The sequence below is a fragment of the Hyperolius riggenbachi genome, chromosome 12 (assembly GCF_040937935.1).
Source record: "Hyperolius riggenbachi isolate aHypRig1 chromosome 12, aHypRig1.pri, whole genome shotgun sequence".
Classification (NCBI taxonomy): Eukaryota; Metazoa; Chordata; class Amphibia; order Anura; family Hyperoliidae; genus Hyperolius; species Hyperolius riggenbachi.
Genome location: NC_090657.1, coordinates 202,885,487 through 203,029,665, shown reverse-complemented (window position 1 = coordinate 203,029,665; position 144,179 = coordinate 202,885,487). Strand labels below are relative to the sequence as shown.

Genomic DNA, 144,179 nt, shown 5'->3' with positions numbered 1-144,179 from the left:
ATTAGGGCCACATTTTCAGCAGATATCAAACGCATTTAGGGCACAGTTCAGCAGAAATCAATCGCAAATTCGCAATTAGGGCTGCGGCTGCAAAAAGAAAAGAATTTACTCACCTGGCAGGCTGGCACTGGCAGAAGTCTTCTCTCCCTGGTCTCCTCTCCCGGCCGGCTTCTCAGGCGCGCAGTTCCCACGGAGCTCCCTTCCTGGCTTCCTCCTCCAATCTCCCGCGCTGATTCATGCAGGGCTACGGGTCGGGAAGATGGCCACCCGAAGCCCTGTACTGGAGACATAGTCTCCAGAGCAGGGCTTCGGCGGCGGCCATCTTCCTGTAGCCCTGCTCTGCTCTGCCAGCCCGGCGGGGCTGCGGGGAAAAAGTGACGTCACGGAGCCGCCGAGGCCCCTAAGATTGTGAGGCCCCAAGCGACCGCTTGGTTCGCTTTATGCCTCGCGGCGCCCCTGAATTTAGGGCCTGGTGTCCCCAAAAGACACTACCTGTAGTCCTGCTCCTCTGCCATCGGTTCCTCTTGCTCCTCACTTTGTTCTTGTTCCTAATCACTTGCACAAGACCCTTGAAACCATGGATGAAGGACACCTACACTGGTCGGTGAGAGGCCTAGCCTTTTCACTGACCTGTGTCCTTCATCCATGGCTCAGAGGGTCATGTGCCAGTGGTTAGGTTTTAGAAGCACTAATAATTTAGGGCCTGGTGTCCCCAAAAGACACTACCTGTAGTCCTGCTCCTCTGCCATCGGTTCCTCTTGCTCCTCACTTTGTTCTTGTTCCTAATCACTTGCACAAGACCCTTGGAGCCATGGATGAAGGACACCTTGACTGGTCGGTGAGAGGCCTAGCCTTTTCACTGACCTGTGTCCTTCATCCATGGCTCAGAGGGTCATGTGCCAGTGGTTAGGTTTTTAAAGCACTTCAATTTATTAGGGCCTGGTGTCCCCGAAAGACACTACCTGGGTCACAACCTTGTGCCTGTTGCACTGCACCTGTAGTCCTGCTCCTCTGCCATCGGTTCCTCTTGCTCCTCACTTTGTTCTTGTTCCTAATCACTTGCACAAGACCCTTGAAACCATGGATGAAGGACACCTACACTGGTCGGTGAGAGGCCTAGCCTTTTCACTGACCAGTGTCCTTCATCCATGGCTCAGAGGGTCATGTGCCAGTGGTTAGGTTTTTAAAGCACTTCAATTTATTAGGGCCTGGTGTCCCCGAAAGACACTACCTGGGTCACAACCTTGTGCCTGTTGCACTGCACCTGTAGTCATGCACCTCTGCCATCGGTTCCTCTTGCTCCTCACTTTGTTCTTGTTCCTAATCACTTGCACAAGACCCTTGGAGCCATGGATGAAGGACACCTTGACTGGTCGGTGAGAGGCCTAGCCTTTTCACTGACCTGTGTCCTTCATCCATGGCTCAGAGGGTCATGTGCCAGTGGTTAGGTTTTTAAAGCACTTCAATTTATTAGGGCCTGGTGTCCCCGAAAGACACTACCTGGGTCACAACCTTGTGCCTGTTGCACTGCACCTGTAGTCATGCACCTCTGCCATCGGTTCCTCTTGCTCCTCACTTTGTTCTTGTTCCTAATCACTTGCACAAGACCCTTGGAGCCATGGATGAAGGACACCTTGACTGGTCGGTGAGAGGCCTAGCCTTTTCACTGACCTCTGTCCTTCATCCATGGCTCAGAGGGTCATGTGCCAGTGGTTAGGTTTTTAAAGCACTTCAATTTATTAGGGCCTGGTGTCCCCGAAAGACACTACCTGGGTCACAACCTTGTGCCTGTTGCACTGCACCTGTAGTCATGCACCTCTGCCATCGGTTCCTCTTGCTCCTCACTTTGTTCTTGTTCCTAATCACTTGCACAAGACCCTTGGAGCCATGGATGAAGGACACCTTGACTGGTCGGTGAGAGGCCTAGCCTTTTCACTGACCTGTGTCCTTCATCCATGGCTCAGAGGGTCCTGTGCCAGTGGTTAGGTTTTTAAAGCACTTTAATATTAGGGACTGGTGTCCCCGAAAGACACTTGGGCAGCTATGCCCTGCAACTCTTCCAGCACAAAGTTGGTGGTTGGTGTTCCTTAAAACTGACCGGGCTATACCATAGATATGTTATTTTTTTGTCTTCCATGTTGGAAGAATGTTTCCATGTTGGAAAGTGGTTGTTTTTGCAATAAAAAAATTTGTTTTTACATACCTCAGTGTGATGAGTAGTTGTTCTTGTGGTGTGACTGCTCTCCTGAACGTGGTATCCTTCTTCCTAAGGTCATCCTTCACCATCTCCAAAAGGGTATCAAACCTGTCAGGAGATGGAAAGGAAGAAGCTGTAAAGTATGTTGTGGGACAAGGTGTTGGGTGGAGGATGGGGAAGGTGTGTTTACAGAGGTTTGGGAGTGTTGTGGAGGGTGGGGGTGTAGTGTATAGCTAGGTATACAGGGGTGTGGGGGTCAGGGTGGTGTGTTTAGCTAGGTATACAGGGATGAGGTGTTGTGGGGGTGAGGGTGGGGTGTTTAGGAATGGTGGGGGTTGGTGTATTTAGGCCTATATACTTACAGGGGAATAGACATCCGAGTGTAGCTGTAGAACTTCTGTGGGTGTCGTCTGAGGTCCCGGTAGAGGGCCTGGAACTCTCCCTTCCTCTGCCTCCTGGCTAGTAGAGGGTGCACCCACCATCTCCTGCGAGGAGCACGCCTTCTCCCCACATAGTAGTAGGTAAACAACAGGAAGGAGAGAATTCCCAGGTAATAAGCGTAAAAAATGACTGGATCCATGGTCCCAACTGCTGTCTCTGTATCCAAGGATGGTCTCCACACGTCCAGCTGTCTCCAACAATGACCCCAGAGCTTCTGCTGACCTCCCAGAACCCCAGGTATTTATACAGGTTGTTATCTCTTTAAGAATCCGGATCCGGACCGCAACCGTGTTCATACCGCACGGAAACCGTATGCAACCGGACCGGATCCGGACCGGATCCGGACAGGAACCGTACGGTTCAGGTCCGATCCGGCTCCGGTGCGGTCCGGTTTTCGCAAAACCGCAAGTGTGAACGGGGCCTTATTTATTTGCTATCTATTTTTGTAAATATTGATGCACCGGTTCTAAAAGTTACTCTACTGGGTCTCCATGCTGTATAGACAAGTAACTGATGTCTGCCTCTGTAACACCACCATAAAATGACTCAGAGTTCATTCCTAACTCAGCTCACTTATTCATATGCCAGTGAGTCAGGAGCACAGCAGGGTCATAGACCAAGCTATGTAAAGAGGCTCAGAGGGACAATTGTCACATTGTGGTTGGAAGCTAAGTACAATTTGGAACCCTCTGCTACAATTACAGTCATGAGACGTGTTCCAAAGGCTGCATGTATATAGAGATCCACAGGTCACTTCATCAGGAGTTAAGTCAGATTTAAATGACTTGAACTGGGTTATGTGATCTCTTTTTTCATTTTATAGTTGAGAATATATGTTTATTTTGGGTTGATGCAAATGTATGGGTTTTTGAGTGATGTTATAGATCTAACTAGAAGAAGCAGAAGTCAACAAGCCACCAAATCGTACACCCTCCCCAACAGATGTTGTTGCCCCTGACGAAATAAAGAGAACATTCCATGCCATGCTGGGCATCACAAAAAACACCATTGCAAAGAAACTGAAATCCTTATAAATATTTTTAGATGCCAGAAAGTAAAAAAAAAAACAACAAAACAGTTCCACCTAATTTTTTTAAATAAATAGTTATACGGTGAAAATGGCTGTATTTAGCTAAATGTTGTGCTTCATATTTGTGCCTTAGTGGACCTCCAATTTCAGAGCAAGTCTTGGAAATAAAAGCAGCACATATGAGAGTTTACAGCATGCACAGTAATATCCCATAAAACATAACTTTTAATAAGTCATACTAAAGATGCCAGGTAGGTAAAAAACAACAATACATCACAGTAATACCGTATATACTCGCATATAAGCCGACCCGCATGTAAGCCAACCCCCCAACTTTCACCTGAAAAATCAGGGAAAAATGATTGACCCCCATATAAGCCGGGGTAGGAAATGCTGGCTGCCTTATTCCCCTAGTGTGTCCCAGTATAGCTAGTAAAGTGCCCAGTATGGGTAGGTAGTGCCCCAGTATAGCTAGTATAGTGCCCAGTATAGCCAGTATAGTGCTCAGTATAGCCAGTATAGTGCCCAGTATCGCTAGTATAGTGCCCAGTATCGCTAGTATAGTGCCCAGTATCGCTAGTATAGTGCCTAGTATCGCTAGTATAGTGCCTAGTATCGCTAGTATAGTGCCCAGTATCGCTAGTATAGTGCCCAGTATCGCTAGTATAGTGCCCCAATTTAGCTAGTATAGTGTTCAGTATAGCTAGTATAGTGCCCCAGTATAGCCAGTACAGTGCCCCAGTATAGCCAGTGTAGTGCCCCAGTATAGCCAGTGTAGTGCCCCAGTATATCTAGTATAGTGCCCCAGTATAGCCAGTATAGTGCCCCAGTATAGCCAGTATAGTGCCCCAGTATAGCCAGTATAGTGCCCCAGTATAGCCAGTATAGTGCCCCAGTATAGCCAGTATAGTGCCCCAGTATAGCCAGTATAGTGCCCCAGTATAGCCAGTATAGTGCCCCAGTATAGCCAGTATAGTGCCCCAGTATAGCCAGTATAGTGCCCCCAGTATAGTGCCCCAGTATAGCTAGTATAGTGCCCCAGTATAGCCGGTATAGTGCCCCAGTATAGCCAGGTGGTGCCCCCGCCCATCCCCGCTCGTCCCCGCTGTTATTACCTTAACAGCTGCCGCTCTCCCCTCTCCAGCGCATGTGTTTATTTAAGGCAAGCAGCGTATCTCCCGGCTGCTCTGTGATGCGACAGGAAGCAGGGCTGTGGCTTCCTGTAGCGGCGATATGTATCGCCGTTACTATGGTAACCGAGCCCTGATTCCTGCGCATCACAGAGCAGCCGGGAGATACGCTGCTTGCCTTAAATAAACACATGCGCTGGAGAGGGGAGAGCGGCCGCTGCTAAGGTAATAGCAGCGGCGGCCACGGGGACGTGCGGGAGGGCTGGGAAGAGGACGACACACCAGGCAACGTGCCGCGGCACACTGGTTGAAAAACGCTGCTCTACTGGGTCTCCATGCTGTATAGACAAGTATCTGATGTCTGCCTCTGTAACACCACCATAAAATGACTCAGAGTTCATTCCTAACTCAGCTCACTTATTCATATGCCAGTCTGTCATGAGAACAGCAGTGTCATAGACCAAGCTATGTAAAGAGGCTCAGAGGGACAATTGTCACATTGTGGTTGGAAGCTAAGTATGATTTGGAACCCTCTGCTACAATTACAGTCATGAGACGTGTTCCAAAGGCTGCATGTATATCGAGATCCACAGGTCACTTTATCAGGAGTTAAGTCAGATTTAAATGACTTGAACTGGGTTATGTGATCTCTTTTTTCATTTTGAAGTTGAGAATATATGTTTATTTTGGGTTGATGCATATGTATGGGTTTTTGAGTGATGTTATAGATATAACTATAAGAAGCAGAAGTCAACAAGCCACCAAATCGTACACCCTCCCCAACAGATGTTGTTGCCCCTGACGAAATAAAGAGAACATTCCATGCCATGCTGGGCATCACAAAAAACACCATTGCAAAGAAACTTAAATCCTTATAAATATTTTTTAGATGCCAAAAAGTAAAAAAAAAAAAAAAAACAGTTCCACCTAATTTTTTTTAATAAATAGTTATACGGTGAAAATGGCTGTATTTAGCTAAATGTTGTGCTTCATATTTGTGCCTTAGTGGACCTTCAATCTCAGAGCAAGTCTTGGAAATAAAAGCAGCACATATGAGAGTTTACAGCGTGCACAGTAATATCCCATAAAACATAACTTTTAATAAGTCATACTAAAGATGCCAGGTAGGTAAAAAACAACAATACATCACAGTAATACTGTATATACTCGCATATAAGCCGACCCCCCAACTTTTACCTGAAAAACCAGGGAAAAATGATTGACCCCCATATAAGCCGGGGGTAGGAAATGCTGGCTGCCTTATTCCCCTAGTGTGTCCCAGTATAGCTAGTAAAGTGCCCAGTATGGGTAGGTAGTGCCCCAGTATAGCTAGTATAGTGCCCAGTATAGCCAGTATAGTGCTCAGTATAGCCAGTATAGTGCCCAGTATCGCTAGTATAGTGCCCAGTATCGCTAGTATAGTGCCCAGTATCGCTAGTATAGTGCCTAGTATCGCTAGTATAGTGCCCAGTATCGCTAGTATAGTGCCCAGTATCGCTAGTATAGTGCCCCAATTTAGCTAGTATAGTGTTCAGTATAGCTAGTATAGTGCCCCAGTATAGCCAGTACAGTGCCCCAGTATAGCCAGTGTAGTGCCCCAGTATAGCCAGTGTAGTGCCCCAGTATATCTAGTATAGTGCCCCAGTATAGCCAGTATAGTGCCCCAGTATAGCCAGTATAGTGCCCCAGTATAGCCAGTATAGTGCCCCAGTATAGCCAGTATAGTGCCCCAGTATAGCCAGTATAGTGCCCCAGTATAGCCAGTATAGTGCCCCAGTATAGCCAGTATAGTGCCCCAGTATAGCCAGTATAGTGCCCCCAGTATAGTGCCCCAGTATAGCTAGTATAGTGCCCCAGTATAGCCGGTATAGTGCCCCAGTATAGCCAGGTGGTGCCCCCGCCCATCCCCGCTCGTCCCCGCTGTTATTACCTTAACAGCTGCCGCTCTCCCCTCTCCAGCGCATGTGTTTATTTAAGGCAAGCAGCGTATCTCCCGGCTGCTCTGTGATGCGACAGGAAGCAGGGCTGTGGCTTCCTGTAGCGGCGATATGTATCGCCGTTACTATGGTAACCGAGCCCTGATTCCTGCGCATCACAGAGCAGCCGGGAGATACGCTGCTTGCCTTAAATAAACACATGCGCTGGAGAGGGGAGAGCGGCCGCTGCTAAGGTAATAGCAGCGGCGGCCACGGGGACGTGCGGGAGGGCTGGGAAGAGGACGACACACCAGGCAACGTGCCGCGGCACACTGGTTGAAAAACGCTGCTCTACTGGGTCTCCATGCTGTATAGACAAGTATCTGATGTCTGCCTCTGTAACACCACCATAAAATGACTCAGAGTTCATTCCTAACTCAGCTCACTTATTCATATGCCAGTCTGTCATGAGAACAGCAGTGTCATAGACCAAGCTATGTAAAGAGGCTCAGAGGGACAATTGTCACATTGTGGTTGGAAGCTAAGTATGATTTGGAACCCTCTGCTACAATTACAGTCATGAGACGTGTTCCAAAGGCTGCATGTATATCGAGATCCACAGGTCACTTTATCAGGAGTTAAGTCAGATTTAAATGACTTGAACTGGGTTATGTGATCTCTTTTTTCATTTTGAAGTTGAGAATATATGTTTATTTTGGGTTGATGCATATGTATGGGTTTTTGAGTGATGTTATAGATATAACTATAAGAAGCAGAAGTCAACAAGCCACCAAATCGTACACCCTCCCCAACAGATGTTGTTGCCCCTGACGAAATAAAGAGAACATTCCATGCCATGCTGGGCATCACAAAAAACACCATTGCAAAGAAACTTAAATCCTTATAAATATTTTTTAGATGCCAAAAAGTAAAAAAAAAAAAAAAAAACAGTTCCACCTAATTTTTTTTAATAAATAGTTATACGGTGAAAATGGCTGTATTTAGCTAAATGTTGTGCTTCATATTTGTGCCTTAGTGGACCTTCAATCTCAGAGCAAGTCTTGGAAATAAAAGCAGCACATATGAGAGTTTACAGCGTGCACAGTAATATCCCATAAAACATAACTTTTAATAAGTCATACTAAAGATGCCAGGTAGGTAAAAAACAACAATACATCACAGTAATACTGTATATACTCGCATATAAGCCGACCCCCCAACTTTTACCTGAAAAACCAGGGAAAAATGATTGACCCCCATATAAGCCGGGGGTAGGAAATGCTGGCTGCCTTATTCCCCTAGTGTGTCCCAGTATAGCTAGTAAAGTGCCCAGTATGGGTAGGTAGTGCCCCAGTATAGCTAGTATAGTGCCCAGTATAGCCAGTATAGTGCTCAGTATAGCCAGTATAGTGCCCAGTATCGCTAGTATAGTGCCCAGTATCGCTAGTATAGTGCCCAGTATCGCTAGTATAGTGCCTAGTATCGCTAGTATAGTGCCCAGTATCGCTAGTATAGTGCCCAGTATCGCTAGTATAGTGCCCCAATTTAGCTAGTATAGTGTTCAGTATAGCTAGTATAGTGCCCCAGTATAGCCAGTACAGTGCCCCAGTATAGCCAGTGTAGTGCCCCAGTATAGCCAGTGTAGTGCCCCAGTATATCTAGTATAGTGCCCCAGTATAGCCAGTATAGTGCCCCAGTATAGCCAGTATAGTGCCCCAGTATAGCCAGTATAGTGCCCCAGTATAGCCAGTATAGTGCCCCAGTATAGCCAGTATAGTGCCCCAGTATAGCCAGTATAGTGCCCCAGTATAGCCAGTATAGTGCCCCAGTATAGCCAGTATAGTGCCCCCAGTATAGTGCCCCAGTATAGCTAGTATAGTGCCCCAGTATAGCCGGTATAGTGCCCCAGTATAGCCAGGTGGTGCCCCCGCCCATCCCCGCTCGTCCCCGCTGTTATTACCTTAACAGCTGCCGCTCTCCCCTCTCCAGCGCATGTGTTTATTTAAGGCAAGCAGCGTATCTCCCGGCTGCTCTGTGATGCGACAGGAAGCAGGGCTGTGGCTTCCTGTAGCGGCGATATGTATCGCCGTTACTATGGTAACCGAGCCCTGATTCCTGCGCATCACAGAGCAGCCGGGAGATACGCTGCTTGCCTTAAATAAACACATGCGCTGGAGAGGGGAGAGCGGCCGCTGCTAAGGTAATAGCAGCGGCGGCCACGGGGACGTGCGGGAGGGCTGGGAAGAGGACGACACACCAGGCAACGTGCCGCGGCACACTGGTTGAAAAACGCTGCTCTACTGGGTCTCCATGCTGTATAGACAAGTATCTGATGTCTGCCTCTGTAACACCACCATAAAATGACTCAGAGTTCATTCCTAACTCAGCTCACTTATTCATATGCCAGTCTGTCATGAGAACAGCAGTGTCATAGACCAAGCTATGTAAAGAGGCTCAGAGGGACAATTGTCACATTGTGGTTGGAAGCTAAGTATGATTTGGAACCCTCTGCTACAATTACAGTCATGAGACGTGTTCCAAAGGCTGCATGTATATCGAGATCCACAGGTCACTTTATCAGGAGTTAAGTCAGATTTAAATGACTTGAACTGGGTTATGTGATCTCTTTTTTCATTTTGAAGTTGAGAATATATGTTTATTTTGGGTTGATGCATATGTATGGGTTTTTGAGTGATGTTATAGATATAACTATAAGAAGCAGAAGTCAACAAGCCAACAAATCGTACACCCTCCCCAACAGATGTTGTTGCCCCTGACGAAATAAAGAGAACATTCCATGCCATGCTGGGCATCACAAAAAACACCATTGCAAAGAAACTTAAATCCTTATAAATATTTTTTAGATGCCAAAAAGTAAAAAAAAAAAAAAAAAACAGTTCCACCTAATTTTTTTTAATAAATAGTTATACGGTGAAAATGGCTGTATTTAGCTAAATGTTGTGCTTCATATTTGTGCCTTAGTGGACCTTCAATCTCAGAGCAAGTCTTGGAAATAAAAGCAGCACATATGAGAGTTTACAGCGTGCACAGTAATATCCCATAAAACATAACTTTTAATAAGTCATACTAAAGATGCCAGGTAGGTAAAAAACAACAATACATCACAGTAATACTGTATATACTCGCATATAAGCCGACCCCCCAACTTTTACCTGAAAAACCAGGGAAAAATGATTGACCCCCATATAAGCCGGGGGTAGGAAATGCTGGCTGCCTTATTCCCCTAGTGTGTCCCAGTATAGCTAGTAAAGTGCCCAGTATGGGTAGGTAGTGCCCCAGTATAGCTAGTATAGTGCCCAGTATAGCCAGTATAGTGCCCAGTATAGCCAGTATAGTGCCCAGTATAGCCAGTATAGTGCCCAGTATCGCTAGTATAGTGCCCAGTATCGCTAGTATAGTGCCCAGTATCGCTAGTATAGTGCCCAGTATCGCTAGTATAGTGCCCCAATTTAGCTAGTATAGTGCTCAGTATAGCTAGTATAGTGCTCAGTATAGCTAGTATAGCTAGTATAGTGCTCAGTATAGCTAGTAAAGTTCCCCAGTTTAGCTAGTATAGTGCTCAGTATAGCTAGTATAGTGCCCCAGTTTAGCTAGTATAGTGCTCAGTATAGCTAGTATAGTGCTCAGTATAGCTAGTATAGTGCTCAGTATAGCTAGTATAGTGCTCAGTATAGCTAGCATAGTGCCCCAGTTTAGCTAGCATAGTGCCCCAGTTTAGCTAGCATAGTGCCCAGTTTAGCTAGCATAGTGCCCCAGTTTAGCTAGCATAGTGCCCCAGTTTAGCTAGCATAGTGCCCCAGTTTAGCTAGTATAGTGCCCCAGTTTAGCTAGTATAGTGCTCAGTATAGCTAGTATAGTGCTCAGTATAGCTAGTATAGTGCTCAGTATAGCTAGTATAGTGCTCAGTATAGCTAGTATAGTGCTCAGTATAGCCAGTATAGTGCCCAGTATAGCCAGTATAGTGCCCAGTATAGCGATACCCCCTCCCCCCCGCCCCCTCCGCGGCCGCCGCTGCTATTACCTGTTCAGCCGGCGGCCGCTTCCTCTACTCCGGGTGCCCCTCTCGCTCTGCTCTCCATGTCTCCATCACGCGTCATCGCCGTTACCAGAGGAACCGCTCTCTCCTGCCTCATCACAGCAGCAGCACCGGGCGCGCTGCTGTGATACACGAATACGCGTGGTGGAGACATGGAGAGCAGAGCGAGAGGGGCACCCGGAGTAGAGGAAGCGGCCACCGGCTGAACAGGTAATAGCAGCGGCGGCCGCGGAGGGAGCGGGCGGGCGGGGGGCGCCGCACCACCACCCAAGACCACCCAAGACTCGCATACAAGCCGACCCCCCAACTTTTGGCCCCCTCTTTGTATATACGGTATCATTAAACAAAGCCTGTAAGCTATTGATCTTTTACCTACCTGTCATTATGTAATCTTTTATATGACTTATTAAAAGTTATATTTCATGAGATATTACTATACACGCTGTAAACCCTCATTTGTGCTGCTTTTTTTCATTGCTTGTGTGTATAGAGAGGGGCCTTATGCTGTTGGACTAGATTGCCTTATAGTATAATCTGGCAGCAAGTCTGGCACGAAAAGTACAACAATGACAAACATAGATGCATATATTCAGCAGTAACATCTCGGATTTCACTCCAACCTGAATTATCGCAAATACTTTCTGTTTTAAGAAAGCAAACTTTTGTTTTCCATACATTTTAGTAAGGGGGCTTTTTGGACTATTGTAGCCCCTCACACACTCCAATGAGTTCTAGTTCGCCATGAGCTTGCAGGTTAGTCTGTACCTAAACAGGGTTGCTCTCACGAGTAATCACAAATGATTACTTGTGATTCAAATGAGGCTTAATTGGCGCAGGCATGCGGCGGGGATACAAGGGGTTATTTACCCATAATTCTGCCGTCCGCCCTGCACTCCAAACAGCTTGCACGCGTCCTATTAGTCGCGTTGCAAGCCTCACCACGGCGCACTTCAAGCCGGAAGGAGGAATGCACCGGTGTGAGGCTTGCAACACAACCAATAGGACGCGTGCAACTGTTTGGAACACAGGGCGCATGGCGGAATTATGGGTAAATAACCCCTTTTATTCTGCCGCACATCTGCGCCAATTAAGCCTCATTTGAATCACGGGTAATCACTTGTTATTACTCATAAGAGCAACCCTGATGACAAATAGAATAGAACAGGAAACAGTAGTAACAGGATCACAATCCAGCCAAAGAAATCAGTCTCATCTGACTCATGCTTCATGGGTTGGGGTGTGGTAGCATGGGGGGGGGGGGGTTCTATAAATAGTGTCAGTACATATAGAGGTCCTGGCAGCACCAGCCCCTAACCACTCCCCTAATCACCCTCAGCAATTGGGACGACTGGTTTTTTTTTTTTGTGGCCTGGGGCAGTGTTGCTGCATAACCCAAAATAAGTGCACCCTATTCAGCACAAGACAGATTTGGTGTGACAGGTATTGAAAGTGAGGGGGTTCAGCATGGGCTTCCCCATCTACTGGTGCATTCACCTACAGCCTTTCCTGCTGCCCTCATCTGCCTCCCCACACTCACTTTTACACTTCCCTCCTCCCCTCACTCACTTTCAACCTTTTCTCCTCTTCTTACTTCCTCCCCTCACTCACTTTTCCCCTATCCTCCTTATGCTGGGAATACACGATACGTTTCCGCGTTCGATTCCGCATTCGATCTATTAACCATGCAATTGCCCGCTTTATTCTCTTATCTTCCGCTTGTTTTTCTTATCTTTTTTCCCATTCACTTCTATGAGAAATCGAGCGGAACAGAATCGAACATGTTGGAATTTATAGATAGAATGCGGAATCGAACGCAGAAAACGTATTGTGTATTCCCAGCATAAGCCTATCATTCTTCCTTGCAACAGCAACTTACCTCACCTCCGTGAAGACTCTGTGGCTGAAAAGAAACCAGAGCGTCTCAATCCTCCTCACTGCTGTCACCCGGTGTACTTACAGAGAGAAAGCATGCTGCTTTACAAATTACAGACACCAGGTGGCAGCAGTAAGAGAGGCTGCAGACGGCTTTGCATCTTATTCAGCATCCTGTGCAGTGACGCTACTCAGCATCTTAAACTCAGTCGGATGCCAAGGCCCAGCTCTGCACAGCCTGCGGCTCAGCAGTGGGCCGCGGCTCGGGGACCCCCTGATTTAGCACATCCCTTCTTCTGGGAGAGGGCGGCTGCCATAAACCCTCCATTGAGCTGCATTTCTTGAAGAGGAATGGCAGAGTTGTCACTCGCTCTTCCCATGGCCCATGGCCAGGAAGAAGCTTAGCGGGAAAAAAGTTGCAGGAGCCCTTATGGGAAAAAACGGTGCCGCTGTAGTGAAAAATTTTGCTACCCATCATATTTTTCAACTTGCCATAGAGGACAGTGTATGACTGTGTAGGCGTGGCTCCTCTCTGTTAACACGCCTGTAATTTTTTGGAACCACAAATCCCATTGAGCTAGAAGTGGGATTGTTCCCTCCAGGGGGGGGTTATTAGTTGAGCAAGAGGGGGGATTGTTCCCTCGGGGGGTGGGGGGTTATTAGTTGAGCAAGAGGTGGGATTGTTTCCTCCAGGGTGGGTTATTAGTTGAGCAAGAGGGGGGATTGTTCCCTCCAGGGGGGGTTATTAGTTGAGCAAGAGGGGGAATTGTTCCCTCCAGGGGGGTTATTAGTTGAGCAAGAGGGGGGATTGTTTCCTCCAGGGGGAGTTATTAGTTGAGCAAGAGGGAAGGGTTCTGTGTGAAAATAGGGTTTGGTTGGGTTGCATTTTCTGATACAGATAGGTTAAAGTCAATGGTTAGGTTGCACTTTCTGATAGCTATACCTATAAATAAGTGCAACCGGTTGCAAAATCTGATAAAGTTTCAAAAAATTTCACCACAGGGCCATAGGCACCTATTATAAAAGCCGTGATCTGCGGCAAAGGACAGAAATTTGGGTGCATGGCAGGGCCAAAATTGACCTTCATTGCCACAAATCGTGGCGGGGGTGTGAGTATGTGTGTTAAGGTTTAGGAGGGGGTAGGTCTAGGCGTCCGTAGGATTAATTAGTATGTTGTTAGGGGGTGTCTTAGGGCTAGGCACCACCAGGGGGTTGGACATCAGTAGAGGGAGGGTTCTGTGAGAGTAGGGTTCGGTTTAGCCATAGTAAAATACCAGTAAACATTACCAATATTTTACTATCGGAATCCAGCAGTAGATATTCTACTAGCGGCAATCCCCTGCACCCTTTTTTCCGGGCACCTTTTTTCATGTATGCAGGGAGAGGTCAGACGGGAGATGGGACGAAGCCTTGCAATTCTTTACAAGCAGAAGCTTAGCCTATAGTTACTGTATGTGACTGTGGCCTCCTGGTGAAAAATGTATTTGTGCATTATAAATGACAGCTATTAGGGATAATCTATGTCCAGTCTATGAGAAGCAAATAATCCTGAATTTACTGCAGAATTATGCATTTATTTGCCAATCTGCCTTTGCAATTCGTGCAAATTCATTCAGTTTGAAAATTGACCTAATGCCATAACAGCGGAAATTCATTAAATCCATTTTCAAGCTGCATAAATTGACATACAAAAGTTTCATAATACTGTATCAGCTCAAAATTATTTTAATTTCATCATCGCCATTCCTACTGCAGTATTGTATCTGCTTTGCAGGGGCCAGGGCCTGGTGCCAGGGACAGGAAGTGACATGAAATCTGCTTCCTTCCCAGTGAGGACAAAGACAGCAGTTAACAGCCACAACAGGTTCTAACCCCTTTCTACACAATCCCAGACTGACTATTTTGGTGTCGGAGTTGGGTTTTCCTGAACATGCTTAATATTTAAGTACCCTTGAACTGGGAAGCCCTTGGTGGGCTAAATTAACTCCTCATGAGTGTGCTGCCACTGCTAGTTGTCCCTGGGCCCCCCAGTTCCCCATATTCAGTCCACTTAGCTCTGCAGCCACCCAGACGTTCTGAGTGGGGCAGAGCGATTATGAACTGCACAGGTGTGAGTTTAGAACTCCGCCTGCACAGAGAAAGATGAGCAGGCAAGTGAAATGCAACTTGGGGGGGGGGGGGGGGGGGGGGAAGGGTATTTGACCAGTGGATCCCGTCAACTATGAAGAGGGGGAAGAGTGAGTGAGAGAGTGTGCGTGTACATATTAGGTAAAGTAGCCCACCATGGGCTTTATTCAATAATTCAGGTCTCAGTTCTGGGGTACTTTAAAGTGGACCTGACCTTAATGTTTTTATTTAAAGGTTATTATGCTGCTGCTTATCTTTTAGAGCAGAGAGGAAGTTCAGCTCAGCTTAAAGAGAACCTAAACCAGCCTGTAAAAAAAATAAAAATAAAGTTTCTCTTACCTGGGGCTTCTACCAGCCCCCTGCAGCCGTCCTGTCCCCCGCTGCGCCTGTTTAAAGGGAACTTAAACTGAGAGGGATATGGATGTTTCCTTTTAAACAAAACCAGTTGCTTGGCACTCCTGATGATCTCTTTTGCTGCAGTAGTGGCTGAATCACACACCTGAAACAAGCATGCAGCTAATCCGGTCTGACTTCAGTCAGAGCACCTGATCTGCATGCTTGTTGAGGGGCTGTGGCTGACAGTGTTAGAGAAGCAGGATCAGCAGGAGAGTCAGGCAACTGGTATTATTTTGAAAGGAAAAATCCACATCCATCTCAGTTTAGGTTCCCTTTAAATTTTGGCGACTCAGCCAGTCGTTGGCCATTGCACCTGCACATGCGTCCCAGATCGCACTCTCCGCCGCTGTCCTGCGCAGTAAAGATTTTTTTTGTATTGCGCATGCGCAGGAAGCTCCCAGTGACGGGAGTCACCAGACTAGAAACTGAAGCTCAGTGGGGACCCGAAGGATCGTTCAGAGACGGCTCGGGCACAAAGAGGGGCGTGGAGAAGCCCCAAGTAAGTGAAACACGATTTTTACAGGTTGGTTTAGGTTCCCTTCAAGTGCAGAATACTGTACTTTACTGAGGGCCATTACAGAGGCATACAATTTAATACTAGGAGTTTTTGTGTACTAACAATATTCTTTTAGTGCCTTAGGGCCCTTTTCCACTAGCAATCGCTAGCGTTCACGCTGAACGCTAGCGATTGCTGAATCGAAAAAGCTAAAAATTTACCGCCGATTTCCTGACGTTTGCGGCCACGATTTTGCTATGCTATGCACTGCATAGCAAAATCGCGGCAAAAGTCGCTCCGCGGCGCGATCGCGATCAAGTAAAAAACGAATCGCGGTAGTGGAAATTACCTACCGCGATTCCTATGTTAAAAAGCAAACCGTAGCGATTTAAAAATCACTAGCGGTTTGCGGTTTTGCGATTAAGCAGTCGCAAACGCCCTAGTGGAAAAGGGCCCTCACTAAGTTATTGTAAGATTCTCGAAAGCAAAGTTTATCATCATCATCTCTTATTAAATGTCACGTAAAGACATTGATATTTCTATTTAAAAAAAATGTTTATTAAACAATCAAGTGTGTCTGTATGTGGTTTACTGAATAGTAAACATCCCCCTACCTAGTAACCTGTGTATATGTGGTGTTACAGGCAGGTGCTTAGCTTGTAGTGTTTCCACCTACCAGATTCCTCTCAGCTTCTTCTGGCTACGCACAGCCACAACTGCTGCAGAAATTCTACTTTAATATTTATATATACACACCTACAGTCAATAAAAAAAGATTGTACGTTAGTATTCAAAGCCTGCTCAAGTGACAAAAGGAGGTCAGCTCTACTTAGTAGAGAAAAAGTGTATTTTACCAAATCAGGTACTAAAGGGAAAATCAATCACAGATACACCTGAAGCTATGTACACACTTTTAATGTTTCCAGAAAGATTTTTGGTCTCTGAGGAAGCGGCTGCAAGGCCAGTGTCTTTGTAACTATACGCTTTGTGATGCCCTGTACGCTGTCTCCACAATAAACCTAAGCGGATCCGAGATGAAAAAACTAACTTTAACAGGTAACTTGTCTATATATCTTATCTAAAGTTTAGATAGTTTACACAGCAAATCCAGCTGTAAAACTTTAAAAAAAAGTGTATGATTATTTATTCCTGTGATACAATGAGGGCAGCCATGTTCTGTTTGTCATATTGTCACAGGCTAAGGGCTGGAGATGCTAACCGCTTTCTTCAGTCCCCTCTCCTTCTCCCTCCTCTCCTCTGTCTTTGAAATCAATGGCTAGTAACACCTCCCCCTCCTCCTGCCCAGACTGAGCTCCCATGAGCCCTTGTCATTGTCTAAAAATGCCTTGGCACTCTGAAAACTGTGGGCGAGGCTTGTTTAGTTTATAGGGAATTAAAGTATTAAAACAAAAAAGTATTTGGCTTGAGGAATGCCCTATAAACTATAGAAAAGGGACACAATTATGCAATGAGTAAAAGTTTATCTCGGATCCACCTTTAATTGCATGGATTGGTGCCTCGCCTATCTACTGTCTGTATTAACTGATCCTACTGCGAGATTTCACATCCTGGAGTGGGGACAGCAAGTTTTATGCTGGGAATACACAATGAGTTTTTTTTTTGGCAGATTTACTTTCTGATCGATTTCCATTCACTTCTATGAGAAAATCATTCAGAAAAGCGATCAAAATCGGATCGGACTTGTTGGAAATTATCTATCTGCCTAAAAAACAACTCATGGTGTATTCCCAGCATAACTGCCAGCAATTGCATTTGGTGCCGACCCGATCTCTACACATTTGTTGATACCTGACACCCCCCCCATCATTAATAAGAACTCTTAAGGTGTCCATTAATGATACAAACAGCTAAACACTGTATTAATCAATCGTAAACTATCAGATCAATCGAATCGATCCCACCGATTAGATGGGTTGCTGGATTGTATTGTCAATGGACACTTTTAATCGTGCTACACTCATCTAATCTTTCCAGTTCTGATTGTCCCATTTTACTACTTCCTGTCTACATTCAGGCAGCCCCCTCCTTTTCAGGGAAAGTTACCAACACAACTATGGGCTATGTAATTGGAGCAGGACAAATGGGCGGGGCAATCAGCAGGCATCTTATTAGATGCCCATTTTAATTTTTGGTAATCTGGCGCTCAGGTCTTCATTTGGGTGCCTAATAATATCAGACTTCAAGGCCTTATTTCTTAGACATGCCCCTTTCCCCCAACCCTTCCCAGTCTGCTTAAAGGAGCCCACTAATGATACAATATTGATTGTACAATCTTACCAAATCTATGTAGTCAAACAGTAAACTGTGTGAATAGACTGATGAAATTATACAGAAGTTGTAAGATTGTACAAGACTGTATCATCAGGGGGCACCTTAAAGTGGATCCGAGATGAACTTTTACACATTGCATAATTGTGTTCCTTTCCTATTGTTTATAGGGCATTCCTCAAGCCAAATACTTTTTTGTTCTTGTTTTAATACTCTAATTCCCTATAAACTAAATAAGCCACACCCACAGGTTTTCAGAGAGCCAAGGCACTTTCAGACAGTAGTGAGGGCTCAGGGGAGCTCAGTCAGGGCAGGAAGGGGAGGTATTACTAGCCAGAGATTTCAGAGGCAGAGGGGAGGAGGAGGGGGGATTAGGTTATTTTGCTCAAGATGCAGATAAGCTTGTCTCTGTGTAATGTTTACAAACAATATAGCTGCTGTCATTGTAGCACAGGAAAAATCAATCATATTTTGTTAAATCTGTTTGCAGCTTGATTTGCTGTGTAAACTATCTAAACTCTAGGTAACATATATAGACAAGTTACTTGTTATAGTTAGTTTTTCATCTCGGATCCGCTTTAACTCTTCTGAATGTATGATGTAGGCTAAGGACACACTTGCAGCAACGTTCAGCAATCACCGGTAAATCAGAAGTCGAGAGTGATTTATAGATCACTGAAGTATTGTTTTTTTTTTTTGCTGCGATTCTGGAGCAATCATGATTTGGCCCTCATTGGCCTGAATGCAATCGCTCCGGATCATCTTTTGCAATCGGTCTGCGATCACAATGCTGCAGTAGGATCACTCCTACAGCCTTTCAATAGCAAAGTGCTTTCTAGGTTGTAGAAAGCATAAACACTACTGAAAGCAATGCAGTGGGCCCCCAGCCTTATGCTAGGTACACACGGTACTTTTTTTTTTTGACAGATTTACTGTCAGACCGATTATTTCCAATCAATTTTCCGTTCACTTCTATGGAAAATCGATCGGAAATCAGATCGGACCTGTTAAAAAAAATAAAAATCAATCTGACATTAAATCTGTCGGAAAATTGTATTGTATGTGCCTAGTCTTAGGGCTCTGTTTTCCAAGTCTTCTGTTGCACTTCCAGCCAGCGGACACAAAATACTGACAGTCATTGTAGTGATTATATTCCAGGAACATACTTCTAGACAAAACAACCACTATGTTTTAGAGAAGCAATGGAATCAAGTACAAGCGGTAGAAACAGTATACCTTACATTTTGTTGGAGAGTGAGCAGAACGCCAGCGCATACCACTAAGGCTGCAACTGAAATGACCACCAGCTCAGTGTGCAGCATCTAAATAGACTTTCTGCACACTTCGCATTCAATTCAGATGCAAATCATATGCAAATCTGCTACTACTTATTATGCAAACAGGAAACTCAGAAGGAGGGGCTGGGAGCAGCTACCCTGATAGTTATAGTTACAAAGTTAAGAAAAAGTGGGGGGAAGACTGCGCATCCCTAGACACATGCTGCAATTGAATGGTTAATCGCATAGGCATACACCGCCTCTATTAGGGCTGGTTCAGACGGACGCTTGCAGAGCGACGTTCCGAACGCTTGCGGTAAACGCTCCCATTCAAGTGAATGGGAGTGTTTAAACCGAGCTTTTGCGCGCTTTTACCCAAACGCGGCGTTCGGGTCCCGATTTTTGTTACAGTTCGAGCTGCCCCTGGAAGCGACATGTAGCTTCCAGGGAGCGGCCAACCGCGACGGCTAATGTTCCCCTAGGGGAAGAAAAAAACGCGACCGCAGGCTACTGAAAGCCTGACCGCGCAGCCGCCGCACCGCCCCCAGACGCGACGCCACGCAGACATCCGTCTGAACCAGCACTTAGACTGAAAAATTAACCATTCAATTGCAGCATGTGTCTAGGGATGCGCAGCCTTCCCCCCCCACTTTGGTGGTCATATCAGATGCAGCCTTAGTGGTATGCGCTGGCGTTCTCCTCGCTCTCCAACAAAATGTAAGTTATACTTTTTTTTTTGCTTAGCTGCTCCCGAGGTTTTAAATTTAGGGCTCGTTTCCACTATCGCGAATCCGCATGCGTCCAGTGGATGGGCCTGTTTCCACTGTAGCGTTGTTGAGGTGCGTTTTTTTCAGCGGTGAAAAAATGCACAAAAGAGCTGCAGAATTCGCCTGCGAGTGGAATGCATGTGAATCGCATGCAATGTAATAGGGAAATCGCATGAGTTTTCCCCATGCGTTTTTGTCACGAATTAGCATAGGTACCAATGTAAATTCACACAGGCAGTGACATGGTTAAAATCGCATATACCCTCACCTATGCGAATTCGCATGAGAATTCGCGGCAAAAAACGCATGGGGAATCGCATCATCAGCGGTGGAATCCAGGTGATTCCACACCGCAATAGTGGAAACGAGCCCTTAGGTTAAGTCACTTGCCCGGAGGTTTGCCTCACCGTGGCGCAAGTGTCTAGTACTGTATACTTTGCATGCAAACCATATTGGAAGCTAAAGTTCCTCCTAGTGTAATAAATGTTAGCATTGTTTTGAAAGCAGGGCATGCATTTTTCAGTCTAATAGAGGCGGTGTATGCCTATGCGATTAACCATTCAATTGCAGCATGTGTCTAGGGATGCGCAGCCTTCCCCCCCACTTTTTCTTAACGGTAGAAACAGTAGTTGATAACTTGTCTCTAAACACATACATCACTCTGCTTTGGAAGCTGGAGTTGCACTACTCTCACAGCAACAGGTTGCTTCACACATTTACTGTTCTTATGGCCCATACTCACGGGCTACAAATGTCGCCGCAACACGCGGCACGCGCGTTGCAGTGACAGGTCGCCCGAGACTATGCGGCGTTGCCCGGGCGTGCACCCCGAACTGTCGCTCGTCGCTGATGTCGCCGGGCGATTGAACCGCTCAATCGCCTGGCGACAGTCGCCGCCGTAACTGTCGCTAGTCCGCGTGAGTACGCGGACTAGCGACAGCAACAAGATAAGTATCCATTGGGCTTCCGGCGGGGGGAGGCGCAACAGCGACAGCTTCCGCCGCATCAGTTGCCAGGTCCCTTCGCCGTGTGTATGCGGAGGGACCTGGCGACGAGCTGTCGCCGGCCTGTCGCGCACACGCTCACGTGTGCTGGCGACAGGCCAAAAAGTTGCCCGTGAGTATGGGCCATTAATCTCAAAAGTCACAACTAACACCTGCACAACTTCTCAACCGGAAGTTTGTGCAAAATATTTGTAACCACTATGTGGCGCTGCCATACTGGAGAATTAAGCTGTAAAACAGGGGTCCCCAAACTTTTTCAGTCAAGGGCTGGGTAAACATACTTCAGACTGGCGGGGAGTCGGAGTATACATAAAATCGTGTAAAAAAACATTACATTGAACCTAGGCAGGGTAAACTACTACCTGTTAACACGTGCAACCCTGAAGTCTCCCATTTATCCAAAGCAGATAGTATGCCCCCCCCCCAATACAGCATGTGCAGATATTATGCCCCTCAACACAGCATGTGCATATATTATACCCCCTAACCCAACAAGTACAGATAGTATACCCCCAATGCAGCATGTGCAGATACTATGCCACCAAAAAGTTATCCCCTCCACATGTTAACAACTTTGCTCAGCAGCCTGAAAAAGTCCCCCACACACAAAGCAATCAATGTTCAAAATACATATTTTAAAAGCCCACCCTCCCCCCAAAAGAACCCCATTTCCCAATAATTGCATGAACTGCAAATTATCCACCCCTACACACACACATACACGCACTCGCACACACAGAGAACTCCCAGCAGCAGCAGCCATTCATTCACGGGGCACCTGAAAAACCTCTTTGCGCCAGATATTGAAGCATACTCAGGTGACAACCTGCCATCCAATTGGACAGTAGTGTTACCTGATGCGGGATTGGAAGCCAAAGAAAGACTGCTGGCTTGCTTCCCTGTGGATGGATGGAACCAGCACTGCTATTCTGTATACGGGCCACCGATATTTAGAGATGCAGTGGACCGTATCTATAAGTAATACATTCTGTAAATGGGGGCCTGTAAAAAAGCCTCAGGGGGCCGATTTGGCCCGCGGGCCTTAGTTTGAAGACCACTGCTGTAAAAGGATACATACGAAAGATGTAAAATGGCAACACTGCGTGTGAGAATCCATGTCAGCCTTTACCGCTTTCTGTGCCAGCATTGGTGAGATATGCCTGATTTCCTGTGCCCAGATTTTCTTTGAGGAAATAAAAAGTGCTCAGTTCATCGTCACGTTTGAAAGTGGCTTTACTAATCTTGCTGTTATAAATCATTGTCAGTCAGGGCAAACTCAAAACATGGACCCTGATCCATGGATGACCCTATTCCATAAGCCCATGCCAACTTTGAGCAAACCACAGAATAGATTGGTGGGCCAAATCTGTAATGCTGCTAAAATTCTAATTGCCAACATGTGGCGCTCTGCTCCCCCCTCTAGAAGTTGATCCAAAAAGCTCATGCAATCTACACAGTGGAGAAAATCACCTCTTACCTTAGGGAAACTTCTGTCTCATTGGACAAGATTTGGGATCCATGTTCGGAATGGGCTGCACTCCATTTTACTGATCTATGTCATTGTGAGCTGCGGTGTAATTGTTGTGACCCAGGCAGCAGGAATATCATTTATAGTCACCATACTACCTGCTTTATTACATTGTGACATATAGTTACTCCTATGAATTTAGTGACCTATCTGGTCATAGTACTTATTTATGGTTATCATAAGAGAGAGAGACTACATTAAATACGCAATTATATTCATTGTTCTTTTCACTACAGTTCCTCTTTAACCCCTGGGCCTCCCCAAACACATACATGCATCTGTAAACGTTTAATTTTGACCTGAACATAAACAGGAATATATCTACAGGAAATCCACACAATAAAACGTGCGTGTAAATAAAAACTTACTGCAAGGAGTTCTGACAGGTGTTATTTCAGTTTGCTTATCAGAGATTGTCAACTAGATGCTGTGTTTCTGCCTTTATTGCAAATTGTCATGCAGTTTTAAATTGGGCCAGTCAAAATCACCAGCAATTGTATTTGATTGGCCCAATTCCAACTCGCAAGACATTTGCAGAAAATTAGCACATCAATCAATCATTTTTAATGCTTTTTTTCATATGTGCATACAAAACAGCCATCTTGCAGTGTTAGGGCTGGTTTACACAAGCGTTTTTGTGGCGTTTAACACGCTGCGTTTTTTGGGATCTACCGCTGTCCCAGTCAAGTTAATGGGAGCGTTAAGAGCTGGCTTTTGCAGGCTTTCATGAAAGCCTAGTGGTAGGTCCCGGCGTTGCATCTAGTCTCGAAAGCAACATGTTACTTTCAGAGGCGGTAAATACCAGGAAACAAGTGCAGAGACCAGAATTGCTAGCCTTGAACGCTTCCCAAAAGCCTTCAAAAGCTAGCGTCTAAACCAGAGGTGCACACACTTTTTCGGCTTGTGAGCTACTTTTAAAAATTAGCAAGTCAAAGTGATCTACCCATGTACAATATTAGGAGCACACTTGTATATAGAGAATAGAAAATGTAGTGAGGTCGAGATCTGCCATGAAGGTCTACGCGATCTACCTAATGGGCACCATTGGTCTAAACGTTGGAATTTAAACGCCGGCGTTTGAACGTGGAGCCGAGCGAAAGCTCAGCAGAAGCACGTGTGAACCTGCCCTAATGTTGAAACACAGATGGGAGATTTGAAACAGTACCTGAAAGAGAATTGTTCCCACTGATGCAGAGAACTGCAATTCCGGCAGTTCAATTTGGAGATTCTGAGTCAACAACAAATTGAAATGGAAAGAATTTTTGAGAATGTCAGATTACAAAAAGACTTGTGAAGTTTTGATCTACGTTTATAACAATTTTATTAAAAGGGTGGAATTTTTGCCAGTGTAAAAAGTCTTATTCTACAATGGGATTCTTTTACTTCACAAAAATCGGAATAATCCTGAAAGTTACAACTGAACAGATATTTTAATTAGGAGAAATATTTAGGTTAACACATTGCAAAAACTGCTTCATTTGTGCTGCTGTGTGGATTTGGAAAAAGCAACAGCATTAATACAAAAACAAAACCCCAATATAACAGTGGTTTAACTCATTTATAATCAAACAGCGCTCGCTAGCTGTCAGGGCGTTCCACTTCACAGCAATAAATGCTGTGGCATCCTAATATAGAGTCTGCTGGGATTCACACAGCTAACAAGTTCAAAGAATGAATGCAAATATTTGCATAGAGTATCCAAGTGCTGAAGCCAGTATCTGGGTAATGGCCAGTAATCAAAATATGCAATAGAAGGTTGCGCTCTTGGGACTTTAGTAATTTTTAGTTTAATTTTTCCTATATTTATACTACCTGTCAGCATGTAAAGGCAGAGCAGCTCTGGAGGTACGATCAGGCGATAAATACAGGCATATACATCACTCTGTATAGCCCCTGATGAGTTGCTATGCAACAGTCGCGTAGGGTTGAGACTTCGAGTGACGCAGAACATAGACGCACGTTACTAGGAGTACCCTGGCGTGTTAGCTGCACCAATGTTTTGGCTGACAGCGGCGAGCAGCGCAGTGGTATAGCAGTATTACATCAGCAGCCACCCGGAGGCTGACTCTACCTCCGCAATATCCGTTAACTCTGTGCAGCTGCCTTTTTACTGTTTTATAGTAATTAAACGGAATCACACTATTAGAAGCTGGTCTTCTAACCTTGTATTTTTTATAAAACGGCTGACACTGGAGGCTGATTTGCCGCGTTTTCTACTACATCAAATGAAGACCCTGCAGAGGACGAAATTGGCAGAGAGGCAAAAGGGTGGGCTGGGTGTCGGGGTTGTTGGATTTGGCATACACCTCGAATGTGCTGAATCTGATTAATAAAGTCCCAAGAGTGCAGCCTTCTATTGCATATTTTAAAACTCATGAACTTACCAGGTCACAGGTGTGTAGTGGTCATTGACCCCAATACAAATGAGTGCCGAGTGGTACCATTCGGTAATGCACTGCAGTATCTGCGTTGCCAGAATCACTTCTGTCGTATCGTGGCCTGTCTCATTGAGATTAATGGCCGCTGCAGTGACAGAGTGACACAAAACCACAGTTAGAAGGGGGGGGGGGTTGACTTAAACCTACCAGCGCTCAACTGGCCTTCACAAGCACAAATTATCACCTGAAAGCGTCACTAGATACAGTGGCAGGCCTGGGGGGGGGGGGGTGTTACACCTTACACATAAAGAGACCAGCAGGGGCCTGTTGATTGTCCGCAAATTGACCACTACTGCCTGCACTCGGCCGAGTCCTTTCAGGCAAGATCTTGCCAGCATGCTGGACCAGGTCATTTAAATTAGGCGGCCACATTGCAATGATGAGGCATCAATCTCTGGCAGATTGGATCATTATGATCTATTCTGTTGGATATCGATGGTGACATTCATTTACTTTATGGACACCTTAATTTAATGAATCAACTATATTTTACATACTGGCAATGACTTGCCTTATTAATCAGGCCACAATGCAGAAAAGCACAAACCAACCAGAATATAGTCTTGCAATAAAGAAGCAGCTGCCAAAGGTCCCCACTCCACGGTGATGCTCGAAATTGTAGTAATATTGCCATGCACAGACATCGCACAGCAATTTTACCCTATCGGCACTATGTACTGCCAATTACGGGACTTGAGTAGCGTGACTGTTGCTAAGGTAACACGCACTACTAACGGTAATGCTTGTTAGTATTGTGTTATTGTAGCAATGGTCGCCCTAGTCTAATACCGCAGGACACACTAATAGCGTAACTTGCATTACATGATACCGGTAGTAAGAGTAATATTGCCGTGTTCTGTTTGTGCATGGCAATATTACTGCAATTTTATGCATCGACCCCAACATGGTCACACAAATAGCCTAAGCGCTTGATAACAGAAGTCAATCCAGATGGTTGTATCCAAAAAAACAATGGTAACCTGCAGTCACCCAGTGCTCAAACTATGTTGCAAGATAGCAGTGACTGTTACCCCCCCCCCCCCCAAAAAAAAAAAAACCCCATAAGGATAATCAGTATCCAATGAAAATCAGTTTTATTGGAAATATCTAAAACATTGAGTTTAGGGGTGCAGATAGGCAAGAAGACAGAAGGGAGGGAATATTTCAGAAGTAGAAAAAAAAAAAAAATCAGCACAAGCTAGTTTTCTAGCTGTATAAAAAAAAAAGTTTATACTGTACACCCTGGGGTGACATGCCTTTTCAATCAAGGCCACATTGCAAAACAATTTTAGCACACAGTGAAATAACAGTCTGGGATAACATACAACGAAAACCTAACTCTATACTCTTCTTTGCCCATACAATGTATCTAATTTTGTCCAAAAGTAATGTCATCCGTGTAAAAATTACAATTCACCATGGGACTTAGGGCTGGTTCAGACGGATGCTTGCAGAGCGTTTACTGCCAGCGTTCAGGGCTTGGCGTTAAACGCTCCCATTCAAGTGAATGGGAGCGTTTGTACCAAGCTTTTACCCGCGTTTGCACGAACGCGGCGTTCGGGTCCCGATTTTCACTGGCGTTCAAGGAGCCCCTGGAAGCTTCATGTTGCTTCCAGGGGCGGTTAACCGCGACGGGTAATGTCCCCCTAGGGGAAGAAAAACGCGACCGCATCCGAACGCAATGCGAACGCTGCTGAAAGCCCGAACGCATTGCCGCCGCGACGCCAACGAACACGACGCCTCCAAACGTCCGTCTGAACCAGCCCTTAAGTCCAGCAGCGCCAAAGAGCTGCCATTGTAGGAGTATGCTATATCCAGTGAATTCAAAAAGCTCTTCAGTGAGAAAAATTATCCCTTATTTACTTACCGTCAGTGAACGTCACATGTAAAAACTTCCTACTGTGCTAGCAGTCTTATCTAAAACTAAAGCTATGTACACACACATGATTAGGCGGACGACGACTGCCTTAGCCAATAATCACGAGTGTGTACGAAGGTCCCCAACCACCATCCCGCAAGCGATCCACCAGGCACATCAACTTGGCTGAGTGACCGATTGACCACACCATGTGACATCACGCATGCACCTCTGTCGCCCCTCCTTAACCCCTCCCCCCCAGCAACAGGGTGCGCTGTCAACTCTACAGCTGACTTAGCATCTGTACAGCATCAGCCCAGCGATGTCGCCTGAGGAATCAGGTCTCAATCCCTAATGGGTGACATCAGTCATAGGTGTGTACGCACCTCAAGTCAATTAAACCTTTCAGGCACTACATCTCTAAGCGCAGTTTCTCTAAGTATGAGGACAGTAAACTTTTAAAGGAAACCTGTGCTGAGGAAGTTATAAAAACAGCCACTACTGACCAACAGTACATGAGTTGATGATCTGGAACAAGCATGAAGACTGCCTGATCTTTCTACTCGTTTCAGATCAGAGATTCAAAAAAAGCACTACAGAAAGCTGATCAGGAGGGCAGCCAGGAAAAGAGCATTTTGCATGTAGTCAGCCTCCATCTTTCTCTCAGGCCCAGTGGAAACCCCTAAGTATTCTGGTTTAGGGCATCAGCCGAGTTCAGCACCATTCCCAGCAACAAAACCAAAGACATAACTATCCACAGATTAAAAGGGAACTTCAGACAAAAACTGAATCCTGTTGCAGAAGAAATGCATGTATGTAAAGCAAAGTATACATGAGCGGGTGTAAAAATTCCAGTAACCAAAGAGTTTTATCACCCCTTCTGACTTGTTTCCATCCCTTCTTCTCCGAATGTGAGAAGTAAAGATGCGTACACACATCCAATTTTGATGGGCAAGCCAATTTTACCACCTCCATGTAGAATGAGAGCTTGTCTACCTAATCTTCTCATACTATTCAAAATCTGTTGGCCCTCATACCACATGGAAGTGGTAAAATTAGCTTATCATTGACCAATCAAAATTGGATTTGTGTATTGGGCTTTAGGCTGCTTTAGTGGGACGTTACAGGCGCACGTTAGAGCAACCTGTAACGCACCCCCACCGCACAGCAATGAAAAATCAATGGGCTGTTCACAGTGCCCACGTTGCGTTACACAGTAACGCTTCACGTCAAGACAACGTACTGCATGCAGTACTTTATACGCGGCTAAGCCGCGTTAGACTGTTTGCACATGCTCAGTATGGGTGGTTTTTTTTATTTTAGGGGCGGAGAGGAGGCGGGGAGAGGCCGCTACGTAGCCAGGCACATGGCTACTTGGAATTCACTACACTTGCAGTGTTTACTCTTTGGAGCGGCCGCTGATTGGCTGGCGGGACCACGTGATGCGGAGAGCTCCGCTGACGTGGTCTCCGCAGCGCCTCCGACAGAGCAGGTGCACCAAGAGCTGCTTGTAACGTGGCTCTTGGTAGCGTCCTGCTCCAACACCACCAGGCGTTGCGTTCGGGGCACGTTATGTGCCCTATTAATGTCCCCTAAACGCATCGTCCTGGTGTGTAAGTAGCCTCAAGGTCCTAGGCTGAGCAAAGCTGATAAGTGATAGAAGTAGGAGGTGGGATAGAGCCATGCAAATGAGGAAAACGGATAAGGACTTAGCAAAGAAGGTGCAAAGTCACTGCATTCTCATTTGCATACATCATTGCCTCCCACCCCCTCCAGCACAATCCTGATCGGAAATACTCAGCTATGTAGACCTAACAGCCGGAGACATTCTCTGGACTTATACAGTACAGGCAAGTACAGTGTATTTTGCTTAAAGGGAACCTAAATTAAAGAGCAGTTCAGCTTACTTGGGGCTTCTTCTAGTCCCCTGCAGCCCTTCTGTGCCCTTGTCGTCATTTTGCGATCCTCTGGTCAGCTGCTTCGCCCTTCTGTCAGCTGTATGCGTGGCACCGGCCCCGTGCCTCCTGATCCTGCTACCAAGCACCGAAGTGTTCTTGTACGTAAAACTGCCCGTGACTAGCCAGGTTTCCGAGGGGCGCAGTGGCCAAATAAAGGGTTGCGGAATGACGGCTAGGGCACTGGAGGACTGCAGGGGCTGGAAGAAACCCTAGTCAAGTTAAACTGCTCTTTTATTCACTTTTGTTAACCTTTAGGATTCATCAGTATCTTCTGCATGCATTATTGTCCAGAGAGATTCCATTCTTTGGTACAAGCACCATGCACAGAGTTCTTCTTTAAAGAGAAACTTAAGCCAGAAAAAAAAAAAATTCACTCACCTGGGGCTTCTACCAGCCCCCTGCAGCAGTTCTGTGCCCTCGCAGCCACTCACTAATCCTCTGGTCCCCCTGCTGCCAGCTAGTTTCGTTTTTGCCGACAGGCCCGTCAGGACTGGCCACGCGTAGCTTTTTCCGCATTCCCAACTGTAATTAGTGCTATTGCGGGCCGCAACGCACACAAAAATACGCGTTGCCGCATTATGAACGCATAGATATGCGGCAACGTGTATTTTTGTACGCGTTGCGGCCCGCAATAGCGCGAATTACAGTCGGTAATGCTGAAAAAGCTACGCGTGGCCAGTCCTGACGGGCCTGTCGGCAAAAATGAAACTAGCTGGCAGCGGGGAACCAGAGGATTAGTGAGTGGCTGCGAGGGCACAGGACTGCTGCAGGAGGCTGGTAGAAGCCCCAGGTGAGTAAAACTCTTTTTTTTCTGGCTTAAGGTTCACTTTAAAGACATACAATAGTCATCACATATACTGTAGCATAACACATTTCGCACTGCAAAAGTCAACTCTATTTTGACGTTAAAGCAAAAGTGAAGCGAAAAAAAAAATGGAGAGGGAAGAGTCTGGATCTTATAGACCTCTTGATCCTCTCTCCGTGCCCTCAGTCCACTGCTGCCTCACATTGAAATGTTTCCCCCTTAGATAGTCCTCCGAAGCACTCATGTCTCTAAGTGCTTCTGTAGATGGCCGGCTCAGTACTGTGCATGCGCAGTACTAAGCCGCCCCTCTGGGACAGCGGTGAACCTGGGCATGGAGTGAGGACCGTCTCTGTAGCATCCACAGCCTTTCCTCTCCATAGGTGAGTATTTTCCTTTTTTCCCCCCCAGGGTGGCTTCAGTTTTACTTTAAAGAGACACTGAAGTAAAGAAAAAAAATTATGGTATAATGATTTGTATGTGTAGTACAGCTAAGAAATAAAACATGAGCAGAGACATAAGTCTAATATTGTTTCCAGTACAGGAAGAGTACAAGAAACTCGTTATCTTATGCAAAAAAGCCATTGAGATCCATGACTTTTAAAGTCGCAGAGAGCTTTGTCTTCTGAAGCTTGTTATCTCAAGTGTAAGTTGCTGTGTCGTTTTGTTCTCTGCAGAGGTCAGTTCAAAAGTTCACTAGCCTGTTCTGTAAAATTATTTAGAATGCTGAGTAGTGTGTAAACTGCCAATATTAGAGAATGATGCAAGGTTATAAAAAAAAACTATATAATTGAAAATAAAAATATGAGAATATTTTCTTTGCTACTAGTTTTCTAGTAATTATCCGTACTACTCAACCAATTCATTATATCATAATTTTTTTTTTCTGCTTCAGTGTCTCTTTAAAATGTTTTTTTTTCATTTTCCTTGACCTGAGTTTTCATGTGTGTGTCTACACGTCAAGATGCAACTTGGTAGAGAGCTTCATCCTCTGTTAATACAGGCTTTCTTTTCCAGCATATATTTGAGAAGGCAGCTTCCTTTAGGGCCTGTTTCCACTACACGCGGATTCTGGATGCAGAAAAACTGACTCCAATGAATGTCTATGGGCCTGTTTCCACAAAAGGCGTTTTTTTCTGATGCAGATTTCCCATAGGCATTCATTAGAGTCCGTTTTTCTGTGTAGTGAAAACAGGCACTAAAGGAAGCTGCCTTATTGAATATATGCTGGCAAAGAAAGCCGGTATTAACACAGGATGAAGCTCTCTAACAAGATCTTGACGTGTAGGCACAAACATGAGAACTCAGGTCAAGGAAAGTGAAAAGAAAACATTCTATAGAGACACGGAAGCAGGCCCTAAGGCATAACCATGTGACCGCAGCTCATGTAAGATAAAATGAAGGTCTTTGGCTCCAATACTGAAATTACAATTGCGATGCTGCATATATTGTGCCACAATAAGTACAGAGTACTCATTTGAGACAGTGCATGTGGTGACTGTTGCTCCACTTAAAGACTGACTGACACAAGATGCAATAAGAATAGACAATGGCCTCAATTCACTAAGCTTATCTCCTGTCTTTAATAACTCTTCTGAGCTGTTTCTACAGCTATCACCATGGTGATAACTGTAGAAACAGCTCAGGAGAGTTGACAGGAGATAAGCTTAGTGAATTGAGGCCAATGTGTCCGTATGAAAGTAAATCTAGCCTCCTCTAAGTGGTGCAATCACTCTTGCTATGCTCATAGGAAGGCTTCCTATCTGTATTTTTTTGCCCTTTTCTCATGCTTTAACTTATGTCTTATGAAGAAGGATTCCTTTTCAAACTTCCTCTTGCATACAGGGCATTTTAAAATGTTCTTTGGGACATGACTTCTCATATGCCTGCTTAGCGAGGACTTGGTGTCAAAAAGCTTGTCACACTTGCTGCACTTTATAGTCTTCCCCTTGATGTGTCTCCTGTGGTGGACCAACAGGGTGCACTTGTGGCCAAACCTCTTCCCACACTGGTCACACTCAAAGGGCTTTTCCCCAGTGTGCGCTCTCTGGTGGATGACGAACTGAGAGATGTATTCATACTGCAGGCCACAGATGTCGCAAGCATAGCGCTTACTTGCATGGCTTTCAGCCCGATGCTTAATCAGTGCAGATCTGGCGCTGAAGACTTTTTCACAGTCCTCGCAGGTGACCTCCTCCTCATCAGCGCGGTAGTTCACATGCCTCTGTGATTTCACATGGCCTTGGAAGGACCATCGGTCTTTACAGGATGTCTCACATTTCAAGCACCAGTAAGCTGTTGGCTTTCCATCCTCGCCGTACTCGATCCTTACGTCAGGATCGCCCTCAAAAGAGTCTTCGGGTTTCTGTTTATAGGAGGAGTCCGAATCTCCTGCTTCACCACCTGACAGTTCAGAATCACTGTAGTCACTGTGGTCAAAGGTAGGCTTCCACTCCGGGGAATTCTCACGAGAAGAAGGTTTTCCTTCATCCTCACTAGCAGATTCTTCCTCTGGGGAGGGAAAGAGGGAGAGGAACACATTCAGTCAGAGCCAGTGCTAGAAAGTCATACAGACAGTCCCTGAATTACGAACATTCAACAAATGCTGCAACCCATTGTAATGACATCACTTCCGTGGTGGACGTCCATGCCAGGACCACGGAGAGCCTTCCTGGAGTGAAGTGGGACATTGTCAGAGGTGAGTAGAGGACATGGGGATGGAAAGGAGGCACAGAAGGAGCCATGGAGCAGCTCAGGGGTATGTAAGGAGGCATGGGGGGATGTAAGGAAGCAATGGGGATAGGATGTAAGGAGTCACTGAGGTAGCACAGAAGGATCTGAGGAGGCACAGGGGGAAGATGTGGTACAGATGGTGACTCTGGAGGCACAGAAAAGACACAGGAACACAGAGGTGGCCCAGAGGAATATTTTGGAGGCAGAAGGGGAAACTGAAGGCACAGAAAAGTCAGAGGGGACAGAGGTGATTTAGAGGGAGACACCAGAGTCACAGGGGACAGGAGTAGCACAGTGTTTCGACTAATGTACAAATTCAGGATAAGAACAAACCTACAGTCCCCATCTCATTTGTTAACGGGGACGTATTTAGAAAAGAATTGGATCATAACAAGAAAATCACATTTGTACTTGTTCAGAGTCAATGAAGCAAATCTGCAGTTTATATTTACTAAATGGTGGGAAGTATTCACCAATCTGTAAGTTGTTTTACCAGCTACTGCTGCTATGAGGGTGGAGATTTTAATCTTATTTTATTTTTTTGGTCAGGAAGAAGATCCTGTTTTGTTTAAAGGATACCCGAGGTGACGTGACATGATGAGATAGACATGGGTATGTACAGTGCCTAGCACACAAATAACTATGCTGTGTTCCTTTTTTTCTTTCTCTGCCTGAAAGAGTTAAATATCAGGTATGTAAGTGGCAGACTCAGTCCAGACTCAGAAAGGAAGTGACTACAGTGTGATCCTCACTGATAAGAAATTCCAACTATAAAACACTTTCCTAGCAGACAATGGCTTCTGTAAGCAGAAAACATAAAAAGGGTCAATAGTTTATAGATTTTAGCCCTGGCATACTTCAATGAATGGGTCATTGAGCAAAAAACAATAAAACATTTAAAACTTAAATAGTGGATTTAAACATAAAATAAAAATGTGTAATATCTTAAAAAATAATTTTTTGATTACTATATCACGCTTCTACGGAGCCTCCGTAGAAGCACGATAAAGCGCAAAACGGCCGGCAGGCGAGCAGTGCCCAGCACCCACTGTCACCATCACACCTCTGAGCACCGGTATGGCCATGTATGCTGCACTACTGTTTTGTATTTATGCATTCGAACTGTGCCTCACTTTTTGAAGAATAAATGTACATTGCAGTGCCGATCATTCCTGCTCCTTCTTCCATGTATGTACTTCCCTTGGATCAGAGCACGCAAGTTGCAACACTGTGGGTGAGTTGTGTTCTACCTGCCTAATCCCCTTCCATGCTGACTACATACTGCTGCAGTGCCAACTGCCTTTCTACCTGCTTCTACCTGTACTCCATTTTAACTGTGTCTATCTTGAAGCGAATCCTGATGTAATTTCCTCCCTTACACTCCTCTGCCTGATTGTGTATGCAATACCCGCCCTCCTGCCAGTCTTTAGGCTCTCCCACTCAGCTCTGCAAAACAAAGTGCATTGTCTCAGCATGAAAAATATTGGCCAGAGTAACAGCGGTGTGAAATGGGAAAACAGGAGGGAAAGAGGCTTCAGCCAATCAGGCTGCATTAGGTAAGTCTGACAGGAAAGTAAGGAAGAAGAAGGAAGAAAAAAAAAAAAAAAAAGACAACCCAGCATGCCCTGCAACTTCCTTTGTGCGGCAAAGTAAGAGTCAGGTAAACTGGGGAGTGATCATTTATCAACAAAGGAATAGTGATTTTTACCTTTTGGATTGCCTGGTTAGCATCCTTATTACTTGTTTACCAGATAAAAATAAAGAATTGATTTTTCATTGTATGCCCAACAGTTACACTTTAATGGCAGCAACTGTGAAAAAGCTCCATTCTAATTCAACTCTGTTACTGCTGTACTTCTCCACTCTTCATCTGCTAAACACTGCAGCCACTTCCTGTTCTATTTACTTTTCTAGTAAACAGATCTGCTCGGTGCTCTTCTCGTTCAGTCTGCCACTTTGCTGTAATATATGCTAGGTTAGTTAGGAACTAGCATACAGGCTAACCGTGGATAAGGAAAGGGTATCAGACGGGTTGGGTGCGACACGGGACTGTACAAAAAGAGCACGGAGCAGACAGACTACGGAGCATGAGGGGAATGTGCATGCAAAGTATGCATCCAAAGCTCAATCATCTAGAATAGGGCTTTTCAACCCGTGGTACGTGTACCACCAGTGGTACTTTCCTGTTGCCCAGGTGTTAAGTCAGGTTTGCTTGCCAATTAATTGCCTGTCTGCTGCTTGTCCTGGCCCTCAACAAAGTTCAGCTCCCCCCTCGCTCGCTACTAATGCAATCTGTACTAATTTTAACCCTTTACTTACACACACACACACACACTTTTCTTAAAGTGTACCTGTAAGAGAAAAAGTGCTCCTGGGGGGGTACTTCCCTTGGGAGAGGGGAGCCTCTGGATCATAGAGGCTTCCCCCTTTCTCCTCAGTAGAGGGGATCCAGCACTGGGACCCCCTAAAGATCTCCTTCTTGGCGTGCACGTATGCGCAGTAGCGGCTCTCCACTCAACGTAAACAGCGGAACCCGGTCGGGCCCAATCTACTGTGCAGGCACATTAGTGGTACTTGAAAATTTTCAGGCGATAAAGATGATACAATTAATGAAAAGGTTGAAAAGCCCTGATCTAGAAAAGGGTAAACTAGTAATGAAAGCTGGATGGGATCATGGCTGATGCAGACTGGCTAGCGGTCTGTGAAACCAAGAATTACATCTCTGTACAGCATGTTTTCTACAGTCAAAAATAAAACCACCAACTGTCAAGCCTGATTCACAGATTACCTGAAGCAAAACCCTGCTGGTACTCTAACATAGGGTCCTCAGGGATGATGTCAGCATACTTTTCCTTGTTTGCTTCAACATAGTCCCACTCGTCAGGGGAAAAATAGACTCCGACATCACCGCACTTCACTGGAATCTGCAACACACAAGTACACATCAGACTTCTGTCTGCTTCTGAGGTTAAGACCAAAGGAGAGGTCACTCTAGTAAGAAGAAATTCTGAGCCGATATTGCAATTCACAGCAAAGCAACTTTCACCTCTTCCCAAGCCAGAGACCCAGTGTAAATACATTATTACAGAATTCAGAAGGCAGTCTGCAGTACGTAGCAAGAAATATTGAAGCGCCAGGTGAACCAACAGTTAGAGAAAATAGAAGTTGGGAGCCAGCTGTAATTTTAGGAAGCCCTGGGTACCTGGAATCTATACAGCCCTGCAAAAGAAGTTTCTGAACCTTGACAGGAAGTGGCTTGTCACAGCACAGATGCATTGTAACAAACAATTCTCTCCGTTTAAGCTGGCCATACTCTGGACGATTATACCGGTCAATAAATGGCAGATTGGATCTATGATAAAAGTCTGCAAGAAATCGCTAACACAAACGTTACCCGATCTATCGATTTCTGTCTGAGATCAATAGATTGGGTGCTCGCGCACAAAGGACAGTTTTGCCCTGATTACCGTGGTAGGGAGCATGTCGTTAGCAGCTTTTGCGATGACGAGTGTTGGCAGTACGCTCTCCTGTGCCACTAGCACACGTCCTCCTGTGTCTAGTGTCTTTAAAAGAAAAGTTGCTGAAGGATACATGCCATCCATATCATTATCGAATCAGATGAAAATTGGTGTCCTCACAAGCATGTACAATCAACCAATTAACGGCGTGCGATATCGCTAGCGGCGAAACCACTAGCTGTTGTACCCGTCACGCTACCTGCAAGTGTCTGCGCTGTACTTCCCCATATCTACCTGTATAGCACATGTAATTTCACACACACACTACCTGCCAGTAGCCACGTTGGGCGTTAATGCAGAAGTACGATGGACAGCGGACAAGTAAAGAATCATTATGCACAGACACACAAAACATTGGGGGGGGGGGGGGGGTTGAGGCCAGGGGCAGAATCACGAGGCAGTTTCCTGAAAGATTTCATGCTGAAATCGATTGGGTATCAGCCTGCAGTCGATGGGTAGCAAACAGATCTCTCTTTGATCAGATCTGCCAGGTATAGGTTATTGTATTGAATTTTAAAAAATAAATAAATTACCGCCAGATGTTGATGGTGCGTGACCCTGGCATTATCAACACCGATCGCCGAGGGACATGCAAGAAGACAATGGGGAAGCTATCGGAGGTACACGATGAGGGATCAGCCCGCCAATGGCGAGTATAAGCAGACTAAAGTACAAGACCCCTCCATGTCTCCCCCATGTGCTTGTTGCAAAGAGCGCTTTGCAAGCTAGGCTTCCAATTAGGGCAGCTTCTAGTAGGGCTGTGGAGTGGGTACAAAAATCATCCGACTCCAGGTACCCAAAATGGCTCCGACTCCTTCTTAGTCTAATACTTACCAAGGCTGTGGACGTGGTACTAAAATCATCCGACTCCAACTCTTCAGTTTATGAAACAACCAACTCCAGGTACCCAAAATGGCTCTGAATCCTCAACTCACCGCCCTGGTTTCTAGGCTAAATTGCTCCTAGGTGAGGGTGTAAATATTGCGCCCCCCACCCGTGTGCTCAAAAACATTATTTGCAATGCACTATTTAGCAACCCAGTATAGGTAGCCAGGTATAAGTGTTCCCAATATAGATAGCCAGGTATAGGTACCACAGTATAGGTGCCCCCAGTATAGGTAGGCAGGCAGGCATAGGTGCCCCCAGTATAGGTAGCCAGGATTAGGTGCCCCCAGTATAGGTAGCCAGGCATAGGTGCCCCCAGTATAGGTAGCCAGGCATAGGTGCCCCCAGTATAGGTAGCCAGGCATAGGTGCCCCCAGTATAGGTAGCCAGGCATAGGTGCCCCCAGTATAGGTAGCCAGGCATAGGTGCCCCCAGTATAGGTAGCCAGGCATAGGTGCCCCCAGTATAGGTAGCCAGGCATAGGTGCCCCAGTATAGGTAGCCAAGCATAGGTGCCCCAGTATAGGTAGCCAGGTATAGGTGTCCCCAGTATAGGTAGCCAGGTATAGGGGCCCCAGTATAGGTAGCCAGGTATAGGGGCCACAGTATAGGTAGCCAGGTATAGGGGCCCCAGTATAGGTAGCCAGGCATAGGGGCCCCATTATAGGTAGCCAGGCATAGGTGCCCCAGTATAGGTAGCCAGGCATAGGTGCCCCATTATAGGTAGCCAGGTATAGGGGCCCCAGTATAGGTAGCCAGGTATAGGGGCCCCAGTATAGGTAGCCAGGTATAGGGGCCCCAGTATAGGTAGCCAGGTATAGGGGCCCCAGTATAGGTAGCCAGGTATAGGGGCCCCAGTATAGGTAGCCAGGTATAGGGGCCCCAGTATAGGTAGCCAGGTATAGGGGCCCCAGTATAGGTAGCCAGGTATAGGGGCCCCAGTATAGGTAGCCAGGTATAGGGGCCCCAGTATAGGTAGCCAGGTATAGGGGCCCCAGTATAGGTAGCCAGGTATAGGGGCCCCAGTATAGGTAGCCAGGTATAGGGGCCCCAGTATAGGTAGCCAGGTATAGGGGCCCCAGTATAGGTAGCCAGGTATAGGTGCCCCATTATAGGTAGCCAGGCATAGGTGCCCCAGTATAGGTAGCCAGGTATAGGTGCCCCATTATAGGTAGCCAGGCATAGGTGCCCCAGTATAGGTAGCCAGGCATAGGTTCCTCTCCCCCTGCAGAGATCGCTGGTGCTGTGCAGCACGAGTGAGTATTACGCAACATGCCTCTTCCCAGTGCCGCTTGCACCACCTTCACCGTGTACAGCTCTGCTCTACTGTCCAGAGCATCAGGACGTCATCAAGCCGAGTCCCTGTGCTCTGGACAGTAGAAAGGAGCTGTATGTGCCGGAGGTGGTGCGATCAGCACTGAAGAGAAGCACAGTGAGTAATGCTCACTCATGCTGCACAGGACCCGCGATTGCTGCAGGGAGGGAACCCTGTATGGAGGAGGGAACGTGGATAACTACAGGGAGGGGGGAACCTGGGGGCCGCCATAACTTCTCTGCTTTGCTGGCTCTGCATTCATCTATACTCCCTTTGATGGCTAGATACCACAGATCACTACCCACAGTGTGCTGACAGGCATCCAGCCACCCTAGAGAATCCCATATGGGTTGGGTATCCTTTAAGTAACATGCATCATGGCTACTCAAAATCGCTTACCTCAGCCTCATTTTCAAAATCTTCTTCTTTCTCAGCAAGCAACCATTTCTGTGCACAGAAACAAAGCAAAATAACAAGTAATATAGTGATGGTGTACTTGATGAGAAGACATCACACATTTCAGAAAGCACAAGGACAGGCGTATCAAAGAAACAGATTGCGAACTACAATGCTCATGAGCCAAACAGGCAATGACCTATCAGCAACAACTATTGGTTGCTGCACTTTGCAGTAATGGAGCATACAGACAATGCACTTCCCCCCCCAGCTGACCCAACTTCTGCTCACAAAGGTAAAACAATTAAGTTTCTATACATCACATGACCATTTTTTACTCCAAAGTCAGGTAGTTAACAGTTTTATTTACAAGGAGATATAGCTATGCAGCAGTGCTTCTACTTTTTATCCCTGAGTATTGTTTTTATTCAAACCAAAACCAGAGGTATCTTAACCACTTGAGGACCACAGGCATTACACCCCCCCCAGTGACCAGTTGAATTTGATGTTCCTCTGCCTGCATGTGAAAGTTTTTTTTTTTTTTTCTTCCACAAAATGCAACTTAACTAGGTTCAGTCTAAAGTTAATTCCGAATTCACTTTGACATAATTTTGACATATTCCCCTACAAAGTTAATATTTCTATGTAGCTACCTTGTATGGTGATTTGAATGGGACCATGAAGATGACTGGGCATGTACTGTAGTCCACAACTGAGCAGACAGGGAGGACAGTGAGGGAGCTGACAGACTACAGGGGGCTGGAAGAAGCCCCAAGTAAAAATCCTCTTTTCCTCCTGTCTCAAGAACACTTTAACCTCCCTGGCGGTAACCCCGACCTGAGCTCGGGGTAGGAAAAATGAGCTGCGAGCGATAACCCGAGCTCAGGTCAGGGTAGGGGAGTCCATTGTTTATTTATTGTTTAGGAGTCCCACGCACAGTCGGCGCTGTGCAGCGGGAGTCCAGCCTCTGTCCCTGCCTGTTTGCGGGTTCTCTCCGGCCGCCGGGATCCCCATACCTCCGCTCTTGTTGTGGGGACCAGGCAGCCAATCAGTGCGGAATAGCAGCATGATATTGGGGAGAGGGGCGGGGTTAAATTTAAAGCAGACATTAATTTTTTTTTATGCAAAGGGAAAAGTGTATCTACAGTACATGTATAAACATGTATACATGTTGCCGCCTGCACCGACGTCTGCCTGGATTTTGACTGCTCTCTGCCTGCCTTATTTGGACAGTTTCACAATTTTTTAAGTTAATTCATAAATTTAATTCAACAAATTTGTGTTCTAGTCTTTTATTTATATGCAGAATGTCTACTGGGCTTTTATTCTGGCATATTTTGGTGAGTTATGACTTAAAGAGAACCCGAGGTGGGTTTGACGAATATTATCTGCATACAGAAGCTGGATCTGCCTATACAGCCCAGCCTCTGTTGCTATCCCAAACCCCACTAAGGTCCCCCTGCACTCTGCAATCCCTCATAAATCACAGCCACGCTGCTGACAAACAGCTTGTCAGAGCTGGCTGTGTTTATCTCTATAGTGTCAGTCTGCTGCTCTCCCCGCCTCCTGCAGAACTCCGGTCCCCGCCTGCATCCCTTCCCTCCCTGCTGATTGGAGGGAAGGGATGGGGGCAGGGACCGGAGCTATGCAGGAGGCGGGGGAGCAGCCGAGACTGACACTACAGATGTAAACACAGCCTCACAGCACGGCTGTGATTTATGAGGGATTGCAGAGTGCAGGGGGACCTTAGGGGCGTTTGGGATAGCAACAGAGGCTGGGCTGTATAGGCAGATCCAGCCTCTGTATGCAGATAACATTCTTTAAACACACCTCGGGTTCTCTTTAAGAATTGGAGGCCTAAAATTCTTGAAAAACAATGTACCACTTTTGACTCATAATTCCAGACAGAAATGCACCGCCATGGAGGTTAAAGGGAACCAGAGAGGACGAAGAGAAGTTTGTATACATACCTGGGGCTTTCTCCAGCCCCATACGCCTGGATCGCTCCCACGCCGCCGTCCTCCACTTGCTGGTACCGCCGGTACCGGGTCCCGTCATTGCCGCGAGTCGGCAAGTCGGCCGGCGGTGTGTGCGTGCGCGCGGTGTGTGCGTGCGCGGTGCGTGCGTGCGCGGTGTGCGTGCTTGCGCGCGTGGTGTGCGTGCGTGCGGTGTGTGTGCGTGCGTGGTGTGCGTGCGCGCGCGTGGTGTGCGTGCGCGTGGTGTGCGTGCGCGCGCGCGGTGTGTGTGCGTGTGGCGCGTGTGGGTGTGCGCGCGTGTGGGGTGCGCGTGTGGTGTGTGCGGTGTGGGCATGTGTGGTGTGTGTGTGGTGTGTGGTGTGTGTGTGTGTGGTGTGTGTGTGTGTGTGCGTGTGGTGTGTGTGTGCGTGTGGTGTGTGTGTGTGTGTGGTGTGTGTGTGTGTGTGTGTGCGCGTGTGGTGTGTGTGTGCGTGCGGTGTGTGTGTGCGTGCGGTGTGTGTGTGCGTGCGTGTGGTGTGCGTGCGTGTGGTGTGCGTGCGTGTGGTGTGCGTGCGTGTGGTGTGCGTGCGTGTGGTGTGCGTGCGTGCGTGTGGTGTGTGTGGTGTGTGTGCGTGTGGTGTGTGTGCGTGTGGTGTGTGTGCGTGTGGTGTGCGGTGTGCGTGTGGTGTATGTGTGCGTGTGGTGTGCGTGTGGTGTGCGTGTGGTGTGCGTGTGGTGTATGTGTGCGTGTGGTGTGCGTGTGGTGTATGTGTGCGTGTGGTGTGTGTGTGCGTGTGTGTGCGTGCGTGTGGTGTGTGTGCGTGCGTGTGGTGTGTGTGCGTGCGTGTGGTGTGTGTGCGTGTGGTGTGTGTGCGTGCGTGGTGTGCGTGCGTGTGGTGTGCGTGCGTGTGGTGTGCGTGCGGTGTGGTGTGTGGGTGTGCGCGTATGTGGGTGTGCGCGTATGTGGGTGTGCGCGTATGTGGGTGTGCGCGTATGTGGGTGTGCGCGTATGTGGGTGTGCGCGTATGTGGGTGTGCGCGTATGTGGGTGTGCGCGTGTGGCAGCACCCAGCAATCACGTGTCAGAGGAGCACACTCATACTCTGCAAGGGCACTGAGGGAGCACTATCAATTGGGGGGAGACTTGGAGGCCCATCAGCCAGCTTTGTGGCCCTGGATTGCCCCTATAGAGGTGACGCCCCTGTATTTCCCTGTCCCTGGGGAGAATACTGCATACTATTAATAGAAAGAGGACTGACTCACATCTCCAGTCAGGAGGCCAACGAGGTCCAAGGTTTGTTTCAGGATACGATGGGTGGTAAGCTTGTAGTTTCCTTCAATCAAGGGGGAACTGGTCATGTGCTGCATGAGAGAGATCTGTGGGAAAAGTGACAAGATATCAGGAAATAAAGTTGTGTCACACATTAGGCCAGAGTGGTATCTATACTGACAGATGCGCTGGGCCACTGGCAGATTCCCTATGTAGGGTCCGCTGCCACTCAGAAGAGGTGTGCCTTTCATGAAATGTATGGCAATGCAAACCGCTGTTTGGAAAAATGCATGTAGCCAATTTTTCCACAGGAAACAGCAATGCAGTATACTGTAATAGATCTGTGTGAAGGGGCCCATAGGAGAGGAAGTGACCATGAACCCTTCCTGTAGTCCGTGAACTTTAAAGGGGAACTGAAGAGAGAGGTATATGGAGGCTGTCATGTTTATTTCCTTTTAGACAATACCAGTTGCCTGGCAGCCCTGCTGATCCTCTGCCTCTAATACTATTAGCCATAGCCCCTGAACAAGCATGCAGCAGATCAGGTGTTTCAGTGGTTCAGACTTATAAGTCTGATCTGACAAGACTAGCTGCATGCTTGTTTCTGGTTTTAATCAGATACTACTGCAGAGAAATAGACCAGCAGGGCTGCCAGGCAACTGGTATTGATTAAAAGGAAATAAACATGACAGCCTCCATATACCTCTCTCTTCAGTTCCCCTTTAACTACATTCTTTAAACCAGGGGTAGGGAACCTATGGCTCGGGAGCCAGATGTGGCTCTTTTGATGGCTACATCTGGCTCACAGACAAATCAATAGGGGTTGATTCACTAAGCTACACTGCTCAAGCGGCACAGCTTAGTGTGGCAGCACAAGTAACATTTTCAAAGTAGTGCACGCTACTGCTGTAGCATGCACTATCAACATACTCGCGCTCCCCCCAAAAGGAACGGCTGCTCCAATTGTCCCACTCTGGACCCTGTCAGGTCCAGTGACTTTGTAGGATGAGATCCCCGCACTTTGATTGGCCCAATAGGCTGCCTGTCACTTGACAGGCTGCGTATTGGGCCAAAGTGCGGGGATCTCCTCCTACAAAGTGAATCAACCCCCAAGTCAGCTAGCTAATTGTTAACCATTTAACGGCATTCTAACGTATTAAAACATCATGTTTTAGCCTGTTAACGCCAACATGATGTTTTAATATGTCGCACGTTCCTGCCGCCGATCCACACGTGTGCGCACCTCTCCCGCCATTTCCATCGGGATTCCGTGTTGATCGATTGGGGAAGAGGACCGAGCGGTCCTCTAACCAATCGCAATGCCTGAAATGAATGGACGTGACCGCGATCAGCGGCTACGTCCATTCATAAAAGAGGAAGCCGCCACATTGTATTTAAATGAAGGAAAAAAAAAAAAAAAAGTGAACACTTCCTATAACGGGAAAGTTCACGAGCGCCATCTTGTGGCCAAAAAGTAAAAATTACACATACAGACACATACATGTTTACACAATACTACTAAAATGAATAACTTGCATTACCAAAGCCCCCCCCCCTCCCCCCAAAAAAATCAGTTAAAAAAAATACATAAATAGTTGCCTTAGGGACTCAGCTTTTTTAATCTATGTTTTATGAGGGAAAATTACTTTTACTTTACTACATAGGGGCTTGTAATTATGGACTGGACAAAAGAAAAACTAAAAAGAAAAATAACACCTATATTTCAAAATATATTGCCGCCATAGATTGTGATATGGACATAATTTAAACGGTTTAATAATCGTGACAAATGGGCAAATAAAATGTGTGTTTTATCCACAGGAAAACATATAATTTTAAAACTATATAGAGGCCGAAAACTGAGAATTTTTTTTTTCCATTATTCTCTCATTTTTCCCATTAAAACACATTTAGAATAAAATAATTCTTAGCAAAATGTACTACCCACAGAAAGCCTAATTGTTGGCGAAAAAAAACCGAGGTATAGATCATTTTCTTGTAATAAGTAGTAATAAAATTATTAGGGAATAAAAGGGAAGAGCACTGACAGGTGAAAATTGCTCTGGTCCGTTAGAGTAAAAACCCTTGGGGGTGAACTGGTTAAAGCTTTTAGTTGGTATTTCTTCTGTTTTGCTCTCGGGGACATTGCTGACGTTGCTGAAACCCAAGAGAAGCTGAAGACATCTCTGACACTTTGGCTGCCCAGAGGATCAACTGTGTACACATTACCATGGCAACAGGAACGTGTGCCCTCTGCAGCGCATGCGCACTGTTCCAGTTGGAAACATATTGTATGGCTCTTATGGAATTACATTTTAAAACATGTGGAGTTTATGGCTCTCTAGAGGGAGTCATTGAGATGAGACTCCGTCTGACCAATTAAAGACGTTTCCTAGCGGGCAGCGTGGATTGGAGAGCGTAAGACATATGCCGGCGGGGACACTCGGAAGGTGGCGGACCTGTGCATAGTCACTGGTAAATATGCCATGCGCACCACTCTGCCGGAACGGGGGACAAAGTACACAGCGGGAGATGGCACAAAGCTGTCATTTTTGTATGCAAATCCACTGCATGGATCAGTAGATATAGTGTGCTGCTCTGGTGGGGGACACAGGGCACAGCACACATAAGGAGACAGCACAAAGCTATAGCTTTGTATGCAAATCCACAACACACTGCTATCACTTTGAAAGCAGCCCACAGCCATCACTACAGGCAGGGGCGTAGCAATAGGGGGTGCAGAGGTAGCAACCGCATCGGGGCCCTTGGGCCAGAGGGGCCCTCCCTTAACTACAGTATTAGCTCTCTATTGGTCCTATGCTCATAATAATCACTTCTATAGATACTTGGAATAGTGGTAATCATTAACAAGCTATTTCCCATCCCCTTCTTGCACCTCTGACACTGTAGTTGCCATTGGCAGGTTTTGGTGCGCCGTATCAATTGTTATGTATAGAGTGCTTGGGGGGCCCCATTGTAAAACTTGCATTGGGGCCCAGAGCTTCTTAGCTACGCCACTGACTACAGGTCCTCCTCAAGTCAAACCACTGTATGCACAAGATACCTATGTTGCAGTGCAAACAGCAGGCCTGCAATTGTTGGGACTTCATGGTGTGTTGCTGCCTCCAGCCCTTATGATGTTTGCTTATTGTAACAATCTGTTGGCTCTGATAGTTACTCTGCACAAAAGCTGTGTGTGTTTGGAAAGTGTTATATTGTTAGGCAATAGAGGATAGGTAACTACCTGCTGATGCTGCTTTAAAGGGAACCTAAACTGAGAGGGATATGGATGTTTCCTTTTAATCAATACCAGTTGCCTGGCAGTCCTGATCCCTTTTGGCTGCAGTAGTGGCTGAATCACACACCTGAAACAAGCATGCAGCTAATCCATTCTGACTTCAGTCAGAGCACCTGATCTGCATGCTTGTTCAGGGGCTGTGGCTGAAAGTATTGGAAACACAGGATCAGCAGGAGAGTCAGGCAACTGGTATTATGTTAAAAGGAAAAATCCACATCCCTCTCAGCTTAGGTTCCCTTTAAAACACACTGATCTGCAAAAGCATTAACCTCTTGCTGATATGGGATTGGTTCATCTTTTGCCACCAATGCAACCCCCGACCTCGGCTTATACTCGAGTCAATCTCTTTTCCCAGCTTTTTTATGTAAAAGTTGGGGGGGGGGGTGTCAGCTTATACTCGGGTATATACGGTAGGTAACATTACTGGTTTAGTAGACTATGCTGCGCCCAGAGCACAGCCAGACATGGGCTCAACGCGATCTACACAAGGGTCAGTGTGCAATGTTCTTAGTGCATGCTGTAACACCATTGCAACTGACAATTATAGCAAACCACCACCAATTCAGTAAGGAGACCTTGGGCTAGACTCCCTAACACTGCTACTGCCTACTGAGCGCGCTGTAGTGGCTGCAGCTCTAGTGATTTAAGTACGCCAGGAGAAAAGCGCAATATAAATGTTCTGCGTCTTGTCTTTTTAGCTGCAGTAGTGTCTGAATCACATGCTTGAAACAAGCATGCAGCTAATCCAGTCAGACTTCAGTCAGTAACACCTGATCTGCATGCTTGTTCAGGGTCTATGGCTAAAAGTATTAGGCCTGGTGCACATCTAAAATCGAAATCGCAAACGCAAGCGTATTGTGATTTTGTGCACGATTTTTTTACCGCCTCCCGGCACATGCTTGCACGCTGCGGGTTTTTTGAAAGCGCTTTTCTAAAACGCTTTTGCAGAGCAATTTTTTAATTCACTCCCTAACACAAGTCAGGATGTGAACTCTTTGACCCAGAAAAGAATAAATACAATTTATTTTATTCTTAAAATCGCGAACGCAATCGCCACACAAAGCGATTTTGGGAGCGGTGAGCGCTCTTCCTATACCTTCCATTAGACCAAAATCAGCCCAAAAATGGTACGGAGCGCAAAGCGGATGAAACGCGCCAATATGAACCTTCTCAAAGATTCATTGCACAAGCATTTTGTGGGCGATTTTGAAAATCGCCTGTGCTTTAAAAAAAAAAAAGTCTGAAAACGCCCTAGATGTGAACGAGCCCTCAGAGTGGATCAGCAGGACAACCAGGCAATTTGCATTGTATAAAAGGATTATGCCTATATCCCTCTCACTTCAGATGTGCTTTAATTAAAAAAAAAAAATGAATGTCAATACTCCCATTTTTAAATGCATATTATAGGAAATCTGAATATGGCTCATATCCACATAGCGTGCTTTCAGCCGCTTCATAGACTGCACTGTCTGCTGTTACCATACATGCGCTGCGATTCACAGCCTGCATTTTGAGGTGATTGCACCCACGATCCCATTCAGTAAAATGAATGGGATTGCAAGCTCCGCCCCCGGCAGTGGCGTGCAACTCAGAGCCACGCGGCTCTGCATTGCAATGAAAAGGCGCCCTTAAAGGGATACTGTAGGGGGGGGGGGGGGGGGCTTGGGTCGGGGGGAAATGAGTTGAACTTACCCGGGGCTTCTAACGGTCCCCCGCAGACATCCTGCGCTCGCACAGCCACTCACCGATGCTCCGGCCCCGCCTCCATTTCACTTCTGGAATTTCCGACTTTGAAGTCAGAAAACCACTGCGCCTGCGTTGCCATGTCCTCGATCCCGCTGATGTCACCAGGAGTGTACTGCGCAGACACAGACCATACTGGGCCTGCGCTGTGCGCTCTTGATGACATCAGCAGGAGTGAGGACACGGCAACGCAGGCGCAGTGGTTTTCAGACTTTAAAGTCTGAAATTCCAGAAGTGAACCGGAGGCGGGGCCGGAGCATCGGTGAGTGGCTGCGTGGGCATAGGATGTCTGCGGGGGACCATTACAAGCCACGGGTAAGTTCAACTCATTTTCCCCCGACCCCCCTACAGTATCCCTTTAATTAGCAATGCAAGATGACTAAATATATAAAGTCCAAGGTACGCTGCACAATTATTACCAGTTTTTCACTAAGCCGAGTCTCCTGGTTCACCACAGTTTAAACATCAAAATATTTTTCAAATGACCAATTGTCTCAGGAAGCTGCGGCGCTACAGGGCTCTGATCCAATCCGCTTCCTCCTAGTTATCTCATCATAGAGAGAATGCACATAGTGTAAGGCAGGTTGCAAACATGGGGCTTGATTCACCAACGGTAGCATAGCGCGAGTAAGCTCATGTTATGTGCGCTAGTGAATTACCATGAGTTAAAGAGAAACTCCGACCAAGAATTTAACTTTATCTCAATCAGTAGCTGATACCCCCTTTTACATGAGAAATCTATTCCTTTTCACAAACAGACCATCAGGGGGCGCTGTATGGCTGATATTGTGGTGAAATCCCTCCCACAAGAAACATGAAAAGTACGTACTCTTGGCAGTTTCCTGTCTGTGAACCTTGCTGCATTGTGGGAAATAGCTGTTTACAGTTGTTTACAACTGCCAAAAACCATGCAGCAGCTACATCACCTGCCAACAGTAAAAATGTTCACTGGAGTTCCTCTTTAAAGAGGAACTCCAGCCTAAACATACATACTGTCATTAAGTTACATTAGTTATGTTAATAGATAGGTAATATCATCTCTTATCCACACTGTTTTAAAAGAACAGGCAAATGTTTGATTTCATGATGGCAGCCATCTTTTTGGTTGAAAAGAGGTGACAGGGACCATGAGACACAGTTCCAACTGTCCTGTGTCCTGAGCACCTCTCCCAGTTGCTAGGCAACGTGAACAACAACATAGGAAATCCCATCATGCTCTGCACAGCATCAGGGGAAAAGCCCAGACTTTTTTTCTTTGATGGGTGGAGCTTAGCTGAAAATGCAGCTAAAAATGATGCTTTGGTAAGAAAAACAAAGTTCTGATGCTGTGAAACTGTTAAACACCAAGCCTTTTCAGTTCTGCCGAGTAGATTTTTAGTCCGGAGGTTCACTTTAATGAGGGCTCCCTGCACGCTACTCACACTAGTGGCAGCGTTGCGTGCTTTACCTAGCAGCAGCCGATGCCTTAATTGGCTGCGAGGTAGTGACGTATCGCTGCCGCGATACTTCACTAGCGCCGCCACTACTACATTAATTAACATAGTAGCGGCTGTGCTAGTGAAGTATTGTGGTGGCAATTTGTCACTACCATGCGGCCAATTAAGGCATCGGCTGCTGCTAGGTAAAGCACACAATGCTGCCACCAGCGTGGGTAGCGTGCAGTGAGCCCTCATTAAGTCATGGTAATTCATTAGTGCACATCACAGTAGCTTACTCGCGCCATCGTTACTGAATAAAGCCCTAGGTGCGGTGCGATTTGCGGGTAGCAGAACAGCCTATCGCAGCGCCCCATTGCATGCAGATTAGTCCCTGTGGCAGATTGCACCAACAGGAAAATTGGCATGATCCTGCCCACTTAATCTAAAGAATTTTGCAGTGCAATTGGCTCCCATGCAATCATGCGCTGTGCAGTACCGATCTGCAATGTGCTGCAGGCTCAGCACTGCCCAAACGCCTTCCGTTGCATCGCACTGCACTGCGGGTACTGTGGCCTGTCTCATAGAGATTAAAGGCCACTGTGGTAGGGAAGAGCAATGCAATTTTGTAATGTGGAAGGGGCCTAAAACTGCAACATAGGCCTCGATTCATAAAAGTGCTGTCGGGAAGGTAACGTCGAGCGGGGAAACACCGCTGTCGGTATTTCCGCCTTCAGGGTGGTAATTCATAAAAATATTGCTACTTGTGACAGGCGTGCGGAGATATTCCGCTGTAGGCAGGCGTTAGGCTGTCGGGAGACATGCGGAAACAGGAGAAGCAGGCGGAGTCCCTCCGTGCGGTGTTCTCTCTGCAGCTGCTTGGGAGGTCTGTCCCATTCACTGCACTGTATTCCGCATGCTTCTCGCCACATCAGAGGTAGCGGTAATACCCGTCCGCATAACGCTACCTCGAATCTTTATGAATTGACATTTGTTACTTTTGCTATGATAATCACCGCGCAAGGCGGTGATTGATCACTCTGCTCGCGAATGTCGGCTTTTCATGCGGAAAAAGCCTTTATGAATACATATTTTGCTGTGTGGTCGGTAAAGTGAGCGGTTTTCTGCATTTCCGAATGCGGGAATGCTTTATGAATCGAGGCCATAGTGTCTATCCCACCACCAGCAAGCCACTTACATCAAATGCGACTCCTTGCTACAGGAATCTTATAACCATAACCTCAGCAGTCTCGTTTCAGCAGTGGGACCCCCGAAAGTCTGCTCATCAGCACTTCACGCTTGCGCGCCACCTCTGACCTGCTCAGCTATCTTCGGAAATAGATGCGAGCTATGGACCCGTTTGAGCTCGGCTACTTCTGCCACAGCCTTAGCAGGACAGAGCTAGCACACATGTGCAGGGAGGCCACTCTTTAGGCGTCCCAGCGATGAAATAAGATTGGTGGAAGCCTCTTTAGGATCCAGAAGCCTCCCCCTCCTGAGGTGAGTACCCTTTAGAGGAACTTTTCTATCTCACAGGTTTATTTTAAGCCTTTTCATGCCCCACTTTCTGTAAAATTCCCTAATGTTAGTTTACTTCAATACCCATCTGTACAGTGAAGAGGAACTCCAGCGGCAGCCTAGAGGGCAGCAGAACTTTAGCATTGGAGCAGATAAACTTTTAGTGACTGGGAGAAGCCCCAGGGTAAGTAAAGCAATTTTACTTTGCATATCCTTTAACCGTGTTTACAGAATCCTACAAAGTTTATCATAACATAGTGTGCTTGGAATGGGCATTATCTACAACTTCTGTTCACTTACCAAAACATCTTCTAGAGCCAGAAATAACTTGCTGTCTCTGACTGGAATCCCTTCTCCAGAGTCAATGTCCCCCTTTATATCCCCGGTCAGCATGTGCTCCTCATTCCATGGTGCAGGGAGGGTGAAAAGCGATTCATCAAAGCCCATTTCTCCTAGCGACAGGAATGGCCCTGCCTGGTATAAATCTTCCCCTCTTGCATTGCGGTTACCACTGTTAAAATTAACCTCATACGTAGCGCACTGAACACCTTTCTCGGCTGTGGAGGGCTGCACCTTAATGCACTTGACGTTTTTCCCAAATCGAGATGAGAAGGTGCAGGTAGAGGCATCTTTAAACAAAATAGGCTTGGTGAGAATGGCAACGCTGCGGACTCCCCAATAAGGGTCAAAGGTGGTGCCAACATGTCTGACATTCCTCTCCTCATCCACAAACTCATCAATCTCTTCTTTTGGAACAAAAGACCTATTACTGGCAGCATCAGTAAATGGAGCTGGCCGAATTTCCTCCTCTTCTTTGATAAGAGGATTACCCGGTTTTGGGAAAATGGTTGGTACGGCGTCAGGCTTGAGATCCACCACAGAGCCACGTTTGTAATAACTGTCTGCGCTGAAGTGAGAAGAACAAATTCGAAAATTATCCCAACTGCTCAAAACGTGATGTGCAAATAGGTCGATGTTTTTGAAAGACTGCCCAGTTTTCAACAACCACAGCTTCACCATGTTGAGATTGGTGGGAAATGTGTGCAAGGTGATGCCGGGGCGCGGTGGCTGGTCCTCGGCACTGTTGGGACATCCTGTCACAAAGCACTTTGGTGCTGCATCATCCTGCAGAGACATCATGCCACAATTTCATTACAATTGATCATAATGTAATGCGCTACTGCAAATGATGAGGGTCTAGCTTACTAAGGTTGAAGAACAGTGGAGAAAATCAAATTTTATTTCTAAAAAGAAATTTGGACTTTTGTGGATTAGTCCCCCTCTGAGAGATACTTACCTCAGGAGGGGAAAGTCTCTGGATCCTAATGAGGCTTCCCCCATCCTCCTCCGTCCCTCTGTCAGTGAGCCCCCAAATCGCGGTGAGGTAAATATTTACCTACCGCGATCCTGCGCAGGTGCACTAGCTGATCTTCATTCGGGGTGAGGCGGAATAGCCGAACCTGATCGATCCGCTCTACTGCGCAGGCGTGAGTCTTTTGCGCTTGCTCAGTAGAGCGGATACGATCAGGCTCGGCTATTTCCTCCTAGCCCAAATAAAGAGTCGCAAGTGCGCCTGCGCAGGATCGCAGAGAGGTAAATAAATCTCCGCTTGTCAGGGGAGGTTTAGGGGTGGACAGCACTGGATTCCCTGAAGCTACAGGGGAGGGGGAAGCCTCATTGGAACCCTGAGGCTTCCCCCTCCCGAGGCAAGTATCCCCCAGAGGGGTTTTTTTTTTGCTTTGTTTTTTTTAAATACAGAGTCTCTTTAACCCTCCTGGCGGTATGAAAAATTCCGCCAGGAGGCAGCGCAGCAGTTTTATTTATTTATTTTTTTTTTTTAAATCATGTAGCGAGCCCACGGCGATCTCCGATCAGGAAATCCTGTTCAAAGAACGGGATTTCCTGGAGGGCTTCCCCCGTCGCCATGGCGACGGGGCGGGATGACATCACCGACGTCAGCACGTCATTGGGAGTCCCGATCCACCCCTCGGCGCTGCCTGGCACTGATTGGCCAAGCAGCGCACGGGGTCTGGGGGGGGGGGGCCCGCGCCACAACGGATAGCGGCAATCGGGCGCGGGGCGGCGGCTATCAGTGTGCTGGCGCAGCTAGCAAAGTGCTAGCTGCGTCCAGCAAAAAAAAAAAAAATATGTAAATCGGCCCAGCAGGGCCTGAGCGGCACCCTCCGGCGGCTTACCCCGTGTCACACACGGGGTTACCGCTAAGGAGGTTAAAGGCCATCTCCAAAAAAAAAAAACTCATACATCTGGAAGGATCAAGAGTTGATACTTGCCTCCCCAGAAGGGCTCCCTCTCTCCATCATCCACCTCTTCTCTGCATCCAGTGAACCCCGTGTGGCCATTAAAAAGAACCCAAGGGGAACCTCGGGTGAAAAATCAAATACTTACCTAAGAAGAAGGAAGCTTCTGTATCTTTCAATAACTTCCCATGCCATCCTCCAGCTCTGCCTGAGACTCTCCTGCTGCACATCGAAACTGTGCTCCCTATCACGCATGAACATGGACATGCGTGCGCAGTAGCATGGAGCTGCCCATGAATGAGCGGCTCTGGCTTACTGCCCAGGCACAATAAGGCTGCACTCATGCTTGAAGAGGAGCGGAGTCGTGAGCTTGGAATCTGACAAGAGCTTGTCGGATTCCTTTTGGGGTGGGGGCCTGTGCTCAGCAATGATGGACAGTGTAGGAAGCTTCGACAGTAGGGGTGTCAAACTCAAATACAAAGTGGTCCGAAATTACAACTGGGATTAAGTCATGGACGAACCTTAAAGCCCCATCTACACCATAGAATTTTTTGTCTGATTCGATTCATTGATTCAATTCGATCTGACATGTCTGATCGGGATTCGATTAGAATCAATTTGCCATTGTTTTGCAATGGCAAATCGAATCAAATACTGATTGGACATGTTGAATTGAATCGAATAAAAAAATTGTATGGTGTAGATGGGGCTTAAGGTCTAGTGGCCATCTCCCTTCCTGATAACGTTGCCTGGTGTCTAATGGCCCCCATATACAGCTCCCTGGAATTGTGTCCCCCCTTCCTCCCCTATACACAGTTCCCTGGTGTCTAGTGGACCCCCTCCCTCCTCTATACAGTTCCCTGGTGTCTAGCACCATGTCTAGTGCTCCCCCCCCCCACCCCACTTGGCTTCCCTGGATTTAGGCCTTTACCTCCAATATAGCTTCCCTGGTGGTCTAGAGTGAGGCAAACATAATTCAAAGTGGGGAAACCACTTGCAGACCAAATTTGATGTTGTGGCCAGAGTTTGACATGTATGCACTACAGGATCCAGAGGCTTCCATTCCCTCTTAAGAACTGTATATACTCGCGTATAAGCCTAGTTTTGCAGCACAAAAAAAATTGCGGAAAAGTTACCCCCTGGGCTTATGTGCGAGTCAGTTGAGCAGAATGGATGGTGGAGCAGGTTTTGTTACAGTCAGAGGGGTGTAAGGGTCATGCACTAGTGAGCCTGCTCTTGCCAGCTGGCTCCCTGCTGTGTCCATGGCCCCCATTTGCTGCAACATGGTGTGCAGAATGTTCTGCTCAAGACTACTTGTGTCCACCGACTTGTGGAGCAGAGCGTACAAGCAATGGGTCAGCTGTGCAATGATCGGGGATTCTTCCTATGTGGCATTCGCGGGCTCATATCTATGACCTCATCTAGTGGCGTCTTGAGACACAACTGTCATCCTTGTGGCACACCTACCTATGGGGAGGGGTGCTGACTTGTACTGGGGGCACATCTGGCTACTGTGGAGTGGGCTATACTGGGGGGGCTTATACACGAGCCAATCACTTTCCCCTGGTTTCTGAGAGAAAAGTGGGTACCTCTGCTAATACGCAGGTCGGCTTATTTGCAAGTATATACAGTTATTTGTTTTTTTTCACCCACGGTTCATCTCAAGTACACTTTAAGTCTCCAGTGACTGCCTCCACTCGATGTCCATCCACCCTGAGGATCAGAAGCAACTTTCCTAGGTGGCCAAGTATAACCCTTCTCTCCCCACATGTGTTATTTTCAAATTGAGAGTACCTGATTTAAATAAATGTATTCTACAAATTAGACAAGTTATTGCAATCCATTTCAAATGCCCTTTATCTCCAAAATCTGCTTTGAAAAAAAAATTGCAGTTAGCTTCAGTTTAATGCACTTTCAGCTCCCACGGTGTTAAAGGTAAGCAAATTCTCCCAGGATGGGTCTATAGTTGGTACAAAAAATAACATAACTGTGACCCTTTTGAAAACCTTTTCATTGAATCCTAACATCACTGAATTATTGTAAACCTGCTTATAACAAAACAAAACAAAAAACACCTCCCTGCTTCTCTCTGGCTAACAGGGACTATATTATTAATGTAACAGAACATATGACTTGCCATTGCTTCCTCCTCCTGTGGGCTTATAGAAGAGATATTCTCATCATGGCCAGTAGGGCAAAGCGAAGACACAGGTAAAGGACACTCTTCCTCCTTAACTTGAACATTCAGGGGAAAAATGGTTGGCACAGCGTTTTTTCTAAGGAGTCTACTGGAGCCAACCACATCAAGGTAGCACACTGGAGAGAAATGCAGGGAGCACATTCTGTAGGTTTCTGTGGCTAGCACTTTCCGTGAAAAGGCTTCAAGGTCACCAAAGTCCTGACCAGTGTGTCGTAACCAAGACGTGATTAGTGTGATGTCTTTTGGAAACTGATGGAGAATCCTGCCAGGGCTCTTCTCGTTTCCTGTGCAGCCCGCCACAATACAAGAAGCCATTCTGGAAAAGGAATATACAGTTAGTTCATCAATTCCACCAACCTGGACCACAATAACATACCATTCCAAAGTTCACTAAAGCTCAACTTAGAGTCTATCAGCCCACCCTCCTGTTGAAGCCCCAGTGGCTGACATGGAACAGAGCTTCTATGCAAACTGAATACAGCTAGGAAATGGGCCAATCATACTCATTAGGAGGTGTATATGACTGGCCCAAATGCAATCTACATACATAGAAGAAAACTAAATACAGTTACGGTATGTAGTAATGGCCAAGAGAACATTAAAAAAAATAAAAATTAAAATCACATTGGCTATCATTCATAAAAGTGTTATCCCGCTGTAGGCTGGCGGTAGGCATGCGGAAACAGGAGAAGCTGGCCGAGTCCCTCCATGCAGTGTTCTCTCTGCTGCTGCTTGGGAGGTCTGTCCCATTCACTTACATGTACTCCGCATGCTTATCGCTACATCCAGGGGAGCGGTAATCCCCGTCAGCATACTGCTTGCGCAACTTTTTATGAATTTACATTTTGTTACATTTCCGCATAGAATCACAGCAGAATGCGGTGATTTATCGCTCTGCTCGGAAAAGTCAGCTTCGCATGCGGAAACAGCCTTTATGAATACACATTTCGCTCAGTGCTCGGTAAAGTCAGCTGTTTTTAGCATTTCCGCATGCGGGAATGCTTTATGAATGATAGCCTATGAGTGAAGACCTGTTTGTCTGAAACCCATCAGCTGCCCCTCCTGTCTAGATGTACCAATGAAAGGTTTTGGATTTTATCCCATCACAGTGTGCTGCTGCTGTGCTGTACCAATACAAAAATAAAGATGTTCAAATTGTATTTGAAGATCTTGAGGACCACCCCCCTCCCTCCCAGCAACAAGTCCTGGTCATCCCCTTGCTCCCAGCACTGTGCCCTGCTCATCCCCTCGCTCCTCATCCAGGTCAACTCCTCATTGTAAGCATAGTGCCCTGGCTCTGCCTTTCACTACCAGCACTCTGACAACTTCAGCTTCTTACCCGCAGCTCTCTGCTTGATTCAGCCTTTCACCTCCACCAAAGTCTCAGAGTCAGCCCCTCTCTCCCAGCGCTCTGCCCATGTTGGCACTTTGCTCTCAATCTCCGCCCTCATCAGTCACTCACTTCCAGTGCTCCGCCCGCGCCAACACCTCACTCTCAGCGCTCGGCCAGCATTAGCCCCTCACACCCGGCGCTCGGCCCGCGTCAGCCTCTCACACCCGGCGCTCCGCCCGCGTCAGCCCCTCACACCCGGCGCTCCACCCCTCACTCCAACCGCGTCAGCCCCTCACTCCCGGCGCTCCGCCCGCGTCAGCCCCTCACTCCCGGCGCTCCACCCGCGTCAGCCCCTCACTCCCGGCGCTCCACCCGCGTCAGCCCCTCACTCCCACCGCTTCAGCCCCTAACTCCCACCGCTCCACCCCTCACTCCCGCCGCTCGGCCCGCGTCAGCCCCTCACTCCCGCCGCTCGGCCTGCGTCAGCCCCTCACTCCCGCCGCTCCGCCCGCGTCAGCCACTCACTCCCGCCTCTCCGCCCGCGTCAGCCCCTCACTCCCGCCGCTCCGCCCCTCACTCCCGCCGCTCCGCCCGCGTCAGCCCCTCACTCCCAGCGCTCGGCCCGCGTCAGCCCCTCACACCCGGCGCTCGGCCCGTGTCAGCCCCTCACACCCGGCGCTCGGCCCGTGTCAGCCCCTCACTCCCGCAGCTCCACTCCTTACTCCCAGCGCTCTAACCACATCAGCCCCTCACTCCCGGCGCGCCGCAAGCATCAACCCCTCACTCCCGGCACTCGAGCACTGCGCACTTCAGCCCCTCGCACTCCAGCACTCTGCCCACTTCAGCCTCTCACCTCCAGCACTGAGCCTGGGTCAGCTCCTCACCCTCCAGCACTGAGCCTGGGTCAGCCCCTCACTCCCAGCGCTCTGCCCACTTCAGCAACTCACCCTCCAGCACTGAGTCTGGGTCAGCCCCTCACCCTCCAGCACTCTGCCCACTTTAGCAACTCACCCCCAGCACTGAGCCTGGGTCAGCCCCTCACTCCTAGCTCTCTGCCCACTTCAGCCTCTCACCCCCAGCACCGAGCCTGGGTCAGCCTCTCACCTCCAGCACTGAGCCTGGGTCAGCACCTCACCCTCCAGCTCTCTGCCCACTTCAGCAACTCACCCCCAGCACTGAGCCTGGGTCAGCCCCTCACCCTCCAGCACTCTGCCACTTCAGCAACTCACCTCCAGCACTGAGCCTGGGTCAGCCGCTCATTCCCAGCACTCTGGCCACTTCAGCAACTCACCCCCAGCACTGAGCCTGGGTCAGCCTCTCACCTCCAGCACTCTGTCCACTTCAGCCTCTCACCCCCAGCACTGAGCCTGGGTCAGCCTCTCACCTCCAGCACTGAGCCTGGGTCAGCCCCTCACCCTCCAGCACTCTGCCCACTTCAGCAACTCACCTCCAGCACTGAGCCTGGGTCAGCCCCTCACCCTCCAGCACTCTGTCCACTTCAGCCTCTCATCTCCAGCACTGAGCCTGGGTCAGCCCCTCACCCTCCAGCACTCTGCCACTTCAGCAACTCACCCTCCAGCACTGAGCCTGGGTCAGCCCCTCACCCTCCAGCACTGAGCCTGGGTCAGCCTCTCACCTCCAGCACTGAGCCTGGGTCAGCCTCTCACCTCCAGCACTGAGCCTGGGTCAGCTCCTCACCCTCCAGCACTGAGCCTGGGTCAGCCCCTCACTCCCAGCGCTCTGCCCACTTCAGCAACTCACCCTCCAGCACTGAGTCTGGGTCAGCCCCTCACCCTCCAGCACTCTGCCCACTTTAGCAACTCACCCCCAGCACTGAGCCTGGGTCAGCCCCTCACTCCTAGCTCTCTGCCCACTTCAGCCTCTCACCCCCAGCACCGAGCCTGGGTCAGCCTCTCACCCCCAGCACCGAGCCTGGGTCAGCCTCTCACCTCCAGCACTGAGCCTGGGTCAGCACCTCACCCTCCAGCTCTCTGCCCACTTCAGCAACTCACCCCCAGCACTGAGCCTGGGTCAGCCCCTCACCCTTCAGCACTCTGCCACTTCAGCAACTCACCTCCAGCACTGAGCCTGGGTCAGCCGCTCATTCCCAGCACTCTGGCCACTTCAGCAACTCACCCCCAGCACTGAGCCTGGGTCAGCCTCTCACCTCCAGCACTCTGTCCACTTCAGCCTCTCACCCCCAGCACTGAGCCTGGGTCAGCCTCTCACCTCCAGCACTGAGCCTGGGTCAGCCCCTCACCCTTCAGCACTCTGCCCACTTCAGCAACTCACCTCCAGCACTGAGCCTGGGTCAGCCCCTCACCCTCCAGCACTCTGTCCACTTCAGCCTCTCATCTCCAGCACTGAGCCTGGGTCAGCCCCTCACCCTCCAGCACTCTGCCACTTCAGCAACTCACCCCCAGCACTGAGCCTGGGTCAGCCCCTCACCCTCCAGCACTGAGCCTGAGTCAGCCCCTCACCCTTCAGCACTGAGCCTGGGTCAGCCTCTCACCTCCAGCACTGAGCCTGGGTCAGCTCCTCACCCTCCAGCACTGAGCCTGGGTCAGCCCCTCACTCCCAGCGCTCTGCCCACTTCAGCAACTCACCCTCCAGCACTGAGTCTGGGTCAGCCCCTCACCCTCCAGCACTCTGCCCACTTTAGCAACTCACCCCCAGCACTGAGCCTGGGTCAGCCCCTCACTCCTAGCTCTCTGCCCACTTCAGCCTCTCACCCCCAGCACCGAGCCTGGGTCAGCCTCTCACCTCCAGCACTGAGCCTGGGTCAGCACCTCACCCTCCAGCTCTCTGCCCACTTCAGCAACTCACCCCCAGCACTGAGCCTGGGTCAGCCCCTCACCCTCCAGCACTCTGCCACTTCAGCAACTCACCTCCAGCACTGAGCCTGGGTCAGCCGCTCATTCCCAGCACTCTGGCCACTTCAGCAACTCACCCCCAGCACTGAGCCTGGGTCAGCCTCTCACCTCCAGCACTCTGTCCACTTCAGCCTCTCACCCCCAGCACTGAGCCTGGGTCAGCCTCTCACCTCCAGCACTGAGCCTGGGTCAGCCCCTCACCCTCCAGCACTCTGCCCACTTCAGCAACTCACCTCCAGCACTCAGCCTGGGTCAGCCCCTCACCCTCCAGCACTCTGTCCACTTCAGCCTCTCATCTCCAGCACTGAGCCTGGGTCAGCCCCTCACCCTCCAGCACTCTGCCACTTCAGCAACTCACCCCCAGCACTGAGCCTGGGTCAGCCCCTCACCCTCCAGCACTGAGCCTGGGTCAGCCCCTCACCCTCCAGCACTGAGCCTGGGTCAGCCTCTCACCTCCAGCACTGAGCCTGGGTCAGCCCCTCACCCTCCAGCACTGAGCCACTTCAGCCTCTCACCTCCAGCACTGAGCCTGGGTCAGCCCCTCACCCTCCAGCACTCTGCCCACTTCAGCAACTCACCCCCAGCACTGAGCCTGGGTCAGCCCCTCACCCCCAGCACTCTGCCCACTTCAGCAACTCACCCCCAGCACTGAGCCTGGGTCAGCCCCTCACCCTCCAGCACTCTGCCCACTTCAGCAACTCACCCCCAGAACTGAGCATGAGACAGCCCCTCACCCTCCAGCACTCTGCCCACTTCAGCTTCTCACCTCCAGCACTTAGCCTGGGTCAGCCCTTCACCCTCCAGCACTCTGCCCACTTCAGCAACTCACCCTCCAGCACTGAGCCTGGGTCAGCCCCTCACCCTCAAGCACTCTGCCCACTTCAGCAACTCACCTCCAGCACTGAGCCTGGGTCAGCCCCTCACCCTCCAGCACTCTGCCCACTTCAACCCCTCACCCCCAGCACTGAGCCTGGGTCAGCACCTCACTCTCCAGCACTCTGCCCACTTCAACCTCTCACCCCCAGCACTGAGCCTGGGTCAGCCCCTCACCCCCAGCACTCTGCCACTTTAGCAACTCACCCCCAGCACTGAGCTTGGGTCAGCCCCTCACCCTCCAGCACTCTGCCCACTTCAACCCCTCACCCTCCAGCACTGAGCCTGGGTCAGCCCCTCACTCCCAGCACTCTGCCCACTTCAACCCCTCACCCTCCAGCATTGAGCCTGGGTCAGCCCCTCACCCTCCAGCAGTGAGCCTGGGTCAGTCTCTCACCCTCCAGCACTCTGCCCACTTCAGCAACTCACCCCCAGCATTGAACCTGGGTCAGCCCCTCACCCTCCAGCACTGAGCCTGGGTCAGCCTCTCACCCTCCAGCACTCTGCCCACTTCAGCAACTCACCCCCAGCACTGAGCCTGGGTCAGCCCCTCACCCTCCAGAACTCTGCCACTTCAGCAACTCACCTCCAGCACTGAGCCTGGGTCAGCCCCTCATTCCCAGCACTCTGCCCACTTCAGCAACTCACCCCCCAGCACTGAGCCTGGGTCAGCCCCTCACCCTCCAGCACTCTGCCCACTTCAGCCTCTCACCCCCAGCACTGAGCCTGGGTCAGCCCCTCACCCTCCAGCACTCTGCCACTTCAGCCTCTCACCCCCAGCACTGAGCCTGGGTCAGCCCCTCACCCTCCAGCACTCTGCCCACTTCAGCCTCTCACCCCCAGCACTGAGCCTGGGTCAGCCCCTCACCCCCAGCACTCTGCCCACTTCAACCCCTCACCCTCCAGCACTGAGCCTGGGTCAGCCCCTCACTCCCAGCACTCTGCCCACTTCAACCCCTCACCCTCCAGCATTGAGCCTGGGTCAGCCCCTCACCCTCCAGCACTGAGCCTGGGTCAGCCCCTCACCCTCCAGCACTCTGCCCACTTCAGCAACTCACCCCCAGCATTGAGCCTGGGTCAGCCCCTCACCCTCCAGCATTGAGCCTGGGTCAGCCCCTCACCCTCCAGCACTGAGCCTGGGTCAGCCCCTCACCCTCCAGCACTCTGCCCACTTCAGCAACTCACCCCCAGCATTGAGCCTGGGTCAGCCCCTCACCCTCCAGCACTCTGCCACTTTAGCAACTCACCCCCCAGCACTGAGCCTGGGTCAGCCCCTCACCCTCCAGCACTCTGCCCACTTCAGCCTCTCACCCCCAGCACTGAGCCTGGGTCAGCCCCTCACCCTCCAGCACTGATCCTGGGTCAGCCCCTCACCCTCCAGCACTCTGCCCACTTTAGCAACTCACCCCCAGCACTGAGCCTGGGTCAGCCCCTCACTCCTAGCTCTCTGCCCACTTCAGCCTCTCACCCCCAGCACCGAGCCTGGGTCAGCCTCTCACCTCCAGCACTGAGCCTGGGTCAGCACCTCACCCTCCAGCTCTCTGCCCACTTCAGCAACTCACCCCCAGCACTGAGCCTGGGTCAGCCCCTGACCCTCCAGCACTCTGCCACTTCAGCAACTCACCTCCAGCACTGAGCCTGGGTCAGCCGCTCATTCCCAGCACTCTGGCCACTTCAGCAACTCACCCCCAGCACTGAGCCTGGGTCAGCCTCTCACCTCCAGCACTCTGTCCACTTCAGCCTCTCACCCCCAGCACTGAGCCTGGGTCAGCCTCTCACCTCCAGCACTGAGCCTGGGTCAGCCCCTCACCCTCCAGCACTCTGCCCACTTCAGCAACTCACCTCCAGCACTCAGCCTGGGTCAGCCCCTCACCCTCCAGCACTCTGTCCACTTCAGCCTCTCATCTCCAGCACTGAGCCTGGGTCAGCCCCTCACCCTCCAGCACTCTGCCACTTCAGCAACTCACCCCCAGCACTGAGCCTGGGTCAGCCCCTCACCCTCAAGCACTGAGCCTGGGTCAGCCCCTCACCCTCCAGCACTGAGCCTGGGTCAGCCTCTCACCTCCAGCACTGAGCCTGGGTCAGCCCCTCACCCTCCAGCACTCTGCCACTTCAGCCTCTCACCTCCAGCACTGAGCCTGGGTCAGCCCCTCACCCTCCAGCACTCTGCCCACTTCAGCAACTCACCCCCAGCACTGAGCCTGGGTCAGCCCCTCACCCCCAGCACTCTGCCCACTTCAGCAACTCACCCCCAGCACTGAGCCTGGGTCAGCCCCTCACCCTCCAGCACTCTGCCCACTTCAGCAACTCACCCCCAGAACTGAGCATGAGACAGCCCCTCACCCTCCAGCACTCTGCCCACTTCAGCTTCTCACCTCCAGCACTTAGCCTGGGTCAGCCCTTCACCCTCCAGCACTCTGCCCACTTCAGCAACTCACCCTCCAGCACTGAGCCTGGGTCAGCCCCTCACCCTCCAGCACTCTGCCCACTTCAGCAACTCACCTCCAGCACTGAGCCTGGGTCAGCCCCTCACCCTCCAGCACTCTGCCCACTTCAACCCCTCACCCCCAGCACTGAGCCTGGGTCAGCACCTCACTCTCCAGCACTCTGCCCACTTCAACCTCTCACCCCCAGCACTGAGCCTGGGTCAGCCCCTCACCCCCAGCACTCTGCCACTTTAGCAACTCACCCCCAGCACTGAGCTTGGGTCAGCCCCTCACCCTCCAGCACTCTGCCCACTTCAACCCCTCACCCTCCAGCACTGAGCCTGGGTCAGCCCCTCACTCCCAGCACTCTGCCCACTTCAACCCCTCACCCTCCAGCATTGAGCCTGGGTCAGCCCCTCACCCTCCAGCAGTGAGCCTGGGTCAGCCTCTCACCCTCCAGCACTCTGCCCACTTCAGCAACTCACCCCCAGCATTGAGCCTGGGTCAGCCCCTCACCCTCCAGCACTGAGCCTGGGTCAGCCTCTCACCCTCCAGCACTCTGCCCACTTCAGCAACTCACCCCCAGCACTGAGCCTGGGTCAGCCCCTCACCCTCCAGAACTCTGCCACTTCAGCAACTCACCTCCAGCACTGAGCCTGGGTCAGCCCCTCATTCCCAGCACTCTGCCCACTTCAGCAACTCACCCCCCAGCACTGAGCCTGGGTCAGCCCCTCACCCTCCAGCACTCTGCCCACTTCAGCCTCTTACCCCCAGCACTGAGCCTGGGTCAGCCCCTCACCCTCCAGCACTCTGCCACTTCAGCCTCTCACCCCCAGCACTGAGCCTGGGTCAGCCCCTCACCCTCCAGCACTCTGCCCACTTCAGCCTCTCACCCCCAGCACTGAGCCTGGGTCAGCCCCTCACCCCCAGCACTCTGCCCACTTCAACCCCTCACCCTCCAGCACTGAGCCTGGGTCAGCCCCTCACTCCCAGCACTCTGCCCACTTCAACCCCTCACCCTCCAGCATTGAGCCTGGGTCAGCCCCTCACCCTCCAGCACTGAGCCTGGGTCAGCCCCTCACCCTCCAGCACTGAGCCTGGGTCAGCCCCTCACCCTCCAGCACTGAGCCTGGGTCAGCCCCTCACCCTCCAGCACTGAGCCTGGGTCAGCCCCTCACCCTCCAGCACTCTGCCCACTTCAGCAACTCACCCCCAGCATTGAGCCTGGGTCAGCCCCTCACCCTCCAGCATTGAGCCTGGGTCAGCCCCTCACCCTCCAGCACTGAGCCTGGGTCAGCCACTCACCCTCCAGCACTCTGCCCACTTCAGCAACTCACCCCCAGCATTGAGCCTGGGTCAGCCCCTCACCCTCCAGCACTCTGCCACTTCAGCAACTCACCCCCCAGCACTGAGCCTGGGTCAGCCCCTCACCCTCCAGCACTCTGCCCACTTCAGCCTCTCACCCCCAGCACTGAGCCTGGGTCAGCCCCTCACCCTCCAGCACTGATCCTGGGTCAGCCCCTCACCCTCCAGCACTGATCCTGGGTCAGCCCCTCACCCTCCAGCACTCTGCCACTTCAGCCTCTCACCTCCAGCACTGAGCCTGGGTCAGCCCCTCACCCTCCAGCACTCTGCCACTTCAGCCTCTCACCTCCAGCACTGCGCCTCGGTCAGCCCCTCACCCTCCAGCACTGAGCCTGGGTCAGCCCCTCACCCTCCAGCACTCTGCCCACTTCAACCCCTCACCCTCCAGCACTGAGCCTGGGTCAGCTCCTCACCCTCCAGCACTCTGCCCACTTCAACCCCTCACCCTCCAGCACTGAGCCTGGGTCAGCTCCTCACCCTCCAGCACTCTGCCCACTTCAACCCCTCACCCCCAGCACTGAGCCTGGGTCAGCACCTCACCCTCCAGCACTCTGCCCACTTCAACCTCTCACCCCCAGCACTGAGCCTGGGTCAGCCCCTCACCCTCCAGCACTCTGCCCACTTCAGCCACTCACCCCCAGCACTGAGCCTGGGTCAGCCCCTCACCCCCAGCACTCTGCCCACTTCAACCCCTCACCCTCCAGCACTGAGCCTGGGTCAGCCCCTCACTCCCAGCACTCTGCCCACTTCAACCCCTCACCCTCCAGCATTGAGCCTGGGTCAGCCCCTCACCCTCCAGCACTGAGCATGGGTCAGCCTCTCACCCTCCAGCACTCTGCCCACTTCAGCAACTCACCCCCAGCATTGAGCCTGGGTCAGCCCCTCACCCTCCAGCACTGAGCCTGGGTCAGCCTCTCACCCTCCAGCACTCTGCCCACTTCAGCAACTCACCCCCCAGCACTGAGCCTGGGTCAGCCCCTCACCCTCCAGCACTCTGCCACTTCCGCACCTCACCCCCAGCACTGAGCCTGGGTCAGCCCCTCACTCCCAGCACTCTGTCCACTTCAACCCCTCACCCTCCAGCACTGAGCCTGGGTCAGCCCCTCACCCTCCAGCACTCTGCCCACTTCAGCAACTCACCCCCAGCATTGAGCCTGGGTCAGCCCCTCACCCTCCAGCATTGAGCCTGGGTCAGCCCCTCACCCTCCAGCACTGAGCCTGGGTCAGCCCCTCACCCTCCAGCACTCTGCCCACTTCAGCAACTCACCCCCAGCATTGAGCCTGGGTCAGCCCCTCACCCTCCAGCACTCTGCCACTTCAGCAACTCACCTCCAGCACTGAGCCTGGGTCAGCCCCTCATTCCCAGCACTCTGCCCACTTCAGCAACTCACCCCCCAGCACTGAGCCTGGGTCAGCCCCTCACCCTCCAGCACTCTGCCCACTTCAGCCTCTCACGACCAGCACTGAGCCTGGGTCAGCCCCTCACCCTCCAGCACTGATCCTGGGTCAGCCCCTCACCCTCCAGCACTCTGCCACTTCAGCCTCTCACCTCCAGCACTGAGCCTCGGTCAGCCCCTCACCCTCCAGCACTGAGCCTGGGTCAGCCCCTCACCCTCCAGCACTCTGCCCACTTCAACCCCTCACCCTCCAGCACTGAGCCTGGGTCAGCACCTCACCCTCCAGCACTCTGCCCACTTCAACCTCTCACCCCCAGCACTGAGCCTGGGTCAGCCCCTCACCCTCCAGCACTCTGCCCACTTCAGCCTCTCACCCCCAGCACTGAGCCTGGGTCAGCCCCTCACCCCCAGCACTCTGCCCACTTCAACCCCTCACCCTCCAGCACTGAGCCTGGGTCAGCCCCTCACTCCCAGCACTCTGCCCACTTCAACCCCTCACCCTCCAGCATTGAGCCTGGATCAGCCCCTCACCCTCCAGCACTGAGCCTGGGTCAGCCTCTCACCCTCCAGCACTGAGCCTGGGTCAGCCTCTCACCCTCCAGCACTGAGCCTGGGTCAGCCTCTCACCCTCCAGCACTGAGCCTGGGTCAGCCTCTCACCCTCCAGCACTCTGCCCACTTCAGCAACTCACCCCCAGCATTGAGCCTGGGTCAGCCCCTCACCCTCCAGCACTGAGCCTGGGTCAGCCTCTCACCCTCCAGCACTCTGCCCACTTCAGCAACTCACCCCCAGCACTGAGCCTGGGTCAGCCCCTCGCCACTTCAGCAACTCACCACCAGCACAGAGCCTGGGTCAGCCCCTCATTCCCAGCACTCTGCCCACTTCAGCAACTCACCACCCAGCACTCTGCCCACTTCAGCCTCTCACCCCCAGCACTGAGCCTGGGTCAGCCCCTCACCCTCCAGCACTCTGCCCACTTCAGCTTCTCACCTCCAGCACTGCGCCTCGGTCAGCCCCTCACCCTCCAGCACTCTGCCCACTTCAGCCTCTCACCCCCAGCACTGAGCCTGGGTCAGCCCCTCACCCTCCAGCACTCTGCCCACTTCAACCCCTCACCCTCCAGCACTGAGCCTGGGTCAGCTCCTCACCCTCCAGCACTCTGCCCACTTCAACCCCTCACCCCCAGCACTGAGCCTGGGTCAGCCCCTCACCCTCCAGCACTCTGCCCACTTCAGCCTCTCACCCCCAGCACTGAGCCTGGGTCACCCCCTCACCCCCAGCACTCTGCCCACTTCAACCCCTCACCCTCCAGCACTGAGCCTGGGTCAGCCCCTCACCCCCAGCACTCTGCCCACTTCAACCCCTCACCCTCCAGCATTGAGCCTGGGTCAGCCCCTCACCCTCCAGCACTGAGCCTGGGTCAGCCTCTCACCCTCCAGCACTGAGCCTGGGTCAGCCTCTCACCCTCCAGCACTGAGCCTGGGTCAGCCTCTCACCCTCCAGCACTGAGCCTGGGTCAGCAACTCACCCCCAGCATTGAGCCTGGGTCAGCCCCTCACCCTCCAGCACTGAGCCTGGGTCAGCCTCTCACCCTCCAGCACTCTGCCCACTTCAGCAACTCACCCCCAGCACTGAGCCTGGGTCAGCCCCTCGCCCTCCAGCACTCTGCCCACTTCAGCCTCTCACCCCCAGCACTGAGCCTGGGTCAGCCTCTCACCCTCCAGCACTCTGCCCACTTCAGCAACTCACCTCCAGCACTGAGCCTGGGTCAGCCCCTCATTCCCAGCACTCTGCCCACTTCAGCAACTCACCCCCCAGCACTGAGCCTGGGTCAGCCCCTCACCCTCCAGCACTCTGCCCACTTCAGCCTCTCACCCCCAGCACTGAGCCTGGGTCAGCCCCTCACCCTCCAGCACTCTGCGACTTCCGCACCTCACCCCCAGCACTGAGCCTGGGTCAGCCCCTCACCCTCCAGCACTGATCCTGGGTCAGCCCCTCACCCTCCAGCACTCTGCCACTTCAGCCTCTCACCTCCAGCACTGAGCCTGGGTCAGCCCCTCACCCTCCAGCACTCTGCCACTTCAGCCTCTCACCTCCAGCACTGACCCTGGGTCAGCTCCTCACCCTCCAGCACTCTGCCCACTTCAGCCTCTCACCCCCAGCACTGAGCCTGGGTAAGCCCCTCACCCTCCAGCACTCTGCCCACTTCAGCCTCTCACCCCCAGCACTGAGCCTGTGTCAGCCCCTCACCCCCAGCACTCTGCCCACTTCAACCCCTCACCCTCCAGCACTGAGCCTGGGTCAGCCCCTCACTCCCAGCACTCTGCCCACTTCAACCTCTCACCCTCCAGCATTGAGCCTGGGTCAGCCCCTCACCCTCCAGCACTCTGCCCACTTCAGCAACTCACCCCCAGCATTGAGCCTGGGTCAGCCCCTCACCCTCCAGCACTGAGCCTGGGTCAGCCTCTCACCCTCCAGCACTGAGCCTGGGTCAGCCTCTCACCCTCCAGCACTGAGCCTGGGTCAGCCTCTCACCCTCCAGCACTGAGCCTGGGTCAGCCCCTCACCCTCCAGCACTCTGCCCACTTCAGCAACTCACCCCCAGCATTGAGCCTGGGTCAGCCCCTCACCCTCCAGCACTGAGCCTGGGTCAGCCTCCCACCCTCCAGCACTCTGCCCACTTCAGCAACTCACCCCCAGCACTGAGCCTGGGTCAGCCCCTCGCCCTCCAGCACTCTGCCACTTCAGCAACTCACCCCCAGCACTGAGCCTGGGTCAGCCCCTCATTCCCAGCACTCTGCCCACTTCAGCAACTCACCCACCAGCACTGAGCCTGGGTCAGCTCCTCACCCTCCAGCACTCTGCCCACTTCAGCCTCTCACCCCCAGCACTGAGCCTGGGTCAGCCCCTCACCCTCCAGCACTCTGCCACTTCTGCACCTCAGCCCCAGCACTGAGCCTGGGTCAGCCCCTCACTCCCAGCTCTCTGCCCACTTCAGCCTCTCACCCCCAGCACTGAGCCTGGGTCAGCCCCTCACCCTCCAGCACTGATCCTGGGTCAGCCCCTCACCCTCCAGCACTCTGCCACTTCAGCCTCTCACCTCCAGCACTGAGCCTGGGTCAGCCCCTCACCCTCCAGCACTGATCCTGGGTCAGCCCCTCACCCTCCAGCACTCTGCCACTTCAGCAACTCACCCCCAGCACTGAGCCTGGGTCAGCCCCTCACCCTCCAGCACTGAGCCTGGGTCAGCCCCTCACCCTCCAGCACTCTGCCCACTTCAGCAACTCACCCCCAGCACTGAGCCTGGGTCAGCCCCTCACCCCCAGCACTCTGCCCACTTCCGCACCTCACCCCCAGCACTGAGCCTGGGTCAGCCCCTCACCCTCCAGCACTCTGCCCACTTCAGCAACTCACCCCCAGAACTGAGCATGAGTCAGCCCCTCACCCTCCAGCACTCTGCCCACTTCAGCCTCTCACCTCCAGCACTTAGCCTGGGTCAGCCCTTCACCCTCCAGCACTCTGCCCACTTCAGCAACTCACCCTCCAGCACTGAGCCTGGGTCAGCCCCTCACCCTCCAGCACTCTGCCCACTTCAACACCTCACCCTCCAGCACTGAGCCTGGGTCAGCACCTCACCCTCCAGCACTCTGCCCACTTCAACCTCTCACCCCCAGCACTGAGCCTGGGTCAGCCCCTCACCCTCCAGCACTCTGCCCACTTCAACCTCTCACCCCCAGCACTGAGCCTGGGTCAGCCCCTCACCCCCAGCACTCTGCCCACTTCAACCCCTCACCCTCCAGCACTGAGCCTGGGTCAGCCCCTCACTCCCAGCACTCTGCCCACTTCAACCCCTCACGCTCCAGCATTGAGCCTGGGTCAGCCCCTCACCCTCCAGCACTGAGCCTGGGTCAGCCCCTCACCCTCCAGCACTGAGCCTGAGTCAGCCCCTCACCCTCCAGCACTGAGCCTGGGTCAGCCCCTCACCCTCCAGCACTGAGCCTGGGTCAGCCCCTCACCCTCCAGCACTCTGCCCACTTCAGCAACTCACCCCCAGCATTGAGCCTGGGTCAGCCCCTCACCCTCCAGCATTGAGCCTGGGTCAGCCCCTCACCCTCCAGCACTGAGCCTGGGTCAGCCCCTCACTCCCAGCACTCTTCCCACTTCAGCAACTCACCCCCAGCACTGAGCCTGGGTCAGCCCCTCACTCCCAGCACTCTGCCCACTTCAGCAACTCACCCCCAGCACTGAGCCTGGGTCAGCCCCTCACCCTCCAGCACTGAGCCTGGGTCAGCCCCTCACCCTCCAGCACTGAGCCTGGGTCAGCCCCTCACCCTCCAGCACTGAGCCTGGGTCAGCCCCTCACCCTCCAGCACTGAGGCTGGGTCAGCCCCTCACCCTCCAGCACTGAGCCTGGGTCAGCCCCTCACCCTCCAGCACTAAGCCTGGGTCAGCCCCTCACCCTCCAGCACAGAGCCTGGGTCAGCCCCTCACCCTCCAGCACTCTGCCCACTTCAGCAACTCACCCCCAGCATTGAGCCTGGGTCAGCCCCTCACCCTCCAGCACTCTGCCACTTCAGCAACTCACCTCCAGCACTGAGCCTGGGTCAGCCCCTCATTCCCAGCACTCTGCCGACTTCAGCAACTCACCCCCCAGCACTGAGCCTGGGTCAGCCCCTCACTCTCCAGCACTCTGCCCACTTCAGCAACTCACCCCCAGCACTGAGCCTGGGTCAGCCCCTCACTCCCAGCTCTCTGCCCACTTCAGCCTCTCACCCCCAGCACTGAGCCTGGGTCAGCCTCTCACCCTCCAGCACTCTGCCACTTCCGCACCTCACCCCCAGCACTGAGCCTGGGTCAGCCCCTCACCCTCCAGCACTGATCCTGGGTCAGCCCCTCACCCTCCAGCACTCTGCCACTTCAGCCTCTCACCTCCAGCACTGAGCCTGGGTCAGCCCCTCACCCTCCAGCACTCTGCCCACTTCAGCCTCTCACCTCCAGCACTGAGCCTGGGTCAGCCCCTCACCCTCCAGCACTCTGCCACTTCAGCCTCTCACCTCCAGCACTGAGCCTGGGTCAGCCCCTCACCCTCCAGCACTCTGCCCACTTCAGCCTCTCACCTCCAGCACTGAGCCTGGGTCAGCCCCTCACTCTCCAGCACTCTGCCACTTCAGCCTCTCACCCCCCAGCACTGAGCCTGGGTCAGCCCCTCACTCTCCAGCACTCTGCCCACTTCAGCAACTCACCCCCAGCACTGAGCCTGGGTCAGCCCCTCACTCCCAGCACTCTTCCCACTTCAGCAACTCACCCCCAGCACTGAGCCTGGGTCAGCCCCTCACTCCCAGCACTCTGCCCACTTCAGCAACTCACCCCCAGCACTGAGCCTGGGTCAGCCCCTCACCCTCCAGCACTGAGCCTGGGTCAGCCCATCACCCTCCAGCACTCTGCCCACTTCAGCCTCTCACACCATGTGCTTCTATAACATCAATAAGTAGCACCTACCCTCAAAATACTATAATGAGGCAGACATGTACCCTGAACACCACTATGAAGCAGACAAGTACCCCAGATAACACCTTGAGCCAAACACGTACCCCCACAGAAACGAGGCCTGTAAGTCGCCTGCATAACGTGAAGGGACAGCATGCACCGCGTTTCTTGGGTCAGACGACCCAGGTGGCGGCACAGGAAGCCTGGCACAAGGCAGTCCTGAGGCACCGCAGCCGAATACTCCCCCTCCCTTGCATATTCCCCGTGCACGGATAGCAGAACGGAGCATGGAAGACATAAGTGCGTACCTCAGCCCAGACTCCACTCTCTGCTCCTCCATTGCGTCCCGCGTCTCCCAGCCCCGCCCACGGCGTCACCATGGTCACGTGACACGGACGGCGGGGAACTGAGGAGGTACGGGACGCTGGAGGCTCCGTCTGGGACTGCTGGCTGAGGGAAGGAACGAGGGGAGAAGGTATATATACAATACTCTGCTGCCAGCTCCGCAATCCGCATGAGTAGAGGAACATTACAGGGGAGTCTATGCAGGCCTAATGATATCCTATGTGGGCACATTCTGGCTCAGTGTGTTAAATGGGGATTCATGCTGGCTCAGTTATGTTATAGGGGTTCATGATGCTTTAGTATGTTATCTGGGCAACATGCAACCCTAATAATGTTGTTTGGGGGGACATGCTGCCTCATGATGTTGTTAGAGGGACATGCAGGCCTAGTTGGGGTATTTGGGGGACATGCAGACATTACTATATTATTTTGGGCTACATGGCTGTATCATGATTTGTTTTTGTGATTCTGGCCCTTATAATGTTAAAGGGGAACTGAAGAGAGAGGTATATGGAGGGTACTATGTTTATTTCCTTTTAAAGAGGAACTCCAGTGAACATTTTACTGTTGGCAGGTGATGTAGCTGCTGCATGGTTTTTGGCAGTTGGAAACCGCTGTAAACAGCTATTTCCAGTGTTGACAACTCATCAGTAAGGAAAGTAGCTATTGGCTGTGGTAGAAGTCGCTAGATGACGTCATCATGTAATTTGCATAATGCACGCTGCACATGCAAGATATTTGCAAATTCAGAAACCAAAAGTAAGAGACAATTCTGTCATATGGCTTTCATAAAGTTACGTGACACTTATTTGAAGCTTGAAATATGGTAAGAATGTGTATTTGTATCTGAGAAACCCATTTGTAAGATTTCGACTTTTATCTCATAACATTGAGTTTGTTCTTGTAGATTTACATATTTTTTTTATTTTTAACGTGGCACTAAAGCTCCGTCGTTGCAGGTTTTATACATATATAATATAATATAATTATATATTACTATATCATATTTAGCAGATGTTCTTATCCAAAGGGACTTATAAATGAGGACATTTAAAGAGACTCTGAAGCGAGAGTAAATCTCGCTTCAGAGCTTATATTCAGCAGGGGCATGTGTGCCCCTGCTAAAACGCCGCTATCCCACGGCTGAACGGGGGTCCCTTACTTTCCAAATCCCCCCCTGCAAAATCAACGACCAACTTGGTCGTAGATTTTGCTGCTCTTGAGGCAGGGCTAACGGCTGCAGCCCTGCCTCTCAGCGCCGTCTATCAGCGGCGCATCGCCGCCTCTCCCCCGCCCCCTCAGCGAAGGAAGACTGAGAGGGGCAGGGGAGAGGCGGAGATACGCGCTGATAGACGCGTGTGAAGCAGGGCTGTGTGCATTAGCCCTGCCTCAAACAGGAAGAGATCCCCGTGAGTAGGCGAGGGGATTTGGGGGGTAAGGGACCCCTGTTTAGCCGCGGGATAGCGGCGTTTTAGCAGGGGCACACATGCCCCTGCTGAATATAAGAGCTGAAGTGAGTTTTATACTCACTTCAGTCTCTCTTTAAAGAGCAAAGACATGCAAATGCTATGCCATGTCTCAGTTAGCTTATACACAGTGCATTTAGCAAATGCTGATGATGAAAGAATAATACATGCTTATGGTAGGCCTCTGTTTTTATTTTTTTAATATATAATAGCCTAAATAAAATAAAAAAAGCCAGGGTGGGATCACTTAACGGCGGATTCGGAGGACGGGCCTGTCTAAATGCTTTGGGACAGGGGAGGGGCCGGCAGCAGCAGCTGCTGTGACAAGTTGAGAAGAGTCAGTACAGATGCATCAGAGTCTCCAAAAGTCTCCAGTAACACAAGAAAAAGTCGCAAGATTTGTCGCTAGTCGCTTTTTAAAAAAATTGTCGCTAGATGGATTTGAAAAGTCGCTAAATATAGCGACAAAGTCGCTAAGTTGGCAACACTGGCTATTTCCCACAAAAGTTTGAACTTTTCTTGTGGGAGGGGTTACTTGTGGGAGAAGTTTCACCACAATATCAGTCATACAGCGCCCCCGATGGTCTGTTTGTGAAAAGGAAGAGATTTCTCATGTAAAAGGGGGTATCAGCTACTGATTGGGATAAAGTTCCATTTTTGATTGAAGTTTCTCTTTAAGCAATACCAGTTGCTGATCCTCTGCCTCTAATACTATTAGCCATAGCCCCTGAACAAGCATGCAGCAGATCAGGTGTTTCAGACTTTAAAGTCAGATCTGACAAGACTAGCTGCATGCTTGTTTCTGGTGTTATTCAGATACTACTGCAGAGAAATAGACCAGCAGGGCTGCCAGGCAACTGGTATTGATTAAAAGTAAATAAATCTGGCAACCTCCGTATACCTCTTATTTCAGGTCCCCTTTAATGGAGTTTACAAGTTGACTCATTATGTTATTCTGGTGATATTATTATTGACTTGTAAAGTACCAACATCTTCCTTGGAGCTGATGCCTGCTTAATTATGTTATGTAGGGGTATACTGTTATTTGGGCTATGGTGGGGATGAGGTTGCGACTAGGTTAAGGTACTGGGGTGTGACCCAGGTGCAGTGTTGGAGATAGGTGGGTGATCCGAGCACAGAGATGAGGGTGACCCGGGCATAGAGGTGAGAGGTTGACCAGGGAACAAAACTGAGTGAGCAGAGTGCAGTGCTGGGACTGAGAGGGTGACTTGGGTGCAGTGCTGGGGGTAAGAATGTGGGCACTAGTCTACTTTAGCACCAAAATGTGACATGGGCAGAATGCTAGACGTGAGAAGCAAACAGTACGGTGGCTGAGAGGGTGACCCGGGTTCAGTGCATGGGGTGACAAATACAAGAACTTAAAAAGTTGATTTGGTGTTCCTCATACACTCCAAACATGATAGATAAACTGTTATGATGTTCATGTTGATATTTGTTTGCTTTTGTAAAATTGGAGCTTTTACTGTTATATTACATAAATATAAAGCTGTCAATAAATCAGATCAATATTCTCACTGTAGTCTGAAACATACCCTGATGCATGGCAGTAGCAAAATAAAGGTGCCCATTAATGGTACAATTTGGAGTGGTCGATTTTATTTTTGATTCGACTTTCCAGATCGTATTGCATGAAAACAGTGAAGCTGATGGACCCAGTCGATTGTGAACATTATCAGGAAATTTCTTTAAGGGATATTGAAGTGAGGCGTGGATAAAGAGTTAGCTACTTACTTCCACAGAGGAAAGCCTATGAATGGTCCAGTGACTTCTTGATGCATCAATGAACCCACCGTTCCTGTGCAGGACCCCTCTGAACATATTCAACAAGTATTTGTTTGATATCTTCTTGCACACCTCCGTGTACAAAAGGGGCCATACTGTGCATGTGTGTGGCTATATTCGCGCATGTGCATTATAGCTGTGATCAGAGCAGAGTGTGGCCGCGGAGGGGTCAAGGAAGGAATGCAAAGCCCCTGGAGTATCCAGAGGCTTCCATCTACTTAGGTAAGTATCTAACTTTGTTAACTTTGTCTTTTGGGGGGTGTCACAGGTTTGCTTTAAAAGACCTGAAGTGAGGTATATGGAGGCTGCCATATTTATTTTCTTTTAAACAATACCACTTGCCTGGCAGTCCTGCTGATCTCTTTGGATGCAGTAGTGTCTGAATCACACACTTGAATCAAGCATGCAGCTAATCCAGTCAGATTTGAGTCAGAAACATCTGATCTGAATGCTTGTTCAGGGTCTGTGGCTGAAAGTATTAAAGGCAGGACAGCCAGGCAATGTGCATACTTTAAAAGGAAATAAATAGGGCAGCCTCCATATCCCTCACTTCAGGTTCACTTTAAAGGAATCATCAGGCTGTAAGGCCCCCTCCCTGATCTACCTACCAGTGGCTTCCTCCAACTCGTTCTCGGCAACGTCCCAAGATGCAGCTCCGCTCGCAGCCGGCGGCCCGGTCTCCCCGCCGGTACTGAGGCTGACCTCAGGGTCAGCCTCGTGCTGCGCCTGCGCGAGCGGCGCTGTCAATCACCGCCACGTTGTCCGCACAGTACAGCGCAAGCAATGTGGGGGTGATTGACAGCACTGCTCGCGCAGCCGCAGCATAAGGTGGGCCTCAGTACCGGCAGGGATACCGGGCTGCGAGCAGAGCCGCGTGGTGGGACATGTCGCCGGAAACAAGCTGGAGGAAGCCTCTGGTAGGTAGATCGGGGAGGGGACCTTACAGCCTGATGAAGAAATTGGCATGGCGAATATTTCCAAAGATACAATTGCGACTGGTTTAGCTGTGATCTCTAGTTGGATTCTTAGGGGTTGATTCATTAAGCTGCACTACTAAAGCACTGCAGCTTAATTTGAGCATGTTACGCGCGATAGTGCTGTGTAGCATGCGTTGGTAACTTACACACGCTCCACTCATCCTGCCCTGAGCCCCATCGGGTGGCTTTATAGGAAGTGATTCCCGCATTTTGATTGGTCCAATAGGCTGCCTGTCTAGTCACTTGACAGGCAGCCTATTGCGCCAATCACAGAGCGGGTATCACGTTCTATGAAGCCACTGGACCTGACGGGCTCAGGGCGGGATAAGTGGAGCGCCCATTATGTGAATGGAGCGGGCATAAGTTACCAGCGTGCGCTACGCAGCACTACCGTGCGCAAAACCCACGCTGCTCACATTAAGCTACCCTGCTTTAGCAGCGCAGCTTAATAAATCCACCTCTTAGTGCTGTGGATCAATTAAGTAAGATTTATAAGTAAGAGTGAGCTAATCAAAATATGATTATTTGCTAAAATGTATACTGTTAATGTGCACCTTTAGAAGTAATCTTGTCTCTGGCAACGAACTTCTCTCGATCATGCTGGTCACTTTTCTCTGGAACAACTTTCCACAATCCATTCTGTACTCACCATCCCTCAGGAATTTCAAAAGCAATCTTAAGCCCAATCTACACGATAAGATTCTTTGTACGATTCGATTATGATTCTATTTACGATCCGATTAAATCCGACATGTCCGATCGGGATTCGATTCGATTCAATTTGATTTTCCATTGCAAAAAAAATGGCAAATTAAATTGAATCGAATCCCGATCGGACAAGTTGGATTTAATCGCATCGTAAATAGAATCATAATCGAATCGTACAAAGAATCGTATTGTGTAGATTGGGCTTAAAAGTCTGTTTTTTTTTTTATTTACTTATTTTCTTTGTTAATAAAAACTATTTTGAGGTTCTCCCCTTTTACATACCTTTTTGTTCAGCGAAGGGTTATTGTTCAGTAAGATTCTAATTATCAACTTTCTTACAGATTTTATGCAGCTTAGAACTGGGACAATCAAATGCACTGATATTTTTTTTAAATGCACTGATATTGATTGGCCAGATTCCTAAGCACTTACAGTTTAAATTGTATGTACATGAAATCAAAATTATTTGCAGTTCATTGACCGTCTGTTATTGGGATATCCTCTATTCCTCTGGGTCACTGATGGCAAACCTGCAGTTCTCCTTCCTACTTCTCAGACTCCTATCTCTCTCCCTGTGCTTTTCCCATTTTGCCTTTTCTGCTGCAGCCCAAAATTCCAATGCAGAGCTCAGTGTGCATGGAAGTGGTGGTGTTTTCCAGATTCTGTCTTCACCTTATTATATGATTTATATCCCATATACTGGCGCACTGTGTCCAACAACACTAGGCCAATCTTTAAGACGTTTCTACTCGGAGTCCCTTTAAGTATAAGAAACAAAAACAGGACATATCATAGTGCAGGAGTTTCTATTATTGCTTGACACCTCTGTGCTCCCATACACCACACGCTTATTGCACCACTAGTGCCAGCAACCACTGTCACCCAGGCGTAGGGTCTCAACACACCCCCCTTGGGTGTCCGCTCACCAGATAGTCTCTTTAAGTCTGCGTGTCTCTCAACGACGTATCTTCTATCATATAGACCTCATAAAAATAAAAATCTTATCATGTGTAAAACCATTTAATAAGAAGCTTCTCGCTTAAAACAAGTACCGTATTTCGCGCCGTATAAGACGCTCCGGAATATAAGACGCACCCAGGTTTAGAGGGCAAAAACCAGGAAAAAAAAATAATACTAAACCTGGTGCGTCCATATTCCAGGAGCGTCTTGTACATATCCTTGTGTGTCCTTCTGTGTGTCCTCCTGTGCCTCCCATGTGTCCTCCTGTGCCTCCCATGTGTCCTCCTGTGCCTCCCATGTGTCCTCCTGTGTGTCCTAATGTGCCCCCCATGTGTCCTTCTGTGCCCCCATGTGTCCTGTGTCCTCATGTACCCCCCCACGTGTCCTTCTGTGCCCCCCATGTGTGCTCCTGTGCCCCTATATGTCCTCCTGTGCCCCCCATATGTCCTCCAGTGCCCCCCATATGTCCTCTACCCCCCCCTCCAGCCTTCCTCCCTCCCATCTGCGTCTCCTGGCCCCCCCGGATGGAGTGTCAATAGCGGCGGCAACTTACCTTTGGCAGGCTCCTGCGCTGATCCTATATCATCGCGCTGCCCCCCCGCTAGCCTCCTCTGCCTCCCCCCTCTGTATCTGGCCCCCCCGGGTGAATAAATAAGTATCGGCAGCTTACCTCCGCAGTGCGCCCGCGATGACTGCAGACGTCCGGCTTCCAGGCACTTCTCGCTCTAGTGGCCGGCTTGAACTGATGACGCGCAGTTCAAAGCCGGCCACTAGAGCGAGAAGTGCCTGGAAGCCGGACGTCTGCAGTCATCGCGGGCGCACTGCGGAGGTAAGCTGCCGATACTTATTTATTCACCCGGGGGGGCCAGATACAGAGGGGGGAGGCAGAGGAGGCTAGCGGGGGGGCAGCGCGATGATATATGATCAGCGCAGGAGCCTGCCAAAGGTAAGTTGCCGCCGCTATTGACATTCCATCCGGGGGGGCCAGGAGACTCGGGCAGGCATGGGGATAGCAGGCAGGGAATCCCCAACATGGCGGCGGGTCGGCGGTTCGGAACGGCGGGCGTTATTAAGTTGGGGATTCCCTGCCTTTGCCGTATAAGACGCAGGGACTTTTTCTCCCCATTTTTGGGGGAGAAAAAGTGCGTCTTATACGGCGAAAAATACGGTATATGCGTACATTAAAATCCTCTTGAAATTAAACCCATAACATAGTCACCGTTGCCTCAAGGAATTGTTCCGGTCTCGGCTGCGTGTGCTCTTATTTCCTTACTCAGCGCGTCTCTCTAGGCTCCGCCCTACCGGTTTCGTCATACGTAATGACTCATCAGGGGCCCCTAATAGAAACTCCTGCACTATGATATGACCTGTTTTTGTTTCTTATACTTAAAGGGACTCCGAGTAGTGCAGAAACTATGGAAAGATGCACATCATTTTAAAGCTCTCTTTCTCCTCTTTCCAATGATATATAAACCACCACCCTACGCCTTTTAGTTTTCGCTATTTTCGCGATTGAAATTGCCGCTGCCTCGATTTCGATCGCAAAAATAGAGAAAACTAAAAGGCGTAGGGCAACGATTTAGGTGTCGTCAGAAAGAGGAGAAAGAGAGCTTTAAAATGATATCCATCAAGCCATAGTTATATTGTATTACACAGGGCGACTTTTTGTCAAAGTCAGCAGCTGCATTCAGCAAAATGGAGCTGCTGACACTGGGGAAAGTGTCGTCCTGTGTAATACAATATAACTATGGCTTGATGGATATCATTTTAAAGCTCTCTTTCTCCTCTTTCTGACGACACCTAAATCGTTGCCCTACACCTTTTAGTTTTCTCTATTTTCGCGATCGAAATCGCGGTCGCGGCAATTTCAATCGCGAAAATAGCGAAAACTAAAAGACGTAGGGTGGTGGTTTATATATCATTGGAAAGAGGAGAAAGAGCGCTTTAAAATGATATGCATCTTTCCATAGTTTCTGCACTGCTCGGAGTCCCTTTAAAGGTGTAGAAACGTCTTAAAGATTGGCCTAGTGTTGTTGGACACAGTGCGATTTTGGACAGAGAGCGCCAGTATATGGGATATACATTGAACTTTGACCGGAGGAGGTTGTAATACTGGAACGCACCACCTAATAGTTTTCATTGAGACCTCAGGTGTGAATAGACTATTGTTATTTAAATTTTAATTAAGATTCATAAGCGCGGCTCAAAAATTTTACTTGTTGCACAATTATTATATGATTTGTCCAGGGCTGTGGAGTCGGTACAAAAATCATCCGACTCCTCAGTTTAGGAAACCTCCGACTTCGACTCCAATTCCGACTCCAGGTACCCAAAATGACTCCAACTCCTTGACTCAGACTCCTAAGTCTAATTCTTACCAGGGTTGTGGTTTTGGTACAAAAATCACCCGACTCTGACTTCTCAGATTATGAAACCACCAACTCCAGGTACCCAAAATTGCTCTGGCTCCCTGACTCCAACTCCACAGCCCTGGATTTGTTACACGGCGCAGTACTACTAAGGAAGACGAAGACTGCACCGCTTCCATGTGAGCCTCTGGGGCTTCAGTAGGATGGTGGGCCAAGCTCTCCCTTCGAGCTGTAGCATGGTGGACATAAGGGAATAAACAGTGGGCTACTAAATGCCTAGTAGGGAGTTGGATGAGATAAATTCTTTACTTATGCAGGGGTGCAAAGGAAACAAATTACGGTAAGGAAGGGTCACAGAGTATACTAATTGGGAGGGAGGGGCATTCATTCATTGGGAGATAGAAGGCACAGAGAACAGTAACTAAGAGGGAGAGGGGCAGAAGACACGAATTAGGAGAATTAGGAAGAGGTCACTAATTCAAAGGAATGGGTAAAGAATGCACCAATTACAGAAGGAGGTGCAGAAATTACAAGGGGAGGGGCACTAATCACATAGGAACTGAGTAGAGAGAACACAGTTGGCTATAATTACAGAGAGTGGAGCCACAAAGGGATACTAATTGCGGGAACTGAGTGCATGAATTACAGAGTTGGGACACTGAGGACACCTAATGCTGGGACTACACCATGCGTTTTTCTAGCAGATAGATGGTTCGATAGATAATTTCTGACATGTCCGATCTCACGTTCGATCGTTTTACCGCTCGATTTCTCATATAAGTGAATGGAAAAAGATAAAAGAAAATGAGCGGAAGATAAGAGAATCGAGCGGCAAAATCGATCGAGTGGAAAAAACACGTCGTGTATTCCCAGCATAAGCCTTGTACATACGTAGGAGGCATGTTGTCTGGCAGGGCTCAGGACTTGATATCTCAGCGACATTGCAGGACCGACACTGTTAAGACATGTTGCTAGTTTGTAGACTGGGGACGTGTTTTGTTGCTCTGCGGGAAGGGAGGGGGGGAGAGCTGTCGGGGTGGCGTGCGAGTGACATCACGCAACGGGCAGGGTGAGCGGGGAGATCAGTGCTTCTCGGTCAGTACTCAGCCGAGTCGATCCGCCAGGCTGATCATTGGCAAAGGGGTCAGTGGGCATTGGGGGGTGTTGTATACACCCAAGATTCTCGGCAGAGACAGTGATTATCGGCTCCCTTGGCGCAGTTTCATCTAGCGTGTGTACACAGCATTCATGCCAGCACTGTAGTAAAGTGCCACACTTGTTTTACATTATTACAACATACATCACTATGCCTCAGGCTACAGCACTACCCAAGCATCTATGGAAAAGACATATCATTAAAAAACAAATGTGTATAATTTAATGAGTACAACAGCATATGTAAATCAAATAACATAACTACCAGTAAACTGGCATATCACTGAATAACCTGATTAAAAGCATGCTACATAAAATAACAAAGCATATACAGTATATCCCCAAAATTATACCAGGAGGCAGCCAGGTACCCACAGATAACATATTGTGGCCTGCATGTCATCCAAATTAGACAAGGCACCAGGGTATAGAAGAAAGAGATCGCGCTGTGCCCGTAAAACAAGCCTCTGACCCGCCCTATCCTGTTACAGCCTCTCGCTGCTGAGGACTCTAGTGAAGCGGCACATGAGCGAGATCTGAGAGGCAGAGAAGGCGGTAAATAGGATACAAGGGCGGGCCAGACGGGTGAAAGAGGCGTGTTTTATGGGGACAGCACAATCTATTCTTCCATACCACTCTGATAAACGGGGAGCTGACCAATCCACTTAGGGAGAGGGAGAGTTGACCAATCCAACCAGTTAACCAACCATCGCCTATATACTGGATACCACATACAGTACAGCACCTGTATCTGTTCATACATGGCACCAGTATATGATGTTTTTTTATTTGTTGTGCGTTGGAAGAGCTGTAGTCTTATACGGCGTGTATATACCAAACTCTATATTTTTACTGGTAAAGATGGGGGGTCGTTTTATATGCCCAGTCGTCTTATACGCCGGAATATAAAGTAGATCCCAAAATAATACAGTTTAGCACTTTGGAATAACTATAGAATGAGGCTTGCATTGCATGTCCCCAAATAGCATGAGACAAGCTGTAACCCCACATAACCTATTTAGACAGTATTATTATTTTTATTTATAGAGCGCCAACATATTCCGTATGGGCTGTACAACATGCAAAACCTACAACAATGGGGAGCGTACACATGAGCAGTTCAACATACTGTACAATCTGGACAACCAGTGACACAAGTGCCAATATATAGAATTGATGTGTAGTTTGAATAACATAACCAATACCGATAGATATTCATTTGATAAATTGCAAAGAAATAAGAAACGGGGGGGCTGAACCTTCCACTTGCGAAATTACAATCGAGGGTAGCGGGGTGGAGACACTGGGGGCGTAGAGAAAGGGTTTAGCAGATGAAGCAGTGAGCTTTTTAAGTGCTAGCTATAACAAATTATAAGCTTGTCTGAAAAGGTGTGTCTTGAGGGTACGTTTGAAAATTCCATGCTTGGACCGTGATAAATAGGCTGTGGTTAGAGAGTATGTATAAAGTAGAATAATGTGCCAGTATGTAACCCCAAATAACATAATGAGCTAGCATGTAAAAATAGGCAACAAAAACATTTATATTGTGCTTTTCTCCTGACAGACTGTTGCAGCCACTTTAGGGCACTCTCCGGGGGAGTACAGGGCATTAAAGGACACCTGAAGCGAAAATAAACGAATGAAATAAATGATTGTATCTATTTTCCTTCTCATGAAAATTACTTTTTAAGATATTCCACAGTTTTATTTTAATTTTAAATCTACTTTTTAAGTTTTAACTGTTTTATTGTTTTTGCTCAATGACAGATTTGTTGAAGTATGCAAGAGCTAAAATCTAACATCTATGAACTATTGTCCCTTTTTATCTCTTTCCTGCTCTCAGAATCCATTTTCTGCTAGGAAAGTTTTATAGTTGTAATTTCTTATCAGTGAAGGTCACACTGTAGTCACTTCCTGTCTGAGTCAGGAATGAGTCAGCCTCTTACATACCTGATATTTAACTCTTTCAGGCAGAGAAAGAAAAAAAGGAACACAGCATAGTTATTTGTGTGCTAGGCACTGTACATAACCATGTCTATCTCATCATGCCACATGTCACTTCGGGTATCCCTTAAGGAACTTTGCCCTACATCAAAGGCAACAACCTTAACAGTACGATATCCCCTAATTTACATAATGAGCCAACATAACGTTGATATGGTTATTAAAGTTATTTGTTTCACATACCTTTCTGCAGCAGTAGTCGTGGGCGGAGCCTCCAGCATCACATGACTTTGTTGCATGCCCACAGTGACGCCAGATCGAGGGAACAGAAGAGACACCAGGCATGGATAGAAGAGGCACACGTTAATGTGCCTAGAAGTAACATAACATTGGTATCAACACAATTAGGGCCCGTTTCCACTTGTGCGGTGCGGAATCGCCACTAATTCCCCGCTAACAAAGTCACATGCGGGTGCGATTCCGCATGCTTTTTTTACCGCGATTTCGCATGCAATTTCGCATAGGGTTAGTATGTATGTGATTTTAACCATGTCACTACCTGTGTGAATTAACATTGGTTCCTATGCGAAATTGCAGCAAAAATGCATGCAAAAACCGCATGCGATTTCTCTATTAAATACATTGTGTGCAATTCGCATAGCGGTGTGCGAATTCTAACAGCTCTGCCGTGCAGATTTTCCCCGCACACAAAAACGCCTAGCACTTCGGACAAGTGGGAACAGGGCCATCCACTTGTATTGGCTATGCGAATGCAGACAACGCATGTGGATTCGCGATAGTGGAAACGGGCCCTTAGCATCTCATCGACCATTTCTAAACACACTCCATGGTTGGGAGCCAAGCAGCATATCTGTACAGTTATAATCTTGTCACTTGGAACTACCCCTAACAATTTGTGTGTTCATGATAAATTTGGCAATAGCTGTGTCTAACAGCAATCTGCCCTTGCAAGCTTACAATCTAAAACAGCAGGGATTTCATGCACTCTGCTATGCTGTGCAGCCCACAGACCTATATGTACTTTCAGTTGTATGTTTCCATCACAAGTAGTCAAAAAGGTTTTAATCCGGTATCCATGTAAGATAAACAATAAAATCACTCATAGTTACGCTATGAGTGATTTTATTGTTTCTTACATGGATACTGGATTAAAACTTTTTTGACTACTTGTGATGGAAGTTGCTAAAGCCTGGTTATTTTGACAACACACGCTAGACCCACCTGGATCTGAGGTGGATATGATCTGGTGAGCGGTTAATATTGCGGAAGAGTCTGCTGCGTTGACACACTTTGAATCACGCATGTATCGCCTTTCACTGGGGGAGTGTGGTCACTTGTTTAATTGCAGCAATGCACTATGTGCAGCATGTTTGAATCTTGCAGATACAAAGATTTTTAGAAGAGGAGCGCTGTCATTCATCATTGTAGAGGTAACTGGTATTGTTTAAGAGGAAATATATATGGCAGCCTCCATATCCCTCTCGTTACAGTTGTCCTTAAAAGGTCTAGGTAAAATTGCTTAATGTTCCTTTGGCTTTGCTACAATAAATGTGATAAATTAGAAGCTCCACAAGCATTTGTGGCATGTAACAGACCAGTCATAATTTATTTATAATCATGTCACTCATCGTCCCTCAAAGGGTCTCACCATCTTTCATTCCTCCTACTGTTTTTGTGGAGGGTAATTAACCTTCCAGTATGTTTTTAGGTTGTGGGAATAAATCCTCACAATACCCAGGGACACAATATAAACTCCATGGTGCTCATAGTGTCCTTGGTCAGGGTTTGAGCTCACTGACATTGCAAGCTCGTTTATGCAGCAAAGGTATAGCTTATTGGTTGCCCTACAAGATTCTCACCCTGTTCTCTGTCACAGTGCTGCAGATACTCAGGCAGGCTACGTGTCCCTTGGCATGTGCCAACCCCCTCCCACCAGCACTGGAGCAGTATGTATGGTTACATCCCACCCCCCTGGCATGTGCAGAGCGGTGCACAGCAGTGCGTTCATTCACTAGTTCCCACTGCCAGGCTTCGTCTTTAGCTTGTCTATCTCAGTCTCATTTCTATGATCCCCTGCAGGGGTGCATGCAGTGTGAGGTGAAACTAGAGGGCATCAGAAATGGGACTGATAGACGTCCTAAAGATGAATCCTGGTGGAGGGGAACAGTGAGTGAATGTTCTGCATCTGTCCGGGGTAAGTAACTACACATACCGCTCCGGCGGGAGGGGGCACATTCTGGGGGACACCTAACTAAGTATACCGTTCTGGCGGGGCACATGTCAGGGGACGTGTAACTATGCATTTCACTCCAGTGAGGGGGGGTTCGGGGTTTGGGAATGACATAATTAAACATACCGCTCCAGCGAGGGGCACAAGCTGGGGGACATGTAACCACACAAACCACTCCAGCAGGGTGAGGGGGATGTGACTAAACATACTACAATGGGAGGAGGGGGCACATAATTAAACATACCGTTCTGGTGGGGCACACGCTAGGGGAAACACAACCAAACATACTGCTCTAGCGGGAGGGGAGCGTGAATGTAGCTAAATACCAGGGGGGACGACCCAGACATCCTCTATAGATACTGCTCTGGCGGGGGGCACACAGTGACTTGAGTATGAGCCGAAACCCCCCACTTATGGGCCACTTTTTGGTCACAATAACTAGGCTTATACTCGAGTAAATACAGTACGTGATCTAGTGTGCCAGTAGCCTGGAACAAGCATCCACGCAGTGAAGTGTGTAAACTCCAAATACTGCTACTGCAGGCTTTTTCCAACTCAATGACTTGCTGGGCATTAAAGGCAAGCTGTCAGTACAGAAGCACACAATATCCAATACTGTATTGCTGTCCTTCACATTACAAGAATATAGGAGGATTATTGAAAGGACCCCCATAAGGAGCTTTGCTTTGGTTGTGGAACTTTTGGATGGAGCAGAAAAGTGTTCAAACCTCAGGCCCCTTTCAGTTGGGAGGCTGAACTGCACGTTTGCCGAGCAGTTCAGCCTCTTGTCTGCAGCCCACCAGTACAATTCAGGTGCAGTTAAATGCAGACGAATTGCAGCGGTTGTAACATCATGTGTGTCAAGCACTGTCACATGGTGGTGTTAAAGAGCAGCAGAGGACCATGACACGGCCACACTAAGATATCACTCTGTGGGGGGAACCTGTACAGCGCCGTAGGACCATGACACGGCCACACTAAGATATCACTCTGTGGGGGGAACCTGTACAGCGTCGTACTGAGCGCTAACAAGCATCTGGCCGGTGCAGGAGAGCAGTTGACAGGCGGTGACTTCACTGCTTGTCAGCTGCCCATGTGAAAGGGCCCAAAGGATTTTATTTTTGCCTGGACGCCTGCTGGGGAGATTTTGGATTTATGTTAAGTCCTTATGACTAAGCTCACAAGCATAGCAAATAAAGCTATAGCTCCTCAGCAGGGACACTGAGAGCAGTCAAATTCTGGCATAGATTGTAACGTCCCTGCTGCATGCAAATCTTCCTAACTTTGCTAGAGTTGAGGTATAAACTTATGCCAAGGTAGAGGACTCCTTTAATTAACTGTAGCCATTTTTTTTCTTTTCCAGGCTGCAGAGATGCCAAGATGCATTGTGCAGGGGTGCCCGCATTACTCTGGGAGGAAAAACAGCACCCCCGGGATCTCCTTTTTCATGTTTCCCAAAAACCTCAGCACCATAAAGAAATGGCTGCTGCACATCAATCCGAACTTTGGCGACCTGGACATGTTTGCTCAGGTTGTCTTGGAGGGGAAAGCAGGTGCCATCCGCATTTGCTCAGCACACTTTACCTCTGAGTGCTATCACTTTGATGGATCCCAGAAGATGCTGCTGGATAATGCTGTGCCAACCATTTTTCCATCAAAGGAGGCGTCAACAATAAAGGTGGAAACCGCCATTCCTACGGTTAACTTTCCAAAAGAGGAAGAGACTGGGGTAAAGGTGCAGGGGACTATGTCGCCAGCGATGTTTCCAAAAGAGAAAAAATCATTAAAGGTAGAGGAAGCCGCGGTTCCTCCAAAGATCTTCCGAGGAAGGAAGAAACTGTTGGCAGACGAGAAGACCTCCACACCTCCAGTGTACTGGAATGTTCAACCCCTTGGAATTCCATCTCTTCCATTTATTCATGCCAGTTTGGGCAACCAACTGTGGACAAACAATGGTTTTCCCTTATCTAATTTAAGTCCTTGGTCTCCTAATGTGAAGTCCAGCAGAGGAGCCACTGTTGGAGAGGAGCACTGCCTAGACACTTTGGTCCCCCAGGCTAATGACAAGGCTTCAGCCACTACAGTAGATAGCCACGGAGAAAACTTAAGTAGCCCTAAAGTGAATTACAAGGTGGAAGACTTTCTAAGTGTGCAGGATGTGGAAATACCTGCTTTCGTTCCAGATGCCACATGTGAGTTGGAGATCACTTGTACTTCTAGTAGCCCTGCTGAGGTGCCGCCAGTTCAGATGGAAGATAAGGCAGTGCAATGGCCCGAATATGAAACCAGGGGCATGGCATGGAAAGTACTTCATGATCATTACTACAAAGTGCGAACAGTCTTTGACCGTTCCTCCTTGAAGTATGGAGTGGAAAGCTGCTATGAAGAGGTGGAGTCAGAGGGTGAATTGGTATGTGAGCCTTTCCTCAACTTTTTTAACTGCTGACCCTTCTTTTGGAATCTTTTGACTAGACAGGCTGTCAAGAGAACCCGTTGCAATGACTTAATTATGACAGCTAAGGCTCTTGTTAAGGACTGGAGGCCACCACTACCAACTCTTGGAGGTCATGTTAGTTGTGGGCAGAGGATTGTAGCATGCAGAACAATGAGGTGGCAGCCCTCAAAAACAAGCTCTTCTGGGAGTTGGAAATGGGAGCCTTCAAGAACCAGATGGGAGCCTTCACTGTAACAGGTAATAGCTGACCTGTCAGTGTTATTTTTAAAATTGGATTATACACCCAACATTAACATTTCAGTAATTACTCTTAGTTATATTACACAAAAGAATATTTCAAAGCATTCCCAAGTACTATCTGTGTGTAAAAATCATTTATTTTCACTGCAGAGAGCAGTGGAGGCTTGCTCATCTCTTCTCATTGGCAAAGGCAAGAATCTCCCTGTGCTTTTGTCTTCACTCTGCCTCTGTCCTTGTTTGCTGAAGTGACTCAGCTTTTGCCAGGGCAATATGTCTATTAAGCAGAGGATGAGATAGGGCAGAGTGAAGTCACAAACACAGGAAGATTCTTGGTCTTGCTGATGACTAGAGATAAGCAAGCTTCTCCTCTCTGCAGTAAAAATAAACTATTTTATGCACATACTTGGGAATGCTTTCAAATATTCTTTTATGTAACTAAGAGTAGTTACCAGAAATTTTAGTTTTGGGAGTAAATCCCACTTTAAAGGTGAGAGGGATAGGGAGGTTGCCATATTTATTTCCTTTTAAACAATACCAGTTGCCTGGCAGTCCTCCTGATCCTGTGTCTCTATTACCTTTAGCCCTAGACTCTGAACAATCATGCAGCAGATCAGGTTCTCTGACTTAACTGACTGAAAGGTTTTATTGTTTTAGCCATATGCTTGTTCCAGGGTTTTGACTCAGACTCTACTTATGTCAGAAAATCGATGGGGCTGCCAGGCAGCTGGCATTATTTAGAAGGACATAAATATGGCAGTCTCCATATCCCTCTCACCTTGGGTTCCCAGTTGAAGCTTGATGACCTTAAAATAAAGGTGGCCATACACTCGTTAGATTAGCAGCAGATAGATCATCAGATAGATTTTCTGATCTATCTGATGTGTTTAGGAACATTTTTTACTAGGAACAGATTTCCATTAGATTTCAGTATGAAATCTATTGAAAATCGATCTGATGGTATTTTTTTGCCATCAGATTTCCATTAGGTCCAATGCAAATTGATAAGCCATCTCATCAGATCGACCTAGATTTTCCAGCATGTCAGATCGATTGAAATCGGTCGCAAATCGATCAATAGGGCAATCGATTTGCGATCGATCAATTTCGATCGATTGGCCACTAATCGGCTGAGTGTATGGACCTCTTTAGTCTCTGCACTCTCTTCCCTAGAAAATCCTAGATAACACTGTTTAGTTATCTCTGCGCTGATCAAAAGTGGTTAACCACTGAAGGACCGGGGCTGCTTTAACAGATCTGTGCTGCGTGGGCTCTTCAGCCCACAACACAGATCAAGAATGAGGCAGGGCGATCAGACTTCCCCCCCTTTTTCCCCACTAGGGGGATGTCCTGCTGGGGGGGTCTGATCGCCGCCGCTCTGTGTGGCCGAGCGAGGAGGGGGGGGGGGGGGGCGGCTCCTCAAATCCCTCCGTCTCCCTCCCTACCTCTCGCTCTGGCTGTGGGCGGCACAGGACGGAGATCCGTCCTGTACCGCCTCTAATAGGCTTTAGCCTATCAGACGGCGGCGATCCCCGGCCAATAAGAGCAGCGCCGTATGATGTAAACGTGTTTACATTTCGCTTGCGAGCCGCGATCGACGGCTCGCAGTCTTTTCACGGAGACACCCTCCGTGAACTGACATGGAAAGGCCGCTCGTACGAGCGGCCGTTTCCATGTAATACCACTTACGACCTGCCGACGCCTGTCGGCGTTAGGCGGTCGTTAAATGGTTAAACAGAAGATGGAAAATGATCTTCCCCGTGTGTTTACATTTAGCCTGTGAGCCGCGATCGGAGGCTCGCAGGGTGTTCACGAAGACACCCTCCGTGAACGGCCATTTCCATGGAAATCCACAAACGACCAGCCGCCGCCTATCGGCGTTAGCTGGTCAACCACTTGAGGACCCAGCCTTTACCCCCCCCTTAAGGACCAGCGTGGTTTTTTATGATCTGTGCTGGGTGGGCTCTGCAGCCCCCAGCACAGATCAGGTTGCAGGAAGAGCGATCAGATCACCCCCCTTTTTTCCCCCCTATGGGGATGATGTGCAGGGGGGGGGGTCTGATCGCTCCTGCCTGCCTGGGTGTTGCGGGGGGGGGGGGGGGGGGGCACCTCCGCGGCAAAATTCCCCTCCTCCCTCTCCCCCCTGGTGATCGGGGCTGCACAGGACGCTATCCGCGGCCTTTCCTGATTAATTAGGGAGGCACCTGGCGACGCAAATGTGCGTCGCTGGGGTCCTCCAGCTATCACTTTGCCGCCGCACGGTATGAGTGTGCGGTCGGCAAGTGGTTAAGGTAAATTCCACTTCTGTTGAATAGAACTCAGTACTTTTAGCGGGGCTTTATATACAGCTAGGATTAAAGGAAAACTTTATTGAACCGCTTACGGACAGTGACGGTTAAGGTTCCCTTTAAAAGGCATTTTATTGATGAGATCTGAAAATATCACCTGGGATAAAACTTGGACTGGCATACCGTGGCCCTGATCCAATCGCCCTTTTCTCATACATTTCTCCTAGGCGATCATTTTTCATCTTATGTTTAAATAACTTTTCAGGACTCTGCAGTTGAAAAAGTAGGTGAAAAAGTACCGAGAAAATATTATGGGTATTTTTTGCTTGCTAGTGGCTTAAAGCACACCCGGGGTGAAAATAAAGTAATGAAATAAACATTTGTATCTATCCTCCTTCTGCTGAAAAGGACTTTTTAAGATATTCCACAGTTTTACTTTACATTTAAATCTACTTTCTAGGTTTTTATGGTTTTATTTTTATTTTTTGCTCCATGCCACATTCATTGAAGTATGCCAGAGCTAAAAATCGATTCACTATTGACCCTTTTTATCTCTTTCTTGCTCACAGAAGCCATTTTCTGCTAGGAAAGTGTTTTATAGTTGTAATTTCTTATCAGTGAGGGTCACACTGTAGTCGGACCCAGTCCTGACTCAGACAGGAACTGCTACTCATGTACCTGATGTTTAACTCTTTCAGGCAGAGAAAGAGAAAAAAAGGAACACAGTCTAGTAATTAGTGTGCTAGGCACTGTACATACGCATGTCTATCTTATGATGTCACATGTCACCTCGGGTTAAATGTAGTCACTCCGTTACTAAGAAGTGGATTCCCAGAACATTTCTCATGAATTATCTCACCTTAAATGTTTTATTCACCTTATCTACATAATAAACACATTTTAAGTACCCAAGGATCATAAAAGTACTAAAATAATGCTAGAAATGGAATATCTATTTTAAGATAAATTGGATGAAGTTTTTTTTTTTTTTTTTTACAAAGCATAATTTTATTGAAATGTTTGCTGTGCTGGGCACTGTACATGTACATGTCTTTCTCATCATCTGGTATCTTTTAAAGGGCAGTTTATTGATCAGATGTGGAAATTCACCTAGGAGAAAAGTGAATTGGATCGGACCCTCTGTATAGTATGTTTACTATGTTCAATGGTATACTGATATATCATGCACTAGTTGTACTGTTATATTTTTTTTATAAACAAAGATTTAAAAAAAAAAAAAACTCGGACAAACCGTTACTTGGATCAGGCCCAATGCTTCATGAGAGAAGTTTTGTGCTGAATCCAGGGAGTGAACTCGTGGAGTTACTGTATGATAAGAAATGTCCACTCTAGTCACGTTAGGTCTGTTGTCAGACCATTTTTCTGAACGGCTGACTACAGACCAACTGTGCAGAATGGACCCATGCTTCCCTGTGGGCCTGTTAACAAGTGTTCATCTTCACGTTGTCTGGGATTATCTGTTGTGTGGGCCATCTTATGGTAGCATTGCATTGCCATTCATGCTGCAGGGTGGGCCACATCTACTCCCAAGAGCAATGGGCATGGCATGAGACCTCCAGAGAGGTACAGTGTATTTGTGCTATATGGCTATGTTACCACTCTGGCAATTGTTATTCGAGGCCTATAGTAGCTGCAGGTCCATTGCTGACCTGGCTTCTCCTCTGATTGCCCAGTCTCGCCTTCATCCTGTCTTCTTTCTTCAGTTGGCCACTCTGCAGTATGTGACCAGCGTGCTGCTGAGGAATAAGAACAGAGACATAAGGACAGCAAAGATCCTGAATCAGACCCTGGAGATCATTGCTCTGGTGACTGGAGAGGTGAGACCCCCCAAACTTATAATGAAGCATATCACACACTATAGCTTGGCTAAAAGCTCCGCTTTAAACTGTGAAGTTTTTTTTTTTTTTTTCATTTTTGGTGTATTTTGTCCTAATTTACTGGTCATTCATTTATTTATCAGTTTTACCATCTCATACACAGCTTCACGTCACCCTCTGTCCTATCCCTTAAAGTGATATTTATTCCCTTTTAAGCAATACCAGTTGCCTGGCTTTCCTGCTGATCCTCTGCCTCTAATACTATTAGCCACAAATCCTGAACAAGCATAGGCCCTGAACAGGTGTTTCTGACATTGTCAGAGCTGACAAGATTAGCTGCATGCTTGTTTCTGGTGTTATTCAGACACTACTGCAACCAAATAGACCAGCAGGGCTGCCAGGCAACTGGTATTGCATAAAAGGAAACAAATATGGCTGCCTCCATATCTATTATATTAAACCTTCAGACTGTAAAGCCGATTGTCCGGGGCTCTCTTTGCCCTTCTGTCTCAATGCTATGTATTATGTACACATATCCTCCATCCTTGTGTAAAAATCTGTATTTGATTTATTGATTGCATCAAGTAAAGCTCCAAAAATCTAAACTTATCTGTAATGTTTTATTTTTCTACTTTCGAATATTTTTCCGTTTTTATAATTCTAGTTCCAACAGCACCGGAGCTCCCAGGTAGTGACCATCGTCGTGGCCAGCAACGCTAGGCTGTTTCTTACCAAAAGTGGTTTTCTGATTGCCAGACAATTAAATCCTTTGGGCTATTTCCCACCCAAGAAAATAGTTTTTATCAAAATGTTTTATGTGCCCTATGCCCTTGCATTTATACTTTACCTGACCAGAGAGATCTATATTACTCTAATCCACCCATTATCACTACATGCATGGGCACCTTTACTTCCAATTGTTTATTTATTGTAACCTGGCAACCATTAAACCAATAGACCAGTAAGGTTTTTAAATGAGGAGCAAGGACAATGCCATGTAGTGGCTAAATACATTATTAAGGAAGCTATCCACTTTAATGTCATGGCCTTTTTCCACTACGCAGCTGAATCGCAAAATCGCAAATCACTAGTGATTTTAAATCACTACGGTTGCTACTTTGGAGTTGATTCATAAAAGGCTTTGCAGTTAAAGGGATACTGTAGGGGGGGCCGCAGACATCCTGTGCCCGCGTAGCCGCTCACCGATGCTCCGGCCCCGTCTCCGGTTCACTTCTGGAATTTCAGACTTTAAAGTCTGAAAACCACTGCGCCTCCGTTGCCGTGTCCTCGCTTCCCCTGATGTCACCAGAAGCGCACGGCGCAGGCACAGACCATACTGGGCCTGTCCAGTACGCTCCAGGTGACATCAGCAATATTGAGTACACGGCAACGCAGGCACAGTGGTTTTCAGACTTTAAAGTCTGAAATTCCAGAAGTGAACCGGAGGCGGGGCCGGAGCATCGGTGAGTGGCTGTGCGGGCACAGGATGTCTGAGGGGGACCATTAGAAGCCCCGGGTAAGTTTAACTCATTTTCCCCCGACCCCCCCTACAGTATCCCTATAAAAAAAAAACTCTTGTCGGGAAAATACCGCATTCGGTATTTTAGACTTCTGTGTGCTAATTCATAAAAATCTTCACAGGTGCTGTAGAAATGTGGTGTTTTACCGAACTAAAGTGTCAGTAATGAGATAAGCAGCTTGCTGAGTTAATACACTAATGAGTAACTGGCTGAGTTTATACATTTGTGCAGAGACAGACAGCATTACAATAAGAGGCATCCCCAACTTCCCTTTAGATGTGCATTTTTATGTTATACTGCCTCTGTTTGCCCTGCATCTACGCTGAATCTGTCTATTAGTCTTTCTAAATCTATTTAATTGCCACAGCTTAGAAGAACTTCAAGAAATTTTACACATGCAGGCTTTCTGATGTGAAATACACATCTGAAAACAGGTACCCAAGAGGTTAAAAACACAGCCTAAGGTATTCACAGGAAGCGTTGTTTGTTCTGCTTTCGCTGCTGCTGCTTGGGAGATCTGTCCCCATTAACTTTGCTCTTATCGCTCCCTTATCACCTCTTCAAAGCAGGCAGTATTCTCTGTGCCATTACCGCCTGCTCTAATCTTTATGAATTGATATTTACTGACATGTGTTGAGATAATTACCGCACAAAATGCGGTGATTTCCGCGTTGATCGCTCTTACACCGCCTTCCTCCACCTCCTCGTTTGCCCGGTAGAAGCTCCATTAGCTTGGCCATTTGGGGCTAGTCAGTGCAGGCACAGTAAGCCTGTGCGCACACAACCATCTCACTCCTGCGACTGGGAGCATTTTGAGCATGTACAGTAGTACCGCGCAGCACGGCGGGACCCTCTGCCAAGCCGCACATGCGCAGTACGCCCCAACTGGGCAAGCTAACGGAGCTTTTACCATGCAAACGAGGAGAAGGAGGGCGTGGGTGCGATCAGTGATGGGGGGCCCTTTAGGAAACTCTAGGTATGTATAAAACTTTTATATCCTTAGATCTCAGGTTTCCTTTGAATAGGGAGGCGCGCCTTTAGACTGAGTGGAAGTGGGGGAAATTAGCAGACAGCTGTAGATTACCGAAGATAAGAATATATGAATCGGTGCAGGAGGTTTTTTTTGTTGTTGTTGTTTTTTTTTTTTTTTTTTTTTTTTTTTTTTAAACAAATGTTATATGCATTACCCACTTAAAATAGTAGTTAAGATTACATATAGAAAGCAATAGCTAATCTTGATCTCTAAAAAATGATTTGGGAAGACAATGTGAAGTATCACTCAGTGGGAAGTCCATGTACTCAATACATCAGCCTTGTAGAAGCACTGGCTGGAGAAGTGAATGCTGGGGGAGTGGTAAGGAGGATTTGCAGCCATGATACATGTATCTTGTTCATGAACCAGCCACGGTGCTTGTTCTGTGTCCGATCATGCTGCCCTAAGATTTACACTGCCCTGCACATGCAGTATGATCCTGTGCTGCCACATTTCTTATTCTATTTTGCTGTGGGTGATATTTCCGCAGTTATACCTCCTATACAACCCCTCCAAACCCCTCCCCCTGCTTTCCGGCCTGCATATGTGCCAAAGTGCACCCCCCCACCCCACCCGGAGCCCCACTGCGTCAGTAACGTAAGTCAATGGGGACACAGGCAGTGTGCACGCTGGGAGTATGCTACTAACCAGGGGGCGGGCCTATGCATATGACCCTGTCGCCACACCCTGGAGTAGGGTCATATGAAGTGTAAAACCAACCTTATGGTAATGGTGAAGTCCAGTTTTTGACATTACCACTGTAGCCCCAGTACACATTGGCCTGCTGTTACCTGCCAGTGAACTCTGTTTAGAATCTTGCAGGGACTCGTGGCTCACTTGATGTTCTGTCTGGTTCTTCTGCAGGAGTGGGTGATTGTGAAGAAGGACTCTATTCACAGGGGAATCCATGAGCTGACTGGAGAGGTGGGTGTAATAATATATGAACAAAAGTGCTTAATTTTTACAATAATTATTTATAAATGATTTAGTCAGTGTTTGCTCATTGTAAAATCTTTCCTCTCCCTGATTTACATTCTGACATTTATCACATGGTGACATTTTTACTGCTTGCAGGTGATGTCACTGGAAGGAGTTGCTGCTTGCTTTTTTGGCGGTTGGAAACAGCTGTTATTTCCCACAATGTAACAAGGCTCCCACAGTGTGATGTCAGGACCATGGTCCTGACATCACACTGTGGGAGGGGTTTCACTGCAATATCTGTCATACAGAGCCCCCTGATAATCCGTTTGAGAAAAGGTAAAGATTTCTCGTGGGAAAGGGGGTATCAGCTACTGATTGAGATGAAGTTCAATCCTTGGTCACGGTTTCTCTTTAAAGGACCTTTATCGACTAAAGCATTTTTTTAATACTGTATGTAAGGGCACACATTACCACAACTACTAGGAGCAGTTTATTTCATTACACAGCTCTGCCTCTCTGCTGTAAAATCTGCTGAGCGGATCCTTCAGAAACAGCCTTATCAGTCCGCCGACAGCGTGTACACATGCGCATACTGCCGGCTAAAGACCGCCCAGCGGGAGGGTCCGGCGGACCCGTCGTTGCATTTAGTAGTTCGTGTGTACGCACCTTAACTGTTGGATTGACTTCTTATCAGCTCTACTTGATGCACACCGTGCAGTATTATTATTATTTATTGTATTTATAAAGCGCCAACATATTACGCAGCGCTGCACAATAGATAAATGGGTTAACATACAGGTAGAACATACGGAAACTCACAACAAAACAAGATCATGCAAATTATTTGATAACAATACAGTGTCATAGGTCAAAATAGACTGTTCGAGTCTACAAGAGGGGTGGTTGTGAGTAAGATTGCATAATCAAGCTGGATACATTAGGGAGGAGGGCCCTGCCAGAGGTTTACAATCTAAAGGGTGGGGTGGAGACAATAGGTGCGTCTTTTGAGAGGGGGTCTAACAGAACATATTATGGTGCTGGTGTAGGGGGGTATGCGAGGGTGAAGAGGTGAGTCTTGAGAGCTTGTTTGAAGGTATTAAAGGAGGGGGCGAGTCTGACGGCTGGTGGGAGAGAGTTCCAGAGAGTAGGGGCAGCCCTGGTGAAGTCTTGCAATCGTGCGTGTGACTGAGTTATGCGTGGTGCGACTAGGCGCAGGTCATTGGAGGATCGGAGGGGGCGGGCTGGTATGCGCCTGTGGACCAGATCAGAGATGTAGGTCGGACAGGTCTTGTGCACTGATTTGTAGGCCAAGCACAGGATTTTGAAATTGATCCTAAAGCTGATGGGGAGCCAGTGTAGTGCTTTATAGAGCGGAGTTGTAGAGGCGCTGCGGTGAGAAGAATGTATCAGTCTGGCTGCCGCATTCATTACCAATTTAAGTGGGTCAGTACGGTTAGAGGGGAGGCCAGATAAAAGAGAATTGCAGTAGTCTAGGCGGGAGATGACAAGGGCGTGGATAAGGAGTTTAGTGGTGTCAGGGGACAGGTAGGAGCGGATCTTGGAGATGTTGCGGAGGTGGAAGTTGCAGGATCTGGCAATACCTTGGATGTGGGCTGTAAAGGAAAGTCCAGAGTCCAGAGTAACGCCTAGACAGCGGGCTTGGGAAGTAGGGTGGATAGTAGTATTTTCAATAGTGACGTGCAGATCTGGGAGGGGTGCAGCTGTGCGGGGTGGGAATATTAGAAGCTCAGTCTTGTCCAAATTAAGCTTCAGGTACCTGGCAGCCATCCAGGAGGAAATTGATGTGAGGCAGGCAGAGACTTTGTCCATGGTAGAGGAGGAGAGATCTGGGGTGTGGAGATATATCTGGGTGTCGTCGGCATACAGGTAATAATTGAAACCCATGGAGGAGATGATTTTGCCAATTGAGGCAGTATAGAGTGAGAACAGTAGTGGTCCTAGGACGGAACCTTGAGGAACACCAACTGAGAGGGGTGTAGGAGTGGATGAGGAGCCATTGAAAAATGTTGTGAAGGAGCGGTTGGAGAGGTAGGAGGAGATCCAGGCTAAGGCTAGGTCCTGAATACCCATTAGCTGCAGGGAGTGGAGGAGGAGGGCGTGGTCGACAGTGTCAAATGCCGAGGAGAGGTCCTGGAGGAGCAGGATGGAGTATTTACCTTCGGCTTTGGCAAGGGCAAGGTCGTTTACTACTTTGGTGAGGGCTGTTTCTGTAGAATGGGCTGCAGGGGATCGCGTAGGGGGTTGGAGTTAAGGAAGTTGGTCAGGCGTTGGTGGGCCAGGCGTTCAAGAATTTTTGAGGCAAAAGGTAGGAGAGAGATTGGGCGGTAGTTGGATGGCAGAGCAGGGTCAAGTGAAGATTTTTTTAGCAGGGGAAGCACAGTGGCCTGGTTGAATATGGAGGGGAAGATGCCGGTGGAGAAGGAGAGGTTAAACAGATGAGTGAGGACAGGGGCCAGATCAGAAAAATGTGGGCGCAGAGAATCAGATGGGACCGGATCTAGGAGGCAGGAAGTGGCAGGTGAAGTTGCCAGCAGCTGGTTGACTTCCTCCACCGTGACAGGATTGAAGGAGGTAAGGGAGGAGAAAGAGGCAGGAGTCGGATGTGGTGGGGAGGCGGGGGCGATAGAGTGGAGGAGAGAAATATCCCTCCGGATGGTTGTAATTTTGTTGATAAAGTAGTTTGATAGGTCAGTGGCTGAGAGGGTGGAGGTTGGGGGGGGAGGTGTGGGGTTAAGTAGGGCATTGAAGGTGGCAAAAAGATGACATATCTGTTTACTATCAGCGAAGGCAGTATGGTACATCTGCAACTTGGTCTTGTATCCCAGGAAATCATTGTTGTGGTGGGATTTCCTCCATTTGCGTTCTGCAGCTCGTGTCTCATTTTGTAGTTTTTTTGTGAGGGCAGTGTGCCAAGGTTGGGGCGACTGTTGGTACGAAAGGTCAGGGGAGCAGCATGGCCTAAGGCTGCGGAGAGGTTACTGTTGTATTGAGCTGCCGCTTCGTTGGGGCAAGTTAGGCTGGTGAAAGAGGAGGAGAGAGAGTGGAGGGGTGTGGCTAGTACATTGGGGTCAAGGTTGCGCAGATCTCTCTGCCAACGTCCAGTTTGGGGAGGGGGACAGGGGGTGCTGGATGGAGTGAGGGTGAAGGTGATGAGGTGGTGGTCGGAGATGGGGAATGGTGTAATGTCCAGGTTGGTAAGTGTGATGGCTTTGGAGAAAATTAGGTCCAAAGTATTACCAGCACTGTGGGTTGTGGCGTTAGTATGCTGAGTGAGGCCAAGGGAGTTGGTGAGCGAGAGAAGCTGAGTGGCAGCAGAGGTGGTAGGCTCATCAATTGGAATGTTAAAGTCTCCGAGGATGATTGTTGGTAGGTCGGAGGACAGGATGTGTGGGAGCCAGGAGGCAAGGTTTTCTAGGAAGTGCGATATTGTACTGGAGGGGAGGCGGTATAGGACTGCAATAATGGCTGGGAGGGGATGGTAGAGGCGGATAACATGGGCCTCAAAGGAGGTAAAGTAAAGAGAAGGGGGAGGGGTCAGGACACGGAAGGTGCAGGATGGGGAGAGGAGTAGGCCCACCCCACGCTCTGCAAAAATTCACAGAATGCACCAGGGCTGTGAATACAAGTCTGCAGCGGGGAACAGCCGACGCTCTCTCCCGTCCGCCCGCGTGCGCACACCGCCGTTACCGCCGCTTAGAGGGGAAGTTAATGAATAGGACAGCAGCATAAATCTAAGTCTCCGATTCAATGAATAACAGCGTCTACAAGACGCTGGCATTCATTGTATCTTCCTGTTACACTGCTACGCATTACTTCCGATTCACATGCTTAGGTACGTGAATCGGAAATAATGACTGAGGACATCTTGTGGCCAAATAGTATATTACACCAAAATCCATTTTTATTTAATAAAAATCCCCACGCTGACTTTTATAATTAACTATAGTACCCAAACTAATATATATATATATATATATATATATATATAATTTACATGAGAATATATATAAGTAGTTACCTTAGGGACTGAACTTTTTTAAAATCTATGTCAAGGCGGTGTATTACTATTAATTTTTAATTTATGGGCTTGTAATTAGTGATGGTCGCAAACTGAAAAAATGTATTTCCAAATAAAATATTCGCACCAAACGTACTAGGGAAATTTTTTTAACGTTGCAATAACCGGGTCAAACGGGCAAATAAAATGTGTGGCTTTTATCCACAGTAGAACGTTTCATTTTAACACTATAATGGCCAAAAACTGAAAAATGATTTTTTTCATTTTTTTAAAATTATTATTATTATTATTATTATTAATGTTAAAATGCGTTTAGGATAAAATAATTCTTGGCATACTGTACCTCCCAAAGAATGCCTAATTAGTGGCGAGAAAAACAAGATATAGATCATTACGCTGTGATTAGTAGTAATTATGTTATTGGTGAAAGAAAGGGAGGAGCGCTGATAGGTGAAAATTGCTCTGGTCCACAAGGGGGAAAACACTCAGTCATCAAGTGGTTAAACAATGGCAAAATACTTTTTTGAGGTGTTTCAACTTGTTTTACAACAAGAGTTGTGAAAGCAGTAAAGACTGCTGTTGAGCGTGTGCATGGGGCTTTACTCATATGGTGATAAGGGGTTGAATTAGCAGAAATGTGTGTGTTTATTTTCTTCACATATCTGACTGTTCAGAAAGGCATTAGCAGTGTCTGTTAATCACTTAAAGAGAAACCGTGACCAAGAATTGAACTTCATCCCAATCAGTAGCTGATAGCCCTTTTTACATGAGAAATCTATTCCTTTTCACAAACAAACCATCAGGGGGCTCTGTATGGCTGATATTGTGGTGAAACTCCTCCCACAGGAGACTGTGAGGACCATCTTCCTGGCAGTTTCCTGTCTGTGAACCTCGTTGCATTGTGGGAAATAGCTGTTTACAGCTGCTTCCAACTGTCAAAAAAGCAAGCAGCGGGTACTTCCAGCGACATCACCTGCCAGCAGTAAAAATGTCACCATGTGATAAATGTCAGAATGTAAACCAGGGAGAGGAAAGATTTTACAATGGGCAAACACTGACAAAATCATTTATACATAATTATTGTAGAAATGAAGCACTTTTTTATTACATCATTTTCATTGGAGTGCCTCTTTAAGGACCACAGGCTTACACCCCCCTATTGACCAGGCGATTTTTTACACTTCAGTTCTCTGCAGCTTTAACAGCTCGCTGCAGAGCTGTACAACTCAGCACACAAATTAATCTCCCCCCTTTTGTTGCCATCAACAGAGCTTTCTGTTAGTGGCATCTGATTGCTGCTGCCACTGACAGTTTTGTTTAAAATTAATTTTAATGTTATTTATTTTTTTTATCAAATCTTGCTATTATTATTTTAGTGGACCCCGGTATAGCTATAATGTTATAGCTACACAGCCGCGTACATCTTGTCTTGCTGATGGCAATAGCTGTATTCTGAATTACACCACTAGAGGACAGGCTAGGTCAGGCATGTCCAAAGTCCCGTCCGGGGGCCAAATGTGCCCGGCCGAGCCTTTTAATGGTGGCCCCCAAGCTCTCTACAGCCCACAGGCCATAGTTGCAGTGCTGCATGCAGGGGCCACCTTGTTTCGCCACTCTGTCTCCCCCTTTGTTCTTTTGTAGGTTATTAGCCACCACTGTAGCAGTAGCAACTATGCCAGCAGCAGTAACAGCCACTGATTAGCAGCCGCCACTGTGTCAGCAGCAGTAACAGCCACTGATTAGCAGCTGCCACTATGCCAGCAGCAGTAACAGCCACTGATTAGCAGCCACCACTATGCCAGCAGAAGTAACAGCCACTGATTAGCAGCTGCCACTGTGCCATCCGCAGTAACAGCCACTGATTAGCAGCCGCCACTGTGCCAGCAGCAGTAACAGCCACTGATTAGCAGCCGCCACTGTGCCAGCAGCAGTAACAGCCACTGATTATCAGCCGCCACTGTGCCAGCAGCAGTAACAGCCACTGATTATCAGACGCCACTGTGGCAGCAGCAGTAACAGCCATTGATTAGCAGCCGCCACTGTGTCAGCAGCAGTAACAGCCACTGATTAGCAGCTGCCACTGTGCCATCCGCAGTAACAGCCACTGATTAGCAGCCGCCACTGTGTCAGCAGCAGTAACAGCCACTGATTAGCAGCTACTATTATGCCAGCAGCAGTAACAGCCACTGATTAGCAGCTACTATTATGCCAGCAGCAGTAATATCCATTGATTAGCAGCCACCACTATCCCAGCAGCAGTAACAGCCACTGATTAGCAGCCACCACTGTGCCAGCAGCAGTAACAGCCACTGATTATCAGCCGCCACTGTGCCAGCAGCAGTAACAGCCACTGATTATCAGACGCCACTGTGGCAGCAGCAGTAACAGCCATTGATTAGCAGCCCCCACTGTGTCAGCAGCAGTAACAGCCACTGATTAGCAGCTGCCACTGTGCCATCCGCAGTAACAGCCACTGATTAGCAGCCGCCACTGTGTCAGCAGCAGTAACAGCCACTGATTAGCAGCTACTATTATGCCAGCAGCAGTAATATCCATTGATTAGCAGCCACCACTATCCCAGCAGCAGTAACAGCCACTGATTAGCATCTGCCACTGTGCCAGCAGCAGTAACATCCACTGATTAGCAGCCACCACTATGCCAGCAGCAGTTACAGCCACTGATTAGCAGCTGCCACTATGCCAGCAGCAGTAAGATCCACTGATTAGCAGCCGCCACTGTGCCTGCAGCAGTAACAGCCATTGATTAGCAGCCATCACTATGCCAGCAACAGTAACAGCCACTGATTAGCAGCCGCCACTGTGCCAGCAGCAGTAACAGCCACTGATTAGCATCTGCCACTGTGCCAGCAGCAGTAACATCCACTGATTAGCAGCTGTCACTATGTCAGCGGCAGTAACAGCCATTGATTAGCAGCCACCACTATGCCAGCAGCAGTTACAGCCACTGATTAGCAGCCACCACTATGCCAGCAGCAGTTACAGCCACTGATTAGCAGCTGCCACTGTGTCAGCAGCAGTAACACTCACTTATTAGCAGCCACCACTATACCAGCTGCAATAACATCCACTGATTAGCAGCTGCCACTGTGCCAGCAGCAGTAACACTCACTTATTAGCAGCCACCACTGTGCCAGCAGCAGTAACAGCCACTGATTAGCAGCCGCCACTGTGCCTGCAGCAGTAACAGCTACTGATTAGCAGTTTTTTTTGACGCCGCTGTTACATACTTTGCTCCTGGCCTTCCCCTCTGCTCCAGGCCCCCTCCTCCAGTAAAGTTTTTCAATTCCAATCGGCCGCATTGCATTGCATAGCCGCAAGGTGAGCCGCGGTGAAGAGGAGGCAAGCGTTGCCTAGTGACGCTGGCCGCCAGGAAGGGATGTCACACTTCCTGGTACAGGCCCCGCGTTACTATGCGAGCACTCGTTCGCTCTTTACCGTGGCTCCCCCTGCAGCTATGCAATGCAGCCAATTGGAATTTAAAAACTTTACCGGAGGAGGGGGCCAGGAGCAAAGTATGTTACAAAGGCTAGTGGCGGCAAGGGGGATGTGCCTATATACATGAGGGGGGTTTGCCTATATACATGAAGGGAAGGGGGATTTGGATGGCTAACCTGTACTGCAGCACCTATACACAGGCTAACCTGTACTGCAGCACCTATACACTGGCTAACCTGTACTACGACACCTATCCACTGGCTAACCCATACTGCTGCACCTATACTGGCTAACCTGTAGTGCGACGCCCATAATGGCTAACCTATACTGCGGCACCCATACTGGCTAACCTGTACTGCGGCACCCATACTGGCTAACCTGTACTGCGGCACCCATACTGGCTAACCTGTACTGCGGCACCCATACTGGCTAACCTGTACTGCGGCACCTATAGCTGGCTTACCTATACTGGTGCAGCTATAGCTAGTTAAAGTTTCCTAGGGCACCTATTGTTTGCTAAACTATCCTGGGGGTACCTATATGTGGCTACCTATACTGGGGGAACTCATACTTGCCATTGGTGTGCTGATCCTTCGTTGTGTATTGAAATCGTGAATCGAATTGAAATCGCACTTTCTCACAGAAATCGTGCAATTCAATATTTTCCTAAAATCGTTCAGGCCTAGTATATGAGTTATTTCCTGTGGCAAGGTTGTATTTGACAAAATGTTGCAGGCTTAGTGTACCTAACGGCACTCAGCAAAAATTGTGTTTAATCTCCCTAGTTCAGCTTCTAGCGTTCAAGAATGGCAATATAGCCCTTAAAGAGAACTTGTAACAAAAAAAAGTTCCCCTGGGGGCTACTCACCTCGGGAGGGGGAAGCCTCAGGGTCCCAATAAGGCTTCCCCCTCCCCTATGGCAATCCAGCGCTGGCTCCCCCGAAGTGTCCGGGAATCCTTCCTCGACAAGCCTAATAAGCGCTGGTTTATTTACCTTTCCTGGCTCCAGCGGGGGTTCTGTTGCGGCTCTCCGCACAGAGATAGGCGAAAATAGACGATCCCTGTCGGGTCGGCTCTACTGTGCAGGCGCAGGAGACTTGCACCTGCACAGTAGAGCGGGCCGACAGTGATCGGCTATTTCCTCCTATCTCCGAGCAGAGAGCCGATACTGCATCTGCGCTGGAGCCGGGAAGGCAAATATTTACATCCCCGCTGTTCGGGAAGCTTTATTGCTGCCACCGTGGCACCGAGGAGGACATGGAAAGCTTTTTTTATAAGATTTTGATCTATAGGATTATTTTATCCCTGGGCTAGGTAATCCGTAGGGGAATATATTTGTTATATTCCCCTACTTTCCTAGTGCAGGGAGAGTCGACTCTCGGCTTCTACCAGAACAATGCCGCCAGAACAACATTGTACGCAAGACGGCAAATCCAAGACTGAGGCAAGATCCACTGTGTCACGTGGTACTGGCGCTTGAGGTGACGGGAGTAGGTCAGGAGTCGTTCCGGTGGAGAGTGGACTTTAAAACACTTCACACCGGCACGGCGGGACACTTTACAATTGTCTGTTGGGTACATCAGTCATTATGATACTAAACGCTGTTACCACCGCACACCCGATCGAGCACTTGCAACTGAGATTTTCCAGCATGTCAAATTGATCCTTTCGACCGAATTTGGCCCAGAAATCGGTCAAAACATCGATCAGGTGGACATGTTGCTCCACTGATTTTCTTCCGATTTGATAAAGTTATTGAATCAGAAGGTCATTTGGCCCACAAAATTGCCTCATGTATGGCCATTATTAAGTAAGCTTATCTGGTGAGATCTGCAGATTATCCTATTGCAGATATAAGATTGGAAACTGTTTGGTTGCTGTGGTTGACAGCCCTGCTTCCCTGTTTTTCCCAGATGTGTTTTTTTTCTCCAGATCCCAGTGAAGTGTGGTGAGGTAGCGGTCTTCTTTACACTGGATGAATGGAGCTACATCCAGAGGCACAAGCAGGAGTTCAGTGAGGTTGTTACAGACCACGGGCCATTGAGTCGCACCTGGGAGGTCCAGGAACACTGGGATTCAGGTAATGTAGTGGGCCAATAGTCAACTCTTTCCATACTTAAAGGATACCAGAGCCGAAAAGATCATGAGAAACGGGGAGCAGGCATGTACTGTGAGCTGTCCTGATGCCCTCAGCTATAGCCATTTTATCTTCTATTTACTTTCTACTAGGGTCGGTTCACATGTTTAAAAAAAAACGTTCACGTTAGGGATGGTTTTATAACCTCTACTCAACACAATAGCGGATCCTAATGTTAAAAATAGGATCTGCTTCAGCTTGTAAAAAAAAGATTAAAAAAACGATCTGTTTGCCGCGTCGGAACTTTCCACATTTACCGGACCGGACAGAAAATGTATGCTATGGAAGCCTATGAGAACGGACAGTAACTGTTCTCACTAGGCTAGTTGCCGTATACGCCTCGCCCACTTCAATCTATGCCGTGACATAATACTCACATGTCCTGTCACCAATCAGCCCCTCCTACCACAGCCCTGTGGCTGGCAGAGGCATGGGGATCTCCATTGGGCTACAAAAGATCAATGGTAACCCTCAGCAACAGGGAGAATTCTCATTGGTTCATGGTGGACCAATGAAAATTGTCCCTGTTGCTAGGGAGAATTGGTCTGTTGCATCCTATGGAGAGCCCCATGCTCCTGCTGGCCTCTGGGCTGAGTACAACGGGACTGAGCGGTGGGGATCCTCGGTAGGACACATGAGTGGCGATCGTGGACGGCGCAGATTGCCACAAGTGGATGCAAAATGGATGGAGCCCGTGCCCAAATGTGAGCTGCCTTTACTCCAGTTTACTTTCGCTGTACTGGAAGACAGGAAGGGTCTAGTCACACTTAAAAGCGCAGAATGGGTTTTGCGCGGGTGATTTTACCGCAGTTAGCGAGGTAAAATCATTTTACACTTCTGTGATTTGCGAAGATCGCGATCAGTGCTTGTTTAAGCACTGTACCACGATCACTCGAGAATCGCCGTGAAATGCTGCAGGCAACGCGTTTCGCAAATGCCAAGATTACTGCCATTCAGTTATAATTGCGCTAGTGCTTTGGCGATTAGCGGGAATCACCTGCTAATCGTCATAGTGAGAACGTGCCCAAAGGGACTTCCTACTTATGTGCATCTCATTATGTTACGTATCACTTCAGGTATGCTTAAAATGTGCTGGGCAATGTATTTTCCTTTCCTATTATTATTTAACCCACATGCTTGCTTTTGCTGTGTTACATTTAAAGGAAAACATGAGAGGCTTCCCATGTCCTCCTGGAGACCACTGCCTCTTCTTAATGCGCGAGCACAGCCATGCCTGAGCAGTTACACGGACCCGCTCGTGCATGAGGACAAGCATGGCAACGTAACATATGTTCCAGGGGTCCATGTGTGGCGACGGTGGGTGCCAGGAGGATGTGGAACGCTTCTGCAGATCCAGTGTCTTCCCTCTTCATCCAGCTTTAAAGGACAATTGAAGTGAGAGGTATATGAAGGCTGCGATAGTCATTTCCTGTAAAACAATACCAGTTGCCTGGCAGCCCTGCTAATCCTCTGCCTCTAATACTTTCAGGAACAAGCATGCAGCAGATTAGGCGTTTCTGACATTATTGTCAGATCTGAAAAGATTAGGTGCATGCTTGTTTCTGGTGTTATTCAGACACTACAATAGCCAAATAGACCAGCAGGATTGCCAGGCAACTGGAATTATTTAAAAGAAAATAAATAGGGCAGCCTCCATATTCTTCTCACTAAGTTGCCTTTAAGTGAATAACTGTGGCTTTCCGCAATGCATTACTGCTGAATATCAGGGCTGTGGTGTCGGTACAAAAATCATCCAAATCCAACTCCACAGTTTTTGAAACCACCGACTCAATCTCCAACTCCGACTCCAGGTACCCAAAATGGCTCAGACTCCTCGTCTCCGACTCCTTAGTCTAATACTTACCAGAACTAAGGATTTGGTACAAAAATCATCCGACTCCTGGCTCCGACTCCTCATTTTATTAAACCACCGACTCCAGATACCCAAAATTGCTCCGGCTCCTCTACTCCAACTCTGACTCCACAGCCCTGCTGAATATGCAAATTATCTTTTATGAAGGCAACAAAAAATCTATTTTAGTCCCCTATACTTCGCTAGTGGTTCTGGGTCACCCTTAGCTGCTTGAGTATTCTGCACTTTTATTTCGCCTCACCTTGGGTACACTTTAAATGACATTTTTTATGGACTTTAACTAGAGCTTATATTTGAAGTAGGACTAGAGCTGTAAAGTTAGGCATCAGGACTTTTTTTGTTATGGAAGGACGTAGTGGTTAGGCAAATAACGGGTACAGATGCATAAAAACTGAGACTTGAAACTATATCAAATTATGTAGCCAGCATCCAAATCACTGGGGTCTAAACCACACATATCACATGTCAGATCTTGTTGTCTGGTATGATGTGCTGTATAGGACATAAAGCTTTGGAACTTGGTTCTCCCATCCATCCATGGTGTTCACAATGTGCAGCATCATCACAGTACTGTATGCTCATTGAGTGTTTTCTTCTCCAACAGAGAGCTCCATCACTGAGGAGGAGGAAGAGGAGGATGCAGAGGAAGAAATCGAGGACTCCCCAAAAAGAAAAAGCTCCCCTGAATGGAGGCCAGACTGTGAATACTCCGACTTTGAGGTAGAAAAAGATGAGGAGGAAGAAACGGAGGAAGTCAGTTATTCCCAGAATGGAGTCGATGGTGCATCAACCTCTGAATTCATCAGGAGAACTGATACAGATGGAGAGGATGGAGCTTTCTTCTGCGACAAATGCAATGCTTCATTTCCCAACCAGAAAACCCTGAAAAAACACTTGAAATCTCACGCCAATGATCCGCAGTTTGTCTGCGAAGCTTGTGGGGAACACGTCTCCTCTAAGGCTGACCTCATAAGACACAAAGCCGAAAACCACGCTGTGAAGCGCTACCCGTGCCCCATCTGTGGCATCCAATACGACTACAAGTCACAGTTCATCATACACCAGAGGGCTCACACGGGGGAGAAACCTTTTGTATGCCAGGTTTGTGGGGCCAAATTCGGCCATAAAAGCAGCTTTCTGGTCCACGAAAGGCGACACAAAGCAGGTAAGACCTTCGAGTGTGACAAATGTGACCGGCGGTTCGACAAGAGGTGTGAGCTGACCAAACACGTTAAGACGCATGGACAGAAAAAACGCCACAAGTGCCATAAATGCGGGAGGCAGTACTCGACCCGATCAGCATTGATGAGACACAAATGGGACCATAAAGACGAATAATCGCTTTTGATATTTCTTCAGAACATCACAGAACACGGCTCTGTTCTTCCTGTGTGTTAGATGGAGGCTGCTGAGCTGTGTTGCACCCATCAGCTTCATCTCTGTATGAAATCACCGGCCACGTCACGGTTTTGTTACATCTGGATTGGAACTGGCTCTGTTTATAGGAACGTTTGGAACATTCCACGGGTTTGTTTGGTCAAGTTCAAAGTGTACCTAAAATGAAAAGAAAAAAAATAAATTCATACATACCTGGGGATTCCTCCCGGCCTGATCACGCCCTCGGCGCCATCCTCTGCCTTTTGGATCTTCCATTAGGGCTCCCGGTATCTTTGGCCAATCGAGGTCAGTTGGCGTATGCACAGTGCGGCTGCGCGCACTCAACCGTCACACGCCCACGGTCAGTAGGGTTCTGCACAGGCGCAGAAAGCTGACGGTGGTGGGTGCGTGAGGTCAGGCCGCACATGCACAGTAAGCCCCAACTGGCCAAGATACCGGGAGCCCTTACGGGAAGATCCAGGAGGCAGAGGACGGCACCGAAGGAGCGATCAGGCCGGAGGGGGCTGGCAGAAGCTCCAGGTATGTATGATTTTTTTTTTCTTTTAATTTCAGGTTCCCTTTAAGGGCTCGTTTCCACTATCGCGAATCTGCATGCGTCCAACGCATGCAGATCCGCACATGTAATACAAGTGGATGGGCCTGTTTCCACTGTAGCGTTGTTGAGGTGCGTTTTTTTCAGCGTGAAAAAAACGCACAAAAGAGCCAACGATTTCGCCTGCGTCGGGAATCCGTGCGAATCGCCGCTAATGTATTTAATAGTAAAAACGCATGCGTTTGTTACATGCGTTTTTACCCGCGATTTCGCGTGCGATTTCGCACCTTTTTCAATTTTATTTAGCCCTGGCAGTGTCATGGTTAATTTCGCATGGCACCCTGCCATGCGAAATCGCGGGTAAAAACGCATGTGGAAACGCATCCGCATGCGTTTTTACAAGTGTCGGAATGCGGCCGAAATCGCGTCGCAACAGTGGGAACGAGCCCTTAAGCTTCTTCAGGCACAGCTCTTAACACAATACCTGATATCAGAGTGTTCACGGTTTAGCTTTTTGTGCCAAATTTCGGTTCTACGAGGCAATCTGTACTGTACTGTACTATTTGCAGCCTGTACTGCAAATAAAGTACAAATTCTAGGCCTCCAACAAAGTTCTGCTTACTGACAGTTTTAAAAAAAATCTCAGATGACGGCAAATTAAAAGGTGATCTTTCATTTAAAAGACCTTTTCAGCAAAAAAAAAGGTCTTCAGTTAAAATCTGACAGAACTGACAGGTTTTGGACTAGTCCATCTCCTCATGGGGTATTCTCAGGGTTTCCTTTGTTTTCAAAAGCATTTCCTGAACAGCCGTTTAATGGTGAAGATAGTAACATACCAGCCAGCCTTCCTACACACTTGCTCACTATTTTGTCAGCTAGACTTGGTAACTGCCATTCACAAAAGGCTTTTGAAAACAAAGGAAACCGTGAGAATCCCCTATGAGGAGATGGACTGGTCCAAAACCTGTCGGTTCTGTCAGAATTTGAAGCACCACTCCAGCAAAAAAGTAAGTAATTAAAATCTGACAAAAACCAAATGGTTTTGGACTAGTCCATCTCCGCATGGGGGATACTCAGGGGTATCTTTGATTTCATAAGCATTTCCCAAAAAGCAGTTAAACTGTCTAACTGCCGTTAGGGAGGCTGGCTGGTATCTTACTATTTTGTCAGTTAGACTTAGCAACTACCATTCAGGAAATGCTTTTAAAAACAAAGAAAACCCTGAGAATCCCCCATGAAGAGATGGAATGGTCCAAAACCTGTCAGTTCAGTCAGATTTTATTGCAAGAAAGGAAGGAAATGGTCTGGCACTGTAGCTTTTAATATATATCAGCAGGCATACATGAGTGAAAACAATGGTGTGGCATCAAGTGGCATAGTAGTGCTCTGTATCACCAGTGGGTGCACCAGTGGGTGCACGGCCTCAGAAGAAGCAAGGCTTATTCCACAGCGAAACGGTCGTAAGGCCGTGCACCCACTGGCGCCCACAGACGTCCCTCCCTCACCTCAGCAGCAGCACGATAAGTACTTGTGATACAGAGCACTACTATGCCACTTGATGCCACACCATTGTTTTCACTCATGTATGCCTGCTGATATATATTAAAAGCTACAGTGCCAGACCATTTCCTTCCTTTCTTGCAATATGTTCCATGATACTGCTCACCAACGGTCTTGAGCACGTAGCCTCTGCTGAGGATACAAAAAAGTTTAATCTGCAAATACTTGCTACATCTCATCCCCGGGTCATCCTGAGTGCTTGCCTAACCTTTTCTCTTTTGATTGTCAGTCAGATTTTAACTGCTTAATTTTTTGGCTGGAGTGGTCCTTTAATTGCTTATTTTTTATCGCTTCAGTGGTCCTTTAATAACATTAGATGGCAAAATTTGCAGCACTGGTATGTCCATAGCAACCGTTTAGTGAAAGAGCAGTTTCTCTTCAAGACTGATTTACTTGAGATCCACTCATTAAGGAGTTTCTGCACAGGACTAGATACAGTACTTGCTGGGAATTAGGCTCTGACGCCCGACTAAAGGCTAAAAGTAAACACAGATAGTAGTGATACTGTATTTCTAACTAGTTCAGCACTGCTCTGCATGTCGTACTGGCCAGATAACGATACTTTATTTTCTGTAGGGCAGACCAGGGGTAGTCAACCTTTCCTCTGGACTTACCAGCAGTGCATGTTTTGTGGAATTCATCTCCAGTAATCAGGTGATCAAGCTGATTAGCACAATTTTCCTGTGCTGAGGTCTACAAAGCATTCGCTGTTGTGGAATCCAGAGGACAGTTGGGAATCCCTGATGTAGAGCATTTGCAGCCTCTGCCCCTCTGAAGCATCTGTCTTATGGTGGAGCTCTAACCGTAGCTTTATCTCCTCCACTGGTCAGAGCTCTCATCTTGTAATGCTAAGCAGTGCATGCACTCATCTAGTGTTATCCTATGGGGGACTTCAGTCAAAGCCCCAACATAAAACTGGGAGGTGACCTGAAATATCCTGTGTAAACCATAAATCTAGGCGCTGCTCAATACCATAATATATACTAAACTAACATGTATTAACATGCATGTAGGAGTGTAACCTGAAACCAACTGGATTACTCAAAATCATATGCTGACAAACCAGGTCGCTCACAAGTATAACAAAGATCTGAAGTATCCTACAATACGGATACTACAATAGCATGGCTGGTAAGACATTCCCAACTGCACTAACCTTGCTGTCTGTGTATTCTTGTAGCCTTTGGCTGGGCTTTAAAGGCAACCTTTAGGGCGGAAAAGTGTCCAATTTGGGGAATTACCTCAGAAAAGAGGAAAGCCTCTGGAGCCTCCTCCACCAGCCTGCTGTCTCCACAGAAAACCGCTGACAAGGGCTTGTCAATGGTTCATGCCTGATCAATAGCACGCATGCGCAGAATGCGACCTGATCGTGCTCGGCTTTTTTCCACCAAAGCCTGAGCAGGTCCGTGCTTCTGTGCATGTGTGAGCCGTCTGCACTGTAGTACTGACCCTATCAGGCTCAGATTTTTTCCGCCAAAGTGCAAGCGGGTCCGTACCCGTACTACTGCACAGGTGCAATGTGGCCACATTTCGGTGGTCCCACTGGTGAAATGGCCTGACAGAGAAGGATGGAGAAAGCCTCTGAAGGGCTCAGAGGCTCTCCCTCCTGAGGCAAGTAAATTTGTGCATCACAAAAGTTTTCATGCTTTGATCTTGAAGTGCTAAGCACACTAGGTGTAATGTTTATAAATGATGTCTGTGTAACACTAGAATACGGTTACTGAAGAAGCTCTCAACTTTCAATTTGCGGATGACAATTGGTCCCTTCTGTTTTGTCATAACAGACATAAAAGAGTTCACTAGCCTAAGTTCCACAACTCTATGGTACCCTAGATGTTGTTTACTGAGGCACACCGGGTGAGCACCAGTGGGGATATCATTATGTTGCCAGCAGACTTGCATGGAACTATTTAACAGTTGTTTGCTATGTAATGGTTAGGATTTGACACTCTCACTTGAGTCATATCAGATAATAGTTGGGGCTGCTGGGTATAATGGGAATTAGTGGTTGTGTCACTGCAGTGGGTTGCAACATCCAGAGCAAGAGGACCTTTCATTTTCCATACTAACTCAGAACAGTCTTGTTTTATTTCCAGGGGAAAATAAAATCTCCCTGCTGGGGCCTGAATGTGACTGTAATCACACAACTGTTCATTTACTAACTTTTTGGCAACCCCAGCTATGTTCTAACAACAGAGATAATTCCATTTGTATAAGGCTTTTCTCCTGTGGGATTCAAAGGGCTAGGGAGCTGCAGCCACTAAGGGCACACTCAGTAAGCCACCCTGCAGTGTTAGGGAGTCTTGCCCAAGGACTCCTTACTGATTAGGTACTGGCTTACTGAAGAGGAGTAGAAGAGATTGGAACCCTGATGTAACCCAAGACAGGACTAAAAAAAAAATGACAACCTAATTGAAAGAAATTGAGCCCTGGTTTACTATGCATGATATGCAAATCATTTCCAGTTAATGCAGGATTATGCAATTTATGTATGCAAATGTGTGCAACTTGAAAACTAACGAATCATATTCCACCTTGATGGGAATTGCTTGGTTTATTTTCAAATTTGCATACGTAATATACATAATCCAGCATCAACACAGAACTATTGGCATTTTATTGACCATCCCTAATCTCCATTGAGAGACTTATGCTGGGCATACACGGGTCGATTCTGGCGCTTGATTCTGCGCCCGATCGTTTTGCCTGCTCGATTCTCTTATCTTCCGCTTGTTTTTCGTATCTTTTTTTCAATTAACTTCAATGGTGAATCGAGCGGCTAAACGATCGAATGGTGATCAGACATGTCGGATCACCTCTAATTTGCTAGGAGAGGAAAATAGGAGAATTATTATTATTTCTACTAAGGAATGTCCGTTGTTATTTTTTTAGTCTACAGTACACTCTGCCAGGAGCCTGTTGATGGCCAGGGACTCTGGAGTACACCTTAACCGCTTCGGGATCGTGGTAATTGAAATCTACTCCCTGTTTATGACTGCTTATTCCTGCCAGGGCGTAGATTTCAATAACCATGCCGCATGAACCCATCGCTGCCGCCGATCGTGCCGCTCTTCCGTCACTGAAGGCCACTCGCAGAGCTCTGTGAGCCGATCAGGAGCCGATTTCATTGGCTCCTGATCTAGCGATCAATGTAAGCCAATCTCCTTGGGTCACAGAGCTCTTCTGTCTGCAACAGCAGAGCGAGTGGCCCGCAGCGACAGGTGAGCAGTGAAGAGCGGTGGGTACATGCAGCAAGATGTGGGTAGGCCCCATTTTTTGGGGGTACCAGCAGTCTCTAATACGCAAGCGGATAAACAAGGCTTTTGTGTATGTCCCTGTTATGGATGTTAGTGATGGTTTGTATATGAATAGGCAAGGTATCAGGGATATGATCAAAAAAGGCCTCTTTTAGGCCTTGTTCACATTGCGTTCCGATCGCGTGTCCATCCGAGTTGGCCATTTTTTTTAGGCTTTTATTTCCGATTCTCAGTGATTACCTGTGCGCTGCTTTTTTTGTAAAAGCGCTTTTCTAAGTGCTTTCGCAGAGCGATCGCGTTTTTTCACTTCCTGACGTCAGTCAGGAAGTGAACTCTTTGAGCCAGAAAAGAATAAATACAATGTATTTATTCTTAACACTCACGAAATAGCTTCACAAAGGGATTTTGTGAGCGTTTTTCGTATTCCTATACCTTCCATTGAGGCCAAATCGCCTCAAAAGTGGCTCATGCACTGCTTATCTGAGCGGATCAGAAACAAACCGCACAGATGTGAACTCTGTCATAGAGAATCATTGCACAAGTGTTGTTAGGGCGATTTTGAAAATCGTCTGTGCTTGAAAAAAGGGCAAAAACACCTTTAGTGTAAACAAGCCCTAAAAGTACTCAAAGGGAAAAATCAGAATTGTAGCTGGGTTGCAGGAAAACTTGAGTAGAATGAACTTCTCCTATTCTACCGTTTATGCAGGTTTGTAGTGGCACATCACCAGAGGTAAACCATCCCATGCAGCCAGTACAGTGAACAGAGAAGGGGTGTGTCTATGAACTGTGAGGCTTGAGCAGCTGTTCAATATCTGGGCTTGCCTGTGTGACAGGCATTTAAAATGACCAATGAAGAGAGAGAATAATAGAGATGCTCTTTGCTAATCGATGCCTCAGGGGCTTCCATAGCACAATGTACTGGTACCGGCATCATATGTGTGTGAAGCTAAACAGACAGCACTACCACCTGTAGGCAGGCGCAGGACAACTTGCACCTGTGCAGTAGTGCAGAGCTCATCTCTCTGTTAGTGCGCAAACGCGAGCCGTCTGCTCCTGTGCAGTACAGCCGAGCTCCGTCAGCGGGTTTGCGGGGGTCTTAGCGCTGGAACGGTGAGGATGTGAGCAAAAGACGACACTTCTGAGTGATCCAGAGGCTTCCCTCTCCCAAGGCGAGTGCACAACTTGGGCACTTTATCCATGTTTTGAACATACAGCTAGTGATGCAATATTTTGGGATGTATATGGATGGCCTACAGATGGTGCGTATGGTCTGCAGGGCTTGTGTGTATTATGCTGTATGCAGGGGCATAACCATAACCTCTGCAACAGGTGAAAGGGGGGGGGGGGGATAAGGGGGCTTGCCTCTTTCTCCCCTCTCTTCAATAGCAGAGCAGTGCATCGTTGCTGGGTCCTCTTGTCTCTTCCTCACTGCAGCCTATAAGCATACAGCAGCGTTCCTCCGTGGGCTCCTGACTTCATGTTACGTGACATCGGGAGGCTTTCTGAAGAACTCTGCAGGTGCTTACAGGCTGTATTGAAGACGAGACAAGAAGTTTTCTGCTGTGTTGCTCTGCTTATGGAGAAGTTTGACACATGACAGTAAGTTTATCATTCTGCTCTGTACTCTCCCAGTGGCTTCCACCTCATCAGTTCTACCACCCTCCCTCACCTAGAGCCATCTAATGCTTTATTTTTCCTAATAAGAGTCATCCATGGTGGTCAGGATGCATATCATGATCTTCCTGCAGCAGTGCTGATCAGTGCAAAGGACATGTGAGTCCTCTGACAGACAGCCATGCACAGTGATCCACTCAGAGCTGTATATCAGCATTGTACAGATCACAGCCTTGTTGGAAACACTGGTTGTGAAGTGGAGCCACCCTGATCCACAGCTCTGAGCGGGGCACTGTGCACGGCTACCTGTCAGAAGACACATCCTTAGCAGCTGCTGCTGTGAGAGTGTGATAAGCACACTGACCACCAGTTATGATTTTTTTACTAAGAGCACTACAGCATTTTGCAGCTTTCAGCAGTGTTTTCAGGAGTGCTCCGTTTTTACCCCCTGCAGGGAGATACGGAGGTTAGCAATCCTGGAGGCAGACGACAGGAAATAAAAAGGAGCAGTTAAAGTGCACCTACACTGAGAGGGATATGGATGTTTCCTTTTAAACAATACCAGTTGCCTGGCAGTCCTGCTGACCTCTTTGGCTGCAGTAGTGGCTGAATCACACACCTGGAACAAGCATGCAGCTAATCCAGTCTGACTTCAATCAGAGCACCTGATCTGCATGCTTGTTGAGGGGCTGTGGCTAAAAGTATTAGAGACACAGGATCAGCAGGAGAGTCAGGCAACTGGTATTATTTTAAAAGAAAAAATCCATATCTTCAGTTTAGATTCACTTTAATAATAGCACGGTCAAAAATTGTCCCCCACTTCCCGCTGGGGCTGCCCGCTATGGGAACTGCGGCTACAAATAGTGCTTCCCATAGCGGACGGCCCGGCACCTGCTATTTAGCTGGCGCCCATTTTTGGCCGTTGGGGTCATTAGTGGTGGAGGAAGGGGGGGGGTTATTAGTTGCCTGGGTGGGGGGAGATTATTATTTGCATGGGGGGGGGGGTTCTGTGTTTGAGTAGGGAGAGGTTAGGTCAAAGGTAAACTGTCACTATATCAATCAGGTTGTAGAATATTGGTAAATTTACCAATATTCTGCTACTGCAATTAAACTTATTATCGGGGAGGGGGTTAGTTTAACGCCATGTCTAAATTATCACATTAAGTTTTCAAATGTATGCAAAAAACGGGATTAAAATGCTGCATTTACACAAAAGACAGTAAGCTACGGTTACGGCGCTGTCCATTTGTTGTACTACAACCCTAATGTTTGATGAGCTGAACGAGCAGACATTAGTGATACTTTTTCCATAACGGTGAAAGATGAAATAGACACATATCACCACAGCCACAGAGGAACACATCCAATCTCACAATGAGGGGAAACAGCACAGATATTGCAGGGGAATCTTTCCACTGGTGTGTGAGGCAGAGTCCTTCAGCCTTTCCTAGCCTTCCTACACCTGAGAGATAAGTCGTTTTTAGAGGAACCTTTTCATTGATTATATAAGGCTCAAGCACAATGGGTGATTAATTGTCTTTCAGAGTGATGGTGATGTTGCCTGCGTTTTTTTGTTTTGTTTTTAGTTATAGCTACATTGTACTTTCTTTTTTTTTTTCTACACATTTTTGTATTCTTAACAATTGTTGGAAAACTATTAGAAATCCCCTTTTATAAAGGAGGTGCAGTCTGCTTCCCCATAGATAGGGGTGAAACACATTTCAAACATGTCACCTGAGTACATGGTTTTAGTTATTTGGTGTTTTTATGATCTGTTTTTATTGTCCCCTTTTATTTTCATGATAATATAGTTTGTAGAGCATATATTGGTTTTGACACACTGGATCAATAAACTCAGAATTTCCATATATTTCATTGTTATGTTTTGTTTTCTCACTTTAAAGGCGCTGTAACAACATATAGTAGAAAAAAGTAAACTATTCAGGATACATTAAGTTAAATATCCTGGTTTCAGCAGCATCAGAAACATTTCCTATAGCTTTCTATTGCTGTATATTGGTATGTAGCTCCACCCTCCCACTAAGGCTTAGCCTAGGCTGTTTAGCATGTGAAATTCAATCCCCCCCCCCCCCCCCCCCCCCCCCCCCGAGCATTCTGAGAGTCCCGAGATCTTTTCTACTGGCTTTAGAACTCTGTCCACAGACATCACCTGCCAGTTCTAAAGATGTTGCCGTTTCCACTTGTGCGGTGGGAATCGCCGCAGAAAAAAATTTGCATGCGGAAGCAAATTTTCCATGCGGTTGTATGCAAATTCGCATACGATTTCACATCGATGACTATGTATGCGAATTTAACCATGGCAGTGCCTGTGTGCTTTTTCCTTTGTTACTATGCAAAATCGTATGCAAATTCACATGAAAATTCGCATACCAAAACCGTATGCGAATTCTGATGGTTCTGCCGTGCAGATTTTTTTCTGCAAAGAAAAACGCTCAGAAATCCTGACAAGTGGAAACAGTCCCATCCACTTGTATTGTCCATGCGAATTCACGATAGTGGAAACGGGCCCTTAATCAGGGAGAGGAGAAATGTTACAATTGGCAAAAACTGACTAAATCATTTCTAAATTGAAGGACCACCATCATGACAAATTGTAAAATGTAAAATAAATGAAAACACATAACTAAAAAAGTAGATTTCTCCCAGAGTAAAATGTGCTATAAATGTACTTTTCTCACATGTTTTTGTCACTTATAGTAGGTAGTAGAAATCTGACAGGTTTTGGACTAGTCCATCTCTTCATGGGAAATTCTCAAGGTTTACTTTATTTTCAAAAGCATTTAGTGAAACGGCAGTTGCTCAGTTCAACTGTCAGAATAGTGTGGCAAACAGGTAGGGGGGGTTACCTGGATTTTGTATAAATCCTTTCCAGGGAGTGCCTTTGTAAAGAATACATTAAAAACTGAGAATCCCCTGTGAAGAGATGCACTAGTCAAAAACCTGTCAGATTTCTACTAACTACTGTAACAGCAACATACGAGAAAAGTCATATGCAGGTAGTCCCCGGTTAACAAACGAGATAGGGACTGTAGGTTTGTTCTTAACCTGAATCCATTCTAAGTCGGAATATTGTGCCATCTCTGTCCCCTGTGCCTCCAGTGTCCTCCTTTGTGTATCCTTGCATCCCCATTTTGTTCCCCTTGTGCCCGGGTCCCTTAAGCAGAGTATGCACAGCGGAAGCAGCAACAGTCTCATTTCTTCCACGGCGGCTCACCCCCCCCCCCTCAATTAGCGCTGACATCCTCTCTCTCTCTCTTCACTGCTTAGCGGTTTCACTCGTGTCGCATAATAACGCAATCAGGAGGAGCCCCAGTACAAGAATTGTATTTGTAGAAAAAAACAAAGAGAAAACGGAACAACAAGAAATGTTGTGATTAGATGAATCGTCACTAAACAGAATATCAGTGAGCTCTGGACAGCTTTTATATTGCCATGTGGTACCAGTATATTAGCTGCTGATCTCCTGAACAATTCTGCTCCCCTCCTCAGTGTGTCTCTGCTAAGGCCCCGTTTCAGTTAGGGCCTGTTTCCACTACACGCAGATTGGATGCAGAAAAACTGATGACTCCAATGAATGCCTATAGGAATATCTGCATCAGAAGGATTGCGTTTAGTGGAAACAGGCCCATAGACATTCATTGAAGTCAGTTTTTCTGCATCCATTCTGCACCTAATCTGCGTGTAGTGGAAACTGGCCCTTAGGGCCCTTTTACACTTAATCAGTCTCTCTCAGTTATAACTGAAAGAAAACTTATTTTCAAAGTAATGCCCATGTTTTCCTATGGCCTCTTTTACACTGAGGCTACTTGCAGGCCAAGACGTTGCATTAGGTGCCACGTTAAGGTCGCATAACGTGCACCTAACACAACGTATGGTGCTGCAAGAGAGGACGGTAGAGTGAGCCGCGTTAGGCGGCTCTATCCCTATAAGGTCTCCCAGAGTGGCGCTGATTGGCCGGCGGGACCACGTGATGCGGAGCGTCACACTCCGCATCACGTGGTCCCGCCGGCCAATCAGCGGCCACCAGTGCAGTGAATATTGAGTAGCCATGTGCGCGGCTACTGTAGCTGGCTCTCCCCGCCTCCTCTCCACCCCCCACTGCGCATGTGCAAACAGTCTAACGCGGCTATAGCCGCTCTAACGGCATAGCATGCTGCACTTTCCCGACAACGTGCAGCGTTACATGTAACGCAACGTGGGCTGTGTGAACAGCCCACTTGTGTTACATTGCTGTGCGTTGGGAGAGCGTTACAGGCGCACTAACGAGCGCCTGTAACGTCCCTGTGTGGAAGCAGCCTTAATGCGTTTTAACTGAAATCTTCCCAATGCACTGCTATGGAAAAAAATGCGTACCAACTGATTAAGGGCCTGTTTCCACTACGCGCAGATTGGATGCAGAAAAACTGACTCCAATAAATGTCTATGGGCCTGTTTCCACTAAATGCGATTTTTCTGATGCAAATTTTCCCATAGGCATTCATTGGAGTCAGTTTTTCTGCATCCAATCTGCGTGTAGTGGAAACAGGCCCTAAGAAAAGAACTCCTCTCCCATCATAACTGCGGCAGCAACAGGTGACACATGTAATCCTCTGCTGCTGATTGGCTACCATTGCACTTTGACTCCTCCCTGATAAACTGTGAGTACCTGATTTTACTGCTGCAAATTGAACCAAAGTGTCGCAGTCCCAACAAGCAGTGGCGTAGCTAGAGATCATAGGGCCCCATGGCAAAACTTTCATGGGCCCCTCAGATGTAGGCACTCATTCTGATGTAATCTGCACTGCACATAGCTCATGGGCACTGAGACAAAGTCAGAGGGTGGAAAAACACAAGAGAGTTAATGGTGAATATATTACGTACCACCTAGACCCCCTCTGCTCCAGGGCCCCATAGCAGCTGCTATTGCTACGACCCCCTGCCAACAAGATTGTGACATCATTCAAAGTTTCAGAAATGAAAGAGTATTTTTTTTTTTTTTTTTTTTAACAATAGCATTTATTGAATTTTTCCATATAAGTCATAAAACACATCCAAAGGAAAGATTTTTTTAAAATGTATATATTATAGAAACCTCAATATTTGCAGTTATGGCATCTCCTTATGGAGATGTATTAATACAACAATATTTAATCATAAAATGTTGGGAATCTCATTGCCATTTTCGTAAACAGAACATTTCAGAAAGAACAAGAGAAACAGTAACAGAGATTCTCCAACCCCCCCCCCCCCCCCCCCCCTCTATTTTCATGACCAATCCTGTTGGCGAGTGACATCATCCCATACATAACATCACAGAGAGTAAAACAAAACTGGCATAAGTGTAATATTTATGACCAAGAATTTCAGCATTTCTGAACCCATTGTGCTGTAATCCTTCTCTCGTAACAAATTACACTTCTACTTGAGACACTGAGCTTGACCAATGTGGAGGAAGTGTATATAAACTATCATCTCTAAAGGATCTGATCCTTAAGTTACATTCTCTATTTAGGTTACCCTCCACCAGTGGGATTAGATGGGCAACTGGAAAGGAGTTAGGGGACCTCCAGAAAGGGTATTTCTTGGTGTATGTAGAAGCTGTGTGTCAGAAGGCTTATACACCCTAATTTCAGTGAATATGTAACAATGGTCACAGTGGCTGCTATGAAGCACTAGAGCAGATAGGAATCCAGTTTGTTGCTAACTCACTCCATATTTGTGTTCTCCGCCAGAGAACTAAATAAATCAGTGGAAATACATGGATTTCTCTTAAGGACTCATTCAAGAGAACCCAACAGAGTAAAATTAAAAAAAAAAATTGCTACTTACCTATGAAGAGGTTCTCCTGGAGACCACCTCCACTGACTGAGACCCTCTGGAAGATCATGGCTGTGCTCCTCTACGTGCATAAGTGTGGCCATACTGACCCTGTGCAAGTATTACCAAGCCTGTACAGTATCACAAGGACGCTTGCACAGGTACGCCCGTCCTCACGCAGGTGTAGTATGGGCATGCTCATACATGGCAAGGAGCATGAGCAAGAGTACATATCCGACAAGCTCTTGTTTGCTATCTTCTGGGGGTGCACACGTGGCAATGGTGGTTTCCAGGAGGATGTGGGAAGCTTCTGAACGTTCCAGAGACTTCCCTCTTATTAGATAAGTAGCTATTTTTGTATTATTATTTTAATCCGCCTCAGGTACACTTTAAATTACATGAAGTTATTCTCCTGCAGGAAGTGACGCCGTAAGGCCCTAGAAGAGAGGTACTGGTATGTCTAATTTGTGTTGCTGTTGAAATTCAGGGTTCCTAATTCAGAAACCCACATAATGGAATGAGCCATGCAGCTGCGTTCCACGTCGTCATTTACGTAACTGAGGCTTCCTTCTGGCTTGGAAGGGGGATGCATCGGTCACGGGAAGCACGACGTGGAACGCAGCTTCGAGACTCTCTCCACAGGTAATGGTCCTGAAGTTCCGAGGACAGCATTATCTGGGTTTCTGGATTAGGAAGCCTGGATTCAAAAAGCAACACTATGTTTAATAGCATACTTTGGAGACATAGTCCAGCACAGGCTTCCTGCAATCTGCCATCTCTGCCTCCATTGGCTTTATGCACTGTATATTATGTCAGCGTACATTGCCTTATCCACTCATGTCGATATTTGTATACCTGCAGCTGTATTAACAAATATAAGAAATTGACCTTAGCTAGAACCCACCCATTCTTTTGTCATTGTTGTAACTTTTCTTCTCAAGTTGTCATTTAAAAAAAAACAAAAAACATTGAAGCGAGAAAACTCACATACTTACTGGTACCTGTGGAGAAGGAAAGCTCTTCCATGGAGCCTTTCTGGTCCTCTGTCTGTCCCCTCATTCCCCCACTGTCCCCCCTGATGATGTTATGCACCTTCAGAACTCCTCTGCAGACTTCAGAAATACTCACATCTCAGAGTAGTTCTATAGACAGGAGTCTCTGTAGTGCGCATGCAGGAACCTGAACTCGTGCGTGTGCAGTACGGATCCACTCATCATTGGAAGTATTCAGGTATACAGGTACTTCCAAAAAGTGGCCAAGGAGAGCCAAAGACATATTTCACCAAGCTGGTCGAAGAACTTCACCAGGGCCTGGTGCTGGAACAGTGGGATGGGGAGAGGATCGGGAAGACTCCATAGGATCCAAATCCTTCCCTCGCCATAGATAAGTATCCCTTCAGGTTTACTTTAAGCAATACGTTTCTCTACTTCACGCTCAGAATCTCTTGGTGGAATGGGTTGTACAGTTGGGTAGAAGTCTGAAGGATACTAAAACTTTTAGAATTGATAACTTCTAACATACAAAAACATTTTTCATGGTATATACTGTATTATACATGTTGTTCCTATGCAGTATCCCTTCCACTGCAACTCTCTGGCATTCTTCTTTAACAGGAACCTGATAGACTGTAAATGTGGAACTCCGCTCACACCTCCGTTCACCGACAGTGCAGGAAAGCAGGCTGCCAAGACCTCAGATCCAAGACCGTAGAAAGTGAAGTCCGCACGATGTCGGTAGAATCAATATGGCTTTATTCAATCCTTACACATAACAAGCTAAAAGCCAGCACCACATGCTGACATGTTTCGGGCGTTACACGCCCTTAATCATAGCATAGGCGCACATGAGAAAGGGTGACTCCTATATAGAGTAAGGTTACACCCGATACCACATGTTCAATAGACCCCACCCACAAAGAAAGGTGCATATGAAACAGTGGGGGGAGAAAAGGACACACAGAAATTCCCCACAATTGGGGAATTTCTGTGTGTCCTTTTCTCCCCCCACTGTTTCATATGCACCTTTCTTTGTGGGTGGGGTCTATTGAACATGTGGTATCGGGTGTAACCTTACTCTATATAGGAGTCACCCTTTCTCATGTGCGCCTATGCTATGATTAAGGGCGTGTAACGCCCGAAACATGTCAGCATGTGGTGCTGGCTTTTAGCTTGTTATGTGTAAGGATTGAATAAAGCCATATTGATTCTACCGACATCGTGCGGACTTCACTTTCTACGGTCAGGAACCTGATAGGAAGTATTAGTGGCCTATTTATACTTACCTGGGTTTCCTCCAGCACCATGAGGGCCGTCAGCTCCCTCATCGTACCCCTGCTCTGTTCTCCTAGGATTGCCTCCGGTATCTGGCACAGACGCAGTGTTCTGTACATGCCTCCTGTCACACTCCCATGGCTGGCCTCGTTTTGCACCTGTGCAGAGTGCTCCTGACCACGGGAGTGCGGCCGGACCATGTAGGCTCAGAACCGCACGACTTCCCGTCATTGCCAGATATCGGAAGTGATCCCGGGGCAGGACAACGAAGGAGCCTATGGCTCTCATGGGGCTGGAGGAAGCCCCAGGTAAGTATAATTGGGCTGTGATACTTTATTTACGGTACACTTTACGTATGGGAGAAGCAACTTTTTGAGTATGCAGTCTGTGAGCCGATTAGAAATCTGCTTTCAGCATCTCATTCAGGGAAACTACCGTAGTAGAGACAGGACTATGGAAGGAGTCATTGGGGACCTCATGTAAAAATACCTACTACTTGGCTGTTTTTCTGATCCTCAGCCTCTAATACTATAAACATTGCTGATCCAACATGACCATTCAGTGCCCCTCTAGCTGCATGCTTGTTCCAGGTGTGACTCACAGTACTGATGATAAAGGATCTGCATGAAAGTTGGGCAACTGGCATATTTTAGACGGGTGATAAAATGGCAGCTTCTATCTTTCTCTCACCTTCAGCTCCCTTAAAGTATCCCTATTGTTAGACAATATGTTGGCTGCATTTGCTGATCCACTTCTGAACATGCTGGTTCCCGGGCTGTAAGGGCTGATCTCTGAGTCACATGTTCTGCACCACCTCTATTATAATTATAATAAATATTTATTGTTATTAGGGATGGTCAGTGAGATGCTAATAATCTCAGATGCAAAGGTTATGCATTGGTGGCGTAGTGGGCAGCGCTCTTGCCTTGCAACGCTGGGTCCCAGGTTCAAATCCCAGCCAGGTCAACATCTGCAAGGAGTTTGTATGTTCTCCCCTTGTCTGCGTGGGTTTTCGGGCTATATAAATACTAAATAATAATTTTAATTTTCATGCAAAAAATGTTTGCAGCTTAAATATAGACCAATCAAGTGCAATTTCCAGGCTGCACAAATTTGCATGACATTAAAGAGACTCTGCAATAAAAAAATTGACCCTGGGTGGTAGTTACCTCGGGAGGGGAAGCCTCTGGATCCTATTGAGGCTTCCCCCGTCCTCCTCCGTCCCTGGGCAGTCTTGCTGCAGCCCACTGAATGCACAGCCGTCAATTTGTCAGGCTGTGCATTATTTACCTTTCCCTGTTCCAGCGGGGGCTCTCCAGTTGGAAATAGCCGATCTCAGTCGGGTCCGCTGTACTGTGCAGGAGACTTGCGTCTGCGCAGTAGAGCTACCTATCTGGGATCAGCTATTTCCACCTATTTCCGAGCTGGGAAGGCAAATATTTACATCCCCGCCTTTCGGGGAGCTGTATCGCTGTCGCCGTTGGAGGGAGGAGGTCGAAGGATGCCTCCATAGGATCCAGAGGCTTCCCCTTCCTGGGGTGAGTACCCCCCCCCCCCCCCAGGGGCATTTTTTTCGACACAGATCCTTTGTAAAAAAAAAAAGGCATTGATTTAGAATTAGTAGCGTCTAATTGGCCATCCCTATTGTTAGTAGTATGCATTGCTAAAGAGCAAATAACTTCTGCAGTAGTTTACAGAGTACATAGTCATGTCACTGACTGTGCTCAGAGGAGTTCACAATCCAATCCCTACCATAGTCACAATCTAATGTTCCTTATATAGTGTAATGCCTGGTTTTGAGGGAATAAACTATTCTACAAGTAAGTTGTTGGAAGTGGAAGAGAAAGTACACTGGCTGGAAGAAGCCCTACATTAACTTGGGGAGAACTTGCAAACTCCATGCAGATAGTGTTATGGCATATAGATATTCACACCTGGGACTCCTGCGCTGCAAGGCCAGATCGCTGCCCATCACTCCTCTGTACTGCCTATAACTTGTTCCTGAAAGTCACTCACTATAGAAGCCAAACATTTCATCAAGACAAACATCATCCCTATAAAAGTTGACTGTAACATCCCACCACCTATTAAACAACAACACATCTCTCCTATAGACAGATTACATATTATACCTCCTATAAAGCTTGTCAGATGTAACCCAAATATCCCCCTTACAGCTGGAACTTATACTATTATTGTATACCCCAGGTACATAAGTCACATCTGTTCAGTTCCCAGTATTCACGTGCCCACTCTCACCATAGATGATGAAGCACATAGCATAATGTATGCATTCCTAATATATAATAGTCACTGATCCATTCCAAACACAGATGGCAGCATGGAGGGGCTCAGTGAAGGTACCAGTCAAAGTGTGAAGGTGTCTGTTGGGGGCACACAGTTCAAAAAAGGACAGCTGGCCAGATTCATAGTCCAGAGATATCCTGAATTTATGGCTTGAAAGCTGGTGAGAGAGTGGGATCTTTTTACCTTCATGCATCATACTGTAATTACTATTGCTCCTTTCCAAACACCAGGATTTATTATTAAACCCAATATAGCTGTTCCGCTCCACACTGGAGTAACACATTCCTACTCTGCAACCAACGGATTTACTTGTGTCCACCTTCCAGGAATGTCGCCCTGAAGACATACTGGTGCTGCTCATTACCTGACAATTCTCAAATCTTTTTGGAATTACTGGACGATTGACATTTCCTCCAGTGTAAGATGCTGTTTGCAGATCTTCTGATATCCATACATTATTAGCGGCTGTTTTCTCATCAAGTAAAACACCTGATGGTTGAATTATGCAGATCTGCAAGCTTTGTATCATGTCAGATAATTTGTGTAACGTGTCTGAGAGCTGACCTTCATCTAGATCTTCTCCATGCTGAATCTTCATGTCCCCATCCCCTCCCCCCTTGGTGTCACAGACGTCCCCTCTGTGCGGATCCTGTAAGACAGTCAGTGGGTCGGTCATGCTGCACAGCTCCTCCATGTGACGTATCTTTGTGCACAGCTCATCCTTCTTTATTTCCAGCTGCTGAATCAATTCAGTGACTGAATGTGAAACCTGCTCTTCCCACCTGGAGACGTCACTCAGCACTCTCTTCTCTTGTTCCTGCAGCAGTCTCTGGATGTCTCTGAACAGGGCAGTGACTCTCTCGGTTACTCCGGCTGCTTTCTCTTGTGCTTCTCTCCTGCGTTCCTCCAGTCTCTGGACTTCTTTCTCAGCTTCCTCTTTCTCTAGGATGAGTTTCTCCTGATCATTTCTCAGCTTCTTCTTCTTGTTCTCAGAGGCCTCCTCCAGTGACTCCACCTTGTGTCCTTTGTGTTCTCCAACAGCAATACAGTACAAACAGGTACTCACATTTTCCTGGGTGCAGTAAAACTCCAGGACCCTCTTATGGATGGAGCACTTTCTGCTTCCTGGCATTGCTGTGGGGTCAGATAAGACATGCTCTGGTGACTTGCTGTGAGCACTCAGGTGTCTACTGCACAGAGAACTCTCACAGTGCAGGCAGGATTTTATAGCAGGAACAGGATAGTCAACACAGTAAGTACAGAAGACTCCGGTGTCCTCCTGATCTGGATGATAGTGGAAGCTCTCCGCTATGTTACGTAGAGCTATATTTCTATAAAGTACAGGCCTCTGCTGGAACTCCTCTCTGCACACAGGGCAAGAATACCCTCCAGTCACCTCCTGTGAATCCAGCACACAATCAATACAGCCCCGGCAGTAGTTGTGACCACATCTAAGGATTACAGGATCTGTGTAGAAGGTCAGACAGATGGAGCAGTTCAGCTCATCTCTGAGATCTGCAGAAGCCATGGCTGATAGCAGGAGGGAGAAAGGAAACTGAAAGTTTTACTGGTGCTGTGCAGCCAGCATGGTGATCTGAGCCCTCTGGTAAAGGGTGTGGCTAAACTGGCTATTCCCTGCTGGTATACACTTCCTGCTGCAGCTGAAAACCACATGACTTCCTGCTACAGCTGAACCGACCCACATGACTGTAAGCTGATGTAAAAACTAGAAAAGCTGTGAGGAATTGTAATCCTTAACTACTTAAGGTCCGGGCTTGTTTCCTCACATCTGTGCTGCGTGGGCTCTCCAGCCCACAGCACAGATCGTGTGGCAGTCAGGGTGACCAGACTTCCCCCCCTTTTTTCCCTACTAGGGGGATGTCCTGCGGGGGGGGGGTCTGATCGCCACCGGCTATTTGTGGTTAGCGGGGGGGGGGGGCTTCTCAAATACCCCCCTCCGCAGCGATTCCCAGCCTCTCTCCCTTTCCCTCCCTCCCCTCCTTCCTATGGGCGGCACAGGACGGCAATCCGTCCTGCGCTGCCTCTGATAGGCTTCAGCCTATCAGGCGCCGGCGATCCCCGGCCAATCAGAGGCCGGGGATCGCCAATCTGCTTTACGGCGCTGCTGCGCAGCAGCGCCGTGTGATGTAAACAGCAGGGATTTCTTCCCCGCGTGTTTACATTTAGCCTGCGAGACGCGATCGGAGGCTCGCAGGCTGTTCACGGAGCCCCCCGCCGTGAACTGACATGGAAAGTTTCCATGGGAAACCACTTACGACCTGCCGCCGCCTATCGGCGTTAGGCGGTCGTTAAGTGGTGACAGGTCTGAGTGAAAAAAAAATAAAAATAATAATTACCTGGGGCTTCCTCCAGCACTTGGCAGCTGATATGTCCCTCGCTGAAGCTCTGGTGTCCTGGAGTCCCCTCTGTTGCAGATGCCGGTCTCACCAGATTTGCATCTTCCGCGAGCATGCTGTTGTGCTCCATTGGCCGGGACCGTTCTCCAGACCTGGTGAGCATAGCTCCCAACTGTCCCTCTTTGGGAGCCCTGTCGCTCTGTCCCTCTTTCCTCCTCATTTGTCCCTCTTTCAGGACTTTGTCCCTCTTTTATTAGATTAAAGCCTTGTACACAGTTTCAATTATGATTGGCCAAATGCTATCCAAATCGACCATCTCTATGTAGTATGAGAGCTTACATACACATAGTTTTCAATGTCTGTCAAACCTTATACTACATAGAGGTGGTAACATTGGTCAGTAACTGAGTGTGTTCTAGGCTTAAAGGACAGGGACGAGGTGAAAACAAACAAACAAGATCTATTTACCTGGAGCTTCTTCCAGTCCCCGGCAGCCTATCTGTCCCTCGCCTCAGCTCCAGTGTCCCGGGATCCCCTCCTTTGCAGATGCTGACCTCGCCAAGTCGACATCTTCTGCGCCTGTGCGTGGCCACGCTCACGTGGGCCGGAGCGTTCTGCGCAGGCGATCACAAGCAGCGCAGCCGCAGAACGTGCCAACCTGGCGAGGTCAGCGTCTGCAACAGAGGCGATCCCGGGACACTGGAGCTGTGGCGAAGGACACATGGGCCTCGATCCACTAACCGGTGCTAACTCAGTTAGCACGTCTTAAGGCTTTGGGCGTGCAAACTAGGGTGCTAAGTAGTTTGCACAGGCAAAGCTGTTACTGATCGTGCGCTATCCGGTGCGCCCAAAACGTTGCATCGATGCGCGTGAAAGGTCACACCGTTTGCGTGCAAAATAGCTTTCCAGCTATTTTGCACGCGAACGGTGCGACCTTTCGAGCACACGGGTGCAACGTTTCAGGCGCACCGCTAAACTTTGCGCACTCGAACGCTTGCGCGCATATTAGCACGTGAAGCGGCCGTTTACGCGTCCAAAGTGCCTTTTCACTGGCGTCCTAACACTTATCACCCTTTAGTGAATCGAGGCCATAGGCTGCCAGGGGATGGATGAAGCCTCAGGTAAGTAGATCTTGTTTTTGTTTTCACCTTGCACCTGTCCTTTCACGGAGTTGGAGCAATTTTGGGTACCTGGAGTCGGTGGTTTATAAACGGAGTCTGCGTAGGATGATATTTGTACCGATTCCACAGCCCTGATAATGGCATCACGCAGTTTCTGCAGATTTATTTATTTCATCGTATGTGTTTGGGGAATGTTGTCCAATTACCCTTAGGGTCACCTTACCTGTTTTGGAAGGAAACTCTGGCCCACTGATGTCATGGCCATGCCCATTTTTCACACTGACTTAACGGCGTCCTCTTCCCCTCCCCCACCCCCCTTCCCCGGTACCAGGTGGGTCCCAAAAAAATCTGGTCATTGTATCAGCGGGTGTTGGTGGGGTCTCTGTGTGTGTGTGGGGGGGGGGGGGGCGTTGCTGGCAGCAGCTTGCGTGATGTAATAGGTAACCTCCCTCCCCAGTATAGTCAGATGTGCCGAAGTAATAACTAGCCCCCCCTCTGCAGTATAGCCAGATATACCTTCTGTATTAGGTAACCCCCTCCCCAGTATAGTCAGTCAGATGGTCCCAGTATTAGGTAGTAAGGTGCGTACACACACACTATTGTAACAAACGACGGGTACGTAATCACCCGCAACCCGCTACAATATTGTCAGATGTGCCGCCAGTAATAGGTAGCCTCCCTCCCCAGTATAGTCAGATGTGCCGCAGTATTAGCTAGCCCCCTCTTCAGTATAGCCAGATATGCCTTCTGTATTAGGTAGCCCCCTCCCCAGTATAGTCAGATGTGCCGCAGTATTAGCTAGCCCCCCTCTTCAGTATAGCCAGATATGCCTTCTGTATTAGGTAGCCCCCTCCCCAGTATAGTCAGATGTGCCGCAGTATTAGCTAGCCCCCCTCTTCAGTATAGCCAGATGTGCCGCCAGTAATAGGTAGCCCCCTCCCCAGTATAGTCAGATGGTCCCAGTATTAGGTAGCCCTCCTCTTCAGTATAGCCAGATATGCCTTCTGTATTAGGTTACCCCCTCCCCAGTATAGTCAGATGGTCCCAGTATTAGGTAGCCCCCCTCTTCAGTATAGCCAGATATGCCTTCTGTATTAGGTAGCCCCCTCCCCAGTATAGTCAGATGTGCTGCAGTATTAGCTAGCCCCCCTCTTCAGTATAGCCAGATATGCCTTCTGTATTAGGTAGCCCCCTCCCCAGTATAGTCAGATGTGCCGCAGTATTAGCTAGCCCCCCTCTTCAGTATAGCCAGATATGCCTTCTGTATTAGGTAGCCCCCCTCCCCAGTATAGTCAGATGTGCCGAAGTAATAACTAGCCCCCCTCTGCAGTATAGCCAGATATACCTTCTGTATTAGGTAACCCCCTCCCCAGTATAGTCAGTCAGATGGTCCCAGTATTAGGTAGTAAGGTGCGTACACACACACTATTGTAACAAACGACGGGTACGTAATCACCCGCAACCCGCTACAATGTTGTCAGATGTGCCGCCAGTAATAGGTAGCCTCCCTCCCCAGTATAGTCAGATGTGCCGCAGTATTAGCTAGCCCCCCTCTTCAGTATAGCCAGATATGCCTTCTGTATTAGGTAGCCCCCTCCCCAGTATAGTCAGATGTGCCGCAGTATTAGCTAGCCCCCCTCTTCAGTATAGCCAGATATGCCTTCTGTATTAGGTAGCCCCCTCCCCAGTATAGTCAGATGTGCTGCAGTATTAGCTAGCCCCCCTCTTCAGTATAGCCAGATATGCCTTCTGTATTAGGTAGCCCCCTCCCCAGTATAGTCAGATGTGCTGCAGTATTAGCTAGCCCCCCTCTTCAGTATAGCCAGATATGCCTTCTGTATTAGGTAGCCCCCTCCCCAGTATAGCCAGATATGCCTTCTGTATTAGGTAGCCCCCTCCCCAGTATAGTCAGATGGTCCCAGTATTAGGTAGCCCCCCTCTTCAGTATAGCCAGATATGCCTTCTGTATTAGGTAGCCCCCCTCCTCAGTATAGTCAGATGTGCCGCAGTATTAGGTAGCCCCTGTCCTCGGTACAGAGAGTCAGATGTGCCCCAAATACAGTATTAGGTAGACTCCACTCCCAAGTGTCGATAGCAGATGTGCCCCCAGTATTAGATAGCAGCCAGCCCCCCTCCCCCCCCATTATAGATAGCCAGATGTGCCCCCAGTATTAGATAGCAGCCCCCCTCCCCCCATTATAGATAGCCCGATGTGTCCCCAGTATTGGCTATCCCCTTTCCTCAGTGTAGATTACCAGATGTATTGGGTAGAGCATTGTACACTTGTACATTCACCCTCTGCCCCCCTTCATAGCAAGAGGCACATTGCTAGCCTGGAAGCTAGTGACCAATCTTTACAGTGGTGGCACAGTGTATACTGATTCCTGCCTGTGACAGAAATCCCCTGGTACAGAGCTTCAGCCTACCTTTTATTGGGGAGGCAGTTGGGACAATTATACAGAACCGATAGCTGATTGGGTGCATCTGGATTTAAGCCAAATAGCCATACATTTCTGCAGGGCCAGATTTGTACTCTTTACCGCCCAAGGCCGCTGTCACCAGCCGCCCACTTTCAGTATAGGTAGCCAGATGACCCCTTCCCCCTTCCCTCTATTATAGGTAACCTGATACCCCCCCTCTTAGGTAGCCAGATGACCCCTCCCCCTTTCCCTCTAGTATAGATAGCCACATGACTCTATTAATCCCTCCTTTTCCCACCCCCCATACAGTATAGATAGCCAGCTTGCAATCCCACTGCAGCAGCTATCTGTGTCACTCATTTCTCAGCTGTCTCCAGTGCCGAAGCCTCCTCTTCCTCTCTGTCTCCAATGCTGCCCAAGTCCATAGCCGACGGCCACAATGCAAACGAGCACAGAGAGCAAGGTGGTCATTGCACAGGCTGTTGGCAGCAGAGTACCGCAGTCAGGCACTCTTCTGATCTCCCTGCATTGCAGCATTTGCAAGTTTGCAAATGCTGCATAAGTTCAGCAATTTGTAACAAGCTGTAATTTGATCTCCCAGCTGTGTCAGCTGGCTGCTACAGAGCAGAGCAGCTACTTGTAAACACAGGTTGCTAATGTCTGCTTCTATGAAAGCAGGAAGTAGACGCACTGCAGTTGTACACTTGTTCTTTCATCCTCCGCCCCCTCCATGAGAGATCAAATTACACTTGTGATTATTCTCAGATGAGGGGGAATTAGACAGGCTAAACCCTTTAAATTACATAAATACATACAGGGTGAATTTTTCGGTTTTCCTTCTGCCCTGTGCAAGAGTTCAGGTCCACTTTTAAAGAGGAACTGTAATGAAAATAAAACAATGAATAAGTGCTTCATATATATATATATATACTGTACATACTATATATATATATATATATATGTATATATATATATATATATATATATATATATTCCCTTTTAGATTATATAGTCAGTGTTTGCCCATTGTAAAATCTTTCCTCTCAATGATTTGCATTCTGGAATTTATCACAGGTGGCTACAGCTTTAGTCCTGCTAGGTGACCTGTATAGAATGCTTACTGAGCGTTTTATGCACAGAGGGAGATGCTGCTTGCTTTGCAGGTGGAAAAAGCTGCTATTTCCCACAATGCAATGAGGTTCACAGCCAGCAAATTCTCAGGACTATGGTCGCACTGGAGGAAGGGTTTCGCCACAATATTAGCCACTGTTATCTCTCCCCCCCACCCCCTTTCCTCCCAATGATCTATTTGGAAAAGGTAAAGATTTCTCATGGGAAAGTGGGTATCAGCTACTGATTGGGATAAAATTCAGTCCTGGATTAAATTTCTCTTAAAGCACACCTGAACTATAAAAAAAAAAAACCTTACTTTTTACTTACCTGGGGCTTCTAACAGAACCAGTTTCCTCTCCCTGATTTACATTCTGACATTTACCACATGGTGACATTTTATTGCTGGCAGGTGATGTCAGTGGAAGGAGCTGCTGCTTGCTTTTTTTGGCAGTTGGACCCAGCTGTAAACAGCTGTTATTTCCCACAATGCAATGAGGTTCAAAGACAGGAAACTGTCAGGACCGCTCTGGGAGGGGTTTCACCCCGATATCAGCCATATAGAGCCCCCTGTTAATCCGATTGTGAAAAGGGAAAGATTTCTCATGGGAAAGGGGGTATCACCTACTGATTGGGATGAAGTTCAATTCTTGGTCACGGTTTCTCTTTAAGTGACAAGGCCTTCTTTAACCTCCTTGGGACCGCCTAACGCTAATTGACGGTCGCAAGGTGGCAGCCCCAGGACCACGTAATGGCAATTGGCGTCAAGTCCTGGGGCGGAGTTTTGAAGGGGATTGCAGCGCACGTATCATTGCTTGAATAAGGGAGTTCCACTCAGTCATCATCAGTCTACCAGCAGCGATTGCCGCTAGGACCCAGGAGCGGACCCAGGAGCGCTGACGTCACTAGGGTAGCGGGGAATTCGGACGCATACTTTGAAGGAGAGCGGAGAGTCGGGACGCCGGTGCCGCTGTAAACAAGGAGAGCGTTATTGGTGGGCTGATGCCCGATATGCCTATGATACATCTACCTGAGTGAGTGCGCTATATTGCGCGGGCCATTTCTGTTTTTTAAAATTGGATTACGCTATGTGTATTTTATATTGTTTTACATGTGGATATGTGCAATATGTGCAATTAAACCTGGAGCCTTTTTCTACTATCAAACAAAGTGTGGAGGCTGCTTACATTGAAGTGTGGAGGCTGTGATCTATAGCGCTTGAAGGCCACGCATTAGACCCACCTGGAATCTGAGGTGGTGTCCATCTGGTGAGCTGCTATACCAAAGGGGCTATATTTCACTGAGAGTGGAACTCACTGTTGTCACCTATGCACGTGTGGGGTGGAGTGTATTGCTATATCGCTGACTTGTATAACATTAATGCACTATAGGCGACTGTGTTTGTTTGTTTAGGTCGTCAGAGGAGCGCTGTCACAACAACGTTGGACTTGCCGCTAGGAGACTGTTAGACGACGAAGCCGCCATCTATTTACATTGTACAGCACAGCGATCTATAGCAGAGCTGTACTGGGGAGAGCCGTGTCACTCGGCTGATGCCTATAAGAGCTGATCGCTGGGATTAGTTGCCTGCGGGAGGGAGTTCATTTTTATTCGAAAAAAAAACAAGAAATAATAATAATATTTAAAAAAAACAACAACAAAAAACAAACCCACTGCCTGCAGCAGCGATCAGAACCCACCAACAGAAATCTCTGTTAGGCCTAGTGCACACCGGAGCATTTTCGCTGCAGTCTGCGATCTGCTTGCGGGTGCGGATCCGCTAGGGTAATGTATTTTCAATGGGCTGGTGCACACCAGAGCGGGAGGCGTTTTGCAGAACCGCATACTCCCGGGCTGCTGCAGATTTTGGATTGCGGAGGCGTTTCTGCCTCAATGTTAAGTATAGGAAAACCGCAAACCGCTCTGAAAAACGGCACATTAGAGCGGTTTGCCAGGCGTTTTTTGTTACAGTAGCTGTTTAGTAACAGCTTTACTGTAACAATACATGAAATCTACTATACCGAAACCGCTACACAAAACCGCAAAACGCTAGCTGAAACGCTGCAGAAAAATAAGAAAAAGCGTTTCAAAATCTGCTAGCATTTTGCGGATCTGCTAGCGGTTTTTGGTGTGCACTAGGCCTATATAGGCAGAAGGGCTTCGGGGGGATTCATTTGTATGCTTTGTTGTATGGCTTGCAGGGGAAAAACCGCTTGGCTAGTGAAAGTGAATGGGACAGTGCACACCAGAGCGGGTCATTTTTTCCACAAACGCATACTCCCGGGCTGCAGCATTTTGTAGATTTCTGAGGCGTTTCTGCCTCAATGTTAAAGTATAGGAAAGTGGAAAACTGCTCTGAAAAACGCTACATCCCCAAGAGCGGTTTTCTAGGCGTTTTTGTTACAGAAGCTGTTCAGTAACAGCTTTACTGTAACAATATTTGTAATCTGCTACACAAAAACGCACCCAAAAACGCTAAACGCTAAACATGCCTTGAATCGCTCTGAAATCTGCTCCAAAAACCTCTAGCGTTTTGAGGATCTACGGTTTTTGGTGTGCACTGGGCCTAAGCCTACTGCCCTGAAGGGGTTAAATTGGGAAATATGAGGGGCTGGATTTACCAATAGGCATAGCAGGTCAATGCTAATAGTCTGGTGGTGCTGAAAAGTGACTGAAAATGGCTTGCCCCTCCCCTTTCTAGTATGTACATGCTGCTGCTGCTGCTGCTGTGTGACCGCTCTGTCACTTCCCAGGCCAGAGATTTTACAAGAAAGCCCAAAGAACTTATGCAGGGGTCACACTTGACAAAATCGTGTACGTTTTTCTGTATAGCGGAAAACACACTCAATGGTTCTCTATGGAGAATCGCATTGTAAGCGGTTATAGTGCGATTTTCTGCATGTGGCAATAAAAAGCATGTTGTGTTGCTTTTTTTCAAACCTCAGATGTAAATTCATGCCTCTCGAACTATCATGTATGACCTGGTGCACAACAAAACCCGCTAGCAGATCCGCAAAATGCTAGCAGATTGTGAAACGCTTTTTGTTATTTTTCAGTAGCGTTTCAGCTAGCATTTTGCGGATTTGTGAAGCGTTTTTGGTGTAGTATATTTCATATATTGTTACAGTAAAGCTGTTACTGAACAGCTACTGTAACAAAAACGCCTGCAAAACCGCTCTGAACTGCCGTTTTTCAGAGCGGTTTGCGGTTTTCCTATACTTTACATTGGAGGCAGAAACGCCGCCGCAATCCAAAAAATGCCTCACCCCGGGAGTATGCGTTTCAGCAAAACGCCTCCCGCTCTGGTGTGAACCACCCCATTGAGATACATTAACCAAGCATATCCGCAGCCGCAAGCGGCTGCAAAAACGCTGAAAAACCCGCTCGGTGTGCACTAGCCCTTAATGAATGTATTAACCACTTCCTGCCAGCCCATTGGAGGTGGAAAGCGGCACCCGTGGGCGTATTTCGATCCGACTGCAAAACGGATCATTTTAAAATGTCCATTTTACGGTAACTAGTTAAATAAAAACGCACGCAATTTTGTACATACAAATATCACAAATGATAAATCATATCTTTTCATGGTAGCAAAAAATGCACTGCTTTTTTCACACTTCTAATGGGGGCCACTAATGATCCAATCTTTTTCATCCAATCTTACCTTCTATTTCTTCCACTAATGATCCAATCTTTTTCATCCAATCTACCTTCTGTTTCTATGTAATATAAGGGAATTGCCTAAATTATCCATTCAATACTACATAGACTTGGTAAGATTGGATGAAAAAGATTGGATCATTAGTGACCCTTGCCTTACACTCTCCTGTAGCTTTACATGTAATGGCTGCAGTATGACTGTCACCTCCTTTTTTTATAGTTTATTTATTGCCGAGGTGCAGAATTCATAGCATTTGTTCTGCTGTTCCTGTGTAGCTGAACTTTCTGCCCTGGGAACATGCAAACCAAGAGGTGTAAAATCAAAAGGGGCGGGGCTTATAGTGAGAAGGCTGCAAAGGCCTCTGGGATCTGAAGTCCTTTCAGTCAGCCAATCACCACTGACTAGTTCAGCAGAGAGGTTTGTGTGTGGAAGAGTTTGAAGGTTCGCTGAGGTGCTGCTCAGTGAGGCAAGCTCACACTATCTGTATTCTTGTGATTATCTGGCAGTGAAATGGAATACGAAAATCCTTCAGAAGTGACAGAAACAGCAGGCTCCAGTATACATTTCCAATATCAATGCATGTTAATGTGAGTAAATACATGTAAATGATCCTCCACCTACTTCTGGCTGCATACTGTTCCCTCCATGTTATTTGGCCCATCATCAGCCTCTGACTCTTGGTATAGTTTACCACAGATTTGTGAAGGAAATGGCTTACCTTATCAGTCAGACAAGGGTAACGCTTGCTAGATTCGCACGCCTGCTGCATGTGGCAAAACATACAACACCACAAATGTCATTAGGGTCAATGGCTCGCTTAGAAATCTGACATGTTTTGCGTGCGTCCGCTTTCCGTTTACGGCACTCCCCCCCCCCCCCCCCCCCACACACACACACACACATTTTAAAAATGTGCAGCTTTCTGCTTTTTTTTACTGTATGATGCACACATTACCAATTACAATGTATTTTGCCGCAATACGAAAAATGTGATCGCAGAGGGCCGCAAACACCGAAATTGCATAGAAAATGCAAGATCAATGATGCCCATACATGGTACATTTTTTTTTCGATTACATCATTTTGTTTGATTATTCCATTAGATCGAATATAAAGATTTTTCCAACACGTCCAATTGGATTTTTATTGAAAAAACTGGATAATCGATAATTTTTTCTTGATTAAAAAAAAAGATTATTTTTCATTTTCATTCGATTTGATCGTGTTGATTGAATAAATGGGAAAAGTGAATGTTTTTATTGTACCGTGTATGGGCACCAAAAGTGTGACCGCTGCCTCATCGTTCCATACATGTAGGTGGGGGATGGTGTAATGGCCTTGGGTAGAGATTGGGTAGAGATTCTTACTCTTAAAAATATGATCAAACATGGATGCAGGAGATGCAATAGCTGCTGTTTCTTTTCACACCATGCTGAGCCTGCCGATGAGAAATGTCATGTAATGCAAACCAAATTTTCCACATGTTACTGGATCACCCACTTATCATAATAAACATCCACTACTATTGTATGCATGCCATGCCCAGGGATGTTTCTAGCCTTTTTGTCACTCCAGGCAGTAGCCCCCTCCCCCCCCCAAAAAAAAAACACATGCCCTCACACTAAGGAATATAAACGTGCCGTATAGGGTGGATGCATAATACAGGGAGTCCCCGAGTTACAAACAACCTGCTGATCCTGTCGCATTTAGTTGCACACCCACTTGCTGCTTTCACCCAGCTTAGTATATACATGCTGAGTATTATTGAGTAGTAGAGTTCAGTGCTGCGCTTCTGCCTATCCGCTCACCACTGGTCCTAGTGCCCAGCATCTCCTACCGCAGGTTGCGTGAGGTGCCAGGTCTAGAGGGAGCAGAAAACAGTTGCACAGGCACAGCACTGGTCTCCAGAGGGGACGTTAGAGAACAGCTTACGTTGCGCCATACTCTGCCTTTACACACTGGACTGGGGGAGCACAGGAGGGGGGATGGGAACAGATAGTGGGACAGAGGGAGGCACAGAGTGATGCACACAGAGCTGGATCATCCACAAGGCAACAGGTGCTTAGGGCCTGGAGAGAGTGTCCTGGCCTGGTTTATGCTAGCCCCCAACAAATCTTGCCAAAAAAAGCTAGGTGGCCATCAAGGGTAGGCCAAATTGTTGCTTGCCTAGGGCACCACTTCACCTTATTCCAGGGCTGTGGAGTCAGAGTCATTTTGGGTACTTGGAGTTGGTGGTTTAATAAACTGAGGAGTCCAAGGATCACCACCAAAGCCATCCTGGTGAATCTGGGCTCTGCTGGTGGCAATGTCTCAAGGCAGGCAATCCACACTGCTGTGTTCCACAGATGCAGACCAAGGAGGACGCCACTGCTCCAGATAAGGCACACAAAAGCTCGCCTAGCCTTTGCAAATGCTCATCTGGACAAAGAATAAGACTTCTGGTCTTCTGTGTTATGGTTAAATGAAGCACATATTGAATTGCTTGGTCACAATAATGTTTCCTTCATTTGGCGTAAAAAAAAAAAAAAAAGCCTTGAACCCAAAAGAACACCATCCCCACTGTCAAACATGGTGGTGGGAACCTAATGCTTTGGGGGTGTTTTTCAGCCAATGCAGAAACAACAGAGTAGGAAGGAATAGAGGTGGTGAGGAGTACATACCAATAAGGCAATTTAGCCAAAAGTAGTATAGTAAAATTGTATAAATCTTTATTATATCAAAAACAACACATCTAAAATGAACCTGACCTCATATCCCACACACCCCATCCATTCATCCCCACAGCACAAACAGCCACCTCAGCATTCAAGCACACATACTTAAACTGGGTTAGCACAGGAGCACAAGGCAAAGAGGGTGTTATTGCAGTATTAATAGAGCTCTAATTGATAAGGTGCACTAGCATGCCTGTTCAACTTCCGCTTCAAACAGAAAATGGCCAAAGCGACATGCACAGCGTTGTTGTATATGCAGTCTATTTATAATAGTAACTCCTTGTTCCAAGGGGCACTAGGCAGTCCTTCTGTCACAAAAAAATTGTAGCCAAAAGTGCTGAGTCGAATGGATATAAGCAGCGATGGTGAAAAAAGCAAACAGCAGCATGCATTGAAGAGCAATATAGACACACGTACACTAGTGTCTGGTAAATACAGCAGAGAGATGCCCCAGTTCACTGTTCATAAATCAAAGCACGAACAGACCGGAGGATAATGTCAAACATGAGTCCGTGTCCGATTAACACGGCAGGTGGATACTCCAAACACTGTCCATAAGCACAGACAAGCAAAGCGGCTCAATGGCAAGAGCTAAGCAAAAGCAGTTCCATAGTTGGTTAATGTAGTGATATATACTGCTCACCAGTCCATTGCTTTGAGTGTTATCAAACACCATGCCGTGTGATTTCTCCTCCAGATAAGAATGGTGACAATGAAGGCCGAGTGATGCTTAGGCAACCAGGGTTCTATGTGGAGAGGCAGTCGGGAGGTCAGGCAAGCCAGCGGTGATACCACTTCACAGCCCCAATGGACCAGGGAACCTAATCACAGTAAATGGCTTCATGAAAAAAGAGCAATACATGAGGATTCTCAACAACATCAGGCAGTCTGCAGAGAAACTTGGCTTTGGGCACCAATGCATATTTCAGCATGACAATGACCCAAAAACAGCTGTTCCCAATTAATCAGGGTAATTAGGATGCTTTAGAACAGCTTGGACTATTTGGAATGGTATAGAACCTTGGATTTTCCCAGAGGCAGTGACAGTTTGTGAAAGGCATGAATAATTTTGATCTGGACACTTTTTGCTCAAATGCAAATGTTTTATTTTGGTAACTGTGAGGGAGGTAAGGGGTTAATTTTAATGTTATATGTATGAATATTTCATATATATTCAAAACGTGTATGTAGGTGTAATTTTACTATTTGGCCAAAAGATGTTCCCCCATGTTATCCTCCTGTGCCTACAGTTAGTGCGGTCAATAGTATTCAAATTGTGACAGCACCCATGGAGCTTGATGTGCAGGGATCAACCCTGGAGTGCACAGGGTATTGTATCCAAATAAGTTATTAGGATCCGCACCATCTAAAATCCAAAAAATTTTTATTTAATTTTCTTTAAAATCCATCAGAGGCATAAGCAAGTGTGGGCCGGGTCACCATGACGCACGGCGTTTCTGAGTCTAGCTCTTTCTTCAGACGGCAAAGGCAACACACTCTAACATCTTTCAAACCAAGCCTCCTATATAAAGCATTGGAGAGGACCTGATAGAAGACTACAGAATCCCCCATCATTTGCATATATACATATTCAAAAACGAGCAAAATATGTTTTGTGATATAAATCTTATCAACTTACATTCCACAAGCGGATTACTGGATGTATATTGCAGGGATAAGAGAGCTCGGATCATGTGTTAACACTTAGGACTTAGGTATAGGTGTAAAACACCTTCCGTCTATGTCCTTCATTGTGTAACTCACCGCAATATGGCGTCAGCCAATCAAAACAAGGCCGACACCATCCACTCTGCTCAATCTTATTCCCAGCCAATCCTGTTCAGAGCTACAACGTCCGCACAAGAACTTCAAGAGACGTATGGAGAAACTCCGCCTCCCGATCTCTGCCACCCAATGTGAAGTGATGTGGGCGGAAGCGTCCGCTCATACGCGTGTCCGCGTTGCCCGGAAGCGACCAATCACATGCTGAGCGACACCGTCCGTTCAGAAGCATGTAAACAAAATGGGACCCACCCACCTCAATGACGGGCGGCAGTATCCGCTCCTACGCAATGGGCCAAAAGAGTAAATGACCAATAGCATGCTGAGCGGCAACGTCCGCTCCAAAGCATGCAAACAATAACATGTGTACTCACTATTTGGCAGTATACGATCGGGGATAGAAGCTCCACCATTCGCACTATCATATTACCTTATTAAAAACAGCATATTATCCAATTAAGTCATACTCTATGATCATAATGGACCAGCGGCGCAATATAACTGATAAATATACAAATTCTAAATTTTCATAAGTAGCAATATAAATGATAAATATGATAAATATACACTTCTAAATTTTCATAAGTAGTAATAAACTAAACATAACCTAATTGCAGCGCGGGTCCATAGCTTACATAGTCCTGCAAATGTCTAAGTCCTCCACGTAGACTTCTAGGTCATCAAACCTGTCAAATCATACTCTCTATTCAAACCCTTGGGTTCTAAAGTATCCAACTTCTTAATCCAATAATTCTCTCTTTTCAATAATTGCTTCAATCTATCACCTCCTCTTCTCAAAATAGGAACCCCCTCAAGCACCTGTACCCGTAATTGTGACAAGCCATGATTATGAGTGACAAAATGATGTGAGACCGCCAATTCCAAATTCTTGTTCCTAATAGTAGATTTATGTGATGCAAGTCTATCTTTTAAAGCCTGAGTAGTTTGTCCTACATACCCAAACCCGCAAGGGCATTTCAACAAGTAAACAACATATTTAGAGTCACACGTATAATGTCCCTTTATTTTAAATGTAGTGCCTCTGTACGGGTGGGTAACCGTATCTCCTTTTGTAATGTAGCTACATAGGTGGCAGTTGAGACATGGATATGTCCCATGTCTTGTACTCCTAACTGTTTTCTCTGGTCCTATGTCCCCTTTAACAATAATATCCCGCAATGATGGAGCCCTTTTATAGGACATGAGAGGACGTTCACTAAACTCACATACATGTGGTAAACCTTCCTTTAAAATATGCCAGTGACTATTGACTATCTTCTCTATTTTATCTGACAGAACATTAAATGTTGTAACACAGGGAATTCTATTGTTTGGGTCCCCCCTAACCTTCTTGTGCTTATTATGCTTATAAAGACCATTATTCACTCGTCCCTTGTTCTTATTGCCCCCTATCAAGCAACTCGCTGGATATCCCCTAGCTAGAATTTTTGTCTGTTGGTTTGACAGAATACAGACCTTTATGTCAAACCAACAGACAAAAATTCCATTCTACATTATGATAGTTTTCATGTCCCACACATTAAGAATAACATACCTAAAGGCCAATTTAAAAGGGTAGAAAGAATAGTCAGTGACCCTGTAACTAAAGAGTGTCGGTTAGAGGAGATGAAATACAAATTTCTAGCTAGGGGATATCCAGCGAGTTGCTTGATAGGGGGCAATAAGAACAAGGGACGAGTGAATAGGAAATACAGCAGGCATTAATCTCTGATGTACATTAATTACAATCCAAACATGAGAAAAAAAGTCATGCATACTATTCACATGCACACATTTAGGAAGGTTGTCATCTATTCAAGTCACTCTGTACCCAAATGATAAAAAATAACATATGGGGGGGGGGGGGGGAATTTGGCCATTTGGTTTTGTGATGAAATGTCTTCTAGAGGGCAAAAAGTAAAAGGGCAGCTTCTGTTTAGGCCAGGGGTTCTCAAACTGGGTGCCGCGGCACCCTGGTGCGCCTCGGGCACCTTTCAGGGGTGCCTCGGCATGCTTCCCCGTCCTTCATGCAATACTATTAGGTGATGCAACCGCACATTGATATACAATGTGGCTGCATTATAGGGTTGCAACGGTATGAAAATTCACGGTATGATAACCGTCAAAAAAAATACCACGGTATGACGGTATTACGCAATTATTCTCATTACAATTGCCCTTATAAAAATAAGAAAAGGTCAAAGTTGAACAAACTCTTCTTTATTAGACCCTTAATGGTTAGGGTCCTCCTGTCATACTTGAAATATTTACTCTTCTAAATGTCAAAAAAAACAACAACAATACCAAAAGTAAATCTCATTCTCCCCGTGTCACATGACTGCCTATGGCAGAGAGGGCAGATCCATTTGAAAGCACAGTAGGTTAATATGTCTGCTTCCATGAATCAGGAAGTAGAAACTGTGCAGATTTATTTTAGGATTTGTATCAGCTGTAAAAAAGAAAGAAATTGCTGTTGCATATCTTTTTGAGCAGAGAGGAGGACGTTTTGAGTTCAGGTCCAGTTTAAAAATGCTGGTGGTACACTTTACTATACACCTTAAAGTGTACCAGAGATGAAGCATAGTGAAAGTTTTATATATACATGCGGCTGCCTTCAGCCCCATCATGCGCACGGATCCCTCCCAGCCTTTTCTATCGCTGGTATTGAGTCCCGTAACTTGAGCCAGTCGCGGCCAGTCTGAGCATGCGCAGTGCGTTCTCTACAGCGGAGAATAATACTATGCAGGCGTAGTACTATTTTCTGCCAGAGACGGAGGGAGCGCACTGCGCATGCATAAAACTGTCCGCGACTGGCCAAAGTTACGGGACTCCGTAACAGCGATAGAAGAGGCTGAGGATGGCGGCGTGGGAGGGATCTGTGCGCATGATGGGTTGGAGGAAGCCACAGTTATGTATAAAACGTTCACTATGCTGCGTCTCTGGTTTCCTTTAACGGATACCAGAGCTGAAAAATAAAATGCAAATGGGTGGAGCGGACATGAGTTAGGCGAAGTCCTGTGCTAAGCCACTGCGGACGATTTCTTTAAAAAGTTAAAAAGTAGGGGGACAGAGTAGAACGGGGGGGGGGGGGGGGGGGGACGACACTTGACATCACACAGAGACGTGTATCAGAGACACACACACACACACACACACACCCATCAGGCAGACACATCTCACACACACAAGCCATACATATACACACTGGCTGCATTCAAATACAGCACCTCTCCCACAGCAACACTGCTTATCTAGTGTCATTAAGCTTCAGCTCCCCACGTGCAGTGTGTCTCTCGCTCCTTCTCTGGGGGGAGGGGGGGAGGGGCCTGCATGCATCTAGCAGGAGGGGGAACGGGCTGTAGCCTTTTCTCATTTGCCTATTTATTTTGGCAGGAATGACCTGCTGACTCCCCCTCTGCCTTTGTAGTACAGTCCGCAATAAAAAAAACTACAAGCAGATATGCCGGTGTAATGTCTGATTGTGCTGCCCGGAAGCTCCCTTCCACGCTGAGTAGCACACATGCTCAGTGTGAAGTTAATGATGTTGCTGGAGATAAAATACGAAATATCTCCGCTCCCACACCTCTTACACTCCCCAAATTTTGAGGGTAGGGAGGGGATCCCCCGAACGAGCTTTATGCCAAATTGCAGCCCCTGAGACCCGCTGGTTCAGGATATAGATTAGAGAAACCTATCTCGGGAACCAGTGGGTCTTGGGGGCTGCAATTTGGTATAGAGGGAGTTCGGGGGGTCCCCTCCCTACCCTGAAAATTTGGGGAGTGTAAGAGGTGTGGGAGCGGAGATATTTAGTATTTTACCTCCAGCAGCATCATTCTGTAGGAAATGTGGCCGCACAGTCTCCTACTGCGCATGCGGGGCAGCGCAAATCCACAGGCAGCGTAATCAGACACAACACCGGGAAATAGATCTCCGTGTGCGCTCCAGCCAGAGTGGCTGCGTCATCACAGGACGCGTATCACCACCCAGCTCTCCTGCACTCATGTCGCAAGCCTCCCGCAATCAGGAACTAGCTTTGGGAGCTTGCCTTCGTAATGGAGGAAGACAGAGAGCAGGACAATGCCGGAGCGGTGGCGAGGGATACGGAAATACAGCAAAAACCGGTATTTCCTAAAAGTGCTTACCGTGATTACCGTGCATTGTAAAACCGTGGTATACCGTAATACCGGTAAATCGCGGCAACCCTACTGCATTACCTGCTATTTAACCTTTTAGTCCTCGCCACCATGGTTGAAGTTGAACATGAGAGGAATCGTGGTGCCTAATAAGCATCACTTGCCACTTGGAGTGGGTCGTCGCCTGATAAGGGTAATAACGGCATTTCGGTAGTTTTTGCCGAGGGGTGCCCTGAAAAAATTTCACAGCCATCAAGGGTGCCCACACCCAAAAAAGTTTGGTAACCACTGGTTTAGGCATTCCATGTACAGTATGTCTAGAGAGAGTCCACAGATACCATTTAGCAATGTATTCTTTATTGGTTGATTAATACATGATTACATTCTAATGTTTACATCTAAATATGAATTATATATGCAAAAAAAGCAAAGAGAAAACTGAATAAGTATTATAAAATGATTAAAGGATACCTGAAGTGACATGTGACATAATGAGATAGACATGGGTATGT

The 144,179-nt window shown here is 48.0% G+C and overlaps 4 protein-coding genes across 4 annotated transcripts in view; 1 reads left to right on the top strand and 3 right to left on the bottom strand.

Moving 5' to 3' along the window:
• Positions 1-30,853: 30,853 nt before the first annotated feature.
• LOC137541209 (uncharacterized) lies at positions 30,854-70,211 on the bottom strand. Its single transcript, XM_068262389.1, has 7 exons — positions 70,148-70,211; positions 54,023-54,401; positions 49,928-50,752; positions 41,647-41,760; positions 38,433-38,480; positions 35,105-35,240; positions 30,854-32,094 (listed from the first exon to the last, which is right to left on the bottom strand). Exons 1-7 carry the CDS (start codon positions 70,177-70,179, stop codon positions 31,343-31,345), a joined length of 2,286 nt encoding a protein of 761 aa, XP_068118490.1. The 5' UTR covers positions 70,180-70,211; the 3' UTR covers positions 30,854-31,342.
• A 26-nt stretch (positions 70,212-70,237) lies between these two features.
• On the top strand, positions 70,238-107,452 carry LOC137541208 (uncharacterized). Its single transcript, XM_068262388.1, has 6 exons — positions 70,238-70,314; positions 85,181-86,227; positions 90,522-90,635; positions 94,053-94,112; positions 103,537-103,684; positions 106,219-107,452. Exons 2-6 carry the CDS (start codon positions 85,190-85,192, stop codon positions 106,950-106,952), a joined length of 2,094 nt encoding a protein of 697 aa, XP_068118489.1. The 5' UTR covers positions 70,238-70,314; positions 85,181-85,189; the 3' UTR covers positions 106,953-107,452.
• Positions 107,453-119,233: 11,781 nt separating this feature from the next.
• Positions 119,234-125,989, bottom strand: LOC137541103 (E3 ubiquitin/ISG15 ligase TRIM25-like). Its single transcript, XM_068262246.1, has 2 exons — positions 122,039-125,989; positions 119,234-121,409 (listed from the first exon to the last, which is right to left on the bottom strand). The coding sequence occupies exon 1, from the start codon at positions 125,895-125,897 to the stop codon at positions 124,359-124,361; it is 1,539 nt and encodes a 512-aa protein (XP_068118347.1). The 5' UTR covers positions 125,898-125,989; the 3' UTR covers positions 119,234-121,409; positions 122,039-124,358.
• Positions 125,990-137,870: 11,881 nt separating this feature from the next.
• The window catches only part of LOC137542380 (E3 ubiquitin-protein ligase TRIM8-like), a 9,643-nt gene continuing 3,334 nt past the window's right edge, over positions 137,871-144,179 (bottom strand). Inside the window, exon 2 of the mRNA XM_068264241.1 lies at positions 137,871-138,573. Coding sequence (XP_068120342.1) covers positions 138,523-138,573 — 51 coding nt within the window. The 3' untranslated portion in view covers positions 137,871-138,522. The remainder of the gene's footprint in view (positions 138,574-144,179) is intronic.

Coding starts and splice junctions, on each gene's coding strand:
- LOC137541209 (XM_068262389.1), bottom strand. CDS start 70,179: ATGGAGGAGCAGAGAGTGGAGTCTGGGCTGAG. Junction 38,481..41,646: donor TTGGCCTCCTGACTGGAGAT/GTGAGTCAGTCC, acceptor TTCTGTGCACAG/AAATGGTTGCTTGCTGAGAA. Junction 32,095..35,104: donor CCAGCAGGGTTTTGCTTCAG/GTAATCTGTGAA, acceptor TTCCCTCCCCAG/AGGAAGAATCTGCTAGTGAG.
- LOC137541208 (XM_068262388.1), top strand. CDS start 85,190: ATGCCAAGATGCATTGTGCAGGGGTGCCCGCATTACTCTGGGAGGAAA. Junction 90,636..94,052: donor TTGCTCTGGTGACTGGAGAG/GTGAGACCCCCC, acceptor GTTCTTCTGCAG/GAGTGGGTGATTGTGAAGAA. Junction 103,685..106,218: donor CCAGGAACACTGGGATTCAG/GTAATGTAGTGG, acceptor CTTCTCCAACAG/AGAGCTCCATCACTGAGGAG.
- LOC137541103 (XM_068262246.1), bottom strand. CDS start 125,897: ATGGCTTCTGCAGATCTCAGAGATGAGCTGAACTGCTCCATCTGTCTG.